This window comes from Acanthochromis polyacanthus, chromosome 19 (genome assembly GCF_021347895.1).
Source record: "Acanthochromis polyacanthus isolate Apoly-LR-REF ecotype Palm Island chromosome 19, KAUST_Apoly_ChrSc, whole genome shotgun sequence".
Classification (NCBI taxonomy): Eukaryota; Metazoa; Chordata; class Actinopteri; family Pomacentridae; genus Acanthochromis; species Acanthochromis polyacanthus.
Genome location: NC_067131.1, coordinates 21,902,576 through 22,043,144, shown reverse-complemented (window position 1 = coordinate 22,043,144; position 140,569 = coordinate 21,902,576). Strand labels below are relative to the sequence as shown.

The 140,569-nt window shown below is 40.3% G+C and overlaps 7 protein-coding genes and 1 long non-coding RNA gene across 20 annotated transcripts in view; 6 read left to right on the top strand and 2 right to left on the bottom strand.

Moving 5' to 3' along the window:
- The window catches only part of LOC110964578 (zinc transporter ZIP11), a 298,477-nt gene extending 285,136 nt beyond the window's left edge, over positions 1-13,341 (top strand). For 2 of the 4 annotated variants that reach the window (XM_051939240.1, XM_051939237.1), the window contains exons 9-10: positions 11,404-11,562; positions 11,664-13,341. In XM_051939240.1, the coding sequence (XP_051795200.1) occupies positions 11,404-11,562; positions 11,664-11,742 (238 nt within the window). In that variant the 3' untranslated portion in view covers positions 11,743-13,341. Of the gene's footprint in view, positions 1-2,414; positions 2,485-8,785; positions 8,885-11,403; positions 11,563-11,663 lie in introns of all 4 variants that reach the window. The other 2 variants (XM_051939239.1, XM_051939238.1) reach the window with 2 other exon arrangements.
- Positions 13,342-21,735: 8,394 nt separating this feature from the next.
- Positions 21,736-26,859, bottom strand: LOC110964580 (ankyrin repeat and SOCS box protein 12-like). Of its 3 annotated transcripts, none has more exons than XM_022213357.2 (3): positions 26,750-26,859; positions 24,425-25,195; positions 21,736-22,059 (listed from the first exon to the last, which is right to left on the bottom strand). In XM_022213357.2, exons 2-3 carry the CDS (start codon positions 25,185-25,187, stop codon positions 21,908-21,910), a joined length of 915 nt encoding a protein of 304 aa, XP_022069049.1. In that variant the 5' UTR covers positions 25,188-25,195; positions 26,750-26,859; the 3' UTR covers positions 21,736-21,907. The 3 variants fall into 3 exon arrangements, with proteins under 3 accessions (XP_022069049.1, XP_022069050.1, XP_022069051.1); XM_022213358.2 differs by having other exon boundaries at positions 24,425-25,192; positions 26,750-26,825; XM_022213359.2 differs by lacking the exon at positions 26,750-26,859 and adding an exon at positions 26,552-26,743.
- A 6,809-nt stretch (positions 26,860-33,668) lies between these two features.
- On the top strand, positions 33,669-49,935 carry LOC110972113 (uncharacterized). Its single transcript, XM_051939223.1, has 9 exons — positions 33,669-33,990; positions 34,146-34,521; positions 42,325-43,181; positions 45,256-45,436; positions 45,514-45,707; positions 46,421-46,539; positions 47,309-47,456; positions 47,532-47,797; positions 47,890-49,935. The coding sequence occupies exons 3-9, from the start codon at positions 43,106-43,108 to the stop codon at positions 48,802-48,804; spliced, it is 1,899 nt and encodes a 632-aa protein (XP_051795183.1). The 5' UTR covers positions 33,669-33,990; positions 34,146-34,521; positions 42,325-43,105; the 3' UTR covers positions 48,805-49,935.
- Positions 35,570-41,654, top strand: LOC127531041 (uncharacterized). The gene is made up of 2 exons (XM_051939220.1): positions 35,570-41,297; positions 41,453-41,654. Exon 1 carries the CDS (start codon positions 35,597-35,599, stop codon positions 40,052-40,054), a length of 4,458 nt encoding a protein of 1,485 aa, XP_051795180.1. The 5' UTR covers positions 35,570-35,596; the 3' UTR covers positions 40,055-41,297; positions 41,453-41,654.
- Positions 49,936-51,047: 1,112 nt separating the features above from the next.
- Positions 51,048-98,289, top strand: pkd1b (polycystic kidney disease 1b). Of its 3 annotated transcripts, XM_051939212.1 has the most exons (32): positions 51,048-55,884; positions 56,022-56,171; positions 56,363-56,503; positions 56,982-57,264; positions 57,442-57,547; positions 57,698-57,826; positions 57,978-58,128; positions 58,280-58,417; positions 61,808-61,952; positions 62,032-62,757; positions 70,102-70,255; positions 70,353-70,608; positions 70,724-70,919; positions 71,055-71,222; positions 71,609-71,749; positions 73,483-73,693; positions 73,819-73,942; positions 85,416-85,559; positions 85,642-86,029; positions 86,141-86,252; positions 86,859-87,067; positions 89,667-89,869; positions 89,959-90,156; positions 90,251-90,405; positions 92,800-93,003; positions 93,474-93,648; positions 93,731-93,913; positions 94,050-94,154; positions 94,251-94,385; positions 94,461-94,663; positions 96,571-96,682; positions 96,791-98,289. In XM_051939212.1, exons 1-32 carry the CDS (start codon positions 52,279-52,281, stop codon positions 97,691-97,693), a joined length of 10,254 nt encoding a protein of 3,417 aa, XP_051795172.1. In that variant the 5' UTR covers positions 51,048-52,278; the 3' UTR covers positions 97,694-98,289. The 3 variants fall into 3 exon arrangements, with proteins under 3 accessions (XP_051795172.1, XP_051795173.1, XP_051795174.1); XM_051939213.1 differs by lacking the exons at positions 51,048-55,884; positions 56,022-56,171; positions 56,363-56,503; ... (8 more) ...; positions 70,353-70,608; positions 70,724-70,919 and having other exon boundaries at positions 71,167-71,285; XM_051939214.1 differs by lacking the exons at positions 51,048-55,884; positions 56,022-56,171; positions 56,363-56,503; ... (12 more) ...; positions 73,483-73,693; positions 73,819-73,942 and adding an exon at positions 84,197-84,361.
- A 575-nt stretch (positions 98,290-98,864) lies between these two features.
- Positions 98,865-102,595, bottom strand: LOC110971274 (uncharacterized). The gene is made up of 3 exons (XR_007937907.1): positions 102,533-102,595; positions 102,353-102,408; positions 98,865-100,804 (listed from the first exon to the last, which is right to left on the bottom strand). It is a non-coding gene; the product is annotated as an uncharacterized LOC110971274 (long non-coding RNA).
- Positions 102,596-126,693: 24,098 nt separating this feature from the next.
- On the top strand, positions 126,694-134,747 carry LOC110957958 (PI-PLC X domain-containing protein 1-like). The gene is made up of 7 exons (XM_022204213.2): positions 126,694-126,819; positions 126,938-127,048; positions 130,898-131,022; positions 131,117-131,248; positions 131,443-131,610; positions 133,206-133,389; positions 133,595-134,747. The coding sequence occupies exons 2-7, from the start codon at positions 126,946-126,948 to the stop codon at positions 133,831-133,833; spliced, it is 951 nt and encodes a 316-aa protein (XP_022059905.1). The 5' UTR covers positions 126,694-126,819; positions 126,938-126,945; the 3' UTR covers positions 133,834-134,747.
- A 1,450-nt stretch (positions 134,748-136,197) lies between these two features.
- spata20 (spermatogenesis associated 20) overlaps positions 136,198-140,569 on the top strand; it is a 101,094-nt gene continuing 96,722 nt past the window's right edge. For 5 of the 6 annotated variants that reach the window (XR_007937893.1, XR_007937892.1, XR_007937891.1 and 2 more), the window contains exons 1-2: positions 136,198-136,477; positions 137,582-137,710. Coding sequence is in view for 2 of the 6 variants with exons in the window: in XM_051939221.1 (XP_051795181.1) it covers positions 136,281-136,477; positions 137,582-137,710 (326 nt within the window). In the remaining 4 variants the exon portion in view is untranslated. The remainder of the gene's footprint in view (positions 136,478-137,581; positions 137,711-140,569) is intronic. The other variant, XM_051939222.1, reaches the window with a different exon arrangement.

The window sequence follows — 140,569 nt, the reverse complement described above, 5'->3', positions numbered from 1 at the left end:
TTCTCTCTGTTTCTATGCTTTACCTGCCAGTCCAGCTGCGCAAGCATGTTGATGCATGTGAGACACTCCCGTTGAAACTGTTCACCCTCCTTGGGCTTATAAATAGGCTAAGAGTGGATGGACCAGGGAATAAACAGAGCAAACTTGGTCAATCCAAAGATCTTTTCTGGTCCAATGAGTTGTGAAAACCAACACACACGGAGTTGAACGGGCATGAGTTGATATTAAGTGAAGGAAAGGTGGTGTTGAAACTCATTACAGCTATTCAGTTTATTTTAGAATGTGAACTAATGGTTGTGACTGGATAGTTTTTTGTTGGATCTCATGTACACAACCTTTGTAGTTGTAAGCGAAAATGAATTAGTCACCTTTTTAGGAAAACTTTTCTCAACTCTATACCTGTGTGTTAGTGATAAAATGTAATTATGTGTGTACACATGCTAAAATGCAAACAGTAACAAGTTCATATGCAATATCTGCATACTAAAAGGATGTAACTACGAAACTGAAATAAGCTGTTGGGTAAAGAAAATGTTTGTTAAATGAAGGAAGCATCTTCAGCACTTTGGGATTTGATCGGTTTGGTCACATGGGATTCCAGATGCTGATGACTAAATCACTGTGCAAACAACTTGAGGGCACAACTTACTGCTTGATGCTTGCTCTTATGTTTTTAACGCTAGCCGTGAAAAACAAGGAAATGGAGAATTAGCACGTTTTAGCATTGTAATAACCTACATGTTAATGGCATGACAGGACTTGACTGCTTGTCAGTGTTTGAAGTAGGCATAAGAATTGGTCTCTGATCTTTTGCTATGAATTACAAAACAGCCTGTAGATATGACTTCACATACACACAAACACACAAACTTGTCAAACATACAAATACACTCATAGATACTTTGCACTTTGTGACCTTTTCAGTTTCAGTTCGAACATTGAGTACTTTAAGTGTATGTGACAGGCATAACGAATGAGACAAATGGGACATCAGAGGAGAGAGATGCTGCTCAGGCTGCGCAGAGCAAGCAAAGAAAGAAGAAAGACAGCCTCTAGATACAGTGGTCACAGTGGTAGAAATCCCTCATTAGTGCTGCTTTGCTGTTGTAACTCTGTGGTTGCAGAAACAGAGGTATCTTAAGGTGTACAATAACTGTACAATCTCAGGTGGAAAATTCCCAGCATCTCACAGTAAATGCACAATCTAATTTCTTGTGTTGACACTCAGTGATCAGGAGTTCAGCAAATATGTTTCATTGTACCGTCTGCATTCCACAAGGGCTACCTGTGCACATAAACTGAGCCACATCATTAAAGCCACCCGTTTATTACTGTGTAAATTCCTCTCATACCTCCAAAACAGCTGTGACTCATCGAGGCCTGGACTCTACAGACGTCTGAAGGTGTCCTGTGTCCTATCAAACTAAGATTGATAGGGCAGCAGATCCTTTAACTCCTGGATGCTGTGAGGTTTGGCATCCGTGGATCAGACTTGTTTTTTTGTACCACGGATGCGAGATAGGATTGATATCTGGGGAATTGAAAGGCAGAATCAAAACCTTGAACTCTTCAAAGTGTCATTTCTATCATATCTGTCATGCTATTCAAACTGTTCCTGTGCAGTTATTGAAGTATGACAGACTGAAAGAGACCGCTGCAATTAGGGAATACTGCTGTCTTGAAAGGGTGAAAGTGATCTGAGGTAGAGTGTAGATCGGTAGTACATGTCATAGTGCCAGGACCTAACATCACAGAGCAGAACATTGAAAAACCACAGCGTCTTTCCTTAGACCATTTTAGTATGTAGGAACCACTGCATACTGGGAAAACACCACAAGACCTGCTGTTTTAATCCCCGTGAGACCGGGCTGGTTTTAGAGATGTTCTGACCAAGTCATTTTAGCCATCACTATTTAGCCCTTGTCAAAGTCTCTCCGATCCATACGTTGCTCAGTTTTCCTGCTTATAATGTATCGAGTTCAAGAACTGATTGTTCATTGACTATCTAACATCCCATCTCTTGACAGGTGCCATAGTAACTAGATAATCAATGTTGTTCACTGCACCTGTAGGTGGTTCTCATGTTGTGTCTTCTCAGTGCAGAGCAGGTTTCATTGGTAGCAACCTGATTTTAGACCAAATAAAAGAAATCAGTGTGTGCTTTGGCCCGGAAACCCCCACAGACCTTTGCTGTGAGTAGTTCACAGTTTTCCGTCTGAAAAGACACGCCCAGTGTTTTTCATTCTCGGTATGTGTTTCAACCCACATTGATTTGTGCACTTATTGTGTTATTGTCTACAGTTTACCAACAATGTCTTCTTTCATCCTCTCTCTCTTAAAATGTTCTTTTTTTTCTGATGTAACAGACAGGCAAAAGCACATAAACTCACAACTGTGTATTTTTCTCTCTGCAGAGGGCTTGGCTGTAGGGGTTGGTTTTGGAGCCATAGGAAAGACTTCATCTGCTACCTTTGAGAGTGCCAGGTAAGACTGATATCAAGGCAAAGAAGCGTAAATACCAAACATGTCTTGGTTTATCCAAAACATCTTGCTCTAAACTTACAAGTGAGGAATGAAGACTGACAGGTTTGTCTATCGATTTTGGTATGGACTATGGTGAGATCTTTTATGTAATGCTTTAAGCTGGAGACATAATTATGGATTCAAGTGGTATCTCACAAGTATAAAACTTGAGATTGTTTAGTTTAGATATGAAGTTGACATGGTTAGGTTTGTGTTAACTTTTAAGATGGTTGTGATTGGTTTAGTGGACTTCAGGTTACAGTAAGAATATGGTCAATTTGTCCATCTGTGCGTATACCTTGACTATGTTGCATGCTGCTGACATCTAGTGGTAACATGATGGAACTATAAGTACATATTGAAGTCCCTTACAGACTTTTTCAGCAGCAAATTGTGCATTCTGTATGGAAGCATTTGACACAACAGAATGGGAATTTCAGAAGAAGGCATAGATAAATTAAACTCGCAGTGCTTTTACAATACAAGGTATCTACAGGTTATCATAGTTGAGCACAAAACTAATCCAGTCCACGAGCCACCTTTCTGGTGACAATGACCAGTTCATTTTTCATTATGCTGTCAGCAAGCAAAACGAGTTAAGTGAAGTCAGAATCAGAATCAGAAAGGTTTTATTGCCAATAGGTTTTCACATACAAGGTGTTTGACTTGGTGTTTTAGCACATAACTGGAAACAGTGGTATGTAAATTTAAGTGTTGCCATTCAGAAGGTAATAAATATTGACAAAACAAATAAGCAGCAGTGTTAAGTCAAAGTATCAGCAAATGTTATAAAGAGATTGTTAGTCACAAAAAGTAATACTTGAAGTGTGCAGGAATGTGCAACTTCATCGCCTGAGAATGTGCAAGTGTGTTCACTATCACTATATTCACTGAATGTAAAGAAATGTAATGAATATGTTATCTCAGTGACTCTCCATGAGAAAGTCAAACAATTTGAGAAATCAAGAAGTTAAAATTAGTTTATTGAGATATTGACTCATTTTATGTTTATTGTTCAATATCTGCTCTTATATTGGTGGGCAAGTTAACGGTTTTCCAGGTGGGCCTAAAATTATCATTCTGAGTGGCAGAAGTGTTGAGCAGATACAACTTAAAAGTGGCCTAGAGCAAGATTATCAGGACAACAAACATAGAAGCGAGCTTGTGAGTCTGCTAACATCCATGTGCTAACAGGCTCATCATGATCATACTTGCATGTTTACGCAGCTTAAATGTCTTAAAGCTACATTATGCAAGGAATGTGAAGCAATTAAAATGTACTTTTTTTGGTTTCAATTGTCCTGTCTTGTTCACAAAATTGTAACACGACTTTTAAAAACATGAGACATACCCCTGCATTTTCTAGTGTGCCCATAAAGAACTTGATTTCTTCATGAAAGAATTCGGATGAATTTTCTGGTTATAAAACAAAGGAAAAAAAGAAGGATGAGACGCTCATGCTTCCTTCAATGTCTTGCCACAGCCAGCTCCCAGCACAACACAGATCCCATGTATTCTATGTAAGCCATGTGTGCATATAACAATATCTTGATTGTTAGTTCATTTAAAAGCCACTATTGTAATTAATAACAAGGATTTTTGGAAATGTTTGAACATGTTTAATATCTTATTTTAGTGTGTTAGCATGCTAATATTTGCAAATAGAGTTTATAGAGTTTTCAAAGTGTTGATCTGGTGATGACACTCCGAGGATATGTAAGCAATCGGGATTCATCCTCTGTGCACTGTGGATGCACCAAAATTACCTGGTAATCCATCCAACAGTTGTTGTTTACCGTGGCTGTCCAACAGCCTTCCACACCATCCAATCCAGCTCACCACCAGGTGGTGATCAGTTGGCAGGTCTGCTCTTATATTCACCCGAGTGTCCAATATATGACAGTGGCACCAAAAACAGGTGCAATAAAGAACCAGATTAGGATTTCTTTAGAATAATGATCATTGTCAGCAGCCTGTCACTCTGACTTTCAATGTCAGATAATATGGGAAGCTTTTTCAAGATAAATCATCCCAACTGCTGGACAACTGCTACCAAACCTAATTTGTTCAGTTAAGCAGTCATCATTTCTATGTCCAACAGATGAATGTAGCAGTTTAGGCATCTGTAATCATCTCTGCTCTGGTTCTTGCAGTTTTTATGCCCACACCCACATGCTGTTGGTCCAAATAACAATGTTAAACTGCATCACAGCTGCTGAGAACATGGCAGCTATCTGGTGCTGTGCTGTGTGTAGGAGTTGTTGAGAGGTAGACTTCTGTCTGGAATCACAGATGTGACTCTGATTATGAAAAATGTATTGCAGCTAAAAGCCATGTCTTGGATGAGTGTTGCCAGAATGTCCTTAGCACTTATAACATTTAGTGTTTTCTCATTTGTTAAAAAACATAAAGCATATTCAGGATTAGATGCAGTGTTTTTCTTTTTTTTTTTTTAATTCGGACAACATTTCTGTAAAGAATTCCTTGCTTCATACAGTTGTTGGATTCATTCTACAGACATACATTTTTCCCGAAGCCTGAACTCTGGTGAACTTTGTGGTCCTCTTCTCCAAGTTGTTCAAAAACTTTAATTGGGATCAGAATCATCTGGATTTTGAAATCTCATGTTTTGCTATCCAGCATCAAGTAATCCATCATGCTTTTGTACCAGTTTTTCATTACAGCATTGGACTGAGCCACTCTGTTCCAGATACTAAATTTTTAAGATCACCAATGCTTATTACCAACAACAAATGCTACTACATTTTGCAATGGAAGGAAGTAGCTGTGTGAGGAAAAATATACAAGTGTTTTTATTTGAGGAAACGTTGTTGATTTTTTTTTTCATTTGTTTCGAGACTAGCTTTTGGAAGTTGTGTTTTAGGAGACACGACCACACTACCGTCATTTTTATTTAATTTACAGCAATTAGTGACAGTTAAGATTACACATATTATTTTGGTAACACTTTATAATAACTATACACTATTAAGCATTAGTTAAGCATTGGTTCAGCATAATTTAAGCATTAGTTAATCCTTAAATCCTCATGAACTCATCATGAATTCACCATTAGTAATGCATTACAAAGCATTAGTAAAGACAGTTTTAAATGTTCAACTAACACATTATTAAGCATTAGTTAAACATTAGTAAAGTGCTTAATTCATCGTTAACTCATCATTTGTAACTAATTAGTTATACGTGCTTAATTAATCATGAATTCATGATCTGTATGGCATTTATTATGCATTACTAAGCACTTAATAAATCCGGTTAAAAATGTTTTGTTGCTCATTGATAACCTCAGTTGTTACTACTTTATAAAGGGTTAGCAACTGTGTTAGTATATGATTTACAAACACATATTCATACTCAATGAATAACTTATTAATGTAGTTACTACTCATTAGTTAAGTATATTCCGTGAGCCCATCTAAAGTGAGGACTATCTATGCTTTATAAAGCATTTATAAATGACACAGAAGCAAAGATATACAAAGTGTCAGTTTTATTGGTCCCAAACAATACAAGCTCTTTTAAATACACACTTTAAACAAATACAATCTATAAAATTTCAAGTAAACTTGACAAACATCTTCAAATAACAACAGTCTGTGATCGTGTACAATAGAAAAATAAAATACAAGCTCTTTTAAATACACATTTTGCAATCCTTAACATTTCAAGTAAACTGGTGAACTATCTCTTTAGGGCACACACACACCAGAGGTAAGTGGGTGCCCTTGAAGTGCACAAAGTGCTTTACAGTAAAACAAATATACCGTTTTCAAATATTGCAAGATAACACTAGATAATTTCTGCAACCTGTTTGCCTCTACGATCTCTCCAGCGTGACTTCTGCATTTTGGAGCATGCGCACTAGCGTTTTGGACGGTAAGAGCATGTGCAGTAGCGTCTTACACGTCCCAGAGTCCTACAAGTCCCAGTCTCCTCCGCGGTTCTGGAGAGCGAGACCGCGCGGGTTTTTTTTTTTTTTTTTTCTCAAATGCGGAAGTCGGAGAGAGAACCCGCAGGAGAGATGACAGCTGATTGTAGAGGCAAACAGGTTGCAGAAATTATCTAGTGTTATCTTGCAATATTTGAAAACGGTATATTTGTTTTACTGTAAAGCACTTTGTGCAATTCAAGGGCACACACACACCAGAAGTAGGTGGCTGCCTGATTCTGGGATTCCGCCAATGTAATTCAATGGGAAACGAGCGGATTCCTCCTCCTGCAACTTTTACCTTTGGCAGGAGGAGGAATGTACTCGTTTCCCATTGAAATGCACTGGCGGAATCCCAGAATAAGTTAGCCACTTACCTCTGGTGTGTGTGACCTAAAGAGATAGTTCACCAGTTTACTTGAAATGTTAAGGATTGTAAAGTGTGTATTTAAAAGAGCTTGTATTTTATTTTTCTATTTTATACGATCACAGACCGTTGTTGTTTGAAGATGTTTGTCAAGTTTACTTGAAATTTTATAGATTGTATTTGTTTAAAGTGTGTATTTAAAAGAGCTTGTATTGTTTGGGACCAATAAAACTGACACTTTGTATATCTTTGCTTCTGTGTCATTTATAAATGCTTTATAAAGCATAGATAGTCCTCACTTTAGATGGGCTCACGGAATATACTTAACTAATGAGTAGCAACCGCATTAATAAGTTATTCATTGAGTATGAATATGTGTTTGTAAATCATATACTAACACAGTTGCTAACCCTTTATAAAGTATTAACAACTGAGATTATCAATGAGCAACAAAACATTTTTAACCGGATTTATTAAGTGCTTAGTAATGCATAATAAATGCCATACAGATCATGAATTCATGATTAATTAAGCACGTATAACAAATTAGTTACAAATGATGAGTTAACGATGAATTAAGCACTTTACTAATGTTTAACTAATGCTTAATAATGTGTTAGTTGAACATTTAAAACTGTCTTTACTCATGCTTTGTAATGCATTACTAATGGTGAATTCATGATGAGTTCATGAGGATTTAAGGATTAACTAATGCTTAAATTATGCTGAACCAATGCTTAACTAATGCTTAATAGTGTATAGTTATTATAAAGTGTTACCATTATTTTTGATTGATATTGACAGCTGTTTGAGAGATTATTTCATGGTGACAAATTAGTTGTGTTTTTGTTTTTTAATCTTTTATATCCTAAAAGACTTAATAGGTGACTAAGTAGAATGTCTACTTTATCTAGTTACTCTGCCAAGGAACAGGGCGGAGTTATGTGAAGATCGGCATTGGTTTGTCTGGCTGTCTGTTTGCAACATCACTCAAAAATGTATTAACAGATTTGGATGAAGTTTTCATGGAAGATCAGAAATGACACATGGACCAAGTCATTAGATTTTGGAAGTGATCTGGCTTATAGTCTAGATCCATTGATTTGTCAAAGATTTGTGTCTTGCGAGATAGCGACACAGCGTCACTGTAACTATGACAGCAAATGAACACTACATCAGCTGCCTGCTGACGATCACAATTGCGATCCTACTACAAATCAACCACTGTTGACTTATCAGGACTTTTCCATTGGAAATGACACAAGGAACAGTTAATTAAATTGTTGGTGTGTTTCCGAGTCCTATCAATTCCCGCCGCCTGCTACACATTTAGGGCAAGCGATTCGGTCTCTGTCAGTAACGCACACATGCATAACACACGTCTGTGCTCAACTCAAGGCCATTTTGTTTGTGGGTACATCTATATTAAATGGTCACATTCAATGTTGCCTTGATTTCTGATCATCATAGCTAATAAACAAATTTTGCATTTCTAAAAAGAAAAACTGCTGCATTTCTCACAATGCGATATGGGGGAATGAACAGCCTTGGTGGAGTTCTGTGCTCTCTGAGTGCTTTTCTTGTTTATCACCATAACAGTTACACAAATTAAGTACAAATAAACAAAAAACAAATGTATATTCAGTACAAATGTTGTTATAGGACCAGTTTTAGTTTTTTTGTTAAAATTGTATTTAAAAAAAAAAAAAGAATAACATAGTGAACAATATAACTGCTAAATGTGTTAGCTTTTCCATGGTGAGCATGTTAGTATGAAAAGCACTGCTGTCCTCAGACCGTCTACCATGGCGGAAGACTGTCACTGTTGTTTTCCCTACGTCTGGGGAGATAGGAGAAACTAATTTTTAAAAATAGCCTTTGGTGGTCAGTTGCTACTATTTGTTGCAAAGAGAAATGGTCTCACTATTAATTGTTTTGTGTTGCAGGAATTTGGCCATCGGTATTGGCATCCAGAATTTCCCCGAAGGCTTGGCAGTGAGCCTTCCGCTCCGAGGTTCAGGGGTCTCAACGTGGACTGCCTTTTGGTAGGCAAAGACACAAGTCTGTTTCAAACACTGTGTCTGAGAATGCAATAAATAAACATCTCTTTGCAAAAGCTTGGCCTGAGTACACATACAGTTGAGAACAAAAGTTTGCATACATTTGTAAAGTTCATGTACACTACCATTCAAAAATTTGGGGCCACCCAGACAATTTTGTGTTTTCCATGAAAACTCACACTTTTATTCATGTGCTAATATGATTAGAAAACAAGGGTTTTCTAATAACTAATTAGCCTTTCAAGACCATTAACTAACACAATGTGCTATTAGAACACAGGAATGATGGTTGCTGGAAAGGTTCCTCTGTACCCCTATGTAGATATTCCATTGAAAATCAGCTGTTTCCATCTAGAATAGTCATTTACCACTTTAGCAATGTCTCAACTGTATGTGTGATTATTTTAATGTCGTCTTCAGTGAAAAAACTGCCTTTCTTTCAAAAATAAGGACATTTCTAAATTACCCCAAACTTTTGAACTGTAGTACATATCTTGGCATTCTTGGTTTTCTAATTTCCTCCTCCTACAGCTCTTATTTTTCTAATATGAAATTAATAAAACACGTCTTTGCCACAAAAAAATCAATCATGCATTTTTGTTCTTCTTAAATTTACTGTAGATCTTCTAGAAATATGACAAAATCTGCTGGGTAAAAAAAAAGCATAAAGCAACTTCAATTATCAGTTTCGATGATATAAAGAGTTGCGAGTCTCAGTACAGATCTGAGGAAAGTCAGGAAAGTCTCTGGGAGCCATTTCAAACCAACTACAGATCTCAAATCACCTGTGCCATTAACTGTTTGTATATACAAAATGCATTGTACAGTTGTGTGATTGCCATGATTGCAAAGAAAACACAAGCTGTCACCTGCTGCTGACAGACAATTGGTTGTCAGACAGGATGGTGAAGAGTCAAGCAAGAATGACCTAAAATCAGGTCTGCATTGAATTACAAGCTGCTGAACACAGCTGTCAGTGTCCACAGTTAAGTATGTTTTACATCACTATGAGCTGAGGGGCTGCCACTTAAGAAGCAACTCTTTCTCCAGACACAGCACCTTAAGGCTCAGCTAAAGTTTAGTGCTGATGACATAAACAAAGAAAAGGCCTTCTGGAGTAAAGCTCTGTTAGATGCAACAAAAATTCTGCTATTTGGCTACAGTGACCAGAAATATATTTGGAGGATAGAAGGTAAGGCCTTTACCTGCAAGAATACCAAGTTTCTTGTTAAGCATGGTGGTGGTGGTGGTGGTAATATGCCCTGGCAGCCCGATCTCACGAGGATTCGTGAAACTGTCACGTAAGTTTTAGTTTCGGTTTCGTGCGCACCAACACGATTTCGTCATGTTTTTCGTGCCGCTCACCACGAAATGCGCACCAATGTATTTTAAACGGCGGACTTTTCGTGCCACTCAGAACGTATTTCAAAAGAATGTGTATATTATATTTTTAATGTAAAACCGTGGCGAATCCAACGCTATATTTTGCATGACATCGTTCCTAAACATAACCCTAACCATAACCATAACCATAACCTAACCATAAGCCGGTGGTACACTTACCAATTTGCATAGGAATTTCAAGAATGTCCGGCGGCCGGCGGCCGCAAACGCAATCACACAAGCAGTATACGCCGATGGACAGCTTAGATCGTCATGAATCCGCCGGTATAAACCACTTTCAGATGTGATTACCACAGCGAAAAACATTTCGTGGTGAGCGGCATGAAAAACATGACGAAATCGTGTTGGTGCGCACGAAACCGAAACTAAAACTTACGTGACAGTTTCACGAATCCCCGTGAGACCGGGTTGGCCCTGGGGCTGTTCTTTGCCTCTGGAACTGATGCTTAACACAAAATTTATGGAGTATTGAAAAATGAGGATTACCTCCACATTCTTCAGGAAAAACCTAAAATCATTAGCCAGATGGTTTGGCTTTGGATGTAGTCGAGTGGTCCAAGAAGGCAATGACCCCAAACACATTGAAAGTGGTAAAGAAATCGTAAATCGGGTAAGGATTAAGGTTTAAGACTGATCTTCCCAAAGTCTTGACCTAAACCCTATATAGAACCTGTGGACTTAGATGAAGAAACAATTATGAATTCTCTCAGGAGCAGTGGTCAAAGATACAACCTGAAACTTGCCAGATGCCTGTGGTTGGCTAACACAAGTGCCTAATTCAGGTATAAAAAAGAAATGGCCAAGAGACATTTAACCAAATATTAGCATTTCTGCAAGTAAATTTTTGATAAAGCAGCTTTTGTCATATATCGAAAAGATATATTATGAATTTAAGAACGAACCAAACTGCATGATTGTTTCTTGTGATAAATACATGTGTTTCAACGATTCCATCATAGAATACTATGAGTTATAGGAGTCATTGGAACTCAACACTGTCATAGTGTACATAGTCCTTATAAGTGTGTGTAAACTGTTGTTGAGAACACTACATTTACATTTCTAAATCTGTATCCTGACTCTTAGTTCTGTATTGTCAGGTATGGTCAGCTGAGCGGGATGGTAGAACCCATTGCCGGGTTGCTTGGTGCCATCGCTGTTGTTTTAGCAGAACCTTTGTTGCCATATGCACTGGCATTTGCTGCTGGGGCGATGGTCTACGTGGTGGTGGATGATATCATACCTGAGGCTCAAGTCAGGTGAGAATGAAAAGGAGGGAAGAGGGTGGACAACATTTTGTTACAGGCGATTTTAAGAGTGTGGCACAAATGAGTCTTACGCTACTCTCCTGTTTCTTCAGTGGAAATGGGAAGCTAGCATCCTGGACATCCATCCTGGGCTTCGTAGTGATGATGTCACTAGACGTGGGGCTGGGCTGATGTCACCATAATGACCAGGAAAGACCCTCAGTGGCCATGATGTCATCACAGTGATGCAGACCTCAGTTTTAAACAGGGGACCAAATGAAGTGTTTCTTCAGAAACATTGTTTATCCATTTAGTTTGAATTGTTTCTACTTGAAGTTCACAAGTGATTTCACAACCATAGAACTGTTTTATAAATCAAGCTGTAAGGATGATTGTACTTGAACATTTATCTTTAATGTGTAATTTACATGCTAGCGGTCATCTCCTAAGAGCTGACATGTTTGTCATGGTTTTCAAATGTCCAATATCTGACTTAGGAATGAACTTATAGACATGTCATGAATATTCTTCTGATTCCACAGCTGGTGAATGTTTTTTTTTTTGCAACTTTTTGAGTTCCTCCTCAATAACTTTATTTTAAACACACAAAATTTCTGTTATGAAGTTAATTTAATGTTTTACTTTTCTTTTCCCAGTTTAACCATAATGACAACACTTGGATCACTTGGCATTTTCATTGTTTGACTGACAGCAGCATAATGAATCAAATGAAAAATGGGTTGGAAAACTTTCATTATGTTATGAGAAGAGTAGACGTTTAATTGTCATTTAGCTTCAGAATTATATTTTTAAACAAAAATACAAATTATTCAGTATTTTAATTTTTCATCTGTGTGTTTTGTGCTTGTATTTACTACTGTTCTAATGCTGCCCATTGGAATCTACAGCAACTGAGTCACACAACCACATTAGGCCTTCCTATTATGTAGCGCATTAGTACCATGCAATAATTTGTTGTAAGGGGTAATCAGCTATAAAAACCAAAAGCATTATTTGCACCAGGCTGTAAACATGTTTATTTCTGCTGTAAAGTTGGGCATTTTGACATGGGGGTGTGTTGATTGACTTGCTTTTGGAACCTGCCTCAAGTGGCAGTTTTTGTGACTTCTGCATTGGCTAAATTATTTAGCTACCAGTGCAAAACACAACTGTAAATTTGAATATTTAGGCTTTTTTATGTTTTTGCTGGAAAAGTCAAACCCTCAAGCAACCACCAAGACAGTACCAATAAAAACTGAAACAAGAGACAACAACAGAAGAAAATGATGATGAAACTTTCCAACCCATTTTCTAATTTATTTGTTTTAAAGTGTGGTTTGGTGTGAATTGAAATTTGGTAATTGATAGGACCACCAATGAGTTATCAGATTTTGTTCAGTCTATTCTTACTTCTGCTGTGTTATATGTCTGCGCAAAATATCGAAGTACAATATGATTATTTTAGGCTGCTTGATATTCATCATAATGTTTATTGTGTCTGTTTGTTTCATTTCCACATCATAAACCTCTATGAGCATCACTACCAGTAATTTGTTGACTTCTGCAGTTATGGTACTTTATTCTCTTCTATAGCAACCTGAAAAGAACAGATTTTGTCTGCTCCCAAATGAGTGCCTTCTTCTTTATAGGGCACAGACAGTCTTCTGCCATATGCAGATCAGTCTGAGGAATCATGTTGTTGTCCATGTGTTGATATTTAAATCAGTTTAACCAGTTACCACTGAATTACATGTGGAATATTTATATCACTAAACGACCAAATGATTCTCAGTTTGCTTCAAGCTGTGATTTTTCTAAGTATGTTTCTTTTCATCTGCCTTCTCTAGAGTCATTGTTTCTAACATGAACCTTCACCCTGCAGGTTGCCTTGAGAACAGATCCTTTAAAACTTAATCTGGAAGATGTTAGGTAACAGTAGCGACTTTATCTCACGGCGATTCCCTGTTTCTACCTTCAGCACAACCACATTTGTAGTTTTGAGGTATGTCTTGATAGACTGCCATTATATTTCATGTAGATCTTCATGTTCAACCATTGGGTTGTACTATGAAGCAAGTTCAACTTAGGATATTTTTTCATTATCTGGCTTCAATAAGTCTAACTACAGTCACACCAAACTGGTTATGAAAAAGTTAAAGATTTCCAAGCATGCTCACCTAAAATGGACAGTGTTGGCACCTAATGACCAACTGCAAACATATCACCACAAGATTAAACTATATTTCTCAATATAGACTGTGTACACTGCCCATTCAAAATAAGAAGTTGCACACTAGGACTGCCTTTAGCTCTGAGGACGGCACACATTTGCCATGGCATCATTGCAATACGCTTCTGAAATGTCGCATTTATTTCTGTCCAGAGTTGCAATCATTTTCTGCCAAGATCTTATATTGATGATGGGAGAGTCGGACCACTGTGCAAAGTCTTCTCCAGAACATCCCAAAGATTATCAATGGGCTGAGGTCTGGACTCTGTGGAGGTCAAGCCACATGCGAAAATGATGTCTTATGCTCCCTGATCCACTAATTCTCAATATGAAATCTGGCATCGTCATCTTGGAACATGCTCATGCCATCAGGGAAGAGAAACTCCACTGATGCAAAGACCTGTTCATTCCGTATATTCAGGTAGTCAGCTGACCTCATTCTTTGGGAACATAACATTGCTGAACCTGACTAACCCCAGATCATAACCCTAACTCCTACAGGCTTGTAGGCACTAGACATGAGTGCATCACTTCATCAACCTCTCTTCTTACCCTGATGCGCCCATCACTTTGGAACAAGGTAAATCTGGACTCATCAGATCACACAACCTTTCATTGCTCCACTGTCCAATCTTTATGCTACCTAGCAAATTGAGGCCTTTTTTTTCCTCATTAGCCTCACTGATCAGTGGTTTTCTCAGAGATACACAGCTGTTTAGTCCCAATCCCTCGAGTTCACTTCGAATTGTGCGTGCGGAATAATTTCACTATCAAACATCGCTGTGAGTTCTGCTGTTGATTTCCTACGATCATCTACGAGTCCGTTCCAACCATGTTTGTTCCTCAAAGAAGATGGTTTATCACTATCCTTCCAGGTTTTAATAATGTGTTGGACAGTTCTTAACCTGATTTGAGTAGTTTCAGACATCTCCTTTGTTGTTTTCTTTGCTAAAAGCAGATCCTTCTGAAACAGGTTACAGTTTTTCTCCATTGGTTTGGCTCATTTCTTGAAACCGAGATGACATTCTCAAAACTAAAAGATCATTTGGCCAAACAGACCTACAGTTTCGCACAACATTTCAGATAAATAGCAAAAGCACATACCTTTCCCAAAACTGTTCATACATGTTTCAAAACTAGTCCTTTTCTCATGTGAAATGTCAGTGCCACCAAAATTGCAAAGATCCTTCTCAATTGCTTTGTCTCATTTGCAGTCACTTTGAACTTTTGCCAGAATAAACCTGGAATGCTCAGCATAACACCATGGATAAGCTGCACAAACACATATCTCTGTCAAAACAGTTTAGCCATATGTCAAAACTAAATTTCCTTGTCATTTAATGAGTCAATGCCCCCAAAATGTGTTGTCCCTTTGGCCTTGTGTGAGCACTGCAAGTCAAAATGTTTAGCTGTTTTGTCACTGTAGCAGAGGTCTAGCTATTACAGAAGATATATGTGTAAAACTGCAAAAAAAAAAAAAAAAAAAGGTATTTCTCAGTAAGAGCAGGTTCCAAAGTTTTGACAAGCTCAATTTTTATTCAAACAAAAGGTTCTTCTATATTTTTCAGTATATAACTAAATCAATTATTCTACATGTACAGCAAACAAACAAAAGAAATCATTGCCCAGAGTAAATAAAGTTTCCCAATTACTATAATTATTTTACTGGTCACGGTCATCCTCCCTCTCCTGGTCACCCTCCTCCTCTTCATCATCAATGTGCTGCTCTCTGTTTGGCCACAGATTTTCATTCACGTCGCAGCGAATAGTTTCCCTTGCAATGCAGCATGGGAAGAAACGGCGAGAATGTCTCAACCATCCTCTACACTGATCTCCTGTGATGTCCTCACACGCAGCATCCATTGCCTGGAGCAGGGTCCTCTGGTCTTGAGCTCGGTGTTCATACACTCTCCATCTCCAAGCAGAAAAAAATCCTCAATCGGATTGAGGAAAGGAGAGTATGGTGGTAGAAACACCATGAGCATCCTTGGATGGGTAGTAAACCAGGCCCTAATGAGAGGGCTATGATGAAAATTCAAATTGTCCCACACAATCACATACCGTGGTAGGTGAGGTCCTTCGTCGTTCCTCTCGTTTTCTGGGATTAGAGAAGTATAAAGTTGATCCAAAAAAGTCAAGAAGCTTTTGAGTATTGTATGGGCCTAGGCTCGGGATGTGAGTGGCCACACCATTTTCGGATATGGCAGTGCACATTGTGATATTGCCACCTCGCTGGCCTGGGACACCCACTGTGGCCCGCTGCCCAATGACATTGCGACCACACCTGCGACCCTTGGCCAAGTTGAAGCCAGCTTCATCCACAAAAACCAGAATGTGAGGCATTTCATTCCCTTCGAGTGCCATAATCAGGCCCGGACTGGCAATCGGGAGAGGCGGGACTTTGGCCTGCCTCCTTATTGGCCTTCCTGGACAGGCCAGCCACGGACTGGCAGGCCAATGAAAAAAAGTTGATCGGCTTTTTGGCAGACAGGCCAGAGACAGCGAGACAGCAGCGCTAGAAGCCTTACAGAGTACACGCCCACCCTCCTGTCACTCACACAAAGCAAGTACTCTGAGCTCTAAATCAGAAGGATAGGGATTGGTCAAAGTGACATTTTTTAGAAGAAACGTGCCATGATTGGTTAGTTGCTTTATGGCCCGCCCCTTCATAGAGAACGGTCTGTAGAGCGGTGATATAAGAGTGAGGCCAGAGAGTGGAAGGAGCGGAGATTATGGAGCACTCTTACTTCAAGTAAGTTTACAAACGGTCGGTTCTTCTCATAAATGCATCATCAGACTTCAAAGGCCAAAATATAATAAAAAATGTCTGGCCCAAATAAGCTCCACAGGTGTCAGGTGGGTTGCAGGAAGTCTGAAAATGTTTGAGACCCCCTCTTCAGGTAGGATAGACAGTTGACTTACAATTTTCAGTTATAAAATGAACATTGGTGTTTGCATATAGTATTAGCTATAACCAGCTGACATCTAAATGATTTGCTGACAAAATAATATATATTTTTTTTAATTCCACATGTTATATAAATAATAGGAAAAGGAAAACATTGGAAAAATTGGTGAGGGCAGTGAAGAGATTACAGAAAAGTACTGGACTGTATGGAGCTGTCATTATGGTTGTGTTTAATAGACTTACTGTCTGTTTAGTAGTGTTGTAATTGCTATAACATAACTGTAAAAGGCATATTTTTGGAAGGAAAAAAAACAATTTTGGTGCGTTATCCCACGTGACACAACCCTTGCGGTGGCGGAAGTGGCCTGACTGATTGGAAATCTCCCGGCCTGAATTTCTTTCCCAGTCAACATTGGCCTAATACTGACTGTCAAGTAAGATGCAGATGTTGAGGTCTCAGAGAGGACTCAGGCTCGTTACAGCCCTAAGGTAACAAAGGTTTTGAAGCAGACAAATAAAGATCTTAAGAAGAAACATTATAAGTTAACCATATGATTGTGCTTGCTAAAATACATATATATTTTTTGAAGTGTTGATTTGATTGAAGTAATGACTCAGATGATTTATTATGTTCAGATTGAGAAGAATGATTTAAGAAATGATTCTGTGTGAAGTAATCCTTGGTTAGGCTCTGTGTGTGCGTACAGGCCTCATAGGTTTGTGTGTCCAGGCCTTAAGAAAGCAGAAGTGAGAATGGCAGAAGTCCCCTTAGAAATGAGGAACTTGGAGTTTCCACAGGATGACAGGATGGGCTGAGGCCTATTTGCAGAACATTGTCATAGCAACTGAGTGTGTGTTAAATGTATTTGCTGTAAAACACATGATTCTATGCAACTGTTGTGTGTGTAACAGGAAAAAGGTTAAGTCTTAAGACCTATGAGTCAAGGATATGGGCGTACCAAGAGGTAGAACTGTGTGTAAAACGGTGTATGTGTTTGTAAGAGAGAGAGAAAGTATAAAAAGGGAAACGCAGAGACATTTGTTGGGAGTTGTTCGCCGGAGCTGCTGAGAAGAACAGCAAAGGGAACTTGGCCGGAGTTCTGAAGAATCTTCACCTTCCTCTCTTGCCCGAGAGACGGGAAGACGACGCGGGACTTAGGCTCCAGAGATCGCTGAGGACATCGTTGGAAGTAAAGTCTTTTTCTGACTTTGTTCAACAAGCGAAGACCACACTCTGCCAAACGGAGAGTCCTAAGAGGTTCTGAAGTTATCCAGAAGAAACCGATAGAGGGAAGATCCGACTACACCCGAAGAGGCAAAGGAGGCAACAGCACCGGGCTGTTCCCCTCCCCGGGGCTGGGAGACCAGTGACCCACTACAGCCTGACCAGACGAGGGTTTTCCACCACCACCATACCACAGAGAAGACAGCTGGGGCGTAAGCACTAACGTTCCAGCCAATTCCAGAAGATAACTGCCAGACCACGATTGGCTTACAGGACTCCTCCGCTCCCCCCTGCCGAGGGATAAGATCCTTTTGTCCACAAAGAAGACATCGTACTGAGTCCTCCGGACAACTGAGCGCTTTTCCCAGACGCAAGACAAGACCGAGTGATACGGTAGTGGCCATGCTGTTTGCTCTCTCTCCTAAATTTAATAATTAGAGAAGATTGTCAGGTACGCTCAATTTATTTACTTTAGTCCCATTTTTAATCAGAAATAATTAATTGGTTTAATCATGAATTGATGTTGTGCTCTTGCTAAAACTTGCTTAATAAAAAGCTGTATTGCATTTAAAGAGAAGCCTAATGAAATTATTATAAATCACTGAAAATCTGCATAGTGGTAAAAAGTTAAGTTGATTGTGTGCATTCAAACCAATGGTTCTTAAAGGTTGTTTAGTCCAAAGTGAGAGTGTTTAAACATTACCCCTGAGGTTAGTTCTTTCCAAACCTCTAAAACGAACCCAGGAATAGCACCAAGTGCAGGCAAGTCCTTAGAGAGCAGCTGACCGATAACGAATGTGTATGATAGATCAATTCTACTACTTAGAAAGGCTGCTTGGTGGGATAGCATTTATCAGATAAGAGGGGTGAGACATTCGGATGCAAGGCAGTTAGAACCTGGGCGAGTGTCTCTCGATTCCAGCTTAATTTATTCTGCTGAAACCTGTTAGGTGAAATACTAATAGGCAGATAGAATCTAACCCTTTAAACGGAGAGCTGGACCAATTTTAACCTGAGGCAAGGGTTGAAAAAGGCTAGACTGGCGAACATGACATGGAAAGGACAATTTTACATCTGCTATGTACAACCGTCACGATTCTGTCCGAGGAAAGCCTCGTCCGTCTTCTTGGAGGATGAAAATAAATAAAAATGTAAAGAATCTGCAAAAAATGGGTTGGGGGGAGGGATAAGGCAGCAGAATACAGTCTTATGAGAAGATTATCTCCCTTCTAAAGATAAGTCAGTCTGCAGGTTGGTTACATTTTGTTAGAGTGACAGTGACTACATAGAGGATACAGATAATAAACACTAACAAGTCAAAATACTGCTTAGCCGGGATTTTTTTTTTTTTTTTTTGAAGGTCTTCTTCATGACTAAACTGAATGAGGCCTACCATCTACAGCAAACGTACTAACATACAATATAATACATTCCTATTTTCCTGCTCTTCCTATACTGGCCATAATTGTCTGAAACAGATAAAATAAAAATACAGATCAGTAATATTATTTTCTATAGGATTGTTCTATATTCTACACAAGTTCTAGATCGACAATAACTGACTTGCATGTACATATTGGTGGCGCAATTCCTTTACTCTCTGAGTTTCTTTCAAATGGCACTCGGTAGACTTGCTTCATTGTCATTTGATTTTTTTTTTTAGAACTCTGTCTATTGTGGATAGGCTTATTGTATTGATATTGTGAAAAATTGTGTTGTTTTCAATTACTGCATCTCGAATTTGTCTGAGGGTGATAGCATTATTTGTAATGATGAAATTGCAAATATGTTGTTCCTACTGTTGACTCAGCAGCTGTCCTCTGCCACCCCTGAAAGGTTGTTGTCCAATCCTAGACAAAGACACCAAGGATAATTTCTACATACACGAATATACACGTGTGCATGTTATATACATATACAATATAGTTAGCATCAAATTGTGTTGGTCTAAATTCACATCATATTGAGGTTGGATTTTACTGTACTGTAGGCCTACACACTACATTCAATTGTGCGTTTTCATACATACTGGTTTTCCCTCCGAAATGTTTGAATGATGGAGGAGACTGTGGATTGTGGACTCGATGACCAGCTTCTGCCATTGTAAGGTTGTGGTTGACCACATGGTCTATGAGTGTGGCCCGTATTTCGTCTGGGACAGCATGGTACCTTCTTGCCCCTCGGCCTCTTCCTCCAATACCACCACCCCGCATTCTCACACCTCCTCCTCTTGTTCTTCTTCCTCTTGCCTGAGCGGGAATTTGTCCTTGAACATTTGCTTGGCCTGGACCCTCCATGTTCACACAGAAAATGATATAGGTCCTGGCCAAGATCTATATATATATATATATCTATATGTATAGTAATCACAATCATAGACATCACCTGTCAGAGAACTAATCAAACTGTTTGATTGGTCAAATGAGATATGGGATACTCCTCCTTCGTTAGTCAAGTTCTGTTTTCACCTGACTGTCATTTACTGCCAAGTATTTAAAAATATATACATGTATGAATTTTATGGTATTATATTCAAAACCAATTTTGGCAATTAAACTATTCTGCATATGATAGCTCACACAATGAAACAATGCTGACACATTTTGGAGATGACGACCATTTGACTGAGAATCAGCTAATTCAGCTAGATCAGGAATATCTATTCATTTGGAAAATGTGCTAAATGTGAGTTAATTGTGCTAACTTTAGGCTACTTGTACATAACCAAAACAGATATGCAGTAAAACAATTTAGACATGTACTAAAGCATCTGTAATTTGATGAAAGCAATGAGAAATGCCATTCTGTTGTCAGCAGCGACAGGTTACTTTTGGTATTTGTCCATGTTGTTTTGAGAATGTCATCTCGGTTTCAAGAAATGAGCCAAACCAATGGAGAAAAACTGTAATATCCTTTCCATGACCACAGGATATGTCTTCCGACATGGTTGTTTAACAAATGAGAAGCTCCTCACTGCAGTAATTATTCAATGGAAGGCTCTTACCTATTTGCTTAGTTAAATCCAAGTGGCAACATTTTTTTTGGACAGGCAGTGTATGATCCTGAATCAATGAAGAATTTGAAAAGCAAAAAATAAATAAATAAAAGCAACTAAGCTGCTGTAGCTAAAGCAGTAGAAAAAGCTGCAAAAAACAAAACAAAAAAAACAAAACATAGATGTAGCCGCAGTATTGCTAAGACAATTTCAGCAGTATTCTTTCCGCTGCATTCCTGCCAGTTAAAGTGCTCTTGCACGCAAGTACAAAGCCATATTTCAAGATGAAAAACAAACCAGTAAGTAGGCTGAAGTCTCATGAGGTCAACAGGTACAAGGCTTTAGTGCTTTATCAGTGTTTGTTTTAGTAATATAAAGCTATACAAAGATGTATAAAACAATAAAATGGCTTTAAAACTGCTTGTAGTAAACCATGAACAAAAACTAAATCATGGAAGGTTGCAGTTCCCTTCACTGATATCTCTCATATCTATAATTATCAGTGCATAAAAAGGTGGAGACAGACTTAAAAACTCATGCCAACCTGCTTGGACTATTTCCTAGTCCAGGACTCGAGATGGTTACTGAAAATTGGGTAATTACTAGAATTCTTACACTAGAGTCCAAACCTTTTCGTCCAAATGGCTTTTTACACACTGACATAAGGGTACCATAAAAAAAAAACTTTAAAATTTCATCGGAGCTCCTCTGATTTATGTACCCAACTTGTGATGAACATGTGGCAAGGTACAGAATGTCCAAGAAACTGCTTTCTTTCAAGGCAATCCAACACTTACAGGGTAACACTAATAACACAAAAGACAAGCTACTTGTTCACACATTTAATCTTCTGACTGAAGAATCAGCCTGAACAGAAGAGCACATGATCACACGGAAGCCATTAAAAAGAAAAGACAAAGGTGACAACCCTAGAATTTGCAAATGAACCAAAAGTTCAAGCTGAAATAAAAATGTCATAAAATAATTCACATTTCATATCTACAGAACAGTGACTGGGAGTGGTTTGTATTGCAAGAAGTTAATGAGACTTGTTGGCATTTCCAGCTGCTCGATACAGTGGATCTTGTTGATCTTTCTGAGGTATCTTCGCACAGCAAGTCGGCACTGTGAAGTCAAGGCTTTTGGAGTTCCTGGAGAAAGCAAAAAAAAAAAAAAAAACTAGGTTATTTCATGTCAGCACACTCTTTTAATATAGTCTGTGGCCCTGAGGATATATTTGTGGCTCTTCATGTTCTGAGGCAATCACAGATCCATGCTGAAGAATGTCTGTGTTTTTACTGGATTTTTTTCAGGTCAATCACAATGAGGACTTAGGAGGTCCAAATGTTCCAAGATTGCACCAATGAAAACTACTAAACTTGACTATTATTCCCTTTGATATAGCTGCGTGGTGTAGCGATGCACCGCTCCCAGTGCTCTTGCTACATATGGAATGCTTTGAACTTGTTTTATGGTACTTATCCAGGTTGTTTTCTCCTGATTAGATCCTTGCTTGTGTTGGATCTACTCTCAGATGTACGTCGCTCTGGATAAAAGTGTCTGCTAAATGATATTGTAGAATTGTAGGAATACTCTGGGAGGCCTGTTCTGTGAGCTCGTTCAACACCATCAGACACTCTTGATCAATGTCTTGAATGGAATATTCGGATCTCAAAATAAATATTCGGATACCCCATAATGACCAGTTATTCGGATATCCGGATATTTGGGTCCAGTCCTATTTAGCAGTAGGAGTAGCCTATCACTGCAGATGAATACACTTTCAAAATGCGTAGCAGCCAGATTTAAATCAGGAATTGTTTTTCCTTTTGGAGCACAATCACTGAATTTCATACAGTAAAGCTATGTTCTGTTAGTGATTGGGATAACAATAAGGGAAAAAACTTCAAAACTAACATTAAGATGTTTGTTAGAGTCTGGAAAGTATTTATGCTGGCAAAGAATGTTGTACTTGTGTGAAATGCAAATCATGTACTGTAGTACTAATATCAATGCAAGATAAGGAGGAAAAACATTACTGCTGTGTCTTGCAGCTCTGATTTCATGTTCTGGTACAAGCTGTGAAGAAACATGTTTCACACCAATCCAGCTGGACCATCACAACAACGGAAAATGATGAAGACTGCCTGAAAAGCCACTTTGGCAAATGCTCAATTTCTAGAAGTTTAATTTGAGTATTTTTAAAAAGGATTTTATTCCAGTCATCAATAGACTCCCACTGTGTCCTAGTTTGCAGGAGTAAATCAGAAAAATAAATAAATAACTTGATTTTAAAATGTCTAAAAAGGCAAAATGTAGAAAATATTTCCAAATCAAGTTTTCCAGAGATAACAAAGCATAATTTCGGACTTCTTTCAGACCTGCTGTGACTGACTAAATCATTTGAGTTAGACTCACAACTAATGATTAGACAGAATGACAGAGATTTTTGTGAAATATAACACATGAACATTGTTATATTTTTTGTTATTCCAATCACCCTGTCAGGCATCCATTCTTTACAGCAGATGTGTCAAACATAGAGTCCATGGGCCAAAAGTGGCCTGCCAGAGGGTCCAATCCGTGGGATGACTTTGCCAAGTGTAAAAATTACATAGACGACTTTAACTGCAAGTTGTAAATTTGTAAAACTTTAAATTTAAAATAATTTCTAGACCTACTATATATACTCACACGCAAAAGAAACGCAAGTTTCTTTTACCCGATGAAAAATTAAATTTGGTTTCCAAAAACAAAAATGCATTTGGTACTTTGTGGTGCATGGTGTGTTCTTAACATTTTCTGTTGCGTTTTGTAAGGTTGGTGTGAAAACCGAAACCGAATCGTCGCAATACACCAATGCATTGATGATGTGGACATGATTCACACTTTGCACGTGCAATTGAATATGCACGATTTATCGACACCTTCAGTGGATATAAATTTCATTCAAGATCATAGGCATTTCACTTGCTGTTTAACTATGCCACGCTTAAACCAAATTGAGAGGAACCAAGCCATCAGACGTCTGCAAGCTGGAGAGTCTGTCCGAGACATTGCCCGTCACTTTAATGTCAACATCACCACCATTTACCGTCTCCAGCGTCAATACAACACCACACAGAGCACCGATGACCTTCCCCGAAGCGGACAGACTCTTCAGCTTGCAGACGTCCGATGGCTTGGTTCCTCTCAGTTGTGGATACTTTGTGAGCTGCAAGTTGTATGCACTTATTTTTCTTAAGAAATTTCAGATTGTTCAAAATGTATTGTCAAAAGATAGTTCATTAAACAAGAACATTTTCAGAATTGTACTTTTTTGCACTAAAACAAAAAAAAAATTGGAGCTGTGGTTATTTATAGACTATTATGCTATGATTTTACTGGTCTGGTACACTTAAGATCAAATTGGGCTGAATGTGGCCCCCGAACTAAAATGAGTTTGACACCCCTGCTTCCCAGAATCCAACAGGGTTTTAAAAACTGAAAAATGATAATGATCAGTACTTTCAATACCTCTTTCCCGCAGAAGCAGCTCCACAGCCTCATTCTGCTTCGTGGACTTCTCTATGATCAGTGTAGGGAGGTAGACGTTTGCACCGAAGTCAATCAGAAGCTGGATGTACTCCACGCCACAGCCATGCATCAGGCACATCTCCAGCACAGTTTTGGGCTGCTTGATAGACGTGAGCAGCTTTGAATCTATGCAGTTGTAATCCGGGTCTGCTCCAAAGAGGAGCAGCAGTTTGAAACACTCCATGTGTCCATACACAGCTGCCAGGTACAGCGGCCCGCTGGAAACTCTGGCACTGGAGGTCCAGAGCAAGACTTTGGAGCGGGAGTTGACCTCAGCACCATGTTTTAGCAGTTGCTTCAGTATCTCCACATCTCCCTCCCGTGCTGCGGTGAGGACAGGGGAGCCATTGTTGGATGAGCTGCCGTTGGGGTTGGCACCGGCTCTGAGGAGAGTTAAGACACAGTCCAGGTATTTCCCACGCACAGCTGCAAACAGAGGTGTCTGGGCCTTGACGTCCACACACTCCACCAGGGCTCCGTGGGCTAGCAGCACCTGCAGACAGCTGAGGTGGCCTTTAGACACGGCGGCATGCAGCGGTGTGCCTGCGATGCCCCAGCCGCCTCTGCAGTTGATGACTTTCTTGTAGATTTCTTGGCAGAGCATCTCATCAAGGAGTCTGTCATTGTTTTGTAACACTGCCTGTCTGAGCTGGGAAATTTCACAACTGCTTTCTTCTTCCTCAGAAGTCCTTAGCCGGAGCATAGAATCTGCTGGAAAATGCAGATAAGACACAGTTAAGCACAAAATTATTTCTATCCATGCCAAACTTTGATTTATATTAAAAGCTTCTTTTCTTCCTCTGACTGAAAATGAATTATATATTTGATAAATTATTTTTTTGTTAATCAGTTGCAAAATCTACATTCGTCCTTGTACTTATCAAATGTTTCTTTACTTCCCTCTCAAGATTCTCAATGGTTTCAGGTCTGGACTCTAAAGAAAGTTGATACTGCTTTTTTGTTAACCATTTCTTGACCGTTTTATCCGCATATCGGCTGAAAAACACCCCCAAAGCATTCAGTTCCCACCACAGTGCTTGCCACTGGGAATGTTGATCTTGGGGTTGTATACCTCTCTTCGTCTTTACCCTGATGCAAGCCCGGTCTGTGTCACAACAACTCTATTTTCATCTCATCTGACCACAGAACTGATGACCAAAAGCTTTCTTGTTTGTTTTGGCAAGTTTTTAACAAGGCTGGATGAGCTGTTGTGCCTGTCTTGGAGAAGTGAAGTCTTCCTAGGTCAAGAAAATGGTCAAAAATGGTTAACAAAAAAATCACCATTACTGTTCAGGTTCTTTGCTGCTGGAGTCGAGGCCTGAATCCAATCGAGAATCCACGGAGGGAGAAAAAAAAAAACAACAACACAGAAATGGTTAAAAGTCATTCATGTCTCCAGCACAATGTCGCTATCGTCTTGCCACTTGTTTTTTGTTTTCCAACCCAAGGAAACCTATTCAATACAACATAACATTACACTTTACATTTAAGTGTGGATAGATTTACAATTTCTTTTGTGTGGTGCTGACATGGACAATGTACTGGGTTTTGTTAGCTGTAATCATCTCAGCTGCTCAAACTAGCCTTAATCTGCTCCCAACTCAATTCTAATCTTGGGGACAAAATCCACACTCATTGTTCTGAGTAAAACCGTCTGAAGCCACAATGAGGCTGAGTTGGACTAAACATATTGACAAGACAAGATTGCAAACATGTCCTGCAACTCCTAATCAGGTCAAATATAGGCTACAGATGACAGTGCGCAAAGCCCTTTGGACCAAACTTCATTCAAAACATGAACATTTTTATTCTAATAGCTTAATTTCTTAAATACACAAAAGAGGAACAGCAACCTTTACTTTCCCGTAAATAAGGAAAGTCTTCTGGAAAATTCGGCATGCAAATAATCCATAAATGGCTATATAATTGAATCAAATGTTCCTTTTAAGAGTTCCCTTCTTCCGTGTTCTGCACGACGATTGATGGCACAAAAACACAAATGTAACTGTTTTGTTGCACTGCATGCATCATTACAGTATCTACCTACAGCATTTACACATAACTCACAATGTAACGTCGAGGTTAATACGCGAAACTAAACACGAACAATTTAGCTCATTTTTTTCAGCAAAAACAACATCCGGTGTATCAAATGAGATATTAAACTCAAAATGTCACGCTGCGGTAATAAAACGTTTTCCTGCTTTAAAATGAGTTGTTTTGGCAACAACGACAAGCTATCCCGTTATGTTTTCGTCGGTTTACCTCAGGTATATCACCATCAGCTGCTTCCTTCTTCCTCTGCTGCTGCTGTTTCCTGGTTCCTCTTCTTCGTTGTGTTATCTGAAGTTGCTGCTGCCCCCTACTGTTCATTAACTGGTAATGCAGTTAATCCACTGTCACTGAATTAGATGAGAGATGAGATACACTCAACAAAAATATAAACGCAACACTTTTGTTTTGCTCCCATTTTTTATGAGATGAATTCAAGATCTAAAACTTTTTCCACATACACAATATCACCATTTCTCTCAAATATTGTTCACAAATCTATCTAAATCTGTGATAGTGAGCACTTCTCCTTTGCTAAAATAATCCATCCCACCTCACAGGTGTGCCATATCAAGATGCTGATTAGACAACACACCACCATTAGTGCACGGGTGTGCCTTAGACTGCCATAATAAAAGGCCACTCTGAAATGTGCAGTTTTATATTGCTGTTTATATTTTTGTTGAGTGTATTAATGAATAAATAAATGAATTAACAATTAGGAAAATTAACAAATAAATGAATAAAATATTGTCAACTAGCTACTTAAACTTGTATGCAAATTAAGAAAATAACAAAAAAAGGTATGAAAATAAAGACGCCTCAACATTTTTCCTAATTAGTAAATGATTTACAAACATCATAAAATAATGAATGATTTTAATCAGTTTTTAAGCAAACATAGGTTTAATTTTAAACTGAACTAATTAGAATGCAATCTTGTTCCTACCATTATTATTTCAAGTTCAACATAATGTAACAGGAGGATTTATAATAAATAACTTTTGGTGTTAATTTTTATTTTATTATACAAATCAAAATTTTAGATGGTCATTTTTAAAAGTCTGTTATCAATATATATTTAAATATTTTCCAAACCAGTGATTTTTTTTCAAGTTAATGTCCAGTAAAACATTTGAAATGAAAAATTACCGGTGGCATGCACAGATAGACACCAGGTGGTGCTAGACCACCTGCCCCTTGCCCTCAGTATCAAGCAGGTGCCCTCCCGGCTCAGCTTTAAAGAAAAAAATAGAATTAAAGCTGCAAGCAGCGATGGACGGGTCCTCGCATCCACGCTGGTCGGCGAATCCATGCACGTTCACCAGGTGGCACTGTGACTGAGAGTGTGTGTCGGCCTCTGAATCACATCTGGACCAGAGTTTAATCACACGTAAAATTTCAGCCAGATTGGAGCATGTTCAGACTAGTTATACAGCATTTCCTGCCCATCCACCACCAGGTGGCGCTGTAACTCAGAGTGTATTTCAAACAGTGGATGTGATGAGGGCTGGACTCTGATCACTCATGAAAAGTTTCAGGCTGATTTGATCATGTAGAGGCCAGTTATACAGCATTTATTGTCCCTCCAACAGGTGGCGCTGCAACTGAGAGTGTCTGTTGGCCTGTAGATGTGATCAGGATTGGATTGTGATCACACATGGAAAGTTTGAGGCAGATTGGATCATGCAGAGGAGAGTTATACAGCAGTTGTTGTTTCATGGCGAAGCATCAAAACTCTAATGGTCGCCATGGCCACGCCATTTGGCTTCTGGTTAAACTTTTGATAACTTTTCATCACCAAGTCCTGCTGTGTGGACTGACAAAATTTCAGGTCTCCTGGAATTATCCCCAAGGAGGTATTAACTCTCAAAAATGAGAAAAATCATCAAAAATCTCACAATTAATCCAAGATGGCCGACTTCCTGTTGGGTTTAGGACATGGCTCCAAGAGGCTTTTTTGTGCGTCCTGATGTGCTCTATAAGCCTCCCAAATTTCATGGATGTAGGTGAAACGTGCTGGGGGGGCTGTTTGTTAAAAATACTGTAGGGGGCGCTATAGCATGTGCAGTGCCGAGATGCATACAGTGTTGTTCCTTGGGTCAATGGTGATGTGTGTGGTAATTTTTGTGAGCATTGGAGTATTCCTAACCTGTCAGAAAGGGCTTTGTTTTTCATGGCGATATTTGGTTGCTACGGCAACAGCGTTGCATGAAATGTCACACCCTTCACAGTGTGTGATTGTCAAGAGGTGAAGACTCAACTGACCAATTTCCAGCATGATATCACCAAGTTTGGGGCCATTGTACCTGAAAATATAAGGCCTTAAACTTACTATTACCAACAGGTGGCGCTATGACTTTTTCAAAATTTATGAGTGTGGATGTGTTCAGACTGGACCTGGTATCCAGCATGTGAAGTCTGAGGCAGATAGGATGTTGTTCAGCTGAGATATGAATCGTTAAATTTTCATGGCGAAACATCGAAATTGGTTTGGCCGCCACAGACACGCCCTTTGATGACAAGTCACCATTTTCACTGGGATGCATCATCAATGTGTTTAGGCTGTTGTCACTGCATTTGAAGTGAATATGATCAACCGGGTAACAATAGGGCATGAAAGTGTAAAAGATGTCTATTTCCTGAAACCACAAGGTGGCGCTATGACTGTCAATGAATATCCCTATGTGGATGACATCAGGACAGGACTGTCATCATACATGTAAAGTTTCAGGCAGATTGGAGCATGTTGAGAAGAATTAGACACCAATTCCTGTTTCATGGCGAAGGATCAGTTGTTTGAGGCTCCGCCATGGCCACACCTTTTGGCTTCTGGTTGAGTTTTTGATAACTTTTCATCAGAAAGGTCTGGTGCATGTACTGGCCAAATTTCAGTTCTCTCAGACTTATCCACTAGGAGCTATAAATTTTGACAAATGTACAGCAAATTCAAGATGGCCGACTTCCTGTTGGGTTTAGGGTGTGGCTGTGATTGACTTTTTGGTGTGTCCTGATGTGGTGCATATGCCCACCAAATATTGTAGCTGTAAATAAAACATTGTGGAAGTTGGCCTAATGACCACTTTTTCAATTTTGCAGGTGGCGCTATAGAGCCATTTTTCCACACATATGCGCAACTCCCATAAAATATCAAATTTTTCGCCAGTCCTGATGTGCACGCCAAATTTCACGCGTTTTGGTTCATGATAAGGCCGCCAAAAAGGCAAGTCATTTCCCGAGGAGCGATTAAGTTTGAAAAATTTACAGCAAATTGAAGATGGCCGACTTCCTGTTGGGTTTAGGGCGTGGCTGTAATTGACTTTTTGGTGTGTCCAGATGTTCTGCATATGCCCACCAAATATTGTAGCTGTACATGAAACATTGTGGCAGTTGGCCTAATGACTACTTTTTCAAGTTTGCAGGTGGCGCTATAGAGCCATTTTGCCACGCACATGCGCAACTCCCATAAAATATCAAATTTTTCGCCAGTCCTGATGTGCATGCCAAATTTCACGCGTTTTGGAGTATGATAAGACCGCCAAAAAGCCAATTTACTTTACGGGAGAAAAAAAATAAATAATAATAATAATAATTAAAGCTGCAAGCAGCGATGGACGGGTCCTCGCATCCACGCTGGTCGTGAATCCACGCACGTCCACCAGGTGGCGCTGTGACTGAGAGTGTATGTCGGCCTCTGAATCGCATCTGGACCAGAGTCCAATCATACATTTAAAATTTCAGCCAGACTGTAGCATGTTCAGAGCAGTTATAGAGCATTTCCTGTCTATCCACCAGGTGGCGCTGTAACTCAGAGTGTATTTCACACAGTGGATGTGATGAGGGTTGGACTCTGATCACTCATGAAAAGTTTCAGGCTGATTTGATCATGTAGAGGCCAGTTATACAGCATTTACTGTCCCTCCATCAGGTGGCGCTGCGACTGAGAGTGTCTGTTGGCCTGTAGATGTGATCAGGATTGGATTGTGATCACACATGGAAAGTTTGACGCAGATTGGAGCATGCAGAGGAGAGTTATACAGCAGTTGATGTTTCATGGCGAAGCATCAAAACGCTGATGGTCGCCATGGCCACGCCATTTGGCTTCTGGTTAAACTTTTGATAACTTTTCCAAACCAAGTCCTGCTGTGTGGACTGACAAAATTTCAGGTCTCCTGGAATTATCCCCTAGGAGGTATTAACTCTCAAAAATGAGAAAAATCATCAAAAATCTCACAATTAATCCAAGATGGCCGACTTCCTGTTGGGTTTAGGACATGGCTCCAAGAGGCTTTTTTGTGCGTCCTGATGTGCTCTATAAGCCTCCCAAATTTCATGGATGTAGGTGAAACGTGCTGGGGGGGCTGTTTGTTAAAAATACTGTAGGGGGCGCTATAGCATGTGCAGTGCCGAGATGCATACAGTGTTGTTCCTTGGGTCAATGGTGATGTGTGTGGTAATTTTTGTGAGCATTGGAGTATTCCTAACCTGTCAGAAAGGGCTTTGTTTTTCATGGCGATATTTGGTTGCTACGGCAACAGCGTTACATGAAATGTCACACCCTTCACAGTGTGTGATTGTCAAGAGGTGAAGACTCGACTGACCAATTTCCAGCATGATATCACCAAGTTTGGGGCCATTGTACCTGAAAATATAAGGCCTTAAACTTACTATTACCAACAGGTGGCGCTATGACTTTTTCAAAATTTATGAGTGTGGATGTGTTCAGACTGGACCTGGTATCCAGCATGTGAAGTCTGAGGCAGATAGGATGTTGTTCAGCTGAGATATGAATCGTTAAATTTTCATGGCGAAACATCGAAATTGGTTTGGCCGCCACAGACACGCCCTTTGATGACAAGTCACCATTTTCACTGGGATGCATCATCAATGTGTTTAGGCTGTTGTCACTGCATTTGAAGTGAATATGATCAACTGGGTAACAATAGGGCATGAAAGTGTAAAAGATGTCTATTTCCTGAAACCACAAGGTGGCGCTATGACTGTCAATGAATATCCCTATGTGGATGACATCAGGACAGGACTGTCATCATACATGTAAAGTTTCAGGCAGATTGGAGCATGTTGAGAAGAATTAGACACCACTTCCTGTTTCATGGCGAAGGATCAGTTGTTTGAGGCTCCGCCATGGCCACACCTTTTGGCTTCTGGTTGAGTTTTTGATAACTTTTCATCAGAAAGGTCTGGTGCATGTACTGGCCAAATTTCAGTTCTCTCAGACTTATCCACTAGGAGCTATAAATTTTGACAAATGTACAGCAAATTCAAGATGGCCGACTTCCTGTTGGGTTTAGGGTGTGGCTGTGATTGACTTTTTGGTGTGTCCTGATGTGGTGCATATGCCCACCAAATATTGTAGCTGTAAATAAAACATTGTGGAAGTTGGCCTAATGACCACTGTTTCAATTTTGCAGGTGGCGCTATAGAGCCATTTTTCCACACATATGCGCAACTCCCATAAAATATCAAATTTTTCGCCAGTCCTGATGTGCACGCCAAATTTCACGCGTTTTGGTTCATGATAAGGCCGCCAAAAAGGCAAGTCATTTCCCGAGGAGCGATTAAGTTTGAAAAATTTACAGCAAATTGAAGGTGGCCGACTTCCTGTTGGGTTTAGGGCGTGGCTGTAATTGACTTTTTGGTGTGTCCAGATGTTCTGCATATGCCCACCAAATATTGTAGCTGTACATGAAACATTGTGGCAGTTGGCCTAATGACTACTTTTTCAAGTTTGCAGGTGGCGCTATAGAGCCATTTTGCCACGCACATGCGCAACTCCCATAAAATATCAAATTTTTCGCCAGTCCTGATGTGCATGCCAAATTTCACGCGTTTTGGAGTATGATAAGGCCGCCAAAAAGCCAATTTACTTTACGGGAGAAAAAAAAAAATAATAAAAAAAAAAAAAAATAATAATAATAATAAACCCTAGGGTTTCAATAGGGTCCTTGGCACCGCTGGTGCCTTGGACAGTCGGTGCCCTGGCACCGCCTGTCCTTCGCACCCTCGGTGCTCGGACCCTAATAATAATAATAATAATAATAATAATAATAATAATAATAATAATAATAAACCCTAGGGTTTCAATAGGGTCCTTGGCACCGCTGGTGCCTTGGACAGTCGGTGCCCTGGCACCGCCTGTCCTTCGCACCCTCGGTGCTCGGACCCTAATAAAAGTATCTGGTTGTTATTTGAAGACTCTTAGGTAAAAGCAAGACCCCCTCAAATGGAGTTCCTCGACTTTGCATATCCCAAAGGGCCACATCCATCTACCAGCAAGACAATGCACTCCTTAAGTCAATATGGCATTAAGTTTCTCAGACTGAAAGGCACATTCCAATGATATTACATAACACATGTATTCAGGTTCCATTTATGATGAACAACATGTCAGAACTCATATCAGATCAGGTACTTCAACATTAAACACACACAGATGCACACACACAGGACCGGTGCTGAGACTTGCCCCGCCCCATCTCATAACGTGAGCATGTGAAGTGGACACGCCTGTGGCAGCAGTTGCACAGTCCACAGGCATCTCCACCCTGACTGTAGCCAACAACCAGGTAACACATAAATGAATCAAGTGTAGCTATTGTTCATTAGCTTTGGTTGCCAAGTCACACGGTGCATTTATTTGTCTCTGTTGTGAAGTAGCCTGTCTCATGCAGCGCTAAACAACCGTGCCTAAATGAGCCAACTGCCCGTGTTAGAAAGCCTTCGTATTTCGACTGGAATATTGTCTGGGTTGTGTTATACATGTGCATTTCTTCCTTTGCCGAGTTCATCGAATGTTGATGATTTTTCCGTAATGTCCCTGAACGCAATTCGAGTGCCATATTTTTTCTATAGCTGCACAGTTTATTGGCTAGTTTCTCCCGTGCACATGCTTGGACTGAATACATGTTGCATTTTTCCTTTACTTGCTGTGTGTAAATGACCAAAGGTGTGTTTCCCCAGTGTAGAGCAATCACTGTGCATTGTTACCTGTTGATTGTTATTGATACTTTATGTGATAGACATTAGCTTAGGTTTTAGCCTATCATGTTTGTCGATTGTCAGCGCTTGTCTGGTTGAGTGTGTAGAAATATTTACAATGCATTACATTTGTAACTGTCCAGGGGACAGTAATTTAATTGTGGTCTCATTTATTGTTTTGTTATTGTTTTTATAAATAATACGTAAAATTATAAAAATTGATTTAAAGGTAAAATAAATAAGGTTTATATGTTTAATGTTAAAAATGCAACACTGTTTTTAAATGTTTTTGATAGATATAAATAAGTCACATGACCACGGTTTAGTTCAGGGTTCAATGTGAAGGATTGTGGGAAATGCAACATGGCGGCAGAGTCATACACCATTACAACGTGCTACAGAGAAGAAGACAAACTAACAAGCGAACTATTCCGATGGTCTGAGAGGCGCACACGGTAACTGTGACTTATTTATTTCATGTTATTCATATTTGTTTCATGTTTTTGTAAAAGTCTTTTGTGTAAACAGTTTTTATAGCAGGTGTATGTGATGAGATAATTTTCATGTGAGTTTGTGTAATTTAAAGGTTTCTGTGTCTTTTATTTTGTAGTTTTCACGGTGTCTGCTGACTGGAGAGGGATAATAAAAAGTTAAAAGACATCTGTATGATTCGTGGCCTTCATAAACATCAGACCTGAGTAGTTACAGTGAAAACGTAACGCCCAACGTCGGTAAGGCCGAGAGTCCGGAGTGAGGAGCAGCGAGCGGTCCGCGAAAGAGAGAGAGGGAAGCCGATCGAGGGAGTAGCGGGTGACCGGAGGGACGCCGATCAAGAGGAGAGAGGGAGAGCCGTCACCGGGTGAAGAATACCGTATATCGCGGCAGCGTGGACCACAGCTCTGCAGACATCCTGTTCAGGCATCAGCGTGCAGTGACTGTTCATCCGGGCGCTGTCAACAGAGAAGCGGCTCTACGTACGGCGGCAGGTTTGTCGGTACAACCATATACTTCTCCAAGGACCATAACGTACTTTGAAGAAACTGGTTTAAAAGGAAAACGACCACATACTGGTTTATTAAAGAGACATATATTCATAGACTTATGTTTCTGGTTTACCATTGTAATTGTTGTCAATATTTGAATGATGTTCTTTATTTGAGAGTTTAAATGCACATTCAGAGGAGATATTGAGGTGAACAGAAGTTCCACTTGCATTGCATTGGCATAGCTGGTGGTAGTATGTTGTCATTTAAGCATTTAGAATAAGTTGACGTTACATAGTGCTTTTCTTCAGCCGGTAAAATGTCAGTTCATGAGGAAAATTCACAAGATAGTGAAATACAGATTAAGTTCCTTCAAGACGAACTGAACCGATTAAGTGAACAATTACAATCACAAACAAATGATGCTGAAAAGGAGAAGTTAGAATCGCTTATAGGTGATGTTCTTGCTAAAATAGAAATACTCAAAATGGCAGTGGTCGAGCCTTCTTCCACTGCATCCCACACAGTTGAACTCAGGAAATCTACACGAGAAAGAAAGTTAACCCCCAAAATGCTAGAATACAAGCAACAAGAGGCTCTTCAGAAGGAAGGTAAATTTATCAAGCTCTATGAAAAATGGAAAGAGCAGGTTAAAATTGCACGTAACACACTTAAGGATGAGTGCTCAGATCAAGACTTAGGTGACATGATGGATGCTGTTGAAGAACTGGAGAAATATGTGAAAGATGCGTATGAAAGTATACGATCTCAATCAGCACCTTCTACTGAGGTTAGAAGAAAAATGGACTCCTGCACAGCTGTAACAAGAGATTTGATGGAACTCATGAAGGTTCGCATGAGTGAAGTGGGACAAGAAGAATTTGATGCTCAGGCAGAAAGCGTAAGGCTTCGTTTAGTACTTCACAAAGAGTATGCTCAGTCAATATTTGGGTCTATAATGGCTAAATCTGCTGTTCAGAGCCACCACTCAGGCCGGTCAAGTTTATCAGAGGAAAGCATTGCAGCAAAAAGAGCAAACTGTGCAGCACAATTGGCTGCAAAGAAGGCTGAAATTAACATGGAGGAGGCAATAGCTTCACAAAAGCAAGAACTTAAAAGACTAGAAAATCAGAGAGATCTAAATGTGCTGGCAGCCAAGCTTAAGGTGTACTCTGAAGCTGACTCTGGTGAGGCTTATGACAAAAATGAAGCAGAGTGTAGTAAGATGACTAGTTGTCCTCCTGCACCTATTAAGAAAATTAAAAAGGAACAAACATGCCAGAACAAAATTGACGAGCAAACTAATGTCAATTCCTCTGAAGCCTCATTAGTTCAAGCACTGCATGACACAATGGTTCTTACCAGACTTCCTGCTCCAGAACCTCAAGTCTTCTCAGGAGATCCACTTAAGTTCTTAGAGTGGAGCACAAGTTTCAAGACACTGATAGAACGTCACTGCACAAATCCAGCAGAAAGGTTGTTCTATCTCCAGAGATATATCAGTGGAGAGGCCCAATCTGTAGTTGAAGGAAGCTTCTTCAGGAAAGATGATGAAGCTTACAGCCAAGCATGGGAAGCACTGAATGCCCGGTATGGACACCCTTTCGTAATCCAACGTGCCTTTAGAGAAAAACTGAACAACTGGCCAAGGGTTGGTTCAAGAGAGTCAGGCAAGCTAAGACAATTCAGTGATTTTCTGATAGCCTGTAGCAATGCCATGCCACACATCAAAGGGCTTCAGGTGTTAAATGACTGTGAGGAGAATCAAAAGATGCTTCAAAAACTCCCTGACTGGTTGACCTCTCGCTGGAATCGACATGTTACAAAACAGCTGCGAGAAACAGAAGAATACCCCAATTTTAAGAAGTTTGCTGACTTTGTGGCAAAAGAAGCAGACATTGCATGCAATCCTGTGACATCCTGTCAAGCCTTGAAGTCTACTGAAGAAAAGCCATCAAGAGATGCAAAGCGACCAAAGGCCAATGTGTACGTTACAAATGTGAGAGCATCAGATAAAACATTGTCATCAGCAAAAACACACAGTGCTGTAGAGAATAGCTTTAAAAATCAAAGTGAACCAAAGAAAGTGAGTACTTCATTCTTATCTACAAACCCTGTCCCCTGCATGTTTTGTGAAGAAAGTCACTCTATCCACAAATGCCACAAGTTCTCCAGTAAGCCTGTAGAGGAAAAGAAAAGGTTTATAATGGACAACAACTTGTGTTTTGGCTGTCTTAGAAGAGGACACAATTCAAAGAACTGTAAGAACAAGGCTACTTGTAGCATATGTAAGAAACCTCATCCCACACCACTTCATGTGGACCGACCTGCTGCAGACACATCCTCTCACGTCTTACAAGCAGAAGAAAACACATCCTCCCTGTCCTGCTGTGTGGACAGAGGCGAGGGTGGGAGTACGTCTATGATAGTGCCTGTGTGGGTTTCTTTAGCCACCACCTCTGAAACAGAGACATTAGTGTATGCACTGTTAGATACACAAAGTAGCAACACCTTTGTAGATCAACAGATATGTAAGAAGCTGGGAGCAGGTTTAGAGCCAGTTAAGCTAAAGCTCACTACTATGATGGGAAGAGATTCTGTTGTACAGAGTGAGAGAGTTAGTGGGCTTAGAGTTAGAGGGTTTTCCTCACAATGTTTTGTCAACCTGCCACCTGCTTATACCAGAGACTTCATCCCCCTTGAACGTTCTCATATTCCCACCACCGAAACGGCTAAAGAATGGAAACATCTCAAGCGAATAGCTCCTGAAATACCAGAATTGATGGAATGTGACGTTGGCCTACTCATAGGCTATGACTGCCCAAGAGCCTTGGCTCCACGTCAGTTTATAACAGGAGGTGATGATGAGCCTTATGGCATTAAAACTGACCTCGGTTGGAGCATTGTTGGAAGCTCAGCAGGTGTAGCAAGGTCAACTGAAGTAACAGGTTTGTGTCATCGTGTGTCAGTCAAGGAATGTCCAACCTTGACACCAGCTACTGTCATCAGAGCACTCGAAGCTGATTTCAAAGATGCCAACTGTGGGGAAAAGAGCATCTCACAAGATGACATTCTGTTTATGCAGTTTCTTAATGAAAAGATACACCAGAATGCTGATGGGCACCTGGAAATGCCACTCCCCTTTAAGGCTCGTCCACAGTTGCCAGAAAACAAGCGGCTGGCTCTGGTGAGGCTGAAGCAACTGCAAAGAAAATTTGAGAGAAATCACAAATTCAAGCATGACTACATTAAGTTTATGGAAGGAGTCTTCAGGGATGGAGATGCAGAGAGGGCTGAGAACCAACCCATGCCAGGAAATGTGTGGTATATTCCCCACCAGGGTGTGTATCACCCCAGGAAGCCAGAGAAAATCAGGGTTGTTTTTGACTGCTCCGCCAAGTATGAGGGCACAGCTCTAAATGATCACTTGCTTGCCGGACCTGACCTCACAAACGGACTGACAGGAGTGCTCTGCAGGTTCCGCAATCACCCAATTGCAGTGATATGTGACGTGGAAAAAATGTTTCACAGATTTCATGTAAACCCAGAGGATAGAGACTACTTACGTTTCCTGTGGTGGGAAAATGGCGACGCAACATCTGAGCCAGTCGAGTATCGCATGCGGGTCCATCTCTTTGGAGCAACATCTTCTCCTGGTTGTGCAAATTATGGAATGAAGTATCTCGCAATAAAAAATGAAAAGGACTATCCCGCAGCAGCTGACTTTATCAGAAAGAATTTTTATGTGGATGATGGCCTTGTCAGTGTAGAGTCCGTGGGCACAGCCATCAAACTGGTCAGAGAAGCACAAAATGTGTGTGCAAAGGGGAGATTACACCTGCACAAGTTCATCTCAAACAACAGACAAGTTTTGGAATCTATTCCTGACAGTGAACGTGCTATTGGAGTTCATGATGTGGATCTCAGTCACGCTGAACTTCCAGTTCAGACTGTGTTGGGAGTAAAATGGAGTGTGGATAGTGACACCTTCTCCTTTAAGGTCGACCTGGAGGTGAAGCCTGCAACACGGCGGGGAATTCTCTCCACGGTTGCCTCAGTGTTTGACCCGCTAGGTTTCCTAGCTCCTTTCCTGCTACTGGGAAAGAAAATACTACAAGAAATGTGCCAAAAGGGCATAGGATGGGATGAACAACTACCCACAGAATTAAAACCACGATGGCAGAGCTGGTTAAATGACCTAGAAAATCTGCAGAAACTCCAGATCCCAAGATGCTTCACTCCTGAAAACCTTGGGAAGGTACAGAGGATGGAACTGCATCACTTTTCTGATGCCAGTAGCCATGGATATGGCCAGTGTTCCTACATTAGAGTAGTGACAGAGGATAAAGTGCATTGTTCCTTAGTCATAGGTAAGGCGAGGGTCGCACCTACAAAGGTTGTCACCATACCCAGACTAGAGTTGACAGCTGCAGTGGTCTCTTCAGCAGTCAGTAGTGTATTGAAGGAGGAGCTGGAGCTCAAAATCGACCAAGAGTACTTCTGGACAGATTCTCAGGTAGTTTTGGGCTACATCAACAATGACGCTCGAAGGTTTCACGTCTTTGTTGCAAACAGAGTGCAAAGAATCAAAGAAACGACAGACCCAACACAGTGGAACTATGTCGACAGTGACCAAAACCCAGCGGATCACGCTTCCAGAGGCCTGAAGGTGTCAGAGTTGATGAATTCAACCTGGTTTACAGGACCAAAATTCCTGTGGGAAAGAGAGATTGTGACACAAAAACTTACTCCACAGCTTATGATTGGAGATCCAGAAGTAAAAACAACACACATACTACAAGTAAAAGTAGTTGAAGAGGACAGTTTTTTGCAGAGATTTGAGCGGTTCTCAAAATGGCATACAGCACTGAATGTTGTTGCTCGAATTCAGAAATTAGCAAAGGGGACCAAAATGACAGAGCCTGTAAATGTCGAGGACAGAAGAAAAGCTAGTCTTGTACTTGTGAAGTTAGCACAGAAAGGTGCATTCAAAGAGGAAGTGCAAATGTTAAGTCACGGTAATCTGCCACGCAGCCATCAGCTGTTTCAGCTTGACCCTGTAGTGCAGGATGGGATCCTCAGGGTGGGTGGGAGATTGAAGAAGGCCTCCTTACCTCTGGATGAGAAGCATCCTGTTATCTTACCAAGAGACAGTGTGGTCACTCGTCTGATATTAGGCTACTGTCATGATAAAACTCATCACCAAGGTAGAGGACAGACTCTCAATGAGCTCAGAGCAAATGGTTACTGGATAGTTAGTGGCAGTAAAGTTGTAGCAAACTACATCAAACAATGTGTCACATGCAGGAGAGCTCGAAGACCAACAGAAACGCAAAAAATGGCTGACCTACCTGCTGACCGCGTGGATCCCTCACCACCATTCTCCTTCTGTGGGATGGATTGTTTTGGGCCTTTTATGACCAAGCAAGGTCGTAAAGAGACTAAGAGGTACGGTCTCATATTCACCTGTCTATCATCCAGGGCAATCCATATTGAAATGCTGGAAGACTTAACAACGGATGCCTTCCCTTCATAAACGCATTGCGGTGCTTCATAGCCATTCGTGGAGCTGTGAGACAGCTTAGGTCAGATCAAGGGACAAATTTTGTTGGAGCTAAAAATGAGCTCACAAAATCTTTGAAAGAAGTCGACACAGACAGGTTAAAGGTTTACCTGGCAGAGAAACAATGTGATTTTATTATGAATGTTCCTGATGCCAGTCACATGGGTGGAGTTTGGGAGCGGCAGATCAGAACAGTTAGGAGCGTCCTTAGCTGGGTTCTCTCTAAGAGTGCAGGAAGATTAGATGATGCTTCTCTAAGAACATTTTTCTATGAAGCCATGTCAGTCGTAAACAGCCGCCCACTCACCACTGACAGTATCAGTGATCCCAAAAGTTTAGAGCCACTCACGCCTAACCATTTGCTTACCATGAAAAGTTCTGTCCCACTGCCTCCTCCAGGAGAATTTGTAGCAGAGGATGTATATGTTAGGAAAAGGTGGCGCAGAGTCCAGTATCTGGCGGAACAATTTTGGAGTAGATGGAGGAAAGAGTACCTAGCAAACATCACCCTCAGACAATGCTGGCATTCTTCAAAGAGAAATGTGAAGGTTGGAGATATTGTCATTGTGAAAGAGAAGGAAATTCCCCGTAATGAGTGGAGGCTTGGAAGGGTACTAGATGTTTGTAAAGATGAGGATGGACTAGTACGAAAGGCTACTGTACAAATGGGAAGTCGAAAATGTGGGGACAAGAGTCAACAAAACACTACTTCATCCATACTTGAACGTCCTATTCATAAATTAGTTGTGCTTGTAGAAAACAAGTAAAGTATGTTCCACAGGAACCAAAAATCAAACCACTTCCCAAATACCAGATGTTTAATTGATGAAATTACTGGATTTATTCAATGTTTGTGTAAAGGTTTCATAAATTACAGTAATTTGGTGGGAGTGTAACTGTCCAGGGGACAGTAATTTAATTGTGGTCTCATTTATTGTTTTGTTATTGTTTTTATAAATAATACGTAAAATTATAAAAATTGATTTAAAGGTAAAATAAATAAGGTTTATATGTTTAATGTTAAAAATGCAACACTGTTTTTAAATGTTTTTGATAGATATAAATAAGTCACATGACCACGGTTTAGTTCAGGGTTCAATGTGAAGGATTGTGGGAAATGCAACATGGCGGCAGAGTCATACACCATTACAACGTGCTACAGAGAAGAAGACAAACTAACAAGCGAACTATTCCGATGGTCTGAGAGGCGCACACGGTAACTGTGACTTATTTATTTCATGTTATTCATATTTGTTTCATGTTTTTGTAAAAGTCTTTTGTGTAAACAGTTTTTATAGCAGGTGTATGTGATGAGATAATTTTCATGTGAGTTTGTGTAATTTAAAGGTTTCTGTGTCTTTTATTTTGTAGTTTTCACGGTGTCTGCTGACTGGAGAGGGATAATAAAAAGTTAAAAGACATCTGTATGATTCGTGGCCTTCATAAACATCAGACCTGAGTAGTTACAACATTTAAATTAATAGGTACCACTATTATACATCCCAAATATTTTACTTACATTCATGCATAGTTCAAAATGTTTCACATTTTAAAACAATCTATATGGAAAACAAAATAAAATATTCTGAAATACTAATTCAGGCAAACAGGATTGCAACTTGAAGGAATTAGTTGTAAAATCAGAATAAAAGTAAAATATTAAAATTAGTAATAGCATCCAAAAGCCATTGAAAACATGTACACTACCGTTCAAAAGCTTGGGATAACTTAGAAATGTCCTTATTGTTGAAAGAAAAGCATTTTTTTCCCAATGAAGATAACATTAAATTAATAACAAATACAGTTTCAGTCTTCAGTTTTTTGTTAAAGAAGTCAGTGGAGGAGGAACATTTGATTGAGAGGCTGTTTCAAAGCTTTGAAGCTAATTATACAAAGCCTCGATCTCCCTTTTAGCCACCAGACTTGATTGTTCTGAGGGTCTAAGAGGCCTTTAGGTAGAGGAGTGGTAACACATGCATGGCTTTATAGACAAATAAAAGAACCCTAAATTCAGTTCTGCAATAAACAGGTAGTCAGTGCAGGGATGCAAGAACGTTATTCAAAACTTAATCAAGACAATGGTTATATAGCAAAACAGAGAAGGAAATGGTTCTGTGCTGGTTTGGAATATTTAACGGAAAAATGTTTAAATTTAAATATCTGTCTTTTGTAATAAATATATGAAAAGGTTGAGTGTTGGAATTGCTTTCCTATTTATTGTGGCCTCTCTCTCTCTCTCATAGGTGTCTGCCCTATCTCCCCAAGAGAAAATACAATGGTTTCTATGGCAACAGACTGACAACTCCAAGCTATGGTTGCCTTATCATTGTCTTCAACTTTATCTGTTCCTTCTCCAAGCAACTCAGATGGCATCCTGTCTGTTAACACTAGCTCTGGGTCTCTGCGTCACACAGCCTTTTGTCTGGTTAGTGAGGAGGTCCTGGTGTTAGTGCTGGGTCAACAGGCTGTGGGCACCATGCAGGAGACAGAACTTACGAATAAAACATTTTTTAAAATTCGGCAGCAAAGTATGAGAATATAGGCTTCTGATGCATGTTACTCTAAAAAGCAACAATGTGCATCCAAATAACACGACAGCGACTCTTTAGACTCGCTGCATCTTGCTGCAGTGAATCTGCCAGCGGTTTTCCAACATAGTAATGAGCAGCGCCGGCCTCCTCTGTCCACTCCGCTTCTATGGCTGTTGCTGAGAGACAAAGTAGAAGTCACCCAGGCGCTCAGAAAGAGTGTAGAAGAGGCCTTTAAAACAATGACACCACCATAACTCATGGTGTGTTTGCTGGATGAGGGGAAGAGAGTAAAAGACTCAGAGTTGGGTTTCAGACCAGAAGGATTCAAAGAAAGATTAGATTTTAACTCGCAACAACACAGAGAGAAGGGAGATAGTCTAGTCGTAATACTAGGAAAGAGATGAGCAGAATCGACACATTCAGTGCAACACAGCAGGAGTGATAAGATATATAATGCTCGCTTTCCTCTGGAGAGTACTATTTGCTGTGCAGGATGACAGCCAGGCTTGTATCTCAGAAACAGGTGCTACTCTGCATTCTCTCTGTGGTTGTGATCATCACAGCAGGAGGTGAGACACTTTAATTTGTATTAAATTAAAGAGAAATTAAAGCTGCGATGTGTCGTTAGAAAAAAATGTTGAAGTTCAGCATTATCTACAGAATCCTTGGAGCTGAATACCTCAGCTATGTAGCTGCTTAAAGTTGGTTACCTGTGAATTGCATATATGTCTCCATTTTCTTTAAAATTTAAAAATCTTCTGTTGAAAAATTATTTTAAATTGGTGAACGTAAGAATTTTAGAATGTGTGACGTGCTTGGAGAACTCATCATTCAATACATACGGTATACAATATCACTTAAATGCTAAAATGATTTAAACTGTACCACTTTACAGTTGCTCTATGCATTATTTCTACATGAAACAGTAAGCTGCTTGATCTCATGTCAAATTAAAAAGTAACAGTTTAAATTTACTATGCTTAAAATACATCTGCATAATGAAAACATTTGCTTTTCATACTTTAAGTACATTTTTTTCTAATTATTCTGTTTTTACAGTGTAGAATGTCGGAAGATTTTTGCTTTTTCTTAAATGATAGATGCAAATACGTCTTCCACTACTGATGCTACAGACATATTTTAAATATAAAAACTTAGCTTTTTTAAAATATCATGTCATATAGGACATTTTACATGGAACGTAAAACCAACGTCACCGGTACTGATATTTTAAGCTCAAGTTTCCTGATAAGAGCAGCAGACAGTCAAGCATATCAGGAGAAACGTGAACCTGTGAGTGAATAAACATGAAACATCTGTTCTATGAAATGTGTTTTCGCTGCCTGTTAATCTTGACACTCTGCACACACACTGCCTGTCCAAAAGCAAAGCCTCTACTTGGATTTAACTAAGCAAATACGTAAGAGCCTTCCATTGGATAATTACTGCAGTGATGAATATGTTTCAGGTGACAACAACTTTTTTAACTCTATCTGATGCAGTGAGGAGCTTCTCATTTGTTAAAAAACCATGTTGGAAGACATATCCTATGGTCATGGAAAGTTGTTAATCAGTTTCAGAAGGGTCAAATTATTGGCCTGCATCAAGGAAAGAAAACCGGAGTTTGGTGAAGCTACTAAGATCAGGTTAAAAACCATCCAACGCATTATTAAAACCTGGATGGATAGTGGTGAATCGCAACTCTTAGTTGATCTTACAAAATCAACAGCAGAACTCACGGCTATATTTAATACTGAAAGTAAGAGCATTTCCACACTCAAAATGCAAAGGGAACTCAAAAGATTGGGACTAAACAGCTGTGTAGCTCTGAGAAAACCACTGATCAGTGAGGCTAATGAGAAAAAAAGGCCTCAATTTGCTAGGTAGCATAAAGATTGGACAGTGAAGCAATGAAAGGTTGTGTGATCTGATGAGTCCAGATCTACACTGATGCAAAGTGATGGGCACATCAGGGTAAGAAGAGAGGCTGATGAAGTGATGCAGTCATCATGTCTAGTGCCTACAAACCTGTTGGGATTAGGGTTATGATCTGGGGTTAGTCAGGCTCAGAAACATTATGTTCCCAAAGAATGAGGTCAGCTGACTACCTGAATATACAGAATGAACAGGTCTTTGCATCAGTAGAGTTTTTCTTCGATGATGGGCATGTTCCAAGATGACAATGCCAGGATTTATGGGGCTTACATTATGAATGAGTGGTTCAGGGAGCATGAGATATCATTTTTACATGTTGATTGGCCTATAAAGTCCAGACTTCAGCCCCACTGAGAATCTTTGGGATGTGCTGGCGAAGACTTTGCGCATCATCAATACAAGATCTTGGTAGAAAATGAATGCAGCTCTGGACAGAAATAAATGTGACATTGCAGAAGTTTATCGAAACAATGCCAGATATGTCATTCTCAGAGCTAAAGGCAATCCTATGAGAGACTAGAGCGTGCAACTTTTTATTTGGATGGGCAGTATATTTTGACTGTTCAAATAAATGATAAAGCAAGCAAAGGTTTTGGAATGAACATACTTGTTTATCAAAATTTAATTTCACCTCATTTAAATGCATCTGGAGCTGATGTGATTCTGTTAAGTTGTTATCCTCAGCTCACTCAGAATTTTGTCTTCCAGAGAACATTCACTGTCCAAAAGGAGGTCACATCCACCTGGCCAGCCTGCGATGCTATTGGCTGTCTGAGATGACATCATCATGGTTTGAGGCTCAGGACTCATGCAGAGAGAGTCCAAGAGGAAATCTAGCATCTGCGGACAGCCAAGAGCTGCAAAGTTTCATCTTCTACTCTTTTCCAGTGTGAGTCCTGCAAACGGTGTCTGTCTGATGTCCATCTTTTAAAGCAGATACACTGTCACATCTCTGTTTTTGTTCAGGAAAACCACAGTGTGGGTGTGGATGCAGGGATTAGAAGGAGAAGTACCTGAGCATGATGGGGTTGTGGCGCCACAGAGGTGGAACAGAGACAGTCAGAAGGTTTGCTCTCAGATGGCATTGGGAACCCTGGGGAGATGGAGGAAGGCTCAGTGTGCTGGACGATATCTGTTCCTGTGTGAAAAGAAAGTCACTGGTAAGGCTGATTCACTCACGAACATCGGGGGATTACATGAGTGTGTCACGGAGGAGAACCCAGATGTAGATCATTCAGACAGGAACAGTTTCACAGAAATTTATTGATGAATGTAACAGGAGCATACAAGCATTGGCTGGCAAACAAAGACAAAGGGCAAGAAAAGATCTAAGTCCAAAAAACAGGCAGTCCGAGGAGCTTTGTGCTGTGCTTTAAGTGCAAAAAGGTGGAGGGCACATATATAATGTGTTGTAATTCCTACACCATTCATTTGGATGTAAATACCCTCCACGTAAAGCTGAACGTCTGCACTTAGAGGACATCTTGATTGTTTGATTTCAAATCTATTGTGGTGGTGTACAGAGCAGAATTTCAGAAAATTGTGTCAGTGTCCAAGTACTTACAAATCTGACTGTACAGCAGGCTGATGAAGAGAGAGCTAATATGCAGGCTGGCAGAAGAACTCGTAGCAGGTTAGGTAGTATTAGAGACTGAGCAGGAGACATCTGTTGGGTTGGAGGTCTGGCACATGCAAAATAAACATGGCTCATAACTGAACAAAGTACAGAATATCTGATTTTGTGTTGACAGTTGTTGATAAAGACTGAAATAGTACAACACTTTGGTTTTAATTTATTCTATAGCTAACAGCATTAGAAATGTACCTTTTTTAAATACAATGAGGAGATTCTGGTTTGCTCCTCTTCCTGTAGACTCTTTACCATCCATGAACAGTTACCTGACTGGATTGGTTCTCTTGACCGGCGTCTATGCTGATAACAAGATACAGCCTCTTTCCAGTGTCCCTGACATTGGACAGCGCACAGTGGAGGTTTGTAAAGTGTCAGCTGAAACATTGATTCTAAGCCCAAGGGGTTAAAAGATATATCTCAACATTTGCTACAAGAACCAGTTCAGCGAAACACCAGAATTTTTACTCTTAACTTCATTAAATGACACAATCTCACAACACCTTCTCTAATCAGGGGCTACATCTCAGCATTTCTCACTTAAAACATGCTAAAAGCAAAGAAAAAATGGGTATCAATCAGTTAACACCATGACTTTGAAACTGTAGTACACTGATGTCAACTGATTACTCAAAAACACAGCCTAGGTTTCATTTGTTACAAACTGAAGCAACCAATCCTGTCAACTTGCAGGGTAGAGCTTCTGGTAAAAGAAAATACAGGAATTCAGTAATCTGTTTCTAGTTTGAAGATATGTGACTGAATGAGTCTAATATTACAACTTTTCATTGTATGGTGTAGAATAGTTATATAGTGTTTCAGCAGAGTTGTAGGTGACCTGGTGTGCTCGAGCTGAAGAGATTATTTTCAAGGAAAAAAAAACTTCTAAATATGTAACTATGATACACAGATACATTTTTAGAGGTTTGACTTTAATGACATTCATGTTAAAATCATTTCAAATGGAACATGACAAGTGAAGTAGAAAGTACCTGAGCTCATCTTATCAGTCTGTAGGGTACATTACATCTGAGAATGGCTGAATCAAAAAATGCTGCCCTGCTGAGAGCGTGATCACAGTGAAATCTCTTTATCAGAGTTTGTCTCTATATTATAATATAACCCCCACAGATGCAGCTGTTCCCAGGTCTGTGGTTCAGTCATGCAGGCCAGTTGGTGTCAGTGGAACTAGTGGTCCAACCAAGTCTTGTGTCTTCTGTGGCTCGTGTCCAGATCCTTCGACCCTACTGCAACCCCAACCACTACCTGGTACCCCCAGGTACTGAACTAGACAAACTATTAACGCTGCTGTTTGTCAGATACAGGAGCTAGTAATCCCTTCTTTACTTGTCAGGTTGCAACTCTCTCCTGAACCCATTTAGCTGCTGCTCAGCAGTGCCACTGTGTAACACCACAGGGGGCTGCAGCATGGGCCAATACTGGTGCCATCTGCTGGAAGCCTGCGTGCCCACTAACAGTCCATGCAGCCCCTATGATGCAGCAGTGGTGGACCGCGGCTTTACTTTACCACCTCGATACCCTGCACTGCCTCCCTTCTACCATCTGGTGGCAGATTTTCCTCTGAGAATAAACCCTAGCTCTGAACTGAAAACTCTGAGCGTGAGTTGCAGCAATTAATCCCTTATTCTAGCTGTTATGGGTCATATGATGCATAAAATTCATTTCACATTGTCATGTATTTTCTCCAACAGCTGCTTCTTCCATCCCCCATCGTGGTGTATCCTGATGACATTGTGGCTATGCAGCACACTCTTGACTCTGGAACATTTCTGCATTGTCTACATAGCGAAGCCACTTTTAACTCGCCCTGGCGTCAGAGTTACCTGTCCATTAGGGGAATAGAGTGGGGAGGCTGGTTGGAAGGAGGCCTAACTTCCCTGCCACAAGGGAGCAAGTGGGTGGACAGGGTGGTATGTGACCTGAGGATGCTGTATGTGGACACGATTCACAGAGCAGCAGAGAATGACGATGTATTTGACTACACTCACACAGAGACAACCACAGTCCCTGATATTAGGCCCCAGACTCGAGGTCCAAATCCCTGTCTGAGATCTAAATTCAGATTTAATGTCATCCATCCACTACCAGATGACAAGGACCAGATTCATATTCAAATCAACATCCCAACTCTCATCATTGTCAAGGCCCTGTTTGGAGAGAAAGCCAAGAGCTCATGGTCAGCTCCAGTGCTCCAGACTGGGGTCCCCTTTCTTCCATCTTGTCCTGAAGAAGTGATTCAATCTTCACCTGGCTGTAAGAAGCAGTCCCAGGAAGCCTGGTTTTCCTCTGTGACTCTGTTGTTGCCGTCAGCTGGGGTTCAGATATTGAACATCAGTGTGATGGATGGAGAGAGCTTTCAGAGTGTGAGAGTGAAGGTTTGTGGATATGAGGAAGTGGCTGGCCTTACTGTTGAGCCACATGGATGCCTGAGGATGCTTATAGACACATCACAGGTAGGAATTAAAATGGGGAATCTACAACAAACACATCTAGCTTATCAGACTGTTTATTTTCAGGGATCAAGCTCGTTTGACAAAAATGAAAGTTCAAGTTATGTTCCTTTTCTACCAAGGCAGTTCAAGGAATGGTACAAAGTCGGTGCCTAAGTGTGAACCAGTTTTTTTGTATTTCTACCTTTAGAGAACTTTTTGTCAGTCAGGAAAACTGATTCAAGAACAGCACCAACTGTTAGTACCACTTTAAGACAAAAAAAGAGCTAGACTACCAAATCTAAAGAACCAAAATCAGAGTTTCATAACAGATGTGAGATCCATAGAGCAGCGCGTGGAAAGCCGATGAGGTCACTATTTGTCTCATGATACCTGATATTTGATATTATGAAATTGCCATCTGAGAAATGGTGTTACAAACAGCAGTAGATGAAACAGCATTCACAGACACCTACTACTGTTTGCCACAGTGTTCATAAATGGTGATATTCAAATGGCAACAAAAATCAGTCATATTATGATCTCACTGGCTTTTCAACTGTGGAACAGACCACCTGTCTCTCTGCATTTTGTTACTCAACAGAAGTTCAGAATAAACTAGAAAGTTCTTAAAAAACAAATCCAGCGTTCAAACAGACATGTAAAGTGACATAATGATGTGGCTCCATAGTAACTTTCTAGTGCACGAAGAAGAAAATCCAATTCAGAACTAGTACAGTTCATGTTGACAGACATTTTGTATGGACATTCATGGCCCTAAGAGGATGAATTCTAAAGATTCTAGAGGTCTGCTTACTTTCACTTATAAGGAAATCAAATATGCAATGTCGATATTTTCTGGATGGATTTAAATTAAATTCTGTGCTGATTTCCTTGCTTCCCAGACAATTGTAAGACTTGAAATTTGTGGTTGGCATTTATGGTTACCAGTGAGTTGTCTGGATACATTTCAGTGAGATCTGGCACAAATATTCATGCTACCAAAAGGATGACTTGCAAAAAATGTGATGATCCCCCATCCTTTAACTTAGTGCAAAAGGTAAATTTTTCCATCACTTTATGATCAAACACCTGCAGAGCTAATGCCATTCCTGTCAGTCTTTCTGTACCTTGCATTAAATGTTAAACTGGAACAGGGAACATGATAGTAACAATCATTGCAAGCATGTTTGCATGATTCTGCTGCTACTATAGCATTCCATAAGTTTCGCTGACATGTGGATAAGAAAAATGAAAAGCACATTATTTGGATAAAAAAAATGCTTTTACAGTGGTATATTGGTAATATTTCACATTTTAGTCATTTACAGCCAAAGTAGAGAGTGGCTCCTCAGTAAAATTCTCATGGGTGATTGACAACCAGGAAAAGTTTGCCAATGAAGGGGAATCCTACAGTGTAATGTTCAAGAAGCCTGCAGAGTATCAGCTCCGGGTAAGATTCTTGTTAAATTTCTAGTTTTACGTTGCATTTGTTTTTGGTTGGTTATAAATAGAAACTTTTTTTTTCATGAAAACTGTCTATAAACATTCTACTAGGTGACAGCATCGAACCCTGTGAGCTCTCAGAGCCAGCAAATCTTCCTAACTGCTCATGAAAAGTCACCACTGGCTGAACCTGAGTTCTTTTCTGTCAGGGAGGTTGTAGCAGTAGACACTACTCATGTCTACACCATCAGAGTAAAAGTGGATATCTCTCTACCACTTACCTTTAGGTGAGGGTTTCTCATCTATTATATTGCATATTTTGAAATATAAATGACCATCAGAGATCCTTTAAGAAGACATGGATGCCATTTGCATTCTACAGAAAAGTTTTACTCTTGAAATACACTAAAAAGTTGTGTCTTTACATGCTCTTCAATGCCATCCAGGTGGGATTTCGGGGATGGCACTGGTACTGTCATCCACACCCAGTCTGCTCCATGTCTGACCATGGAAGGGAATGTAAAAAGAGGAGAGAATCAGGTGTATGTCCAGGATTCAGTGAACTATGCCTATCCAATCCCAGGTAAACACATGGACAAACTATTAAAGCTGTTGAAATTGTTCATTTTTAGACTAACAATGGATCAAATATACGTATATCCGCTTTTAGTAAGAAAACTGGAAAATTACAACCTAACTCTGCCATTACCCTCAAATCTACAGATAATTTGTTTTTGTTTTTTTCAGCTCATTGTTGTATGTTTACATCCCACAACTGTTTGGTGCCCACTTAACCCTTAGCAAACACTACAACACAAGCTGGAGCTGCTTTTAGTGAACATGGCAGGGCAAATCCACTGTACACTATCATTCAGCACCAATGGCATGTGTCATATTGGACATATTAGAGCATTTAGGAACTAAAAGAACAAGGGAATATTGTGTTTTTTTGTTTTTTTTTTCCAGACCCACAGTTTCAGCAAAAAGCTAATGTTCAAGGTCATATAGACAGTTGACTGCTAATTAATTCCCCATATCAACTTCATATGGTCGTATTATAGCAGTTGTGTTTACAGTTTGCTTCTGCTGCTCAGAGTGGCCAAAAAGTCCATTAGTATGTGTTTAATGGTGCTTTGAAAGTTACAGCCACTTTAACATCAAATTAACTTTCAGTTAATATTTGTGGATGTCTGATGAAAGCGTCTGTTGTTAATTTGACAGGAATCCATATATCATTTGGAGATATTTTTAACACCGGCTGTGCATTTTCTCTGTTTTTTCCCTTAAAATTTCTTTTGTGTTTTCTAAAGTCTGTTACAGGGGGAAACTGGAGAACCCAGGTGCAGACACAGAAACAGGAAGACAAGAGGAAATTAGGAAAGGGCTTTATTTAACAAAACAAGAGCTAAGACAATACAAAAGGGAACCTGGATTGAGGGAGAAAGCAAACCTAACTAAATACAAAATATGCAAAAACGAAACTAACTATTAAATCCAACACTGAAGTCCAAAGGAAAATCCCAACCACTAACAACAAGGAAATACAGTACTCACAACCAGTCTATGATCCAGCAGAGTGTAAGTGAATGCACAAGGCTTAAATACCTGGAGGTGAGGTAGTGAGCAGGTGAGTTGAGTTAGCTGATTACTGCAGCTGACAACCATTGCAGTAATCAGCAGGGAGAATGCAGGCAGGTGAAGCAGGCAGCGCAAGGGGGCGAGTGAACAGGAAGAGAGAGACAGGAGGGGGAGATGATAGACAGAGGGAGCCAAAGAGAGAGGTCAGAACAGAAACAGATCAGGAACAATAGGAGAAGGAAGGAAAAAGAGGGAAAAGGAGGAAGAAGGGCAGATGCAGAAGCAGAAGCAGGGATCATAACAAAGTCCTGCTCCAGTGATTGATTAAACCCCTAGAAATGCATCACTGTTGATCAAAGTTGCATCTTAAGAAGTTTTTTTTCTATCAACATTATCTCTTAATTTCTTAAAATTACTGTGATGTAACTCTGCACTTTTGCCTCTTTTTGAGTGTGGCTCTATGAAGTCCCAGCATACCTACAACTTTGCTCAAACAATCTAAAATTTCCCTGCTGTATTATTGGAGTAATCTTCAAACTAAAATGCATTTCTCTGTGTTTCCTCATTCCAGGGAACTACACGCTTCATGTGCACATCTCTAATCAGTATGACAACACCGTTGCATCCATGAAGATAAATGTCAGCCCTCTGTTAAAAAGCCTCCTCATTTCTACTTCCACTTTAATGCCCCTCGTCAAACAGACTGTCTATCTGGAAGCTTCCATCCAGCCCTCTGATTTTGCAGTCTTCTACACATGGGACTATAATGATGGTTCCAGAACTGTTCAAAGCAACCATTGTAAAGTCAGCCACAGTTTTGGATCTGCAGGAGTTTACAACATCACAGTATATGCCAGCAATACTCTTACTTCTCTGACAGCCTGGCTTGTGGTGGTTGTAATGGAGAAAATCTCTGGATTAACTGTCACCTACAACGGACCAAATGAAGTAGGTTCTGCTATACATTTCAAAGCTAAGGCTGCCACTGGTACCAGTCTCAAATGGGATTTTGACTTTGGTGATGGGTCTCTGCAGGAAAATCTTACAGATGGTTCTGTCTCCCACATCTATAAGTTTCCAAGGAACTATACAGTAGATGTAACTGTGTCTAATTCTGTCAGCCAGGCTCATCAGTCTGTCACTGTTGAGGTCTATAGTTTGATTGTTAGTGGAATTTTCCCAAAAGAATGCATCATGAGTGGAAAAAACACACAGTTTGTGGCTGTGGTAAATGGAAACATATCCAGCTTGACCTTCCACTGGCTGTTCGGAGAGGATTCTTCTTTGACTGTGGTGACAGGACATTCGACAGCCATGCATACATTTCCAAACTCTGGGATTTTTCATGTTAATCTAACTGTATTTAGCTCCATTACATCTGTGTCATTTAGCACAGTTATCTGTGTTGAGAGTCCAATAACTAATGTTGAGCTACAGTCATCAAAAGATGTAGTGACTGTTGGAGAAGAGGTGTGCTTCAGAGTGTTAGTTTCCCCCAAACAAAAGTCAGGCTACCAATTTAAGTGGTTGAGCAAGTCATCTGGGCTCGCTGCTATGACAGAAAACCCTCAGAAGTGTTTTGTATTTAGAGATGAATGTGTTGAAGAGGTGTCTGTAATGGTGAGTAACAAAGTCAGCACCAGAACTTCCAAAGCTATTATCACCATCCAAAAACCTGTGAGTAACTTCTCTGTTGTGCACAATGGTCAAAGTGACACACTGACAGTCAATACATTAGCTTCCTTTTGGGTTTTGAGTTGCACCGGCAGCAATGTGTCAGTGCTGTGGGACTTTGGAGATGGATCTCCAGTGGAGCAGAAGCACAACGTGTCACATGTTTTTACCTCCACGGGTCAATTCACAGTCACTGCCACAGCATTTAATGCTGTTAGTCAGGATACAGCAACCGTGAAAGGGAACGTTTTACTCGCTGTTTCAGATCTTTCACTTCATACCAACCATTCTTATGCTGCAGTAGGAGAGGAAACTCTAATCACAGCAATTGGCAGTTCTCTTAGCAGCACAACCTATGACTGGACAGTGGAAGGTATAACTTCATTCAAGCAGGGGACTCATCAGTTTAGATTTATTTTCCCCAAACCAGGAGTATATCGAGTGAAGGTTATAGCACAGAACTTAGTGAGAAGAATGGAGGCCGCCATCTTAATTGAAGTCTTTGAAAGAATAGACGGCCTGCAAATTGAATGTCAAAACCTGACAAATGAGAAATATGTATCAACCTTCGAGGACCTGCACTTTATTGCTGCAGTCATCAAAGGCTCCAATGTCACTTATCACTGGCTTGTTACACAAAACAATGCAAATCGACAAATTACAGGCGATGGAAAGCTTTTTCATGCCTTAGCTGAAAGTCCTGGCAGTATTTCAGTTCAGCTCAAAGCTTCTAATATCTTGGGGGAGGTCCACAGCAGTGTTTCTGTAGTGGCAGTAGAACGTGTAACAAATGCACGCATAGCAACATTTTCAAATGCTGTGGCAGTGGGAAAATTAGTAAACATCTCTGTGTTTGTGGATACAGGATCAGACCTGGAGTACTTTTGGTATGTGAACACAGATCTTTCACCCATGCAGAGACATGTACCCTTTCTTCTCCACACTTTCACAAGTCTGGGTCAGTGCTTTGTCACAGTTTCAGTTCAGAACTTTGTTAGCCAGAGTAATGACACCAAGCAGTTTTTGGTTCAGGAAAAGGTACAAGGTCTGGACTTTCAAATCAACAATAGGAAACATCCATTTTACTTCAATGCAAGTGCTGGTCTCTCTTTTCATGGAATCATCCACAAGGGTAGTGATCTGCACTGGGACTGGAAAGTTGGAACTGCCAAGCAGAATCTATTTACCTCAACCAGTCAAACCTTTATCTACAGGTTTCCACATGCAGGAATCCACCAGGTGTATTTGAATGTTTCCAATAGAATAAGTTGGCAGATGGTTTCACACAGTGTCACAGTCCAGGAATCAATCAAAGGTCTTCTGCTTAACATTAGCAAGTCCTCTTTATGCATTGGGGAGCAAGTTACAGTTTTCCCATCAATCTCCAAAGGAAGCAATGTAAGCTTTAAAATAACATTCCAAGACAAAGACTGGATTCATAGTCAGGATATTTCTAAAGGCCACATTACCACATCAAGCCTTCCAGTTGGGAAACACCAAGTTACAGTAAAAGCTTTGAATCAGGTCAGTAGTGCCGAGGCATCATCTAACATTATAGTAAGTAAGAGTATTCAAGGTTTGCAACTTGTAAACTGTTGTTCCACAACTTTAGAGGCTCTAAAAGGAATCCAATTCAAGGCCGAAGTTCAAAGTGGGTTTCCAGTTGACTATACCTGGATCTTTCACTTGGGGAGTTCTGAGCTTACAAAGCTCATGGGACAGGAAGTTACCTTTACTCCACCAGAGAGTGGTTCATTGTCTGTTAGTGTGCTAGCCAGCAATGGAGTCTGCACCAAGACGATAAATGATACTGTAACAGTTGAGTGGCCTGTTAAGAAAATCAGCGTTGCCTGTCATTCAGAGAAAATATTTGTTGGACATGCTGTCAGGTTTTCTGCAACAGTGAAAGAAGGAAGCAATGTCAGATACCGCTGGGGCTTTGGAGATTCTTCAGAAGTGTTGGTGACAGAGTCCAATGCTGTCAATCACACTTATTATTCTACTGGGAAATACAGTGTTGTGGTCAAAGCACTCAACAAGGTCAGCCATGTGTCCACACAGCTGCACATGGCGGTGGAAGAGCTTCAGTGTTCAAACCCTCAGGCCTCCCTGCTCCAGAGAGAGTCTACTATCTTCAAGTCTAGACCAAGTTTCTTTGAAGCAAGTGTGGACATTAACTGCTCTGCTTACAAGACTACATATCTCTGGGAAATTTTTAGAGAGTCAAATGGCACCAAAGGCAACCCAGGCAATAAAGTTGCTCTCAAAAGTCAAGAGGATACAACTTCACCTTTTCTCTTTCTTCCAAAGCATGCTCTTGATGTGGGGCACTATTTCCTAGTGTTTACAGTTTTTTTACATGGAACTCCTCTCCTCATCCAGCAGAAGGACAGCATCACAGTGATCCACTCCCCGTTAGTAGCCATCATCAAGGGAGGCTCCCACCGACTGTGGCCCAGCCTTAGTGATCTCGTCCTGGACGGATCAGAGTGTCATGACCCTGATATGGAGCCAGGAGTAGAGGATACCCTGCAGTATCACTGGACCTGGATGACAGCTGTAAGCACCTCTTGATGTGAAAGCATCCACAGAAATTGTAGTAGTTGCTGTTTCAGAAACTCCAAATTTGAAAGCAGCTAAATTAGGGTGTAGCATTAAGTCTTTGTGGCATACTAAAGTGAAACCTGTATTTTCAGAACTCCACAGAGTTTCCTCTTGTAAAGCAGCCCACTGGGAGTATCAGCAGCAGGATAACAGTACTCAACACTCAGCTGCACTCAGACACAGTTTACATTTTTACTCTGACTGTGCACAAGAAAGGGAGATCTGCCTCTGTCAACCAGACGGTATGTGTCATGTTGAATATCTCTTGCAAATAAATTGTTTTAGAGATTTAGGATTATGAAAGAACTTGGCAAAGAAGCAAAAAATCTACTTAGCTGCACAACACAGACATTGTTCTTCATAAGAGCATTCTTGAAATATTATTTATTTAAATTATACCAGCAGCACACACCAATGTTTTTTTCTGTTATAGGTAACCGTGACTGAAGCTCCAGTGCTTCCTGTGACGGTACAATGTGTATCTTGTTCTGTCCAATCTCCCGCTACACAAATCAGCTACAACACCCCTCTTGTCCTTGTTGGACAATGTCAACAATGTGACGACCAAGCTCAGGTATTCTGACTCTAATTTTCTGTAAAATCCATCTATTCATTATTTGTATACCATTTATTCTTAGTAGGGTCATGGGGGGGTTAGAGTCTATCCATATCTATTGAATTTCCCTTCAGGGATTAATAAAGTTACTATTTTATTGTTATTATCCCACCTGGCTCAGAGTGAAGGCAGGGTGCACCCTGAAAAAGTTACAAGTTCCGAAAAATCCATTTTATCAAACATAAATTGTGATAATAGCTGCATAAGGCATGACACGTGAATACATGATAGTGGTACAGGTGGGAAGAAAATCTATCAGGGCAATTTCCATCCCCTGTTGCAGTCTCTCATGTTGATTTGGACTATTTCATTTGTAATACACCTTAACAATACTTAGTTAAGTTGACAAATTACCAATGTAATGGTTGGCTACTTGCAAGACAATAAATATACAAGTATCCACAGATAATAATAACTGGTGGATGTCTTCACACAGTACAAATGGAACGCTCGGGACCAGAGCGGCCTGACCCTTGATCTTGATGAAGCCACCACCTCTACAGGGAGATATTCTCATTACTTAGTGGTGCGTTCAGGTGTCTTGCATCCAGGGCGGACTTATTCCTTTGCTCTTGATGTATCCCAGCCTGGCAGCGGGCATTTCGGCAGCGCCAGCCAAATGATACAATCCAACAGTCCACCACATGGTGGCCAGTGTGATCTGAGTCCAGAGTCAGATATACATCTGCTGGAGACAGTGGTCACATACAGCTGTTCAGGTATTATTAAAGATGCATTAATATCGCTACCATTTTTATTATTTGTCAAGTGGGAAGACTAACTTTTTTTAGCCTCTTTAATACATTTAATTAAATTATTTCACAACAAACAAATAGTCAGGAAATTTTGTCTTGTTGTGTTTGATAGTGTCTTTCAGAAATCTGTTCTTTTGGCAGGGTGGCGGCAACATGACGAAAGTATGGCCTCTCAGCTCATCTTTACCTTCCAAGTGGCATCATGCCAGCACATTAGCACTGTGTGCCCACTGCTTACTATCTATAGGTGATTATTGGACACAGCTTAGAGCTAATAAAAGACAAATCATGATCCTAAGCTAAATGTTAAAATTTTAAAGTAAGATGTGCTCTTTTTCCTAAAGCTTTTTATCAAATGAGATTATAGGGTTTATTTTGCCTTATTTTTTCTCCTAAGGGGTACTCGCTCAACATTTAGCAGTCTGGTCCCAATGGGAAGTCCTGGGGAGCAAAAGAACATGTCAGTTATTACTCTTGTTCTGCTGATAGAAGACCATCTGGGGGCAAAGGTCCTAGCTCTAAACAGGTAAGAAAAAGAGGTTGTTAGTGTAACCTACACCGTATTATTCTGTTCATTATTAGGTGATTTACCTGCCACTGTTCTTGGTCAAAGTTTAGGACAAATGTCTTAAATGTTTAGTGAACTCTGGCACAGTCTTGATTCCTCCTGTTCCCAGAACACTGACTGTTGAAAATCATAAAAGTGATGAAGTTGCCAGTCAGTGGCTCAGAATCAAGAGTGAGACAGAACTGTGGGCTTTAGTCCAACATGGCAACCCTCAGGAGATCGTCCCTTATTCCATTGCACTTACCAGCAAGCTCAATCAGGTAGTGTATCGTAGTTTCATATTCCAGTGCATGAAATAACACTGCACACTAATTATCATTGTCAAGCTGTTCTTCACCACAAGATAACTGAAGATTGTGAGTATCATGGAAGTGATGTTTGCTTGTTAATGAATTTCTCCCTTATAAACAGATGGAGTCTAAGTGGACTGCAGAGGAACTCATGGACAGGAGGGAGATCCGTGAAAATGTGACCAAGGCTCTCACTTCTCTCCCTGTGTCCTCCTTGCTGGATGTTGATCAGATCAGCTCAGCACTTTCACAATCTACGGTAAGAAAGCACACCACACATTTCCTCCTGCTGATTCTAATCTTTATAATGCATTGATAGTTTAAATTATAGGCAGTTATATTGCAACCGAACACTTTACGGGAAAGAGCTAGATAATTTTAAGCATTAAAACCTGTCCAAAACCTGTTTCACATACACTACCGTTCAAAAGTTTGGGGTCACACAGACAATTTCATGTTTTTCATGTGCTAACATGAAAAACATTTATTCATGTGCTAACATAATTGAGTCATTCCACGAAACCGGTGCCTTTTCAACTTTGAAAATGTAAAATTTAAACTATATTTAATTTTTAGTTTTTAACTAGCCAGGAATCACAGAAGGTCTAAAATGACAGGAAATTATATTGTGCCATTTCAGGCTGTGTTATTTCATATTTTATAACTGTTTTTCTCCTACTGTTTTCATAATCTTGTCAACCCTGTTACCGACATAAAATTATAAATATACAGTATTTCTAATTAGAACTTGGCAATATATGGTATACATATAAGGAGTACTTTAGTCTCTGTTTCCATTAAGATTATTGTCATTTGTGATTTTTTTCACCAACTAGATATTTGTCATTAAGATGATCAAATGCACCATAATTTTGCATGGCAATCACATTTCAACATACAAATGATATTTTTCAGAAGAGAAATGTTTAAAAATGTCTCAATCTAAAAAATTATGTAGATTAAATCATAATGGTAAAGGTTAAAAGTCCATTTGAATTGTCTTTTTTTTTTTTTTTACATTTTTATCAAATTAAGGACAACAACAGGGTTGACATTATGGTAACAGGGCTGACAAGAGTAACAGTAACAGGACACACACTGCACAAAATGATGAAGTTTTACTTCCCAAGTCAGTAAGTACTAGGTAGTTATCGTATTTTGTTATTGATTGGCATTGTTGTATTAGTGAATCACATAAAATTTCTAAGTCTATGTTTTCATCATTGTTGTTCTATGCATTATTGACAAGTTTTCCAAGAAGAATTTTTTGAGACATAACCTGTCACAGACAGAACAGCAGGACCATACAGACTTTCAAAATTCTCATTTTCACCTTGAAAGAGGTAACAAATTTCATCAGAGGCAATGAGGAAAAGACACTTACAAATTGTATTAAACATGTAACAACATTTTCTTTTAAAAAGAACCTGAGAACAGCCATATAAATTTCATGAAAGGCAATTTGCTTAAAATGTACATAACCACATAAAATGTTTGTATCAATTAAGAGAGTGAGGCCAGCCATACAAACTTAAGTGCAAGGCCTCATTTTAACTTTTGAAAAGGAAAAATTTCAGGATTTCACTCATTGAGATTCGACTATATGTCTCTCTGAATCTCCACGTGATGGGCAGTGACCGGCCGGGGGGCAGGGATGAAACGAACTATATCGTCAGTTAGATACCAGAGAATATCTTCTCGGTTAGGCCAAAAAAATCTATTTTCCCCTATGCGGTGCATGCATTTCACTTGGGCATAGGATTCATCTGTTGCCATCACAATACTTGGGTAGAGGTCGCTGTCATATCTGACCACATACCACTTTCCGATAACCTCTGGGTTGGTTCAGTCAGCTTCAGTTGGTTGGATTGGAATTTGGCCACAGGGAAAACTGAAGACCTGGGAATTATGGCATTCACAACACAGTAAACAGACTGTAATAAGACAGTAATAACACAATGACTTCTGAAAAATGACCACCTTACATTAAATAGGCTACCCATAGGAGCATGGGAACAGTGAACACTGAACCTTACTAAATGATGTGAATATAGCGCAATAATGCTCACATGATGACCTAAAAATGTTTTCATTTTATAAGGCTAACATTTAACAGTACAATGAGGGTAAACACTATTCTGTGTCATCCCTGTTACTCATATGTCACATCCTGTTACTGTGGAAAGGTAACAGGGTTGACAGTAACAGGGTTGACCATTTTAAGCTAATTTGCTTGTAGCTAGCTAAAATAAATGCTAGCTAAAGTGCAAGCTATGTACTTTGAAAGATAATTACTTGTAGATATTGATTAAATTTTGAAAAACAGAAAATTGATTATGTTTATATGTTAAAAACTGGTAACAGGATTGATGTTGTATGCTTGTCCCCCCTGGTTAAACCTTGAAAAAAACTTCAAAATACCAAATCAGAGATGAGAGAAACTTACTTGTCAATGAGCTGTTAGCATCCTGGTTCCGAGATGATGCAACCTCCTTTAAATCCTGTCAAATCTGGAATGTACCGTTATTTTTATAGGGTTTTTTAGTTAGAGTAACAGGGTTGACACAAAATCAGGGGATGCCGATAAATTGGTAATTTATAATGATTAATATATATTATTACCAAAAACACTGTTTAGCAATAAGATCATACTTTAAACTACATGTAAATGTAAAAATTTTAACATTTTGCCTACATTTTACAAATGAAAAGTCCTGTACACATACAACAATAACAGTGAGGGACAGGCCAAAAACCTCACCCTCATCAGCATAAAAGTAATTTAAATTAATTAAAATAACATTTCATTGACTTTAATTTGATGTTATATTAAGGAGAGAAGACAGAGTAATGTTATATTTTTAAATGAAATATTAATTTGTTATCATAATTTTATGACTGATTACTTCGTGGGGACGCAAAAGGCACCGATTTCATGGAATGACTCAATTACACAAGGGTTTTCTAATCACCAGTTAGCCTTTCAACACCATTAGTTAACACAGTCGACCATTAGAATACAGGACAGGAGTGATGGTTGCTGGAAATGGGCAGATACAATATGTAGATAGTCCATTAAAAATCAGTCATTTCCAGCTAGAATAGTCATTTACCACATTAGCAATGTCTTTACTGTATTTCTGCTTAATTTAATGTTATCTTCATTGAAAAAAAATAACATTTTTTTAAAAAAATAAGGACATTCCTTAGTGGGCCCACACTTTTAAATGGTCGTGTATAATTGATTTTTCAGAAATGAGGGTGAGATTTGTTTGGAAAGCAGAATCTGAAAGCAGGTGCTTCAGTTAAAAATGTAATAGCTAGCAACCCTGAGTTTCTCTTTGTCTTCAGTCTCCATCCAAAGCTAACTGACTGCTGGCTGTGGCATCATATTTAATGGACTTATAGGAGATTAGTATCTATCTTCATATCTGAATCTCCATAAAACATAATGGGGAAATTGCAAAAGCTTTTGGGGTGAGAATTTTAACCTGCTGCTACCTGTAAAAAGAATATTCTTATATTAGAGCTCACAATAATAGGTACAAAAAGACTAAAGTCCAAAATGTCCAAAGTCCAAAATGTCCACGAATTTGTGCAATTTTGTCTTAACTTGTGTTGAAATAACATATTTTCTTTTCTATTCCAGGCAGTTCCCAGTGAGCTGATATGTGAGAGCTGTCAGGAGAGGATTTTAGAAGCTGTGGAGAAGATGATCCATGTTATAGAGGAGCAGATGAGTCCTGCTGTTTTACCAGCTGCTGACACAGGAAGAAACATCCTTAGTGTTATAGGTGCTGCCCCTCCATCATCTCCAACATGAAGCAGTCATGTACTGATGTGAAACTGACCAGATATTCTCTGTGTTTCCAGGTAGCACCCTGGTTGCGGTGTCTGAGTCAGTCAGTGCTTCCAGTTCTCACCCAGCCTACTCAAGCTCTCTGCAGGCGGCTTCAGTGATCGCCTTGTCAGCGCTGAGCCATGCTGGAGCCCTGATGCGCGCCCTGCTGCATTCTCGTGTACATGAGGAGGTGCCACTTTCGCTCACCACCAACTACATCCACACAGTTGGTTTCCAAGGAGACCCCTCTGACCTTCTTTGCACTCATCAGTTAAACTGGTGCAGCCAACAACCTATCACTTCCTCTCATTCCTCATCACCCAACAGAGATAAAAGGTCTCACCCATGCCAGTTTTACATCCCTGCATCACTTACTGCCCACCTGAAGAGTCAGAGATCTGAGGTGGTGCAGGTGTTGTTTGATGTTGATGGAGCTCTGGAGTCCAACCCTTTGCTGACAGCGGCCAACTCTCTGATCTCCACCACTCTGGTTGCCATGGAGCTGACCACTCCACAAGGTGAACCCATATCCATCCAGGATCTGGATCCTGAACAGGCCATACGAGTCACCCTGCCCAACAAGTACCCTGTGGAACAGGGTGATGGAGGAGATGGGAGAGAAGGTGAAGTTGGGAATGGGACATGTCTTATTGTGACACTCCCGCTTGAAGGAACGTTGAACTTCACAGTAAAAGCTCTGGATGACCTGGATGAAAATGCGGGTTTATATATCTCCTTCAACTTCAGCCTGGCTCCAGGTACAGCAGGTTATTTTTCTAACTTCTTTCTATCTTCTTCCAAACATAACCCCTAATGTTCTGCATTCATTTTACTACATTGAGGGTTTTTTCTTGTTATTCACCTACATTACCATTCAAAAGTTTGGGGTCACTTAAAAAGTGTCCTTATTTTTTTTTTAAAGAAAAGCAGAGTTTTTTCCAATAAAGATAACTAAGCAGAAATACAGTCTACACATTGCTCATGGGGTAAATGACCAATCTACGGGGAAATGGCTGATTTCTAATGGAATATCTACATAAGGGTACAGAGGCTCATTTCCAGCAACCATCACTCCTGTATTCTAATGGTACACTGTGTTAGCTAATGGTGTTGAAAGGTTAACTCATGACTAGAAACTCCTTATGCAATTCTGTTAGCACATGAGTCCAAGTGTGAGTTTTCATGGAAAACATGAAATTGTCTGTGACCCTAAACTTTTAAATGATTGTGTAAATACCAACCACAACAAATGGAAAGCCAATATTTCCTTGTTTAAAGTCTTGTATAAAGTTATTATATCTATATTTATTTGTTTGTTTGTTGCTGTAAGCAGCATATTTATAGTATTATTGACTATACGTAGTGTGAAAGTGTGACTTGTATTAAAAAATACTCACAGAGTAGCATCACCCAACTCTGAAGCTCCCCTCAGTTCTATACATATCTTTAGCGTATTTCAGCTTATTGATTTGCTTTGCTTGTAATGTAATGGGGGCTGCACAGTGACGTAGTGGTTAGCACTTTCACCTTGCAGCAAGAAGATCCCCGGTTCAAATCCTGGCCTGAGCCTGGGATCTTTCTGCATGGAGTTTGCATGTTCTCCCTGTTCATGCGTGGGTTTTCTCTGGGCACTCCGGCTTCCTCCCACAGTCCAAAAATATGCTGAGGTTAACTGGATACTCTAAATTGCCTGTAGGTGTGAATGTGAGTGTGCTTGTTTGTCTGTATATGTAGCCCTGCGACAGACTGGCGACCTGTCCAGGGTGCCCCCTGCCTTCGCCCGAGTCAGCTGGGATAGGCTCCAGCACCCCCCGCGACCCTAGTGAGGATTAAGTGGTGTATAGAGAATGGATGGATGTAATGTAATGGTGGCCTTCCTGGTTTCCTTGTAAACACAAAGACGCTGTATACATTCATTGTTAATAACTGTGTATTTCTTTCCATTTCCTCTACATAAAACAGTTGTTAAGCCAATATATGTTTTTTAAGGCTTTCCAGTCATGTCCCTGCTGGCATTATAGACTGTATATAAATGATGACTGTAGCAGCCACGATGGCTGGGTTGAATAATTTGAATGTTATCAACTTCTTTTTTTGGAGCGAGGAGTGGATGTGACTGAAAACTCAAGGATATATGGCATGCTGATAGATTTGCAAGTTACTTTTTCACATATTTTACTGTGAATGGGATTCTACTTTACAAAATAAGTGTTAGCAGAGATGAATTCCACCGCGATTCTGCCGTGGACACCCAGTGCTAGACCGAAATAATTCAGAACAGTGGGGCATCAGTCTTCTTAACTGGAACCATTTTATTCTCCCTTTTTACACAGGCAGCAGCAAGGGCACTATACAACTGCATAACAACAACAGCACCTTCATTTTCATTACATCACAATAAAGGTCCATTCCCACAAATTGAGAGCACACTTTTCATATATGTTAACACCCCCACTTGCTCTCACATTGTGATTTTAAGCAAACATTGAAAGATCTTAGCTCCTTATCGTATATCATTTCATACACATAGTTAATCTCCAAACATAAACTTTGCAAACTTACTCAACTTAGATTTTGTTGCAGGCTTTGTCATAACATCTGCAACCATCAGGTCTGTTGGACAATACTCCAGACTTATTTTCCCATCATTTACCGTTGACCTTACAAAATGATACTTGATGTCAACATGCTTGCACCTCTATCTATTCACAGGGTTTTTAGCTAAAGCTATTGTGCCCTGATTATCCTCATAGACATTAGGAAGTGCGTATTTACGTTTGTCAATGCCCTCTAGCAGTTGCACTAGATACATACGCTCTTGAATGGTAGCGGCTAACGCCATGTACTCTGCCTCACACGTGGAAAGGGCAACAGTAGGCTGCTTTTTGGTCTTCCAAGAAATCAAAGGACCATTCTCATTTAAGCTTACACAGTAACCACTTGTACTCCGTCTGTCAGTTACATCAGCTGCCCAATCCGCATCACTGTAAGCATGTAGTCCCATCTTTTCACTGTTGCATTTTCTGTAACACAACTCTTTCTCAGTTGTCCCCTTTAGGTACCTCAGTACATGTTTGACAGTAGTCCATTGTTCTTCGGTTGGTTCAGTAAAGTACTGCGAAAGTTTACTTACAACAAAACTCAGGTCAGGCCTTGTACATGTTGCAAGATAAAGTAAGCTTCCAACAGCCTCTCTGTATTTTCTGACATCACACATTTCTGCATCATCGGTGTAGTCCAGTTTTTGTTCGCAAGGTGTCTCTCCAGTTTTACAGTTTTGCATGTCAAACCTTTCAAGATTCCTTTCAACATATTTCTTCTGTGACATTTTTACACATCCGTCACTTTGGTCAAAGTCAATACCAAGGAAATGTGTCAGTTTCCCCAAATCCTTCATCTTGAATCTGGCTGTGAGCATTTCTTTCACAACATTCAGTGCATTTTCATCACTTGCAGCAATTATTAAATCGTCAACCCATATTATCATGATCACTTTCTCATTTTCTGTCTCCCTCGTGTAAACACAATGATCAGCAGGGCTTTGTGAAAAATTGTTTTCACTCAGATACTCATGTAGAGTTTTGTTCCAATTTCTGCCTGATTGTTTCAGTCCATATAGGGACTTTTCTAGCTTGTACACCAACCTTTCATTTGTGCTAAATTTCTCTTCATAACTTTCTGGCTGTTCCAAGTAAATCTCGCAATCTATTGGTGCATGTAGATAGGCAGTTTTGACGTCCATCTGATGTAAAATCAGGTTTTCCTGTGCTGCTTTTTGCATCAGCACTCTTACGCTGGCCATGTTAGCAGTAGGAGAAAACGTTTCTTCATAGTCTACACCTACTTTTTGACTGTATCCTTTGGCTACATATCGAGCCTTGTATTTGTGAGTTCCATCCACATTGTTCTTGATGGCATAAACCCATTTACCCCCCACTACTTTCTTACCTTCAGGTAATTGTGTCAGGGTAAATGTGTTATTGTCTCTCAGCGATTGGATCTCTTCATCCATTGCATTAACCCATTCCCTTGATTTAGGTGAGGTTACAGCTTCTTTGAATGTTACAGGTATGTTACACATCAGTTTGTAGCAGTAATCTATGTTCATCTGTACATGATCCTCACTTTTATCACCGGTTGCATATTCACTTAAGTGACCTGGCTTGTTTCTCACTCTGGAAGGGTATCGCTTTTGCTCATGTTTGGTCTCATTTGTCTGTTCTTGACTGTTCACCTCAGGTATAGTGACTGGAACCTGGTTTCCACTAGGTCCTGGACTCTCCTCATTTCTTTGTCTATCCTTGTTCACCCTGTTCTGTATCTCAATGTCATCATCGGATGTCATGTCTGTCTGCGTCTGATGCTCAACATATGTTTTGGTTGTAAACTTCACCAGTCTGTGTTTCTGCACCTTTCCATTGTCAGGAGTGTAAACCATGTATGCTGGGCTGTTCTTGTCGTAACTGACAAATATCCCCTTCTCACTCCTTGAGTCTAGTTTTCTTTTGTCCTGCTTATAAGCATAACATTCTGATCCAAATTTTTGCATTCTGGAAATGTCAGGCTTTCTTCCAGTTAGCATGAAGTATGGTGTTTGTTTTGTGCGATTGTTGAAGCATCTGTTCCTCACTACAGCTGCTGTCTGCACTGCATAGGTCCATAACACTTTTGGCAGGTCGCTTTCTATTAACATACACCTAGCCATATCGAAAAGAGTTCGCCAATTTCGCTCAGCCGTACCATTCTGGTGTGGTGAATAAGGTGCTGAAGTCTCATGTCTAATCCCGTTTTTGCTCAGTAACGCCTGATAATTTTTACTCATGAACTCTGCACCGTTGTCAGATCTGATGCGTTTGATCTTCCCGTATGGGGCTGTATCAGCTAGAAACTTCTCTGTTGCTTGTACTGTGTCACTCTTGTTCCTCAAAAAGTATACAAATACTGCACTGGAATAGTCATCAGTGAATGATAACGCAAACTTATGTCCATCTCTAGACTCTGGGTCTATTGGTCCTGCTATGTCTGTGTGTACCAGCTCTAAAGCTGTTTTGGCTCTCACATCAGGCTCCCTGTTCCTAGTTTGGGTAAACTTTCCTTGAGTGCACACTTCACAATGTGGAGTTTTATCCACTTCACCTTTGATTGTCATACCTTTAACCATATTCTGTAATTTTTGGATGTCATCATAATTACAGTGTCCTAGGATCTCATGCCATTTCTGTAGGTCATGACAACTGTTACATTTGTCAATACATTCACTACTTACTGTGTGTAGATAATAGAGATTGTTGCACACATGAATATGAAAGTTTGTACCGTCCTTGTGTTGCAGGAGATCTTTTCCCTGCTTGAAGATCACCATTGCTCCATTTGAAGTAGCTGCTTTCACCGAAAAGATGTCCTGTGGGTAGGAAGGGATGTATAATGCATTCCTCAGGATCGTGTTGTGGCATTGCCCTCTGCTGTCGATCAGAGCGACCTCCGCATTTCCCCTGCGTTCAGCCACTCATCTGGTGCATCTGGTGCCATCAGCTAATTCCACGCAGTGCGTCTGGGGCTTGAAGTCATCGTCAAACTCCCTGAACTTTGCTATATCCCTGATGATATGCGAAGTTGCTCCTGAATCCACCATTAGACCTTTCTCGTTGATAATAAGCCCTGGATGGCTCTCTGTGTCTGCATCGCTCATTTGGAATGCATAATCACTGTTACATCTCTCCTCAGAAACTTTCCTGGCATCGTCTCGCCGCTGTTTCTGTCGACAGGTTGCGTCCCGACGTGTGTCGCTTTTGCACTGGCTACACCACTGCTTGCACTGACATACTCTTGCCTTGTGTCCCTTTAGTCCACATCTGTAGCACACAATGTCCGTGCTTTCGGCATTCCGGTCATTTGCACTTGATGAAGCGGGTCTCTCCCTCGGCTGCATTCGGGCCTTCATCACGTTGTCATCCGGAGCTCCAGCGCGCATCTTCTCCGTGTCCTCATAGCTCCGTAGTTTAGCTTTGAAATCAGTAAACGATACTTCTACCTCACTTTGCGTGATATGAATAGCGAATGGTTTGAATGATTCTGGCAGGCCCTTCAAAACCATAGCTATCAACAATCCGTCTCTTAAAATCTCTCCAGCATTTCTAAGCGCTGTGATGATTGTCTCTGCCCGTATGACGTATTCTGTCACTGTCTCATGGTTAGACACTTGAAGTGAAGTCAGTTCAGTATACAGGCTTATTATACGAGGTTTACCACTGCCTGCATAATAGCCTCTCAAAATCTGTAAGGCTTTCCGCCCATCATCTGCAGCTTCTCGCATCACCAGTGACAAACTTTTATCATCTAGAAACTGTATCAGCTTGGCGTATGCCTCCGAGTTTTTCTCCTCGTCTTCTGATGCCTCATCTCTGTCGGGGGGTTCACTTAAAATAATGTCCTTTAGCCCTTGTAAGCGAAGATGGCCCAAAAATTTCGTCTCCCACAGTTCATAGTTCTTTTCATCACCGTCAAAAATTAGCCGAGACCAACGGCTACTTGACTCTGCAGCTCTTCTACTCATGGTGCTAGCATAGCATGTTAACGCTCACCAGACACGCGGTACATTGACGCGATACATACGTTTCTTTTGGTGGCTTATCCTCTCAGCGATTCTCTGGGTGACCCTGGGTGACTCTGGGTCCATAACCTGTTAGCAGAGATGAATTCCACAGCGATTCTGGCGTGGACACCCAGTGCTAGACCAAAATAATTCAGAACAGTGGGGCATCAGTCTTCTTAACTAGAACCATTTTATTCTCCCTTTTTACACAGGCAGCAGCAAGGGCACTATACAACTGCATAACAACAACAGCGCCTCCTCTTGGTTCATTTTCATTACATCACAATAAAGGTCCATTCCCACAAATTGAGAGCACACTTTTCATATATGTTAACAATAAGCACCATGATATATTGAAGTAGATTTGAAAATAAGATTAAGACTATAAACTCATTAGGAAAATGCAATGTACCTTGTAATGGCCAGCAGGGGGTGATTCCTCTAGTTGCAAAAGTTGCATAGAAGTCTATGAGGCAATGGTCTTACTTTTCACAAGATTTTTTACCTCAGTAAATATCTTCCTAATGAGATCATGGTCTCAATGGCTAGTTTTAAGAGGTTTTGGATTGAGTATGATGTTCACTTAATAAAATGAAGTCCCACTTGAAGCCTCAAAACCATAGTCCATATACTAATGAGTTACACTTCCATCATAATGTTATGGAGCGACATTATTATTAATGTAAGTATTACATTCTTCACTTGGTTAATGTTAATTCAATATTTCATTTTTTCCCTCTGTTTTGGGTTTATACCCTCTCTTGAGAGATATATGTTCTTATTTTTGTTAAATATCCAATATATTCACCAACTAGTGCCTAACTTTGTCTGTCTGCTGTTTGGCATAACAGACTACAGTGGGTTTTCAAGCCTTTTCAGTAAAAAAAAATAAATAAATAAAATAAAATTCCAACTGTGGCCCAAAATCAGAGCAGCAAGAGTAAAATTGTGACTCAGATAAATAAACTATGAGCTTAAAATTGCTGTAAAGTGTTGTTAAGCCAAGTACAGCTTTTTGTGAGCAGCAGATAATTTAATTCCATATTTACTGTAAAAAAAATTTGATTGTAGTTGCTTGTAGAAAAATAAGCTAATCACTGTGGAAACATACTATTGCAGGGGGCAGAAATGTTTACAGTGACATATTGTGGCTGCATATTGTTTCATTAAGAACAGCAACAAACTATAGCTTTCCAACTTTTTAATTAAATATGATCAGAACACAGTTTTAAATTGTATTACTATTCTGCCCTACCTTAATTCAGTATTTAATGCCTGGCTTTACATTGAAGTTTTAATGGATTTTCATGAATTAATAACAGTCCAGAAGTTGTACTTTGCATATGACATCTGAGGATGTCTCAAGTCTTTTGCTGACTAATAAGAGCTATCTCTGTTAAAGATCAAACATGCATCCCCTATGTAATTATTAATTAACTATACTGTATGTGAGTTTCTGCCTAAATTATTCATTAAAAAGCTGTTTTCAAACTGCATTATGCATCTCTAGGCGCTACTTCAGTGAGCCTGGGACATGTCAAGACAGAAGTGAGCTCTGCAGTGCCGAGGACTAATGCCTCCCAGGGTTCCCTGGTGAGAGAGTGGGATCTTACTCTTTCTGATCTGGCCAGCTCCTCAGAGGAAACTATTTTTCTGTCTCCACTGTGAGTCTCAGCTGTTTTCTGTTATTCAGAGGTCTGGTTGTTGTTTTTTATGAATCAAGATATGCTTCTCATGAATTGATTTTCCCTTTCAAAACAGTCTGAATGGAACAGACCAGCCTCTGTCCGTCAACCTGACCTCCTCTGTGGTCGACGGCGGTCCTGTTCATGTGTCAGTGTGTGTCTTCAGCTCTCTGTGCCAGTACTACAGTGTGAAGGAGAGGAGGTGGAACAGTGATGGTCTGCAGCCACTGGAGGGAAGCACACTCCACACAGCCCACTGCCTCACCCAGCATCTCACCATGTTTGGAGCCAGTTTATTTGTTCGTCCTGGGGCCGTCGTTCTGTTGCCACCGGTATGCAAAAACACCCTGCACACATAAAACATGCATCTTATCCATTCCCCAAAATACAAAGTCAGAATGAGAAACATCAATTGGCACTTTCCTTTTTCCAACCATGTGTGTGCAGTCAGGAGGACCCAGGCGGAACATGGTGGTAGGGATTGTGTGTGCTGTTCTGGTTTTAATTCACCTGCTGGTGGGGCTCATTGCCCACAAACTGGACCACTTGGACAGCCTCAGACGAAGCCAGGTCCCTCTGTGCGGCCGGCCAGGTCTGTACCACTACAGAGTTCTGGTCAAGACTGGCAGGAAGCCAGGAGCAGGTCAGCCAAGAGCAAGTTATCAGAACATTAGATGTAGAAATGTTCAAAAATATAGCTGAATTTTAATATTTAAGTTTATGAACCTTCTTAAGAATGTATGATTGTAATGATTAACAGTGTTGTTTGACCCATCAGGCACCACAGCCCATGTTGGCATCAGTCTGTATGGTGTGAACAAGAGCGGCTCTCGCCATCTGCAAAGGGATGGAGCTTTTCAGCGTGGCAGCCTGGACCAGTTTCACATGGAGACAGATGACAACCTGGGAGAGGTTTGGAAAATTCGGATCTGGCACGATAACACAGGTACATGGACACGGCAAAATTATCAAGAGGAATTATCTTGATATGATCTCCAGTGGGATCAAGGTAAAATTGAATAACTGCTTGAAAATATGTTGTTGTGCTGAAACCAATAGAATTGTTTTAGATATTTTTGCTTCAGACCAAGTTACTGGTTAAAAATCTGCAGTTTTGGGGTTTGGTGGTACTGCAGCAGATTCCAGTAAAACAAAAGAAAGAATGCATGTGTGTTCATATGCATGAAGTTTGTGAGTTTTTGTGCAGGTGTGAAAAATCCACAGTCATGATGAGCTCCTGATTAAACTCACCTTCTAATTTGAAACTGTCACCAGTCTAAATGTGAACATAGCAGACTGTCATGACAGTCTGCTATGTGCATATACATACAGGTTTGGACCCATCGTGGTATGTTCAGCATGTGGTGGTGTGGGACGCTCAGACAGACCACATGTTCTTCTTTGTGCTGGAGGACTGGCTCTCTGTGGAGAACCAGAAGAACGGCACACTGGAGAAGGAAATTCTAGCCTCATGTAAGTGTATACACACTACTTTAACCTTACATGCTCCAAAAACTCTCATTGTTAGCACTGTTATTGTCACGAACCAGGTGGTGTGAACCCATGAAGCAGGCAACAGACAGGCAGGATGAATTAAGAATTTATTAAACAAAATACTAAACGAGAAAGCACTCCATAAGGGAGGCACAGGGGATTTAACAGGAAGGGAGCAAAACGAAACTAACTAAACTGAGGGCGACGGTGTGAGGCCGTGGTGGGGCTGAACTGAAACTAAACAGGGAGAGGTGACTCACGGAGTGTCCAGGGAATCGGGAAGGAAAGGGAAAACAGAGCCGGCAGGGGAATCCAAAGAGCAGAGTCCAGACAGCGGTGTGCCGGTTGTTTCTGTCAGAATCGTCGCGCCTCTGTCGTCACTTAGTTACGCCCGCCTTCTGACTCTACACTTCATGGTGATTCGTCCGGCCAGTTTTAGGAGAATCCAGCCTCGAGCCTTATGGAGGGTAACAAGACCCATCCTGGCAGAGAATTAAATTTGTTGCCGTGGGTTGTCTAGCGCGGCTAGGCTACCTCAGTTTATCATTTGTGCACAACTTACAGATCAGCGTGTCTACAAAGGTACAGAACAATTAGGCACAAGTATCTGCAACTGAATGCTATTGTATTTTACTACGTGATCAAAATGACAAAAGTCAGACAAAAAAAGGCAAAAAAACACACAACAAAAACAAGACATGAAAATGAGACACAAACGAGACAAAAAATGACCAAAAAGGAACAAAGAGTCATAAAAGAGACAAAAAATACAAGCAAGACAAAAAGTAAGCACAAAAAGACAAAATCATGGCAAAAGTCAGCCAGAAAAGACAAAAAACAACGCAAGAAGTTTTACCAAACTTGGACCGCCCGGCGAGGTCATCTGTATGTCATGGACATTAGCCAGTGACATCGGACACCACATTTACAAAGATGACCCCTGTGACCTTGAAAATTAGGTCAAGGTCACCAAATGCGAACTTGACCTGTATCTTATTATGGTACACCTGTGTACCAAATATGGTGAGGCTACATCGATATTTTATGGAGTTATCGCACGGAAACCAAATTGTTACAGACAAACAAGCAAGCAAGACCATGCAGCTCAAAACAATACCTTCCGGAAAACGACGTTTTTCCGGGCAGTAATAAACAAGACAAAATACTACAAAAATGAGATGCAAAATGACAAAAGAACAATGAGCAGTATGGTATTGTACTTTATGGTCAAAACAACTCTGGAAATTATTTTAAATTAACAGTTTTACAAATTTACAATTTGCAGTTAATGTCTTCTCTGTAATCTGTACCCCCTGGCAGGCTGCATGTTTGACACCCCTGCTTTAGATGACTTACAGTATATGTCCATTTTTATTACACATATTGAATTCTATGCTTTCATTGTTCTTGTGTTTTTATGCTGCCAATGGAAAGCACTTTGTGTGCCAAACTGGAAAAGTGCATTTTGTATGCCAAACTGGAAAAGTGCATTAGAAATCAAATTATTATTTGAATTATATATTATGCTGTTTGTGTGGAATTATTGATTAATCATGAAAAACTGGCATAAATATATGTGTACTGTGACATTTTGTAGGTAAAAGAATGTCAAAGACTGTCTTAGATGAGATGATTTTTCATATACATTTGACACAGCCCCATATAAAAAAAACACAGACCTGTCTTTCAACTTTTTCTTTTCCCTTCTCCAGGTCCAGAGGAGCTCACTCATTTTGGACGGGTACTCACCTCCCAGCTCATGTTTGGGATGGTGGAGCACCACCTGTGGCTGTCGCTGTGGGAACGTCCAGCTCATGGCTCCTTCACCAGAGGTCAGAGGGTCACCTGCAGCGCCCTCCTGCTGCACCTCTACCTGGCACTGGGTGCTCTGTGGTACGGAGCTATCAGCACCGAAGGGCACAGGTGGGGAGATCCACAGACCTCAATAAATACTTTGACTTTATTTGCCAGTGCATGACAGATAATTTAAACAAAATCTATCTGCATATTCTAAAGGAAAAAACTAATTTCTGTCCCTTTTCCACAAGTGGGCCGGTGTCATCCCATCTGCTGGTTAACATAGAGACGGTTGCTGTGGGGATGACTGTTGCCATGCTGGTGTTTCCTCTTCAGTGTTTCCTCTGTTTCCTATTTAGGAAAGCTCACAGTCAGGTAACTGCACACAGCTTCGACCTACTTTATTTTAATGATATATTTTACTACTTTTATACAGCGGTGTACTGCTGCCAGTACATCCATCCATCCGTCTATCCATCCATCCATCCGTCTGTCCATCCATCCATCCATCCATATCTGTACACCGCTTAATTCTCATTAGGGTCATGGGGCGGCTGAAGCGTATGGGTGAAGCGCTGGGTGAAGGCAGGTGGCACCTGCACAGGGCAACATATAGCTACAAACAAGCACACTTACATTCACAAGTATGGACAATTTAGAGTTACCAATTAACCTGAGCATGTTTTTGGACTGTGGGAAGAAGCTGGAGTATTTAGTACCTATGCATGCACAGGGAGAATATGCAAACTCCATGCAGAAAGATCCTGAACCAGGCACTTCCTAGCTGCAAGGCAACACTCCTAACCACTGACCACTGTGCAGTCTACTGCCAGACCACAAAAAGCAAAACAGATCAGTTTCACATTATAACTTGAGGGGTTTTTTGCTGTGATATTTTTACCACGTAAACATCACATTATAGCAAGAAACTTTTATAGCAGTAAACCACTTATCTTGTTAGAATGTGAAACTTGTCAGGAAAATTTTTCACTTAAATAATCAAATTAGGTTTTACTTCATGCCCAGACTGAGACATGGCAGTACTCTGCCTTTATTGAACATCCATCCATCCATTCTCTATACACCGCTTTATCCTCACTAGGGTCGCAGGGGTTGCTGGAGCCTATCCCAGCTGACTCGGGCGAAGGCAGGGGACACCCTGGACAGGTCGCCAGTCTGTCGCAGGGCTACATATACAGACAAACAGTCACTCTCACATTCACACCTACGGGCAATTTAGAGTAATCAATTAACCTCAGCATATTTTTGGACTGTGGGAGGAAGCCGGAGTGCCCGGAGAAAACCCACGCATGCACAGAGAGAACATGCAAACTCCATGCAGAAAGATCCCAGGCTGGGATTTGAACCGGGGATCTTCTTGCTGCAAGGCGAAAGTGCTAACCACTATGCCACTGTGCAGCCCGTCTTTATTGAACATGATGGATGATATTCATGGAGGCCTCCTGTAGGATAACTACTTAAGCGATTTTATTGCACTCATTATATAAAAGGGGCACCACCCTGGATCTCCAGGGAAATGATTAATTTATCAAGGAGATTCCTGTCGAAATACAGTTGATCAGTCTAATATCTGAAAGTCTAGAATTCTCGGTTGAAATTGACCTCAGTCCTCACACACAGAAACACACAAGACGGGGGATTGGTCTAAATGAAAACATTTGTTAACTATTCTACCAAAACAGTACAGTGAGCTATGTACAGAGAGAATTGTGTCGTGTTTTTACGTGCATGAATGTGTGTGTGTGTGTGTGTGTGTGTGTGTGTGTGTGTGTGTGTGTGTGTGTGTGTGTGTGTGTGTGTGTGTGTGTGCTCAGGTGCTGGCTATACTTGTGGGGACCAAATGTCCCCACAACTGCAGGAAAACCGAAAACAATGTCACTTGTGGGGACCTCATTTCAGTCCCCACAAGTTTAAACAGTGTTTTTTTGGCCATGTTGTTGTTACTGATAAAAGTAAAAGTGCAAAAACATTTCTGTAACACTTTATAATAACTATACACTATTAAGCATTAGTTAAGCATTGGTTCAGCATAATTTAAGCATTAGTTAATCCTTAAATCCTCATGAACTCATCATGAATTCACCATTAGTAATGCATTACAAAGCATTAGTAAAGACAGTTTTAAATGTTCAACTAACACATTATTAAGCATTAGTTAAACATTAGTAAAGTGCTTAATTCATCGTTAACTCATCATTTGTAACTAATTAGTTATACGTGCTTAATTAATCATGAATTCATGATCTGTATGGCATTTATTATGCATTACTAAGCACTTAATAAATCCGGTTAAAAATGTTTTGTTGCTCATTGATAACCTCAGTTGTTAATACTTTCTAAAGGGTTAGCAACTGTGTTAGTATATGATTTACAAACACATATTCATACTCAATGAATAACTTATTAATGCGGTTGCTACTCATTAGTTAAGTATATTCCGTGAGCCCATCTAAAGTGAGGACTATCTATGCTTTATAAAGCATTTATAAATGACACAGAAGCAAAGATATACAAAGTGTCAGTTTTATTGGTCCCAAACAATACAAGCTCTTTTAAATACACACTTTAAACAAATACAATCTATAAAATTTCAAGTAAACTTGACAAACATCTTCAAATAACAACAGTCTGTGATCGTATAAAATAGAAAAATAAAATACAAGCTCTTTTAAATACACACTTTGCAATCCTTAACATTTCAAGTAAACTGATGAACTATCTCCTTAGGGCACACACACACCAGAGGTAAGTGGCTGCCTGATTCTGGGATTCCGCCAGTGCATTTCAATGGTGTGCCCTTGAAGTGCACAAAGTGCTTTACAGTAAAACAAATATACCGTTTTCAAATATTGCAAGACAACACTAGATAATTTCTGCAACCTGTTTGCCTCTACGGTCAGCTGCCATCTCCCCAGCGTGATATGGTTGGTTCTCTCTCCGACTTCCGCATTTCAGAAAAATAAAAAACCCGCGCGGTCTCGCTCTCCAGAACCGCGGAGGAGGCTGGGACTTGTAGGACTCTGGGACGTGTAGGACGCCTCTGCGCATGCTCTTACCGTCAAAAACGCTAGTGCGCATGCTCCAAAATGCAGAAGTCACGCTGGAGAGATGGCAGCTGATCGTAGAGGCAAATAGGTTGCAGAAATTATCTAGTGTTATCTTGCAATATTTGAAAACGGTATATTTGCAGCGTGACTTCTGCATTTTGGAGCATGCGCACTCGCGCTTTTGATGGTAAGAGCATGCGCAGTAGCGTCCTACACGTCCCAGAGTCCGACAAGTCCTACAAGTCCCAGCCTCCTCCGCGGTTCTGGAGAGCGAGACCGCGCGGGTTTTTTTATTTTTCTGAAATGCGAAAGTCGGAGAGAGAACCAACCATATCACACTGGGGAGATGGCAGCTGACCGTAGAGGCAAACAGGTTGCAGAAATTATCTAGTGTTGTCTTGCAATATTTGAAAACGGTATATTTGTTTTACTGTAAAGCACTTTGTGCACTTCAAGGGCACACCATTGAAATGCACTGGCGGAATCCCAGAATCAGGCAGCCACTTACCTCTGGTGTGTGTGTGCCCTAAAGAGATAGTTCACCAGTTTACTTGAAATGTTAAGGATTGCAAAGTGTGTATTTAAAAGAGCTTGTATTTTATTTTTCTATTTTATACGATCACAGACTGTTGTTATTTGAAGATGTTTGTCAAGTTTACTTGAAATTTTATAGATTGTATTTGTTTAAAGTGTGTATTTAAAAGAGCTTGTATTGTTTGGGACCAATAAAACTGACACTTTGTATATCTTTGCTTCTGTGTCATTTATAAATGCTTTATAAAGCATTCGTTTTTCAGTCCGTTTTCACATTATTTTCACTCCAAAAACTCATAAAGAACTAAAAAAAAAAAGCACTTCAGAGCAGCTCCAGTGTAGCCTAGCCGCGCTAGACAACCCACGGCAACGAACTTAATTCTCTGCCAGGGTGGGTCTAGTTACCCTCCATAAGGCTCGAGGCTGGATTCTCCTAAAACTGGCCGGACGAATCACCATGAAGTGTAGAGTCAGAAGGCGGGCGTAACGAAGTGACGACAGAGGCGCGACGATTCTGACAGAAACAACCGGCGCACAATAAACTGTTATCTTTCGACTCGGCTTTGGCCACAGCCCTTAAAGATTTGAAGCTAAAATTCAACTTGAAAGATAAACAAAGGATGGCACTGAAGTGTTTCATTGAGAAGAAAGACGTATTGGGACTTATGCCGACGGGATATGGCAAATCCTTAATACACCAGTTGGCTCCGCGGCTCCGCTGGTTGGGAAGCTAACGGGACTTAGCCACAATCCGCCAGTGCTCTAGGAACTACGTCAGCCTATTCGTTGCGTTGATTGGTTGTATACCTACCCAATTGTTGCAGAGGGATTTGATAGACAACCTTTTAGCCCGCCTCCCTCCCTGTCGAGCTTCCTTAGACCCTTGTGCCGTCAGAAACATAGGTGTAGCGTGGTTAGGCTAGCTCCAGTGTGGATCAGACCATAGACTGTATATATAGTGGACGTAGCATCTGGCTCCAGAATTGAAGCCAACCCGGAAGTGTCAAAAACTTGCAATATCACGCCGTCCGCTAGGGTTGGCTCCAAGAAGCTTTTTCTCCATAGACCCCAATTCATTTTTGGAGAAAATAAAATTTGATAGACTGATTTTCTACAGCTCAGGATTTTTTCCCATTAGTTTTCATGGTCAAAATGAGAGATCAGGTGGCCGATCTTAAAATAAATCAATACTGAATTTTAAATATATCGTTAAAGTTGGCGGAGCCAGGGGGCGTGGCTATACTTGATGGACAGCAACAGAAACCTCTGCGGTAAAATGTGGGCGGGATAAGAGAGTCCTCAGCCAATCCTGCCCCTAGTTGCTCTCCGGTCCAGTCTGTTTGATGACGCTTTTTACGTCACTGGCTCCAAAAAATCCAAAACGGCGACCAGGAAGTAGCAAAATCCGGGCTTCATTTTCTCGGCGTTGAAACCAACGGGTGACATCACGGTTAGTTTACGCCTGGATCAGACACAGAAACTGGGAGGGACACAGAGAGGCTGCAGCTGCAGCCCAGAGCGCAGGTGTGAAAAGTCACACAACCCTGCTGGTAGAGGCTCTATTTATATCCTGCTATTCAGCAGGCTCATTGGCTACAAGTCCTGTCAGTCAAACGTTTCCTCCGACGTGATTTGCTCAGAATTTACTGACGAAATGAGTTAGGTCCAGATCTGTGAGTCTTGGCTACAGTTGGCTGTTTAGGCCTGGGAAGCAGGCCAGAGTCACTTGATTGGTTGAAATGCGGTGTAAACCAAAAGGATTGAGTTCAGCCGCCATTTTGACTGCAAAACAACGTGGATATCTGTATGCTGTATAAAAATATGGACAGAAATACAGTGAATATGAAATGCGCAGTGCCACCATGCGCCGCGTGCGCGCGCACGGAGCCGAGCTATTTGTGGATTATTTACTTATTTCAAGACATGTTTTGGACAAAATATTATACTTGCTAGTTTTGTCTGAATGCCTAAGCTTAGATTCTGGCCGGTTTTTGTGGATTATTTTCATCTTTGACCAGTAAAAGAGCGTCCAAAGGTGAGTTGTGCCCTTTAAATGTTTTGTTGTTTGTTGGAGAAATGTGTTTATATTACCCGCTGTGGTAATCACATCTGAAAGTGGTTTATACCGGCGGATTGATGAGAATCTAAGCTTTCCATGGGTGTAAAGTGTTTGTATAATCGCATTTGCAGCTTGAGACATTTAGTAAAATGCTGATGCAGATCTCAAAGCGTCCAGGGGCGGGCCGCTGATTAGGGTTAGGGTAAGGGTTAGGGGTTAGATATGAATGGGAGTCAATGGTATGTCCCCACAATGATAGAAAAACACAGTATGTTTGTGTGTGTGTGTGTGTGTGTGTGTGTGTGTGTGTGTGTGTTGATCAGATTCAGATCAGCATATTAAAAGATGAGGATTATGGTGACAGAAGCCAGATAGCGGATGACCTGACTTAATGAAATGGTAATTTGGACTATGATCGATACGCAAAAAGAACATGGAGTGGTTGGATTTAAATAATCAAGTGGTTAGTGACAGGTTTGGCACAAGTGGATCTGGGCCAGCAGATCTATGGTGTTGTCAGCTGAGGGAGCCGGTGTACCAGTCTTCTTCTTGGGTTGATGAAAAAGTCACTTGATTAAAAAATGATGGCTCTCCATTTTATTTTAGCAGGCGTTAGCCGAGTTTAAAGAATGGATGTTGACTGGAGCCACCGCAAAAATTAGGAAAAATGGAAACTGGTTCTTAATCAGTTCTTGTCAAAAATCACGGGTAAACAAAGAATGAATTCGACTTGCGTTGAAAGCGAGCAAAAACATCTATTCTCAATTACAAAAATGAAAGGATAACTCGTTACCAGAGATCAAACTGTGGAACAAAGGAACTTCAGAAGATAAAGAAAAGTTCGCGTCTTCGGGAAGGAAATTTTTAGATGCTCCACAGCGGAGCACCTTAGAGAGTGACAAAAAGAAGAGAGAGGCTCAGAGGCGTTGTCCGGCCTTTATCTGGCCAGGAGGCCCATGGGCGGAGAAAAGAACTTTCGCGCGATTTTTCCTAGTAACTTGATCGCTTCTTTGTCTTCAGGGGAGAGGGGAAAAGAGATGATCAAGAATGGATTAAAATATGTGATATTAAACGCGCAAACACGATCCGTTTATTCCTCACCATACTCCCATCAACCAAAAGAGAACACACATTCCTGATTATACAGGCTAACAAATATGTGAGTTATGTAATTCAATAAAACTTTATGTGAATGTGCTCTGGATACTAAAAATACATGTCTCAGTGAAGATATGATTACATGTCATACATATGGTAATGAATAACATAGTTTCACCTTTTATATTCTTAATGGAAAATAAATTCAGAGGTTAATAATGGAATTCATTCCGAAATCATCATATCCTCCAACGTCAGTACGGGGCACTGTGGGACTGTGGAAGAAATGGGATTAAACAGGACATTTTCATAAGTTTGGTTCTGCTCTATATAAAAGCACTTCTTCTTCTTCTTCTTTTCCTTTCGGCTTTTCCCTTCAGGGGTCGCCACAGCAAATCGATTGCCCATACATTTGATTCGCATGTTTGATTTTGGCCAAAGTTTTATGTCGGATGCCCTTCCTGCCACAACCCTCTGTATTTATCCGGGCTTGGGATAAATTTCGTTTGGTTTTGTTTTGTTTGCGGCCACAGTTCCAGGACAGAGACGGAGATTTGCACAGAAAGACAGTGCTCTATATAAAAGCACAATTTTTGAATATGTTATAGATGAAGTCCTTTCTGTAATTTTGGTAAACCTGAAAACACAAAATACATCTCAGAAATATGAGTTTTGAAGATGTTCTGTTTCAGTTAAAGAAAGTTTGTACTAGTCTCCCAGAGTTCTTAAGGAGGGTCATAAATTTTTACGACCCTTATCAGATCCTGCAAGGGAGGGAGATGGTATTCCTGAGGGGGGAAGGAAGGTTAGGTCTGGATGAGTGTTGATTAAAGAAAACATTCACAGCATAAAGTGAGAGTCATTGTCTTTTAAATTGTTTTCCAAGGTGTCAAAGTTCTGCAGGGACCTCCATCTCTCTGCAGGAGGTCTGGGTGTCCTTTGGTGCAAATGAAAGCACAAAAAGAAACACACGTGTCCCAATTTTCCTCCAGAAACTGGGGGTGTTTTTCTGTGGAAGGAGGAGAGAGTTCTGGGCCTGTCCAAAATGACAGTTTGATGTGGGTTCTAGACCCCCATCCTAAGAAAGGGAGTTCTTATCTGAGTTTGTCATCTCCTCTGGAATTTCAAAGACCGTGATGCATCGGCAGATCTAGGGGGTGGCTACTTGGGCTCAAGCCCCGGATGTTTTCTCAAGAGCCCCTGATCGCTGATCCGAGCTGGTCTGAGCATAATGTGCAGTACTGGAATTCACCAGAGAGTGGCAGCATGCGCTGGAGAGCAGCCGGCAGCCTGCCGCCTGTCCAGAAGAAGAAGCGTTTACGTCTACGCGCTCGTCACTGCTCCTTGATTCTACTGCCAACCAGCGTTGACTCAAGTAATGGATATCAGAAGCTTTTTCAAAAAGCGGACGTCGCCACCAGCAGCAGCAGCAGGGTCCGTGTACATCGCCGTCATTCTATTTTCGATTTGGGGTCAAAACACCAAAAACGGATAACGGCCGTTTCCCGTTTTTCGTTTTCAAAACAAAAATCGGAAAACGGAAAACCAATCCGTTTTCCGATTTTCTTTTTTCAATAAAAACGGATATCAAAAAACAAATTAGAAGTTAAATTTCATTGTTTGATATCCGTTTTTTAACTACACTTTTGCAAGACAAACATCAGAAATGACGACGTACACGGACCCACTCTCCTAGAACCAAATCAAAACATAAATGTTGTTAACCCTTTAAGCTGCAGTCAATTCCAGCCATTATCAGTACAAAAAATCGCTAATATTCTATTTTTAAATAAAAAATATGACGAGACATACAGGGAATATTGGACGGGCATCGCCAGGTGCATTTCCTTGAAAACGACCTATTCTTGGTAAATATACCGACTTCAAGACATGTTTTGGACAAAATATTTTACTGACTTGTTTTGTCTGGATGTCCAAGGTTGGATTATGGCCGTTTTTTGTGGAATATTTTCGTCTGTGTGTAATAATGAACCCGGAAATGTGAGTCGCGCTGTGTACGTTGAAGCCGTGTATAGAGAACGGATGGATGGATATTCGTTGTTTGTCGGACAAATGTGTTTATATTACCCGCTGTGGTAATCACATCTGAAAGTGGTTTATACCGGCGGATTCATGAGAATCTAAGCTTTCCATCGGCGTATAGTGTTTGTATAATCGCGTTTGCAGCCGTCGGACATTCTTGAAATTCCTATGCAAATTAGTAAGTGTACCGCCGGCGGTACACTGAAGTTTTTAAACTGCACAAACACATAGTGCTTCTCTTACATGTTAACGTGCTTGGTGGTAGGGTCCATGCAGGGATCTTACCCTTAACCCTGCCCTCACAAGCCTTGACATTTCTTGATGACAGGTAGCCGGTCATCATTTTGCGGCCAAATGATGATCCAGTCTGGAAGAACATTTAATGTTGAAAATTATGTATTCTGAGCTAGAGCACCCAGAAGGTGGCGATGTTCACATTATTACTATGACATTCAGATATAGTGGATGAGATTGTTCACAAAGTATATAAAAACTAGGCATGCAATTATGATAGACCGCTTCGGCAGTGCTGTTCTGACTATTACATTTATTTCTTAAGTCACCCTGCTAGTCCTGTGAATAAATAAAACAGCAGTGAAATCCATTGTACCCGATTTGCTTGCCCTTTGGGGCAACTCTTGTAATATTGGGCTATAAAAATAATAAATAAATAAAAAACGGATATCAAACAATGAAATTTAACTTCTAATTTGTTTTTTGATATCCGTTTTTATTGAAAAAAGAAAATCGGAAAACGGATTGGTTTTCCATTTTTTGAAAACGAAAAATGGGAAACGGCCATTATCCGTTTTTGGTGTTTTGACCCCAAATCGAAAATAGAATGACGGCGACGTACACGGACCCAGCAGCAGCAGCAGAAGCAGCAGCAGAAGCTGCTAGACAGATTGATGTTCCCGGTTTGTGAAACTTTGACTGATTTTGCTAGCTGGCTATCAGTATTATCCGTTAATACCAACAACAACACAACCGCACTGAAAATGAAAGACAGCAAGATCAATGTTGCATTCCAGGATAAGACTAAAAATTCTTTATGAAATATGAATGAAACGTATTACTAGCAAAATGATTGAAGTATTCATTGTGCAGAAAAATGCTCCGTCAGTGCTTTGCCATTATATAGGATGGATTATTATACTGTATATTACTACTGCAGATGTTTAAGCTTGTGCTAATTTTAGCTAGTATGTACAATTTTGGGTGGTTCAATCAACAGTTAATAATGATGTATTTTTCAGCTAATCCAAGGGAGTTTAAAACAGTTCATTTGAAGAAGAGGGAGAATTTTCTAATCTCATCAAGAAACATTTCAAACATTTAAACTCAGCATGTGGGTATTTTCACATGAATTTTATGAATTGTTATCTAAAAAGTAACTAAAGCTGTCAAATAAATGTAGTTGAGTGGAAGGACAATATTTCCCTCTGATATTTACCTTAAAATGGAAATACCCAAGTAAAGTAAAAGTGACTAAAAATTGTAAATGTACTGTCCATCACTGATGTTAACGTTATAGAAATCATGCAGAAGCCACTTTACACATTTAACTTACAGCCTGTGTGTATGTATATTTTGAAATATAGGTCAGCTGCCATCCTGCAGTGCAGACAGTGTGTCATCTGCAGTGGCATCAGCCAGTGAACCACCATGTGCTGTTTCAGTGAACATGAGGCATAAAACAATGACTTCAAGGCTGCTGGTGGTAAGACATTTGCATCATTAAAGGGTCTGATTTTTAAGTGTTCTCCGTGCCTTTCTCAGCTTTGAATTAGTGGTAAGTTGATGTAAAAAAAATAAAATAAAATAAAGTAAAGATAGTTTTGTGTGCGTGGCACAAAAAAAGCCGGAAAAAATAAATCACCATCTGCACCCTCAGGGCTAAGCCCCTGATCTCCTAGAATCCTAGATCCGCCCCTGCCGTGATGTCCCTACACTCCAGTGGATCATTTATACATGACGCTACTTCCAAGAGGGGTCAGTTTCATTTTCCTTCTGAAGAACCTCATGCATTTTAAAATCCATCATTGTGTGTGTGTGTACTAATCATAATCTTACCCTACATGCTCAGTAACAGCACAATCTCAACCGTTTCCCAACTCAAACGCTATGTAGAATGTAATGAAACTGTGTATATGAGCCATAATCTTCAGTTTATCCGTTCTCCTGACAAGTCATTTAGACATGATTTTCACATTATAACAGTATCATTTATTAAGTCAAAATTTGAAAAATGTCACAGTTTACCTGGATAAATAGTATATATATTTGACAAAATTGTCTTGTTATAACATGTTCATTACTCTGCCAAGGAATGCAGCCAAGTTATGTGATGCTCGGCGTACGTTTGTCTGTCTGTTTGTCTGTCTGTCTGTTAGCAACATTCTGTCAGAATCGTCACGCCTCTGTCGTCACTTAGTTACACCCGCCTTCTGACTTTACACTTCATGGTGATTCGTCCGGCCAGTTTTAGGAACATCCAACCTCGAGCCTTATGGAGGGTAACTAGACCCACCCTGGCAGAGAATTAAATTCGTTGCCGTGGGTTGTCTAGCGCTAACCTGGAACCTCAGTCTCCACTGAAACTGTAGGCTCCACACCAAAGTAGCAGCCACCAACAGAAGCGTCTGTGATACTGTGATCACGTCTCCTGCACTCAAAGATCCACACAAAGACAAAGACAAAGGCCACCCACTCCCAGAACAGATCCAAATTGCAAACACACTATTGCAAAATACGGCCAGCATCTTGTAACAATAAACTTTTCATGCTATAACTGATAAAATTTAAATGACCTGAACCTGTTTAGAAAGACTCAGATTGAGAGATGGGTGTGTTAATTTTAAAAAGTGAATGGAGCTTTGGTGGATTGTGCCCTTAGTTCTTAGTCGTTCCTTCAGTGAGATGCTACCTCGTTACTGGGTTGTGTTGGTCGTCCATCTAAAGTTTATTTGTTAAATACTCTTTTTTCATAATAAAAACAACACAAATGCGTTACTGTTGTCCGTTTATCTGTGTGTTTATAACCCAGGTAACCGTGGACATGTCAGTTCCTCCCTCTCCGGTGTGTCAGTCTGTGGAGATGGACGTCTACCTCGGCCAGTCGAAGCTCTCTGGTCCTTCCTTTCTGTCTCTACCAGATTCATCTGGTCCAGTCCGAGACAGTCCTTCATCTGTGAGATCACACAGCCACACACAGACACACACTGTCTCATTTCCTGGAATCACATTCCAAATGTTATTTTCACTTTGTGCAGTTGCTGGAGAGCAAAGCGTTAAACTCTAGCATCCTGGACTTCTGGGCTACCTCTGGCTTGGCACCCCAAACAGATGGAAACAGCCTCCTCAATCTACCGGCAGGTTCACTATCCACAAAGACAACCCTTTCCCCCAGCCTCTGCAAGTCTTCACCTATGCAGGGCCCTGGACGCCAGCTAAGACGGAAAAAGGCATTAATGCAGCTCCACCTGACCTCACCCGTCTCCCCTGTCTCTCTTTTCTCTTCCTCTTGCACACTTTCCCACACTGAAGACATTTCTAGTTCTCACATCTTTTCTGCTGAATCAGGCCGGAAGTCTCTTAATCTGAACCCCAACCCAGTTCAAGTTTACAACCACAATCTGACCACACTTCTGACTCTATCTGGTGAGGAACTGGTAAAATTCACTGGAGGGAAGCCAGGGTTTGTTATTCATGTACACAGCATTCACTTTCTAAAAAATGCTGTCTGCTTGTGTGTTTTGTGCTCTTTGTCAGAGGAAGATCTGCTAATGTCTATAGCAGCAGCAGAAGACACAGCAGATGCAGTCAACAGCAACTCAGACAGTGGCCGGGACTCCCCTAGAACCACGTCGTCATTCTCAACTACGTAGGGAGTGACTCTGTGAATCATCTATCATGCAGTTCTGTGATGCAGAGAACAGTCTGTATATACCAATCAGGCATGACATTAGGATCACCTGCCTAATATTGTGTCAATCTCCTTCATGCTGCTAAAACTCCTCTGACCAATTGGGGCATAAACACAGGACTTCTGGGGATGTCCTGTGGCACCGGGATGGTAGCAGTGAATTCTGTGGGTTCTGTGGGTTGCAGGGTGGGACCTACAGAGATCAGGTACATCCCATTGATTCTCAATACGATTTGGATCTGGGGAGTGTGGAACCTGAATGAACACCTTAGCTCTGTTGTGTTCCCCCCGGAGCACTCCTCAGCAGTTTTTGCAGCATATCGTGGTGCACTGTCCTGTAACTGTGGCAACTGGCATCAAGGACTGCTGTTAGTTATTGGGGTTGGGGGGTTGCTTGAACTACAGTGGTTAGGTGGGTGGTACATGTCAAACATCCACATGAATGTCAGGACTTAAGGTTTCCCAACAGAACACTGCATTAGAATAAGATGATCAATGTTTTCCTGTCAGTGGTCAAAATGTTGTGGCTGATCAGTGTACATGCTGTGGTTTTGTCTCTTTTAGCACCTCCTGCAGCAGCTGGTCAGAGCAGAGTGAGGGTAAATCGCTGTGTGGAGCAGAGATCCGTAAACCGGAGCTTCAGTCCTACCCCTGGCTGTGCAGGGTAGGGCTCTATAAGCGTCCGTCTGTGATTTCTGTGGATTCAGTGGCCAGCACCTTCCTGCCAAGTCCTTCTCCTGACTCCACTCGTGCCTCCTCTACAACACGCATAGGTACCAGGACAGTGGTTCCCACACCCTTCTTTATTTAATATATACCCCAACAGCTTTAGCAGATAAACTCAAGTGTCCGTTCATTACTGTCTTATTCTCGTTGTGTTTGGTATCAGTCTGTTACGCCCCGAGAACTAGGGGATGAGGGGAGTAACAAATAGACTGAACTAACAGATACAGAGGCAGGAAAACTGGTTGTGACCTAAACAAAGAGGAATTTATTTACCCAAAAAGAAAAGAGATTCCAACACAAAACAAGATTCATAAGTACAAAGCTGAGCACCCTATCACGCAGCCCTTCAATAAGCAGACCCTTGGCCTTTAACAGAACGCGAGAGAACAACACCAACACCACACTCTGGCAGCTGATCTGGCCCACTCGCAAAGACGATCAGGTTTGGCTCATCATTTAACCTTCCGTGTTGATTGTAAGGAGCCACAGGTGCACCTAGCCACTCCCACCAGGTGTAACCTGGTAACAGAGTAAAGAGAGACGAAAAACGCAATCTATCTTGCCTACTCAAACACACTACAGAACATAACAGTCTATTAGACTGTTACCAAAAATAGATAAGAACTGAATATATCATAACATGTGGGCCAAACTGTCAATCAGAACTGCACCAGTGTCCAAATGCACAACAGTTCAGTATTCATTTGTCCATACTTCAGATCTATATCCTAGACAACTACAGGCCACCACAGATATGTAACAACTGCTGTTCTCATGTGCAAAATATCTATTGAATTCATATGTATGTATCAGGTTTCATCCAAACTTAGGAGGCAACACTAACTGGCATAGTTTTATTAATTTTCCCACAGTTGGTCAAGATCTGGCAAGTTACAGTGAGGATTTTAGACAGATATGACCCAAAGATTCTTTCTTTTCGACTGTTTGTCTTCTAGACCCACACATCTATTTTATTGGAAAGTATTAGCTATTTCACTCATTTATCCGCAGCTTTAAGCAAACTAAAGTTTGAACTATTTATCCATTACTTTTAGGTTTTCATTTCAGGATAGCTAAAAAAAATCACTTTGAAACTTAGAAGCACATTTCAAGACAGCTGTCACTTTAAGCTAATTATAATAATAATAAGCAGAAGAAGAAGAAAAATAACAGTACAGTAATAATTATTATAATCTTTTCTAAGGAACAAAGTGCTTTACAAGACAGCAAATTAAAAAAACAGATAAAAACACATTACAGTTTAGAAAAACCAATACATTATTGAAAAAGGTACACTACTACAAAACCATTTTTTTCAGTTGAGATAACATTAAATGAATCAGAAATGCAGTTTAGACATTGTTAATATGATAAACGACTATTCTACCTGGAAAGGGCTGATTTTTATTGGAATATCTACATAGGGGTACAGAAGCCTATTTCCAGCAACCATCACTCCTGTGATGCTACATTTTGTTAGCTAATGGTTATGGCTAATTGATGATTAGAAAACTCTTGTGCAATTATGTTAGTGCATGAATAGAATTGTGAGTTTTCATGGAAAACATGAAGTTGCATGGGTGATCCCAAACTTTTAAATGCCACTGTATAAAATGAATAAATGAATTCAGAAACATTACAGAAAGTTCAAAGGCTCTCTACTAAAATTATGTTTTAAGAACAAACTTAGCAGAGGTCACTGAAATGGTCGACCTCATTTCCTCAAGCAGATTCTTCCAAAGCCTGTGGGCCCTGACTGTAAATGCTTCTCAATCAGGTTCCTTGAACAGAAAAAATGGATGTATACCAGTGTTGTAAGGAATGGAAATACAAGTAATCAGTAAAATCTTGAAATTTATTCCAAAACATACTCAAATACGGGTTATATGATCACAGCTTTTGGTTCTGGAGTCGATCAATAGATTTTTTTGTTAAAGCAAGCAAAAGGCTGCTGCAGTAACCCAAGCATGGTGAGAGTACAGCTTGTAAATTGGTTTCTATGTCTTTAAAAGTTAAGACAGACCACATTTTCAAAATATTTCTAAGATGATAAAAGCCTGATAGCAAACCTTTGTGGCACGCTGCTTATTATCAAACCACATACTCTGCAGCAGTCTTGACATGTCTTAGAGAAGAATAGATTTTATTACACAATTAACTGCAACTTTTCTAAGAGAATAGCAATCTTAATTTGCAGATTGCATTAATTATATAACTTATAGAAGTGATGAGTTACCATTTGGCTATGAGGGACCCAGTTGGTATTCTTTTTGTATCGAATTTTTATCGGCAGGACTGTGGCTAGGGGTTTATTCTTTACTTTTAGTTATCTGTCTCAAACATTTATTCCTCTTCTTTAAGCAAAATGTTCCAGCTTGTCTGCTCACTTGATTCATCTGCAGTATGCAGATACACTTAAAATTCAGATCAGAATTTCTGTTTTCTTGAATTACCATGGTTGAACTACTCAACAATCTTCAGATGTCCGCCCTTGGGTACAATTATCCCCGGTTTGGAACGTCTTTATCACACTAGGGGCTAAAAACGTCCACAGAGTACCTGTTCGCTTTCTTTTTATTCACATTGGGAGATGTGGTGTGAATAGCGGTTGAGATGTCTGTAGCTAAATTATTTCTCCCACTGTAGGTGTTGCTCGCTGTCAGCCCACCAAGCAGCTCCCTCCCTGGGCCCTGTGTGCGATTTACCCTCTGGTGGCTGTGCTGCTGGGAGCCTGTCTGGCAGTGGTGGGGCTCTATGGAAGTTTCTTTTCCAGAACGGTAGTACTCATGTGGCTGATATCTGCTCTCTCTGCCTTTCTCACCTCTGCTTTGCTGCTGGAACCTCTCAAGGTGAGTTTAAACATGTGGTCTAATTAACTCACTCCTTAGATCTTTGGTGCATAATTCCTCTGATTTGCATCTTCATCTTCCTCGCTAAGGTGTGTGCGCAGGCCTTGATCAACACAGTGGTGTGGAGGCCGGTGGATCCAGAGGTGGAGGAGCAGCTGGCTCAGGAGGCCACTGTGGTAAGGGCATTCGGAGAGCATAGTGGAAAGGTTCAACCTCCATGTGGATACGGGCTACTGCAGGCAAAAGAGGAAGCCCGCAAAGTCCGAGCTCTGCAGGCACTCATGAGGGTAAGAATGTAACTGAACAAAAACCATATAGTGGCAATTTGTCTCCAGTAGCATCTCCAGTGTTTTTGTGATTTCCACTGCCTCTGTTCTGTAGCACTGTGTGTGCCAGCTGTTGTTTCTGTTGCTGTTGCTGATGGTGAACTACCAGGACAGGATGGAGCAGAGGCAGGGTCGGCTGCTGCACTCTGCTGCCAGAAGACGTCTTCACACAGCACCCTTGGGCTTCCCTAGCCTCACCTCACTCAGAGAGTAAGGCCAACTCTTAGCTTCCTGCTGTCAAAACACTGAGCCATGCGACATACAAACTGCAGCCACCCAGTGCAAAATGTGGGGAGAGAATCCTGAGCTGGAGACTCTGCTTGTCTAGACCAGGACAGAACAGAAACAGATATTCTGTATTGTAGTGACATGTTTTTACTAGGGTGATCATATTTGGGTCAGCATATGACTTTTCTTGTCTAGCTTTAGTCTACAGTGTGTTTCATTGTGAAGTCATGAGCTAATGTACACAAAAATCTTTATTCATTTTAAAATGGACAGACTGGCGACCTGTCCGGGGTGTCCCCTGCCTTCGCCCGAGTTAGCTGAGATAGGCTCCAGCACCCCCCGCAACCCTAGTGAGGATAAAGCGGTGTATAGAGAATGGATGGATGGATGGATTTTAAAATGATACCAGTAGCTCAATATGATTGTCATTAACCCAGTGCTGAACACAACACTCTACATAATCAAGCGCTGTGGAAAACTATTTAATATTGCTAATGTGCTTTACTATTTATAGCTTTTTTGTTTTGTTGTGAAGCCTTTTATTGATTCTAAAAAATCTAGTTAACATCAAAGAACATTATTCTTACAACCTTACAAATTCAGACTAATACACTTCCTCATTACCACCTGTTTAATGTGTGCAAAAAACAGCCAATTTAGACATTTTTTGTTGTAATGTTTTTTTTCCTGAACTTATTTAAAGAACAGTTTGCATTTAAAATATAAAGTTCTATAAATATAAATATAAATATTAAAGGCTTTAGTTGCTAATATGTATGTTTTTCTTACTGTCAGCAAATGAAAAACAAAACACAACAGAGCATTTCCACCTTGAAACTGCAGTGTTATGATGACAATGTAAAATACACAGCTTTAGATTTATGGGGTGTGATTTGCAAAAAGCCTAAGGAAACAAACATGTCAACTCATAGAGCTGGAATTTCCATATCGTTATTCAGATTTGGTTACGTCTGTCCATCCATCCATCCATCCATCCATCCATCCATCCATCCATCCATCCATCCATCCATCCATCCATCCATCCATCATCTATACATGACTTAGAGTGAAGACAGAGGACACCCTGGACAGTTTACCAGTCTATCACAAGGCTACATATACAGACAAACAGTCACATTCACATTCACACTTATGGAGAATTTAGAGTTATCAATTAACCTCAGCATGTTTTTGGACTGGGCTGCGCAGTGATGTAGTGGTTAGCACTTTCGCCTTGCAGCAAGAAGATCTCCGGTTCAAATCCCGGCTTGGGCCTGGGATCTTTCTGCATGGAGTTTGCATGTTCTCCCTGTGCATGCGTGGGTTTTCTCCAGGCACTCCGGCTTCCTCCCACAGTTCAAAAATATGCTGAGATTAATTGATAATTCTAAATTCCCTGTAGGTTTGAATGTGAGAGTGACTGTTTGTCTGTATATGTAGCCCTGCGACAGACTGGCGACCTGTCCAGGGTGTCCTCTGCCTTCACCCGAGTCAGCTGGGATAGACTCCAGCACCCCCTGCGACCCCAGTGAGGATAAAGCGGTGTATAGAGAATAGATGGATGGATGTTTTTGGACTGTGCAAGGAAGCTGAAGTACCCAGAGAAAACCCACGCATGCGCAGGGAGAACATGCAAACTCCATGCAGACATACCTCCTGCTATGTCTGCATGGGGGGGGGGGGGACATGCGTATGGCTGAATTACTTCAGTATAACAACCTGCCATTGTGTACCAAATTACAAAGTGCTGAGGCAAAGTGTTATGACACCTCAAAGCCATTTTAAGATAGGAAGGGATCATTTGAATGGATAAAACTTTATATGCAATGTAAATATGATGCACAAAGATAAACTTTTACAGGCCTTTGAAAGCTATTGTCACTGATGTTATATGTTTTTTTTTACTGTCAACAAATAAAAATTGATTTATTAAGTGTGCCAATGCATAAGCTTTGAAATATACTTATTACTATGCCTCTCACTTATTCTTGTAGATTTTCAGCATCAAAGTCATCCCACAGCTTTTAGAAAACCAGTAAAAAATTATTTATCAAAATGTATGAGTCAATTGGGAATAGTGTGCTATGGTTTTTACAGAATTCACAACAAATGGCATAAAAAATCAAATCTTTTCTCTAAACAGTTTACTACTATACTTTTTAGCAAGATTACCTAATAAAGGCACAATTTTTTTTTTTTTACTGGGGCCTATTTTCAGCCACAGATTAATACACATTTGATGGAGACAAGTATTTGCTGTACCACAGCAGCAGGATGTGTGGAAATTAGTCAAATAAAAGTAGAAATGTGTTTATGTCCTTGATATTTCCCCAATATATACTTTCACACACTCATGCCTGTTCTTTCATTATCCAGCTGGTCAGATGCACAGCAGTGGATCAGTCACACCTTGGTGCCACACCTCCATCAAAACCCCACCTTGCTCCTTGTAGGGTTACCACAGCTGCAGTACACAGATACACAAGGTCCCCAGGCAGTGGACCTTCTGGGAAACAACAGTGTAACAACACTACAACTCCTAGCCGCCACATGGCGCATGGCAGGGAATAGCAAGGAGCAGTAAGTGGATTTGTTACAGCAACATCAGTGCATCTTCCAGACATGTTGAAAGTGTGTTCATTAATACTTTCATTCTTCAGTTGTTGAATTACTCTTTTGTAAATAATGAGGCATGTCAGCCCATTAAAGCCTGCCAAAAAACAGAACACTGCAGCTTTATTTTCTTCTGAGAACAATGTAGAAATAAGAGGTGATAATTTTGTCATGTAGATTACCATAAACTAGTTTGCACATTTTGTCTGGGATGCTAAATCATTTTTGGATTTTTGCATAATTTTAACCCTTCATTGTAATGATGGAACATAAACTTGGAAAGACATACAGATGATACTTCTTATTCAATTTTATGCTTTACCATGTTCAGTTGACATTCATTGAACTGCATTACTCAATTTAAATGTGCTTTCCAAATATTGATTTTGGCTTGGTGCTTTTCTAATTGTTTTGCTTCCATCCCATTTTGCACACAGGTTGAAATCTCTCTCCATAGACTTCACCCACTACCACAGAGAGTCTAGTTTATTTATAATTGTGTCTGTACAACTAGCGTGGGCTCGGACACAAGGGGTCACTCCCTTCCTCTTCATCCATCCTCTCCTCATCCCTTCATCCATCTCAGGATTGGACCTTCAGGTGGTGCTCACGGTAACAAACCCTTTATAATAAAGAATTCCTTAGCAATGAATTAAGAGCAATGCATTAAGCCCTAAATTCACTCAATTCACAGATTCTTCTTCTCCTCTCTGCGCTTATCATCTTCTTTGGGGAACTGTGGTCTATGGCAACTGAGTGTGCTCAGTATCTGTGTCAGTTCCATCACTGGTTCCAACTCCTCCTGGCCTTCTTATCACTGACAACAGCTATGCTGCAGCTCTGCTTCCTGTCTATTTCCTCTTCATGCCTTTCCAAGGTAAAGAATGAAATAAGAAAAGTTTTTTGCCACTACCTCCAACAACACAGTAAACTGCTTCATTTCTGTCACAGCAATACAGTACATCACACTGATTAACTTACAACCTAATTAACAACCTTTATGTTCTATTCAGCTGCGTTCCCATCCAGACAGCTTCATCCACTTCCACAGTGCAGCACTTCTGGCACTAACATCTTCTCAGTGTGCTGCTGTCCTGCTCACTCTGCTGGTTTTAAAGGTAAATGAGAGCTCTAGTCCATCATTAATACAACATTGGCACACAGATTTAGCCCTTTAGTGAGTGTCTGCTCCTCTCCATTGCTGTGTGTTCCAGCTGCTGGGAACCTTGAGGTTTGTGCGGAGGTGGGTGGTGATAGGCAGAGTGCTGCAGAGAGCCTGGAGGGAGCTGTGGGCTCTGACTGTCCTAGTACTGCTGCTGTTGCTGCTCTGCACTCACCTCGGATACACAGTAAGAGAAGGAAAATTCAGCTGAAACACATTCATAAAGAGTACAGGCATTTTATATGCTCTATATTTGTTTCAGCTTTTTTCCAGGTCAGTGGAAGGTTTTGTGTCTATACATCAGGCCGGTGTCTCATTGCTGTCAATCCTTCGTGGCCACATGTTGCTCCAGAAACTGTGCAGGGTCCACCCAGTCCTAGGTCCTCTCTATGGGCTACTGCTGATTGGTGGAGGTCTGTGGCTCATGGCCCGATTCTGTGGAGCAGTCCTTATTTCTACATACAGGTACACAACATAACCTGTATTTTAGTGGAATGGCCACGTTTAGGGGAATCAAACTAGTCACACATGACATAATCTCTATTATTTTTGTTTTTTGCTAAATGTGTGAAGGTAGCATAACTTTTGGGACAGTTTAGACTGCCACTCAATGAACTTATTTTCACTTATAGCCACACCACTGAGTGGAAAAATTTGTTAAATATAAACATTTAACACATTTTTCCACTCAGGGGTATGGCTATAAGGGGGCGTTAAAACACATTAGCATTTGCTAATTAGCAATAAACCATTGTGACTTATTTTGCTGGTATTTGGCCATAAATCTTTATCTTGCTGATGGAAATGTTTAGACTTTATCAAAATTAATATATATTCTACTGAAACGTAGAAAAAAGGTGAGAAATCGCAGGAGAAACCAACATAGGGTCCTAGTAAGGTGTTTCTGCTACCACATACTGCCAAAACAGCTTCAGTACACCTTTGCTTTTACTCTCCATGTTTGTGGAATTCGAGAAACATCATTCTTCCAAGAGATATTCCCTCATTTGGAGTTTTAGAGAGTCCAATACTGTGGTCCAAGGTCTCCCATAAATGTTCAAATTGGTTGAGATCTGGTGACTGTTCAGACCATAGTATTTGATTCTCATCATTTCTATTTTCATTAAACCATTCAGTGAACCCTTGTGCCCTATGGATGAAAGCATTATCACCCCTTTAGAGATTTCCATTGAGCCTTTCTTGTAAGGGGGCAACTGGATACAAACTATGCCAGTAAAACTTTTCACACAGTGTAACTGAGTCACTGGATGTCCTTAGTGGAGATGGTCATGGGTTGAGGTTTTATTTTTAATTTGTAATCTGTCTGTACATTCATAGTCTAATTTCAGGGTATGATCTAGTCAGTAGGTTGAGCAACATTTCATTGAAATTCCTGAATCTCAATTTCATATTGGCATTAGAGGAGAAATCAGGGAATAACTAAAGTCAAACTAGAAGATCTGGGGATTGCTAAGGTCAAATCCTTTTCAGAATGTCTATACTCAATTTTACTTCAACTTTTATGTTGAAATACTTAATTGGATGTAGAAGGCTTTGGGTTATTGGCACAATTTGAAATAATCACACAAAAACAATAATACCAACCTTATGGTGGCACATAAATGAAAGGAATTACAAAACATGTTATTCTCTGGTGACCAAAAACGTTTGTAGAAAATTGAATGGCGACCCATCCAACAGTTGTTGAGTGATTTCAGTCTGCATTTTGCTACCCAACTATTATAAACATTCCACTATCTGATCTTAGATTCAAAGTGTAAATCAAGCCAAGACTGGTACTCTTAGTCAATGCTAGCTTCACTTAGCATCAGCTGCCTGCCTACGACCCACAAGGATACATGGGTATAGTTGAGGGATAGATTGTTTTATAACAGTAAATTACATCTTGGAGCTGCACAGTGGAATAGTGGTTAGCACTTTCGCTTTGCAGCAAGAAGATCCTGGTTCAAATCGTGGGGTGGGCCTGGGATCTTTCTGCATGGAGTTTGCATGTTCTCCCTGTGCATGCGTGGGTTTTCTCTGGGTACTCTGGCTTCCTCCCACAGTCCAAAAATATGCTGAGGTTAATTGACTATTCTAAATTGCCCGTAAGTGTGAATGTGAGTGTGATTGTTCGTCTGTATATGTAGCCCTGCGACAGACTGGCGACCTGTCCAGGGTGTCCTCTGCCTTCGCCTGAGTCAGCTGGGATAGGCTCCAGCACCCCCCGTGACCCTAGTGAAAATAAAGCGGTGTATAGAGGATGGATGGATGGATGGAAATTACATCTTGTATTGAATGAGTGTCACAGAAGAATATTTTTAATATTGTATCAAATGTGATTCAGTCATTAACCATGTTGTGTCCTAAAGGGCAGAGCAGGCTGAGTTATTTCATCCAGCCATTGACCCTCAGGACTATGAAATGGTGGAGTTCTTTATCAAAAGACTGAAGCTGTGGATGGGACTCACCAAAGCTAAACAGGTAAAGAGTGCATCTAGTTGGGAAACATTTGAATGAAATGGCTGAGCAGATGCAAATCTTCATGATTAGTTCATTTTCCTCATGCCACACCTTTCTTTCCCCTTCTAGTTCAGACACAGGGTGAAGTTTGAAGACATGGAAATCCCTCCTTCTCAGTCTTCACAGGAGTCTCGTCTCTCCACCTTGTCTTCTACCCTACCTTCTTCCTGCTCCCCTTCTCTGTTCTCCCCATTTTCATCTCCTCGTCCTCTGTCCTCAGCTCTTTCCATTAGATCTGAGTACTTGTCCGTGTCCAGTGCTGGCTTTGAAGTCCAGCCTTACCTGGACAACCTATTGTCCTGCATTAATGGTCTGCTGTCTCAATTTGATCGGGTCAATCAGATAACTGAAGACATTCACAACCTGGAAATTAAACTACAGCAGGTGCAGGCCAGGAGAAGGAAAGCATGGATAAAAAACAAAGAGGAAAATGAAGGAATATTTGGAGAGTTGGGGAAACCAAAGGCACCAGATGAAAGGAGGATAATGACAGAAGTTAGACCCAGGAAAATAGGTCTTCTTTTCCCCAGGCCACGAGTCTCCCTTCCATCCTCATTTTCATTCACTCCCTCCACATTTCAGTCCTCTGCTGCACCAATTTGCATTTTTCCACGTACACGCAACTCCTACTCTGAGTCTGAGTCAGTATCATTTCAGTCTCAGCCATTCAGCGAAGCACATTCATCCGAAGCTGCCAAGCTTGCACTTGGAAACTTTGGGTTGTGTGCAGGTTCTCCTGGGTTCGGCAGGTTCCCCAGAAGAAGAGCGTGGTATTCTGGGAGCTCTCATTCAGCTGATGCTGCACAGAGGGTCTTCCAGCTACCAGGAGCGGTTTTATGTAGAAATGGTGGAGAAAATGTAGCATTCACAAACGCCAGACCCAGAAGTGAAGAGGGGGAAAGAAGGCAAATAAGTGATGGACTTCCGGTGAAGAGGAAGGCTTGGATTTCTGAAGGACCACAGACTGAGTAAGACACATGCAGTGTGAACACTGCTTAATCTGAATGAATCTGGTTGGCAACAGAGGCACTGACTTGCAGCTACAAAGTGTGAAACAGCTGGACTGTTTTTGTTACTTGTTTAACACTGCATAATGTAACACTGTTCCAATGAGTGGACAGACTGCACTGTGTTAACAGGTGCTCTTCAGGCAAAATGAAGTGGGCGCTATTGTATTTTACACATGGAGATAAGTTTAGTCATTACAAAGGGTACAACTCCTTCTTGGGTTCTGTTTTTTTGACAAGACTGAAATAAAAAAGAACAAAAAAACACTGATGACATAGAAAGGGAGATTGAAACACTCTTTCCTACCACATTCTGAACTCATTCATAAGAAACCATTTCAAGTTCTTAGGGTAGTCTTTACTACCATTTATTTTTTTAAAACCTTACAATATTATCTAATACACTTACCATACAATTATATTTCTTATGACAAGAGACACTGTAAATGTTTTGCTCCCCAGAGAAAGAAGATATGCATCCATTTGGCCCAGAAGTTGGTGTATGTTTAATGTTTTCATATTTTTCCTCCAAACACACACAATAAACATTTTTCTATAGCAGCACTTTGTGAATGAGTATGTATGTTTAGTTCAGTTATCTGTATATACAACTCTATGAACATGTTATCAATATATTATTTTATGAGTATACTTGATATTAGTTTTTCCAAGGAAATTACCTAATATAAGATTCAACATATGATAATACAAGATGAGACCTGTGTCGTGTGTTAAGGTGACTGAATAGTGTTTGTTTTAAATTAAACAACAAATTGTGTGAGGGGCTGCACAGTGGATTGGTGGTTAGCACTTTCGTCCTGCAGCTAGAAGATCCTGTTTTGCATCCCCACCTTCACAGGATCTTTCTGCATGGAGTTTGTATATTCTCCCTATGAATGTGTGGGATTTCCAAAAACATACTCAGGTTAATCGGTAACTCTAAATTGCCCGCAGGTGTGCATGCAAGTGTGATTGTTTGTCTCTATATGTAGCCCTGCAATACAATGATGAAGGCAGTGTGAATGGATGCATGTATGCAATGGATGAATAGATGGTGTTACCACTCTGACTCAACAAGTGGCAACAAAGACGGGGAGACCACACAAAAGTCCAAGGTTTAACAAAAGATTTATTTAAACAATAAAATGTGTAAGTGTAAGGTGGAGTGCATGTGGTGTGTGGATGTGTAGATAAATCAAACTAAACAAAAAGGAGACAGCATGGTGGCCAGGGAGCAGGAGCAGACTCCGAACAGGTGTGCCAGATCTGCCTAAATAGCCCAGATTAGGAAGAGGGGCCATAGCCACACACAACCGGCACAGCCCACCTGCACAGAGGGAGATGGGAGAGGAGCAGCTGCAAAGGCCCTGGGGCCGTCACACCCCCTCCCACAAAAAAAGGGCCCCTTGTAGGGGACCGTCTCCAAATTAGAGCATACACTTTCAATAACACTGGATTTCCTCCAGCGGCGAGCCAGAGAAAGCATACTCAAAGGACAGGGACCAGGGGGACCAGGCAGGGCAACCATAGGAACCAGGAACCCAGGACACAACACGACAGACCCTGGGACAGCAGCAGACATCCGGAATCACCAGCAGCGGATGGACAAATGGACACCTGGACATAGGAGGCGCAGCAAGAAGCCCAGACACAACTCCAAGATAACCACAGGACTGATAAAAGGTACCTTGACACCGATGGGCAAACCTATCGATGTGCAAAAGAAACAGGCATCGGGGCTGTACAGAGGCGCAGCACCCCACGCACCAGTCCTGAAGACCCCACAGGTGTCCAGAAACGCTGCTTCAGATGATGTCCGACCCAGAATTCAAAACACCAACTTCCAGCTCAACCACTCCAACTCAGCAGCCTTGGCGCCGAGGCGTGAATTAAGAGGAGGAGAGGAGAAACTAGAGATGGGATGAACAACAGATTACAGAGGGGCATGGGACAGAGCGTCCGCTAACACATTCTCTTTGCCTTTAATATGTCTGATGTCTAAATGATATGGTTGCAGAAATGGTGCCCAGCGCATTAACCTCTGATTTGGATTTTGTAGAGAATTTAGAAAGGTTAAAGGATTGTGATCCGAATACACAATGACTGAAGAACTAGACTCAATGTAAACTTGAAAATGTTGTAAAGCCAGGATCAAAGCAAGAGCTTCTTTTTCTATAACTGAATAATTCAGCTGATATGAACTGAACTTCTTAGAGAAGAAGCTAACAGGGCAGTCCACTCCATTGTCATCCGACTGTAGCAACATTGCTCCTGCTCCTACATGGCTAGCATCAACATGTAGCTTGAATGGCTGATCGAACCTGGGAGCAAGGACAACAGGAGATGAACAAAGGAGGGCCTTAACTTCATCAAAAGCTTGCTGACAAGACTGAGACCAAACAAATTTTACTTTGGATTTAAGCAAATCTGTTAAAGGAGCTACAACACTGGAAAAGTTTCGACAGAAACAACGATAGTAACCCACAAGGCCTAAGAATCTCATGAGTTCTTTCTTTGTAGTAGGAAACTGAGAAACTGCTGTGACTTTTGCCATTACAGGCCGTACTTGACCCTGTCCCACAACTTTTTCCAAATATGTAACAGTAGCTTTAGCAAAATCACACTTGGCTAAATTTAAAGTAAGGTTCCTATTAGACAAATGATCAAACAGTGCCTGAATTTGGTATAAATGTTCATCCCAAGTATTGCTGTAGCCAACGACATCATGTAAATATACCGTGCAGCCCTTCAAACCACTGACAAGACGATTCATTAACCGTTGAAATGTTGCTGGAGCATTTCTTAAACCAAAACCCATGACTGTATAGGAAAACAAGCCAGATGGAGCGATAAAACTTGCAATTTCCTGTGCTCTTTGGGTTAAAGGCACTTGCCAATGCCCTTTCAGAAGATCTAGCTTACTTACAAACTGAGCACTTCTGACTTGGTCAACACAGTCCTCAACTCTTGGCAATGGAAATGAGTCAGGTTTGTTACCGCATTAACTTTATGGAAGTCTGTGCACATGCGTGGTGACTTGTCTGACTTCTGCACGATAAGGCAGGGAGACGCCCAGCTGAAAGCAGATGGAACAGCCAGATTATTATCAAACATATATTTCACTTCTTTGTCAATAACCTCCTGCTTTTCCTCTGAGACATGGAAAAATCTTTGTCTGATTGGCTTAGCATGACCAACATCTATGTCGTGTTCTATTAGATTTGTCCTAGTGAGTGTGTCCCCAAACAAGGATGGATAATCTTGAATTATCTTTGATAATTGTACTGCTCTTTTGTTTGGCAAGGGGACAAGAGAGAGTTTAAATTTTCTGTTTCAGAATTTTTTTAAACAACCACAAAGAATAGCCTCATCTGGCATTGCCACTTCCTCCCCCCCATGAAGAGTTGACTGATGTACCTCACAGGCAGTCATTACAGTTCCCATAACTAAAGACTCACGCTCAAAATAGGGTTTTAGGAGGTTAATATGGCACAACTGTTGCTGCTTTTCCTATCAGGAGTTTCAATTAGATAGTTAAGGTCTGAAAGCTGTTTCACTACTGTGTAAGGACCATGAAACTTTGCCTGAAATGGTGACCCCACAATAGGCAACAGTGCTAGAACTTGATCGCCTTCACAAAACTGACGCTTTTCAGAATGTTTATCATACCAAGTTTTCATTTTATTTTGAGATTTAGCCAATTTTTGTTTATCCATTTGACCTGCTGTATAGAGATGATGGCGAAACCCATTGACATAGTCCAACAAATTAGCTGGAGGTTCATCTTTGGACCAATTATCATGCAGAACTGCCAACGGACCCCGGACTTTATGGCTGAAGACAAGGTCATTAGGACTGAACCCAGTACTCTCTTGACAAACTTCCCTAGCTGCAAGTAATAACCATGGTAATCCCTCTTCCCAGTCTTTGTTCAACTCTGTGCAATAGGAGCGCAATAGTGATTTCAAGGTTTGGTGAAACCTCTCTAATGCTCCTTGGCTTTGTACATGATAAGCTGAAGCCTGATTGTGTTTTATGCCAAGTTGTTGCAGAACTTGAGCAAAAAGTTAAGAGAAATTTGAACCCTGATCACTCTGAATGATTTTTGGAATCCCAAAGATAGCTAAGAACTGAGTCAACGCTTTAACAACAGACTTTGCAGTTATGTTATGTAAAGCATAAGCTGCTGGATAGCGGGTTACCAAACACATTTCTGTTAGTAAATATTGAGAACCAGATTTTGATAACGGGCCAACGCAATCAATTACCAAATTTTCAAATGGATTTTCAATCGCAGGTATTGGATGAAGTGGTGCTGGTTTAATAGACTGATTTGGTTTACCTGTGAGTTGACATGTATGACAAGACTTAAATGATGCAACATCACATTTTAAACGAAGCCAAAAAAAATAATGGAGAATATGCTGATATGTTTTGTTAACTCCTAGGTGACCTGTTTGATTGTGGGAACAAGATAACACTTTCTCTCTGAATTTGGAAGGAACTACAATTTGAAAAACTGGATTTCCCAGGAGATCCGTTCCTTGAGGAATCCAATAAGTGGCGGGGATCAGTCTTCAAGCAATAGTTTCACTATTTACTAATTTATCACATGACCTCTCACCTGTAGTTTTTTCTGCTCTCGTTGCCTTTTTCTTTGCTGCTATCTCTTCTTCAGATCTTGGTGATTTAATGACAACACACATTCACAATGAAAACATTCATGCAGGTCAGATGACAGTAAATACATTAAAACGTGATTTAAAAGAATCTGGTTTAAAAGTGTGATACTGAGGGCACTTACGGCATGGGGAAGTTCTGCAGGAGAACAAGACACCACCATCTTCGAATTTGCAGCATGTTTTCCTGTGAAGAAGGAAATGCAGAAGATTAAAATATGTTTCGAAAAATAATATCTTCATCGCTACAGTCAAGCGTAACGTGTCACAATTTGCACATACCCCACTGAAATCGCAACTGGCCCCCATTACAATATACAGAGCGTACTGTAATTCAAGAGATACTGGTTAATATAATAGCATGCATATTCTGTCAGGATAAATTTTTTCAATACAAAGAGTGTGTTTTAAATGCAGAAAAACATTTTATAGATAGCATCGATATAACATACTGAGTAGTTCTTACCATCAAAACAAACACGCCACAGTTGTTGGAGCATCTTTGCAGTGTTAGGCCCTTGGGTGTGAAAATAGTTTTTTAATAAAAGAATGGCAAGAATATAGCAAATGTTAGCAAATGCAATGTAGTAATGTCTCACCTGAACATCATTCACACCAAGCTGCCTCCAAGGGCCAGGAGATAGGCTGTGAGCAATGTGCCTGGTCAAAGAGTAAGTGGAAGTAAATAAAAGTACAATAAACCATTTTAAAGCAACACTTGGAACAAAGCTGAAAGTGAATAAGGAAGAGGCTGGAACTTCAAATCAAACGTTTTTGTAATGGGCTTAAACAGACCTGCCCCACTCAAACAAAATATATGGTTCTGTTTCCATCTGCATAGAATAATGTAACAATAAATAAGAATAATGTAACAATTACTTCTATCCCTCGCAAACACTCACTTTTGTTGTTTGATTTTGTTTGTTGGAACATCTTAATGCAGGCGATATTTACATTCAAATAAAAACATAACCTTTTATTAAACAAAAAAAAGAACAAGTGGTTTAAAATAGAACTACCACTGTCCAGGCAGGATCTAGGAAGGTGCCCTAAAAACCTGAATAGATGGACTCTACTCTCATCTCTCCAGCCGCTGCCACAGAGGGGATCTAGAAAGAAAATTGGTGGACTTGTTGGTTGGTTGTCTTCTTCCGACATTATATAAAAAAGTAGTCTACATTTGTAACTATTTTGTCGAGTTTATTGCTCTCATTCATCACAGCAACTGGAACATCATCTCATCAGCAGCCATGGTAGAAAAAAGTACATCTCCCGCTCATGGAACCTCTTCACGTAAAGCAAAACATTACCGTAAAGTAAGGTCGTAAAAACAAAAACAAAACTTCCCCTCACAGGTAATTTCATCAGATAATACAGATCCAAATCAGCACCAGAATGCATGGGAAAACAAACAACAAATCATATACATCAATAGAACATATATGTGACAAGATGAGGACATCAAACTCAACACCCTCCCTTGTTCTCATCCTCTTAAACCATGGAGTTTATACTCTTCATTTTCAAAGAACCATTTCTTGAACTTAACTATTCTGTCTTTAGTAACAGGTTGTGTCAGAATGTCTGCATTCATATTTTCTGATGGGCAGTAGGTAATATCTATTTTACATTCACTCAGTGCTTCACTGATAAAATGATACTTGACATCGATGTGTTTTGACCTTTGCCTATTCACCGGGTTTTTGCTTAGAGCAATGGCTCCCTGGTTATCACCATAGATTTTAGCACAGGTGTACACTTTGTTGTCCATGCCATTTAACATTTGTGTCAGGTACATGCTTTCCTGTGTTGTGGCTGTGAGTCCAATGTATTCAGCTTCACAGGTTGATAAAGCCACTGTGTGCTGTTTCTTTGATTTCCATGAAATGGCTGGTCCTTGTTTTGTTAGACTAAAGCAATAGCCTGTGGTGCTACGTCTGTCATCCACAGATGATGCCCAGTCAGAATCACTGAATGCCACCAGGTTCAAATCCTCCTCACTCTTCCTGAAACACATCTCATAGTCATTTGTACCCTTGAGGTACCTTAACACGTTTTGCTGCCACTAAGGGTGCTTTCACACCTGTTAGTCCGTTACAGTGGTTCGTTTGGACAGAAAAGTTGTTACAATGTTGCTAATTTCAACTGGTTCGGTTCGCATTCACACCAGTGTTTTCGCAGTTGAACCAACTACGATGAATGTTATATCTCCCCCTAGTCGTTTGGCGGCGCTGTTCACAAAAATAATGACGTAGGTGAACGCTGATTGGCGCAGCATGTGAAGAGGGAAAAATCCCAGAAGAAAACAACAGGCTGTGTTTATTCCATGGATCGAGGTTTATTCGTAAACAATGAACTATGTTCTCCTGTTCCTTCTTGTTGCCATATATTCGTATCATTGCTTTATGCAGCAAGCACAAATACTGCTGTTGTTCCAGCATGAAGCTCGCATTCGGTACGAGAACATTACACAGTTGTTTTTGGCACGGAGAAGATGCATTGCAAGACGTTATCGTTATCCCAAAATTCCTCGTGCAGGTTGCTACGGAAGCTCCCGTAGACCAAAACGTCTGCTGCGCCATCAAACCGGTCCGAATGGAGACAGGTTTGTGTTCTCACCAGGAGCGAACCGAACTGGAGTTCACATAGAAGCGGACCGAGACCACCTCTCGAAGGTGGTCTCGGTCCGGTTCTTTAGTCCGCACCAAAAACATCTGGTCTGCTTTCACACCAGCCCAAACGAACCGTACTTGCTGGTGTTGCGGACTCCGGTCCGCTTTAAGCGGACCAAAATGCGTATGTGTGAAAGCACCCTAAGTTTTCTGTTTTTGGTTTTGCCAGTGTCTGTGATAGTTTACTGGCCACCCAACAAATATCGGGTCTGGTGCAGGTCATGGCATAGATCAGGCTACCCACAATCTCGCGGTACTCTTTGGGGTTTGCAATTTCATTTTTGGCATCTTCATCATCAGTGAAACCTTCTACTCTTAATTCACTTGGTGTGGATCTTGATTTACAATCTGACATCCCAAATCTTTTTAGCATCTTCTTGATGTACTTCTTCTGACTCATTTTGATTTCACTTCCTTTTTGTTCAAACTGTATGCCTAGGAAGTGTGAGATTTTTCCCAAATCTTTCATGTTGAACTGAGATTTCATAGCATCTTTAAACTGGTTCAACACACTATCATTACTTCCTGCAATGATTATGTCATCTACCCAAATGATGACAATGATTGTGTCATTTTCTCTCTTCTTTTTGTAGACACAATAATCACATGAGTTTTTCTCAAAACTATTTTGTTCTAGATAGTCACTGAGCAGTTTATACCAGTTTCTCCCAGATTGTTTTAAGCCATAAAGAGATTTCTTCAACTTGTAAACAATTTTTTCTTCAGTGTCTGATGAGATCTCTTCCTGTATTGGGGCATGTAAATATGCTGTTTTACATCCATCTGATGTATGATGAGATCATTCTGGACTGCCACCTGCATCAGTGCTCGAACTGAGGTAATGTTTGCAGTGGGTGCAAAAGTTTCATGATAGTCTATTCCTTCTGTTTGACTGTAGCCTTTGGCTACATACCGTGCTTTAAACATTTAAACATTTTGCCTGTATCGGCATGCTCCTTGAGGGCATAAACCCATTTTCCTCTTACTGTGTTTCTACCTTCAGGCAGAGACATTGGTTCGAAAGTGTCATTTTCTTTGAGTGAATTGATCTCTTCTTGCATGGCCTGCTTCCATCGTAGTACTTCTGGAGATTCCAGGGCCTCCCTATAGGTCTGTGGGACTTCACATACAGCCCTGTAACAATAATCAATACTCACATGAATTAGATCATCATCTTTGCAGTTTGAAGTGTAATCTTCAAAATATTTAGGGGGTCTTCTTTCCCTCCTAGGATGAACTTGGTCTGGACTGTGTTTTTCACCCTCATCTGTATTTTCTTGGTAGTTTGATTCTCCTGTATCATTTGCTTGAGTATTTTCTTCCTTTTCATGCCCATTTTGATCTTGTTGCACTCCAACACTGCTTTTAGTGTTAGGATGCTCATGCTCATCTGTCTCACTTTCTGAGTCATATTCACTTGTTTGTGTTTGTTGTTCAACACTGTTCTTTTTGATAAATTTGACCAACCTGTGTTTTGACACCTTTCCTGTTTGTGGGTTGTATATCAGGTAGGCAGGGCTGTTTTTGCTGAAGCCTTCAAATATTCCTTTCTCACATTTTGCATCCAGCTTCTTCTGATTATGCTTGTAAGCATAGCAGTCTGACCCAAACACCCATATTTTTGAGAGATTTGATTTTCTCTTTGTCATTGTACAGTATGGGGTATTTTTTGTCCTCTCATTGTAACATCTGTTACAAATGTGGGCTGCATGCTGAACAGCATAGGGCCAGAGTGTCTTTGGTAACCCTTTTTCCAAAAACATGCACCTCCCCATTTCAAAGAGGGTTCTCCACTGTCTTTCAGCTGTGCCATTTTGGTGTGGGGAATATGGTGATGATGTCTCATGTCTTATGCCTCTCTCTCTTAATAGTGACTGAAAATCACAGCTCATGTACTCTGTACTGTTATCTTACCTGATACATTTGACATTTCCATATGGTGCAATATCTGCTAGAAACTTTTGTGTCGCTAATGTAGTGTCACTCTTGTTTTTGAGAAAATATACTGACACTGCTCCTGAAAAATCATCTGTGAATAAAATGGCATACTTGTGACCTTCTTGACTGGTTGGCTCAGTTGGGCCTGCTAAGTCAGTATGTACAAGTTCTAAAGGTGCACTAGCTTTTGAATCAGGTCTCCTGTTTCTGATGTTAGTAAATTTTCCTTCAGTGCAAACAATGCAATCTAGCTTGGTATTTCCTGTGACTTTCATACCATCTACTACTTTTGGCAATTTGAGTACATCATCTACATTTCAATCTCCCAAAATCTCATACCATGTTTTGACGTCACAGGTTAAATTTACACAGTCATTTAACATCAGTATGTCGACTACATCATTACCTTGTCTGTAGTTCTTTGCCGTTTTCAGGTAGTACAGTCTCTCATGTTCTTGAATGTGGAAGACATGTCCATCTCTTGTTTCAAGTCTGTTTTGTTCCTTTTTGAAGACCACTGTTGCTCCATTAGTTGTGGCTGCTTTCACAGAGAAAATATCCTGTGAATATCATGGGATATACAAAGCCTCCTCCAGGATGACTGTAATGCTGCTTCCTTCAGAGTCCTCCAGGTATAACTCCGCATCACCCCGTCCTAATGCCACATTGTTTGTCCTGGATCCATTAGCTAGTTCCATGATGTGCTTCTTCGGGTCAAAGTCCTCATAAAATCTTTTGAACTTGTCTTTGTCTGTTATAATGTGTGACGTTGCTCCACAGTCCACCATTATTCCTTTTTCTTTGATGTTATCCAGTAGGAAAGCATCGTTGACTTTGAACACAAACGATTTCTCCTCCTGGCACTTCTCTTGTCTTTCAGCTGTCTGTTTTGCATCATCTTTGAATTTGGTCTTTTGCCTACATGTCTTATCGCTATGTGTTGAACTCCTGTGGTAGCTGCACCATTTGGGCACACCTCTTTGACGACAGTCTCTTGCAAGATGTCCTCGTTGTCCACATCCATAACAAGTTACAGATGATATGTCCACTTTCATGACATTATCAGACTTTGATTTGTCATCGAATTTTTCGATTTCTTCATAACTCCGTAGATTGCTTTTGAACTGTGTAAACGTCAAGTTTTCCCTGCTTTGTGTTGTATGAATTGCAAAGGGCTTGTATGCTTCTGGAAGACCTTTCAGAATCATAGCTATTATTAGTCCGTCACTAATTGTTTCCTTTGCATTTCTCAGAGTCGTCACTGCTTTCTCAGCACGAATAATGTAGTCAGTCACTGTTTCTTCTTGACCTTTTTTCAAAGCGGTCAGTTCTGTGTACAAGGATATTATTCTGGGCTTACCCTTGCTGGCGTAATGATCCCGCAGTATCTTTAGGGCTTTTCTGCCGTCGTCTGCGGCATCCCTCATTACTAGCGACAAACTCTTGTTATCCAGGTACTGAATGAGCTCTGCATAGCACTCTGCATTCTTTTCTTGATCAGGTTCATCAGTGGATAGAATAATGTCTTTTAGTCCTGTTATTCTCAGATGGCCGAGGAATTTCACCTCCCATAGTTCGTAGTTGTTTTCATCACCGTTAAACACCAACCGTTGCCATCGTCCTCCTGTGTCGCGTCTGGGCCCATAACTTGTTGGACTTGTTGGTTGGTTGTCTTCTTCCGACATTATATAAAAAAGTAGTCTACATTTGTAACTATTTTGTCGAGTTTATTGCTCTCATTCATCACAGCAACTGGAACATCATCTCATCAGCAGCCACGGTAGAAAAAAGTACATCTCCCGCTCACGAAACCTCTTCACGTAAAGCAAAACATTACCGTAAAGTAAGGTCGTAAAAACAAAAACAAAACTTCCCCTCACAGGTAATTTCATCAGATAATACCGATCCAAATCAGCACCAGAATGCATGGGAAAACAAACAACAAATCATATACATCAATAGAACATATATGTGACAAGATGAGGACATCAAACTCAACAAAAATACTCACAAAGCTGCCATGCATTTAATATACCAAAAAATTTAAATCAGCAATGAGCAACTTTGTTGTGTGAGGTAATAATAGAGGAAGATATAAATGTATTTACACAGAGAATCCGGTGTCCAGGTACAAATACTGGAAGCAGAACCCACTGTAGACTGGCTGCATTGTCCTGTAAAAAGATATCAATAACTGAATATGAAATGCTCAAACTTCACTACAAAGGCAAGACTTTTTAACAAATTGCAACTGGAGATAAAATAATATCACTTCCTTCCTTGTCTGTCACAAAATAGCAAAACAGCAACGTTAAAACACGTTAAAACAGCACATTTAAACAAAATATAAATGTGTTTACCTCCATTTTGCAAACTTCTTCTTCTTCTCTAATACAATCTTCTTCTTCTTCGGCGGTTCAACTGCACTATGCAGTTCACACCACAACAGACCTTGTAACTGTAAGTAGATGTAACACTTCTGGAGTAGTTACAGTATACTAGGACCAATGCTAGGTTCGACTACTGGAGCAGCGATAGAGGTCAGGTGCATTAATAACCACAGACCAGAAGATAAGTTTAAATTGCCGGCTTATTATTTTAGTGACAGACAGAAAACAGACAGTTGACATAAAAATTCAATATCACTTTACAAAAGAAAAGAAATATTTTCCCTTTTTATTCAAATGATTTAGTTTTCTTTTCCTTTTTTAGATTTAAACCTATTATTTGGCTTAAAAAGGAGATTATTTTTTCAACCTAGGTTACTGTTTGTATCGATTTCAAATTTCCTTCTTTAATCTGTTAACTCAGTGTTTTTCTCAATAAAGTCTAGTTCTTTAGTTCAAGAGATATCGTTGAAAGTTTGATTAAACTCCCTTTATAGTGTCAACCATTACTTGTTTTGTTGTTTGTTCCAAACAAAAACATTTACAGCTCCAGTAATACCATCTCAGCGTTAAAACATATGGTTGATCCACACACACAAAATAGAAAATGCACAAACTCAAAATAATCCAGCAAAAGGCTGAATAACCTGTATTTCACAAGTAAATGTCTTTATCCTTATAACTGTACATCCTTTGATTGTCCCGAATGGTTAAGCCAATGTCTGTGAGAATCCACTGCAGTTTGGCAGAGAGATATGGATCGATCCTACCAGTTCTTGATGAAACCGCACAACGTCCAGCAGAAGGCGCTTGCTTCTGGGTGATGCACAGTTCAAGGAGTCCCTGGGCGGCTCGCCATCTTGTATCACACACGTGGAATCCAACTCCAGTATACGCTCAGAATTTTCGGTCCAAACCTTAATGGCTTGGTACTTCATAAGCTGGCGCACTCGCCATCATCGGCGGTTAAAAAAAACTGGGTCACGAGAAAGTAAACTACAGGCCTGCGGCTCCGTTTAAACATCAATTTTACCGTGTGTATTCGGCATTTCAACATAAAACAACATAAATCAGCTACCTTAGCTTTCCATTTCAATGAAATGAGTAATGCATTATGACAAAACATTCCTCGCACGAAATAAAATACAATTTTTTCACTCACCAAGTCCCGTTCAGCAATGTATAAAATGTCACCCAGTCTCAGACCGGTAAAAAAAAACAAAAATAACTCCCTCAGAGTACAAAAAACAACTTTGAATAGACTTTTTACTCGTTTCTTTCTCTATTTTCTTCTGTTTAAGCAGCAGCTCTGCATAGACTATCTGCACATCTCCCTCCTTCAGAAGCAGGAAAAAACAAAACAACCCGTTTGGCTGTGGCAAGTCACATGAGTCGCGCTGCAACGCAACTCTTCAAAATAAGAGTCTAAACACATTTTTAACTGTTTTGTAAAAATAAAAATTAAAAGTAACATGAATTTACACGTTTTAAATCCTAAATCGTCATGAAATATAGCATTGCTGACAATCATAATGATTTTTTAACCAAGTTAATTTATTTATTGTCTATCACTTGTCACTTATTTATTTATTTATCACACTTACAATGTATTTCTTATTGGCTGTTTTTATTAACAGGCTTTTATTTAGTGATGCTTTGCAACCCGGGGTTACACCCTCCCCGCTTAAATCTATGCAAGTCCCTTTGCGTAATGCATAGTTTAGACTACTTGAATCTCATGGACTTCAATAGAGTTAGTTACAGCTTCACTTAAACTCTGGAACAAAGACTGAACTATGCTGACAAGAGGATTCCCCAATTGAGGGTAGGTTAAGAGTTTGGGCTTTGTTCTCTCTCGAGAAGATCGTCTGACAGCTTGTTCTGTCTCAAAGTCATGTTCTTTGTTGTCATTGTTTACAGGTTGATCTCCGTTCATTTCAATGTGAGGTTGACTCGTTTCCTCGCTTGAATCTGGTGCATTGTCCATCTTATCTTGTTGTGCTGTTTGCTGTCCCTCCTTTACAGATTCAGGTGCATTCTCTGTTTCAACTGAGTTTGCCGTTTCCATCACGTTCATGCCCTCTGGAGCATTATCAGGCAATGTAGCATCATCAGGCTCACCACGGTCTTCCTCAAACCCAGGAGCTCCGTCCCGAACAGGTGCACCAACGTGACCAGCAGATCCTTCCAAACCAGTCTCTCCAGGAGCACCAGACAGTCCTGGGGGTCCAGCAGGTCCTGGCGCTTGAGCATTGTCTGATTTGGGTTGCTCAACAGCAGGGCTTGAATGAGGTTTGGGAGGAAGGACTACTTCATAAGTCTCAAAGGACCTCGAGATCTCTCTGGGAGGACTTGAAGGGTAATACAAAGGGTAGCTATCCTCTTCCTCAGAGTTGTACTCGGACTCAGGTTCGTCAGGATCAGCAATGGGGTGTTGACGTGTGCTTGGCCGTCATGGTTTTTCTTGGATTGCAGGAGGATTTTCAGGGACAGTTGGCAAGAACCTGCATGGTAACAAAAGGTCTCTGTGAAGAGTTCTGGTGGGACCATTTTGGTGCTCAGGTTTGACTGTATATACAGGTAGGTTGTCCTTTTGACTTATAACCACATAAACAATGGACTCCCACTTATCAGCCAACTTGTGTTTACCCCTAATCCGAACATTCCTCACAAGCACATGATCGCCAAAATCCAGGACAGATTCAGTTACATGTTTGTCATATCTGATTTTATTCCGTTCAGCAACTTTAGCAGCATTTTTCGTAGCCAGTTGGTAACTCTCTTGGAGGTGAGATTTGAGGGCTTTGACGTACTGCGAGTGAGATTGTTGCTGACGATGGTTCACAGGGACATTGAAAGCAAGGTCTATTGGTAGTCTAGGCTGCCTACCAAACATTAACTCGTAAGGCGTAAACCCTGTACTTTCATGTTTGGTGCAGTTATACGCGTGTACGAGTGGTTTAACAAAGTCACGCCAATGACTCTTGTCTTTGTCGTTGAGTGTACCCAGCATGTTTAACAAGGTTCTATTAAACCTCTCTACGGGGTTTCCTCTGGGGTGGTAGGGTGAGGTTCTGACTTTTTGTATTCCAGCAAGATCACACAGCTCTTTGATGGTTTTCGATTCAAAGTCAGCCCCTTGGTCACTGTGCAACTTCTCCGGAAAACCGTAGTGGATGATGAAGTTTTCCCACAGGGCTTTGGCTACAGTTCGAGCCTTTTGGTTTGGAGTAGGAGTTGCTACAGCGTACTTTGTGAAGAAGTCTGTGATGACAAGGACATCTTTTGTGTTACTGCGGTCTGGTTCGATGGTCAAAAAGTCAATACAGACTAACTCGAGAGGTCTGGTGACTTGAATGTTTACTTGGGGCGCTGCCTTCTCTGGCGGAGTCTTTCTGCAAATGCACCTGCTACAGCTTTTGATCTTTTGCTCAATATCTGAGGCCATTTTTGGCCAGAAAAATCTGGTTCAGGTTAAGTCAAGAGTCCTATCAAAACCGAGATGACCCATGTCATCGTGAAGGCTTTTCAACACCATAGGTCTCAGGCTTTCAGGAAGAATGAGTTGATACTGGGTTCCTTCACCTACTTGCCTTTTTCTGTACAAAATCCCATTTTGGAACTCAAGTTTGTTTAATTCACGCAGAAGGATGGAAAGTTGCGGAATTTCTTGACGTACAGTAGGGGGAGAGGTTTCACCTGTTTCAAGCTGGTGTATGATTTCATTGATAGCAGGATCATTTCTTTGACTTTGTCTCAACTCTTCTTCTGACATGCTTGGAATGACAGGAAAAGCGTCACACTGCTCGAAACTGTCGGGAATAGCATTAGCAGACATGGACAGGGATGTTACAAGTGGGCACATAAAAGCATCGTGGTCTATATCAGACTGGAGGACTAGGTGTTTTTCACAGATTGCACTGACAGCGTGAGGAGGAACGTGAGTGAAAGGATCTGTGCCAGGTAAGTGGTGTTGTACAAACTGGCGGATTCGCTCTTGTTCCTTGAGGGAGACAAGATCATTTACTGGCTCTGGATGTGGACGGCGGGATAAACTGTCTGCATCCATGTTTTGTTTGCCTGCTCTGTACCGAAGCTGGAACTCAAAAGAGGACAGGGCGGACAACCAGCGATAACTTGTCGCATCTAACTTAGCGGTGGTCAAAATGTAAGTTAGAGGGTTGCTGTCGGTTATTACTGTGAAAGGACTGCCGTATAAGTAGTCACAAAACTTTTCTGTTACAGCCCACTTGAGGGCAAGGAACTCAAGCTTGTGGGCAGGGTAACGGCTTTCACTCTTTGATAGTCCTCTGCTCGCGTATGCGATTACACGCATCTCTCCCTCCTGCTCTTGATAAAGGGCGGCCCCTAACCCGGTTGTACTCGCATCAGTATGTAGTACATAAGGCAACTTGTGATTGGCAAAGCCTAACACGGGGGCAGTAGTTAGCTTGTCTATTATCGTCTCGAATGCTTGTTGACAACTTTCTGTCCATCTCTCCCCGAAAGGAGCTTTTGGCTCGAAATACTGGACATCGTTTGGCTTAGGGATACTGTTCTTTCTCAGTGGTGGGTATCCAGCAGTCAGACTGGTAAGGGGTTTGACGATTTTAGAAAAGTCTTTGATAAACCTTCTATAATACCCCGCAAACCCTAAGAAGGAACGAAGCTCCTTCAGATTCTTGGGACTTGGCCATGTTTTTAAGGCTGCAACTTTTTCGGGGTCCGTTTCAACACCGCGCTGGGAGACAATATGCCCTAAGTACCTCACGGATGTCTGGAAAAAGTTGCATTTTTCAAGTGATAGCTTCAGACCATATTCTTTGAGATGACTAAGCACATGGAGAAGGCGGGTTTCGTGTTGTTCGAGGGTGTCGGAGAAAACTATAAGGTCATCCAGGAAGACCAGGACTTCCTTAAGGTTGATGTCACACATACATTTCTCCATCAGCCTTTGAAATGTACTTGGAGCGTTTGTTATGCCCTGGGGCATTCTGTTGAACTCAAAGAAACCCATCGGACATATGAAGGCTGTCTTGTGCTTGTCCGTCTCATCGACCTCAATCTGATAGTACCCGCTTTTCAGGTCAAGGACCGAAAACCATTTCGATCCAGAGAGGGCTGAGAACGCCTCTTCCAGATTAGGAAGCGCATAGGCGTCTTTGATTGTGTTCAGGTTCAACTTTCGGTAATCAACGCAGAGTCTTATGTCTCCGTTTTTCTTTCTTACCACCACTATTGGTGAGGAAAATGGTGACTCGGACTCGCGGATAATTCCTGCCTCACTCAGTTCCTGCAAATGCCTCCGTACCGCATCAACATCTTGTGGTCGTATGGGACGGGGTCTGTGCTTAAAGGGAGTTTCATCACTCAGTTTGATTTGGTGTTTCACTTTGTTAGTGCAACCGAAATCTGTATCATGCAGTGCAAAAACCTCTGGCATAGCACTCAGCTTCTGTACAATTCGCTCTTTCCATTCTGCAGGGACTGGAGAATCAGCAAAGTTGAGATTGAGCTTAGTGGCATTTGAGCTGGAAGAAGGCTCAGATTGATGTGGGATCTGACTGTTTGGCAATATCTCTTGCATGGCATGCATTTCAGCAATGACACTCTTTGCAGGGATAACTATGTCATGTTTACTTTCATTTCGCAGGACCACTGGAAGCTTTTGGGAGGGTCTCTCAGGAAGGGTAAGTAAACAGTTGGTGACTAAGATACCACCTGGCAAGGAGGATGTGGATGGAGACTCAACTACTACCCACTTGTCTGGAGTTTTGGTGTTTACATGAACTGACCCTTCCAAGACTCGACTTTGGCCTGCAGGAATGATTTCGGGTTCTTTCCCTGACAGTCTGACAAGACCTAGGCTGCCATTCTCTTTTTGCGTGTGTCTCTGTTGTAATACACTCAGCACTACTCTGTAGCCATAGGGCAGGGCAGTGAGATCTGTATTGGTCAGGGAGAGACTGTCAAAGAGAAGGTCAAGAGTGTTAGTGCCGATCAAGAGAGAGGATTGGGCACTAGAGCGTGTGTCTGGAACAATTAAAGCAAGGGATGACACGGTAAGTTCAGTTCCAAAACAGTTCTTAGGGAAAGTAATATCGACTCCTATATAGCCTGAATATGGGACATTTTGACCATTTGCGGCCTCGACTTCCAGCAGATCTTGTATTGGATGAATTTCCAGGTGTGAGAGATTGTTTTCATAGAATGACTGGGACACTGTGGTCACTTGTGACCCGGTATCGAGAAGGCAGTTACAAGATTGTTCATTAATTTGTACTTGAGCAGTGTACTTAGCTCCGACTAAGCCTTTGGGTATTTTTACAGTGGCTGATTTGTGGTGCCGGAAGAGTTTTTTTTGTTTACGGTAAGGTTCGGTGGGACGAGCTTCATTGGTAGCACCCATTTGTCCCACAATGAGGGCTTGCTCTAGTTTAAAGACTGTGTTTGATTGTTTTGCTTGTCCCAAAGTGACTGTTTCTCTTTCAACTGTTTTCTTTTATCAGCGACCAAGGATGGATTTGGGTCGTTGGAGCATGCAGAGGCTATATGGCCGTCTTCGCCGCATTGAAAACAGTACCAAGGCTTTGGCCTACTCTTTGCAGCTTGGTTTGTTGAGTGAGTTTGTTCAGGTACCTTAGGTTTGGTCTTAGCATTATCCTTTGGTGGTTTAGGATTTTTCTTGGGGCTTGATGGCTTTATTCTGGCAAGATGGCTCTGGAGCTCAGTGATTTGTGCTTTTAATTCTGTGACCATATCACTTCGAGAAGCTGCAGGTGGGTCTCCTTTTAGGGGTTTCAATCTCGTCAGTTGACCTTGCAACTCCGTTATCTGTGTTCGCATTTCAATGAGATCGTTTTGCATTGTGGGTTCGGAGATGCCAGTACTTGCGGCAATAGCATGTGAGCCCACTTTTGGTCTGGTAGCAGCAAGGTGTTTCCTCATTCGGCTTTCTTTTGCAGTGTGTTTGTCCTCTTCTACTCTTAACTGTAGCAGTAGTTCAGTGAAGGAAGGTGGATTGGTTTTTTTTCTTTCAAGCTGAAGATCCGCTAAAAGAGCATTATCCCAACACCCCCGACAGAACTGACGCAGAAGGTGTCGGTCTGCTTCACTAGCTACAACACCGCCTCTCTTCAAAGCTTTGGAGAGGGTGGTTTGCAAGCGGTGGAGATACTGTGAAGGCTTCTCACCTGCATCTTGGAGCGTGTTAAGAAATTTAGCGAAAAGCTCGTCGCCATCTTCTACCGTACCAAAAGCTGAATTAAGCAACTCAAGATATGCTGAAGGCAAGGCATTAGGGCCTAAAGGTTTCACCACATTTGCAGCAGGTGGCACAAGGCTGTCCAAAATCTTTCGTGAGTGTTGTAAGCCAGACATATCTGGGTCTTGAAGCATGAGCTCAACACTGTGGCGCCATGTATCAAAATCAGCCTCATGACTAGGACAAGGTAGTTTGCCTGAAAACTGTCTTAGACGGAAAGAGGCACTGACTTGTGACATAGGAGCTTCACTTCGAACTATATGCTCTACAACTACCTTTTGCACCTCAGGGTGAGTTATAAAGCTCTTTGGTATGTTAGATGGGAGGTCAGGTTGTGGTTGGATGACTGATTCAGAAGCACTGATGCTTACATTAGTCATAATCGGTTCCACAATTTCTTTTTGGAAGGGTTGGTGATTCTCCGGTGTTGGCTTATCGACTGGGGTTGTTGGTTCACTTTGTGTCTCTATGGGAGAGACCACAATTTCAGAAGGTTCAGGACTGCTTGCGACTGATTGTGTGCATTCAGACAGATGCTCATGCAAAACAGCTTCAAAAGATTTGCCACTTAATTTGGCAATTTTCCGCAGTTCACGGAAAAAATTGTGGGTGGCACTGTTGGTAACAACTGATATGTACTCAGTTGACAGGGCTCTTATTTCGTAAGTGACTTCATTCGGACTCACAAGTGTGTAGGGCAGCGAAGGTTCAAGGGCTGCCAAGGCAGCTCCACTCTCGTACTCCACAATTGCATTTTTGTGGTAGGGAGACTGGGGATCATCTATTTTAAGGGTTCTTGTAGTCCGCCCATACTTGCTCAGGAAGTCAATTAAATCTTCATCAACAGCTGTGTCAGTAATCCCACTAACGATAACTGAGTTTGGAACTTTAACGTTTTCTCTGTCAACTATATCCATTTTGCCGGGCTTGGCCTATTTTTAAAGGTCTGGGTCAGGAACAAAGTTCAAGTACTGCTCCTGGCTGGCTCGCCACTTCTGTAACACTTCTGGAGTAGTTACAGTATACTAGGACCAATGCTAGGTTCGACTACTGGAGCAGCGATAGAGGTCAGGTGCATTAATAACCACAGACCAGAAGATAAGTTTAAATTGCCGGCTTATTATTTTAGTGACAGACAGAAAACAGACAGTTGACATAAAAATTCAATATCACTTTACAAAAGAAAAGAAATATTTTCCCTTTTTATTCAAATGATTTAGTTTTCTTTTCCTTTTTTAGATTTAAACCTATTATTTGGCTTAAAAAGGAGATTATTTTTTCAACCTAGGTTACTGTTTGTATCGATTTCAAATTTCCTTCTTTAATCTGTTAACTCAGTGTTTTTCTCAATAAAGTCTAGTTCTTTAGTTCAAGAGATATCGTTGAAAGTTTGATTAAACTCCCTTTATAGTGTCAACCATTACTTGTTTTGTTGTTTGTTCCAAACAAAAACATTTACAGCTCCAGTAATACCATCTCAGCGTTAAAACATATGGTTGATCCACACACACAAAATAGAAAATGCACAAACTCAAAATAATCCAGCAAAAGGCTGAATAACCTGTATTTCACAAGTAAATGTCTTTATCCTTATAACTGTACATCCTTTGATTGTCCCGAATGGTTAAGCCAATGTCTGTGAGAATCCACTGCAGTTTGGCAGAGAGATATGGATCGATCCTACCAGTTCTTGATGAAACCGCACAACGTCCAGCAGAAGGCGCTTGCTTCTGGGTGATGCACAGTTCAAGGAGTCCCTGGGCGGCTCGCCATCTTGTATCACACACGTGGAATCCAACTCCAGTATACGCTCAGAATTTTCGGTCCAAACCTTAATGGCTTGGTACTTCATAAGCTGGCGCACTCGCCATCATCGGCGGTTAAAAAAAACTGGGTCACGAGAAAGTAAACTACAGGCCTGCGGCTCCGTTTAAACATCAATTTTACCGTGTGTATTCGGCATTTCAACATAAAACAACATAAATCAGCTACCTTAGCTTTCCATTTCAATGAAATGAGTAATGCATTATGACAAAACATTCCTCGCACGAAATAAAATACAATTTTTTCACTCACCAAGTCCCGTTCAGCAATGTATAAAATGTCACCCAGTCTCAGACCGGTAAAAAAAAACAAAAATAACTCCCTCAGAGTACAAAAAACAACTTTGAATAGACTTTTTACTCGTTTCTTTCTCTATTTTCTTCTGTTTAAGCAGCAGCTCTGCATAGACTATCTGCACATCTCCCTCCTTCAGAAGCAGGAAAAAACAAAACAACCCGTTTGGCTGTGGCAAGTCACATGAGTCGCGCTGCAACGCAACTCTTCAAAATAAGAGTCTAAACACATTTTTAACTGTTTTGTAAAAATAAAAATTAAAAGTAACATGAATTTACACGTTTTAAATCCTAAATCGTCATGAAATATAGCATTGCTGACAATCATAATGATTTTTTAACCAAGTTAATTTATTTATTGTCTATCACTTGTCACTTATTTATTTATTTATCACACTTACAATGTATTTCTTATTGGCTGTTTTTATTAACAGGCTTTTATTTAGTGATGCTTTGCAACCCGGGGTTACATAGACAACACTCCAAAGATTTATCCAAATGGTAGTTTAAATGTACTGAAACATATCACTGATCTAGGATGAAGAGGATGAAACTGTGTCTGCTGCCTTTACAGAGGGGGATCCAGAAAGGCATACAGAGGTATGTTACAGATAGTTCTCTTCCCATTCACATTTTGGGTGGAATATAGAGTGTGACATTTAGCCTACACTAAAGTATTGCACATTCTCATCTTTTTTTTAACAGAGCATGGCTGGACAGCAGCAGGGTCCCTCAACTTCCACCGCACAGACTGACACAGTGAGATGGATGTTCAGGAAACACCAGAGGTTCATTCCATGAAATTCATGTGCAACTGTATAATTTAATGTCCTCTATGTATTCCCAGTTATCAGTAAAACGGATTTACAAACCGCATTTGCTGAGAAAAATCCAAAAAACAGATTAGGAGGGCAGATCTGGAAATTGAAATACTGGAACACAAGTTAGAGGTGGGTGATGGTCACAGGTGAATTATGTTAACTATTGCAACATGAACTGAACTATCTCTTTTATTTGTAGGAAATAAAGAAGACCAAATGAAATGTGTATCATGTCTTTATTTGCTGTGGTGGTGATGATGGTGACTTAAACTCTGAAGTGATTATTGCATATGGTGTCTCTGACTGCTCTGCCATCCTGGATAGCTGCAGGTGGATGGGGTCATCATCTGGGTCTTCAGTTTGTACGGCAGGATGTTGCTCTCCTCTAATAGTGGTAATATTATGAAGAACAACACATGCCACAGTAATATTACAGGCCCTCTCAGGGGTCACCCTGAGGAGATGTAGGCACTGGAAACGGGCTTTCAGCAGGCCTATGCTCATCTCCACCCGGGCTCTGGTCCTGCAGTGAGCCCGGTTGAAGTTCTGTTGGGGGCCTGGTTCAGGGTATGAGGTTGTAGGAATACTGCAAAGGCCCTGGAATTCCTGAGCTGATCAAAACTCAGATAAGCTCTCCCTCTCCAGCACTGACCAACACCCATCTCTATAGGAGGATTGAGACATTTGTATTTCTGTAGGTTTTCATTCACAAAAGGATGGAGCTCCTGTGAACATTTAAACCCCTGGAATAACTTTTTCTCTTTAAAAGACAATGACTTTCAATTATATGCTATGGATGTCTTGTTTAATGAACTTTCATGCTAAAATCCTTTTTCAGCTTTAGGAGACCCTCACCCGGAGACGTCTCTGCATTCCACAGATCAGATAACAAGTCGTAAAACTTTGTGGCTGAAGGCTGGAACAGAGAGAGACACACTCTCTTTAACTGAAGAAACTAAACATCTTCAAAGTTCATATTTCTGAGATTTATTTTTGTTCTTTCCTGATTACCAAAGTTATAGTGAGATTATGTTGTACATCATATCCAAAAATGGCAATTATATCTTTGACAGAAGCCTAGATATCAAAATGCCTGGTTAATTGATCTCTCCCACAGGATTTTGGACTGAATTCCCTTATTAATCTCTGAATTTCCTCTCTATTTAGGTTGAATGATGACCATTGTACTTACTTATCATCAAATGTCTGACTTGTTAACCTATTTTCAATGTGATATATATTTTATTGTCATAAACATATAGTTATGAATGAAATGATTCACATCATATGAACATATGTATCAATTTGCACGTTTCACTTTCACACAACTGAATATGGTGAAGGAATAGACAGATGGCGTTTTAATCGTTTAATATCCCAATGTTTTAATTCCTTCTGGAGTAGTTTTCCATCTCTCTCCATCTCTCCTCTTTGAGACAAAGGAAGGGGTCATGTTACCACCCAGAGATTCACGCCGAAGCTTCCCTCCGCCTTGGGGTCCTCCTATGGCCCCTTTGGCCTGATATAAGCCAAAGTAGCCCCCACCTTCTCTCTCTTACCTCTCTTCCCTTTCTTCACTACCTGGGGAATCCATGACAGAGATTCCCATTATTTTCTTACCGAAAGCGCGCTTTTTCCTATCTTTGAAATTCCCTCACCATCTAAGTTTGTTAACTATTTATCTCTTAATATTTTTGTAACTTAGGAGACATTTTGCTCAACGTTAAGCCGAATTTTATTCGTTTAATCTGGAGAACCGATTCAGAACCAGCATTTATTTTTCTTAATCTGAGCAGTTTTTCATCAAACATCCGTTTTTCTTGGCTAAGACTGAGAGCCATCATTTTTTAAAATCAAGCGGCATTAAACCTGGCGCCATTCAGCTGTGACCTCCGTAGACCTGGTGGACCAGTTCCATTTGCACAGAATCGATCAACCCGCGGCAGGACATCCAAGCGTGGCCATAACGACGACACACCGCTCCGAACCTGCAAGTCCAGACCGTTGTGCTGCTTCTCTGAAGGCCCGCAAGTCCCAGCCCCATGACTTCAAAATCCAGCTGAGCTTGCTCTGATTCCATTCTATGGGTGATGTACTAACCGCTTGGTCAATTAATTCATTTAATCAATTTATTCTTTTACAAATCAGTAGAATTCTTAATCCAAATTACCGGTTACCTCGTCAGGTTAGCTCTGGCTAATCCTCACCATATTTCCGTCTCTCTCACACATACTTCCACATCTCTCACACACGCACACACCACACACACACTCCCACATTCCACACATGCACGCGCACACACACATGTAGTCCTGCACGCACGCACACACACACACACACACACACACACACACACACACACACACACACACACACACACACACACACACACACACCATATCTACATTGTATATAGTTCACTTGTCATTACTTCCATAGAATAGTTAATAAATACTTCATTTTAGACCGAATTACAGCTTGAGTGTTTCTTTGTGTAGAATGTGGTCAATTTAAACGAGGATTCAAACCTTTTTGATATGAGATAGATCAAAATGTTTATGAATATTAATTTTTTATTAAAATTTATTATTTCCCTAGGAATCTAGGGCGGTGCCCCAATTATTGATAACGAGAGCTATAAATCATAACGTAGTACCCCTACAAGGTCATCAGCCTGGGTTGTTATGGTAACCCCTGTCACCCAGCAGAAGGCCATCAAACTCTCCTGTAATGTATAGTGGATACATCAGAGCATATTAAAGGAGGGAGACAATGAATTATAATGTGAAAATCTTTAGGCTGCTGACCACATTGCAGTCTGTTGCTCAGGTTAGACTCTCCATAAATCCTGGAGTCATGAACAGACCCAGGTCACTTGGCCTCCACATTCGAAATGATGTATGCAGCATCATATATGATCTGGACAGTGCAGAGAATGACAGATGTTGAGCTATGATGCAGTCTTTAAGATTTAGAAACAGTAGTCAGTCTACCTGTAACCTACCTGCACATTTATGCTGTGAATGGACTTCCTGTTTATGATGTGAGGGAGCTGTGATGGGGATGTGGGTGCATCCATGCATCCAATCACAGTGGGAAATCCTAAAAGAAATTAAAATGACCAATCCCAGTCTGAGGTTGCAGCACACTGTCATTAACAGAATATGATTTAAAATGAATTTAACAGACCTCTACATCATTCACCTGAAATCCTGTGGAACTCCTCCTCGATGCTCTGACAGGTTTATGTCCAGGGAAAACCACAATGATGAGTAAAAGTCAGAGCCAGGAAAACTTTTCTGACTGTCCTGCATACAGTTGTCTTACTGTAGTACTCTGCATCTCCGACATCATATAAAAACTTTCATTTGCAAAGAACGGCAGCGCAACACACAATATCTGCTGGATGTGAGAGCATGACTGGTTGGTAATGTAAATGTAAGGACGGATTAGGTTGTTTATGTAGATTATGGACTTCAAACGATTACGAAACGGTACCGCTCAAACAGATAATTGTCCGGAAATGCGAGAACATTTATGCTCGGTCTGATAACAATCTACCGACGAATATTTAATTATCCGTGCAGTAATGCTGCTCCTTTGTCCACTGGATCGTTAATAAAAGCTGTTCTACACCAAAACTCGCTCGTTTAATGACTGAATGAATGAGGAAATGTGTGTGGCTGAAAGAGGGCGGAGACAGAGAGAAACTCGAGGTTTTCTGAGATAAACCTGCTGGCGAGCAGGTTTGAGTCATAGAGTCTGTTACTGCGGTAACTGACCGAGAGTTTAAGTTACCCCTCTTTGTGAAACAGGCTAGAGTTACCCCGCATTCCCTGGTTAGAGTTACCTCGCTTCGTGAAACGGAAAACTCTGAGTTTTCCTCATTTCAGGGTTAACAAACTCAGAGTTTTCAGTAAACCTGCTTCGTGAAATAGGCCCCTGGTATTTTGCTAGAGCAGCATTGTGTGTAATAGATTTTTGCACATACTGTATGTCAGTGGTATAGTGGTCCCTAGAGAAGTGGGTATACTCTTAATTTTCGCCTTTTTTTTTAAATTAGTCCAGAAAAACGCCCTGTTTTAGAAACAGTGACATAGAAGACTACTCTATTCAATTTATTCAGTCATTTCTACTTGCCCACGATTATAAAATTATCATGACTTGATTAGGAGCAGTTTGTAGTTATTACTGGTCACACAAGCAAACTGGATTAATGTAACATGTATTTATCATGAGGCAAACATGGTGTTTCAGTTACTTTTGAACATTTATTTAAATAAAATACTTCAAATATGAAGTTGACAGTGCATCCTTGTTCATATTTCATCATGAATAAAACCTCAATATTGTTTTAAGTCGAATCTTAAACTACCTGTCCCCATTCTTGTGTTTTTACTTACTTTAAAATCAACTACCAGCCTTGAGGTTTTCCCACATTATCCCAATGTAGCTAGCTTCAGACTTACGTTATAGATCTGACGTTAGCCTTTCAAAACGTTAGTCAGACTCGGCCCGACACTCAGTTTAACCCGTTGCGCTTCAGCTGCGCTTCAGTGTCCCGCCCGCGGTACACTTTGAGATCTGCATAAGCAATTTGCTGAATGTCTGAAACTGCAAACGCGATTATACAAACACTATACGCCAATGGAAAGCTTAGATTCTCATGAATCCGCCGGTATAAACCACTTTCAGATGTGATTACCACAGCGGGTAATATAAACACATTTGTCTGACAAACAACGAATATCCATCCATCCGTTCTCTATACACGGCTTCAACGTACACAGCGCGACTCACATTTCCGGGTTCATTATTACACACAGATGAAAATATTCCACAAAAAACGGCCATAATCCAACCTTGGACATCCAGACAAAACAAGCCAGTAAAATATTTTGTCCAAAGCATGTCTCGAAGACGGTATATGATCCACAAATAGGTCGTTTTCGAGGAAATGCACCTCGCGATGCGCGTCCAATATTCCCTGTATTTCTCGTCATATTTTTATTTACAAATAGAATATTAGCAATTTTTTTGTACTGAAAATGGCTGGAATTGACTGCAGCTTTAACCACTGGCGACAAAATATCCTCTTCTTGAAATGTGCAGTCATGTAGCCAGTAGTTTAAAACAATGATTCATTTGGAAACCACCTTAAAACTTACCTGAGAATTATATCGTCCATGAATGTAGGTTCGCTCGATACGTGTCACTCACTTGAAAGGTGTTTATTCTGACTTTCTCGCATTTCCGCACATCTTTCAAGCAGACCTGTCAATCAACTGGAGTGCCACAGAGGTGTTAGCAAAATTTTCCTCTGTATGACCCGCCCTACTCTGCCTCTGATTGGCTCATCCCTAAAGTTAGCCAATCGAATCAGTGAAGGTAGCATGTACCAGCCAATTACAGGCAGAGGAGGGTTGTTCATGGCTTCATCATCCTTAAGGAAAAGAGGGCTACCTGGCACACAGATATTACTGAATGATGCGCACCAGGGAGCATTAGAAGTGGGTATACGCAATACTAACTGAAAAATAAGTGGGTATACGCCGTATACCGCCGTATACCCTGGACTACACCAGTGCTGTATGTCCACCTGATTGCCCTATAAACTGTGGTGAATGCTCCAGAGCATTGCTCCACCACCTGGCAAACTACACTATAAATCTAAACTGTGTAACATAATGATGATTATAATGTCACAAAAGTGAATTTATGAAGGCCTTGTGGCAATTATGGAGTAATTGTAAATGTTATAAGTTTACCATTGTGTAAAAAAGCACATTTAGAGCAGAGTTGAGTCACCATAAGCTACATGTCACATCATACTGAGTACTGCTGTAGCAGAAAATTCTCTATGGTTACTGACTTAAATAAAAATGTGATTTATTGCTTATGGGTTTGTCATTTGCAAAGGAATAACAATTATTTCCTCTTTCAACACCTGCATTAACTGTATAACCAATTGGGAATATATTAGCAACTGCAAGCGAAGTAACCAAAGCTGACCTAAATGTGGAAGTGTCCCCTGATAGCAGGTGGTGGTGGATGGCAGCGCCACTATAACCATGTTCTTTTTTAAAGAGGAACTTCACACTTCACACATTTTCTGCAGTGTACATATAATCACAATACCTGTGTTTACATAGACCCTAATATTGCTGTAATAATTGGGATAAAGTCCCGATTAGAAAACAAATTTGTCATGTAATCACAATAATTGAAACAAACTAGCCTAATAGGAAGAAAATTCAGAGTAGTGGTGCAAACCTTTTGACAATCAATTCAATTCCAGCAACAAGTCTCTTAGGGATTGTAAGTAAATCCTATAGATAACCGCTAGTGAATGGAAGGGGTAAAGGGCGAGTTGCAGACTGGAACTTGGCTCTTGAAGGCAAGGAGACAGCTGGGTGAGAGGACTCTGAAGCACAGGGAAGTTTTAGATTAGCAAAAACACCAGGGAGCATAAACCAAGAGCAGAGCTTGGCTCAGACAATTCTACTACAGAAGTAAGCAGAGCAGTCTTGCAAAGAGAGAAGTGAATACTGCAGCTGTTGATTGGTGGATGAGTGACAAGTATGTCAGGTGATTGCCTGTGGGGATCAGGTAGCCACGCCCATGTCCACGCACAAGTACAGAAACACAGGGAAGACGAACAAGAGACAAACAAGAGGCCGAGGAAGAAAACAGCAGAAACAAGGAATGAGGAAGGCAGAACTATAAATTCTCAGTTCCAGTGCAAGGTAGTCACATTTTAAGGTAAACATACTGTATAGTAAAGCACGTCATATATTTTCCATGTATAAACAAAGTGTCAGTGCTAAATCCTACACTAATTTAGTGACTTTTTGGACCATATACTAATCTGAGAATGTGTTTCTTAATTATATTTTTCGTTCCCAGCTGAACAGTGGTGGTATGAGGAAGTTTCAGCAGAGCTCCATATCACATTCATCAAACATACCAGTAAGTGCTGAATCCATTTTCACATTTCCTCATACACTGGGCTTTCAGATAAGAAAACCTGAATGACAACAACAGATGGTTGTTTTTTCTCTCTCATACCACAGGGCTACAAGATCAACACGTGTAACAAGTACAGCAGGCTCCTAAAAGGCAGTTAAACTGTATGACTGTGTAAGCTCTTTAGACATTTCGGTGCTGTCATATCTGGGATAACACGGGGAGGCTGGGAGACTGCCTCGGCAGGGTAAGTTTTCTAGCGTCTGTGCTTTTCATATCAAATCATTAATTTTTTTAATTAATTTATTTATTTTACCGAGGAGTGACATATTTATAAATGACTGAGTTTAAAACATTTTGTGTAGAATTTAAGATGCCTGCACAAAAAAGTAAAGGAAAAGATGGGATGAGCAACTGGATGTCACAGCTACCACCTGAACTTCACACTGTTCCTCTCTTTGAGCTGGCCCTACCAGGTATGAAACTGACACAATGTAATGTAAAGACAGTGCATCAAACTTTCACTGGCATGTGAAAGAACTGCATTCCCAAAACATCTATTAATAATCTTTAAAACAAAACCATCTGAAGCTTAGTGACTTAGTAACACTTTTTTTGGCAAAAAGACTATTAATTGATTTACTTGGACAATTTTCATGTTGTAATACAGCAATGCTAGTAGCTTTGTGAGGTGCATTGCTGAATCAAATCACAATGTTTGCATGCTAAGATGCAAATTTTAAGTATGCATAACATTTGCTATTATTACTAAATGTACGTATACTGCCATTCAAAAGTTTGGGGTCACCAAGGCAATTTTATGTTTTCCATGAGTACTCACGCCTTTTTTCATGCGTTAACATAATTGCACACAGGTTTTCTAACCATTAATTAGCCTTTCAACACCATTAGCTAACACAATGTACCATTAGAACACATGCGTGATGGCTGCTAGAAATGGGCCTCTGTACCCCTATGTAGATATTCCATTAAAAATCAGCTGCTTCCAGCTATGACTATCATTTACCATATGGAAAATGTCTAGACTGTATTTCTGATTAATTTCATGTTATCTTGATTGAAAAAAAATGCTTTTCTTCCCAAAATAAGGCAATTCTAAGTGACCCCAAACTTTTGAACGGTAGTATACGTGTAGTAAATGAGATTTCTTTTGCATCAATATAATTGGCAGATGAGATGGCATTTTGGCTTCAGCTACTCTCACTTCCCTTCACTTCACTTCACTTCACTTCACTTCAGTTCAGTTCAGTTATATTCAATCCAATTTATTTCAGTTCAATTTATTTGAATTTATTCATCTATTACATCGATTTTGGGCATTAGTCAAAAACAGGATTGTATATGTACATACCACAGCCAGCAATTTACAAGCATAAGAGCTGCTTGAGGCTGCACTGAGCTCATAGTCCGAATGCAACAAAACATCATAATACTATAAGTATGTAAATGCTGAGGTAGTCAAAATAACTTCCTACTGAATAGTGCAATATACTGTGCAAATTTTATATTTATACTGTACAATGCCTTTAAATATCTCAAAATGGGACAAAAAAAGTCGTATCTAATCTTGCAGCTGAATTTGCCGCTTGCTATTGTGTTTCCATTGTACAGGGAGTGGTGACTGGGTGAAAAAGGGACTGGTTTTGGACAAAGCATGTAAAATGTAGCACATTTGCACACATTTCAAAATCACCATGTCTGGAGATATGTGATTTTTTTGGGGCCTGGTCTTATTCCTTACGTGTCACACAGCTGACTGCAGCTTTGCCAGAACCCCTTGGTGTAACACTGAATACACTGGGTATCCTCACTTTCCTATTTATATTTCAATATGCAGGCTAGTGTGATAGACTTATAAATGTTACAAAACAAAATCATTTCCAAAATAAGCACCATACTGCAATGAGGAAGACTTCAAACTTTAAATTAAGATCATAAGGAAAGTACTTACTGAGGTAACAGATCTAATGAGAAGAAAGGTGATTTTCTCATAGATGTCTATATAATCGGACTTCTTTTTGCAACCAGAGAAAGTCGCCCCCGCTGGTCATGAGAAAGAAGGCAGGTTTAAATCACTTGGCTTCACCCGAAGGCTATGTCTGTCTTTTATCCAAAGCCTGGAATATTGTTTGTTTGTTTGTTTGAGATATTTATTTCGAATATGTAAACACAAATATCAGGTGAGCAAAGAATGGATATTAAATATCCACATATATACTGTATATGCATACACATACATACAAACATATCTATACATACATACAGACATACATACCCAAGACTCATATACATACATATCCATATACATGCATGCAAAAAAATTTCATAAAGCAGAAGAATTTTGCCACACTTCTGGACTAGATCTACATATTCGAAAAGGAGTGAGAAGAAGTGAGCAAACACATATGAATCCCACCCCTTTTCCATAAACTATTGATTGATAATTTACAGCTTCCTAAAATTTAATTATATAACATTCAATTTATATTTATACATGTAAGATACGATAAAGTAATATGATATTATCTATTTATAATTTCCTCTATAAATATATACACACATATACATGTAAAAATACACATACACACATGTTTATATATATATTCATACATACACACAGAAACATACATACACACACATCAACACATACAAACACCTATGTACATATACGCATTCATATACACATATATATGTACATACACATACCTACGTATATATATATATACATACATACATGCACATACACATACCCTCATACTAAAGAGAACAGAACTAGAAACCAATCAGTAATTCATCTTTAGTTACCAACTATGTAATTAACAACATAAACCATAACACCTGGCATAAGTCAAGCCCCCTCTTCCTCCTTGTATCGTGCAAAGATTATGTTTTTATACTGTATTTTAAAGTGGTTTATACTTGTACATTGCTTCAACTCCACATTCATACTGTTCCACAGTCTGACTCCACCCACAGTCTGATTCCACAGACTGAAACACAAAAGCTTTTCCTGGTGGTTTGGGCACAACACGTTTTGAAGTTGCATTTTCCTCTTAAATCATATCTCCCTTCTCGACCACTAATTTTTTTTTAAATATTTCCTGGTAGTATTTTATTTTGTGCCTTGTACATTATTTGTGCTGTGTGATATCCCACCAAATCTGTGATTTCGAATAATTTTGACTGTAAGAATAAGGAGTTGGTGTGCTCCAGATACCCGACCTTGTGGATTATCCTTATTGCCCTTTTTTGGAGAATGAATAATGAATTTAACGAACTTTTGTAATTATTGTCCCAAACCTCTACACAGTAGTTTAAGTACGGTAAGACGAGTGAACAGTAAAGAATGTGGAGTGACTTCTGATCCAGCACCTGTTTTGCTTTGTACAACACTGAGATACTTTTCGACATTTTATTGTGTACATGTTTAATATGTGATTTCCAGTTAATCTTTTCATCTATTGTTACCCCGAGGAATTTATGCTGAGAAACTCTTTCTATTTGCACTCCATCTATCTCGATTTGTACATGTGAATTTATTCTGCAGTTACTAAATATCATTACTTTTGTCTTATTTAAATTTAGTGATCATTTGTTTCTATCAAACCATATTTTCTATATTCTCATTTCTGCAGTAATATCTTCTAATAATTTATCTAAATTTTCACCAGAGCAGAAAATAGTTGTATCATCTGCAAAAAGGATTAACTTAAACCACTTGGAAACTTTACAGATATCATTTATGTAGAGTATGAAAAGTTTTGGTCCTAACACTGACCCCTGGGGGACGCCACAAGCAATGTCCAAACATGCTGAACTAACATTACCCAACTTCACAAACTGTTGTCTCTGTCTCAAGTAGCTTGTAATCCATTTTAATGCAACACCCCTGATGCCGTACCTTTCCAGTGTATTGATTAATATATCATGATTTTTTGTGTCAAAAGTTTTTTTTCAGATCAATGAATAACTCCACTGCATATATTTTTTTGTCTACAGCATTTGTGATCTCCTCGATTAATTCTAAGATTGCTAATGATGTTGATCTGTTAGATCTGAATCCATACTGGCTATCACTGAGTAGATTGTGCTTCTCTAAAAATGAATCCAATCTGTTGTTAAATAGTTTTTCTAATATTTTGGAGAATTCTGGAAGTAGTGAGAGAGGCCTATAGTTTGTGAAGTGGCGTTTGTTCCCAGTTCCCAGATACTGACAGGTGTGTGTGTGTGTGTGTGTGTGTGTGTCTGTGTGTGTGTGTCTGTGTATGTGTGTGTGTCTGTGTATGTGTGTGTGCCATTCCTAGGAAGCCATGACTCAATGAGTTATGACTTGGATATCAACTCCTCTATAATAGAACCTGATGGACTAAAAAGGCTCAGCAAGATTTACTGTGTGCGTAAAATAGTGCGCAAATGGGCCATCACTCAGGTAAGGAGAGTTTATAACCTGTCAGTACTCAATTTGTGCATGTAAGAAATAGTGGAAATAGTGAGGGGAGTGTTTAACTGGTGTTTTATCACAGGAAGCGACCATCACAAAGCAACTGGATGCAGGGGTTCGCTACTTGGACCTGAGGATTGCACGCAAGCCAAATGACACCAACCCCACAAGGCTTTACTTTTACCACGGGCTGTACACGCGGGCTGATGTCGAGGTAAAGATGGACATGTCATACTTACATAATTGAACAGTTAGATGAATTAATTCCAAATGCTCCACCAACTTATTCCTTTAGATAAGTTCTTTAAAGAAGTAAAACCTAATCAAAATGCACATGAAAGAAAATGTCCAATTTATTTATACATGTGATGCCAAGTGTACTAACACTTACTTTTGCACTGTGGTCAGACTGTTCTCAAAGACATAAATGACTGGGCAGGGACACATCCAAAAGAAATCGTCATCCTATCATTATCCAACTTCAAAGGGTTTGACAAAAAGATTGAAAAGCAACTTCACACACATCTACTCGACTTCATCAAGACTTTGTTTGGAGCCAAACTTGCCCCTGCATGGGTAAAGTTTTTTTTTTTTTTCTGCATTAAAATCAGTATGTCAAACAGAGCTCATTATTAAAGTACCTAATATAATTTGCAGTGACTGTTAGATTAAAAGGAATTTGAGCTTACAGTGCCTTTACAAAGTATTCACCACCACTGGAAGCTTTCCCCTTTAATTGCTTTTCAACACTCATATTTAACTGGGGTTTTTTCACATGAATTTAAAAGAGAAGATTATTTCACATCAACGTGAAAACAGAATTATACAAACTAATATCAGTTAATTAAAAACATGAATAAATAAGTGATTGCATAAGTATTCATTCCTTTTGAGTCAGTATTTAGTAGATAACCATTTGGCTGCAAGTACAGCATTGACTCTATGTAGATAGGTCTCATCTGATCTTTACCCCACTCTTTACAAAGCTGCTTAACCTCTGTCAGGGTTCAAAGATGTTGTGAATAAACAGAGTCATAAATTCTTAATCGGACTGAGGTCTGGGTTCTGACTCTGCCACTCCAAAACATCCACCTTGTTGTCTTTGAACTATTTTTAATGTAATTTACTTTACCCACTCCCTTTACAAGCCTTCCAGAGCCTGATGCCAAGAAGCATCTCCACATCATGATGCTGCCACCACCATGTTTCAGGGTGAAGATGGTGTGATGATGTCTGGTATTTGGTGTCCACCAAACATGACGTCTAGTCTGATGGCCCAAACACTAAAGTTTGGTCTTATCAGACCAAAGAACCTTTATCCTCTTGATTTCAGAGTCTCCCACCACATGCCTTCGAACAAACTGTAGCTGATATTTAACATGAGTTTATTTTAAAAGTGGCTTTATCTTTGCCACCCTCCCAGAAAGCTTTGACTAATAAAGAACCTGGACAATATTTGTTGCACTGTATTCACGGTCTCTCCCATGTTAGCTGCTGAAGCTTAAAACTCCTTCATAGAAGTCATAGGTGTCTTTAGTGGCCTCCATCAGTAGTCTATTTCTTACAATCACTCAGGTTTTGAGGATGGTCTCAAGAAAGATTCATGTCAGATTCCTTCCATAGTGATGGATTCCAGTGTACTCCCAGACATATTTAGTGACTTACTAATTTTTTTATATCCATCCCCTGACTTATGGTTTTCACAAAGTTGCTTGGAGTGTTCTTTTGGTTTCATGTCGTAGTTATAGCCAGGAGTACTGATTCACCAGTGACTGGACCTTCCAGATACAGTTGTCTTTATACTACAATCACTTGGGACACATTTGCTCCTCTCAGATTTTCTTAATTTCACTAATTACATGATTTTTAGCACCAGTTGCCAGCATATTTGTTGAATCAGGCAAGTCATTTTACAGGGGGTGATAATCCATGCAATCACTTATTTGATATTCTATATCCTTAATTAATTGGATAACTTTGTAAACATCGATTTTCACTGTGACATGAAAGTGTCTTTTATTTTTTCTAAATTCTTGTCAAAAAAGCCAAATTAAATTGACCATGATTCAGTGTTGAAAAGCAATAAAGGCAAAACTTTGACAGGAATGTGAAAACTTTATATTTTAAATACTGTAAATGTATAAAAAGATATTTCCATGCATCACAAACAGGAAAAACCTACCCTGAAGAGTTGCTGGGACAACGGCAGAAACATCATAGTTTCATATGACTATCGAGCACATAAGCATGTTGATATATGGAAAAAAATCAACTATTTCTATGGAAATAGCATGGAGCCTGCAAAAATTGAAGAAAGACTCTGTCTCGCTCTGGAAAAGGAAAGGCCTGACCAGCGTGAGTTTTTTTTTTTTTTTTTGTTCCTCAGCTCCTACTTGGTTTGAGTATGTTGTAAATAATAATGTTTAAATTCTTCTCTCGCAAATGTTTCTATGACTGTAATGTCTCTGCTCAGTCAGTGACCTTTTCACACATTGCATAGTTATTACATTATGAGCACTGAAATGATTGAAGATTGTAATTTACCCTTCATGACTTGTAGATTTCTTTGTATGTGGCTTGAACCTGACACTGCCACATGATGCCAGGATCCTCAAGTACATCCTTCGCATGTGTGACAACTTCATCAACGTCATACAGAGGAGTCTGCCAAAGCTGCTGCAATGGGTGAAACAGCAATCTTTCAAAATGCCGATTAACATTGTTGCCTCAGATTTGGTGACTCGAAACAACTTTGTCTCAACAATTGTTGAGCTCAATTTTAAAAAGGTGAATGCATAATTAAAACCCTGTAGTACATAGTGCTGTGTGCTGTAAACTGATTGGATTCATTTATTGGCTAGTTGTGGTGCCAGTTTCAAACATCTATGTTTCATTCAGACTGCATAATTCAAGTTCAAGAAATCATTAATTCCTTTCAATTCATGGTATCTGCACTGTTTTAAATAGCTACAATGACGCTGTAGATATCATGAACTGGAATTCTGCTTAGTCAAAATATAATTACAGACATCTTTAAAATTTTGACTAGGGAATGATGCTGCCCACATCTGGAAGGTAGACCTTTTTAAACAGACTATAGTACTGCAGCCATAAACACATATGACAAACTGTTTCACTGCCATGTTACACCGGCCTGACACTGAAGTTCTAGTAAATTTTGACTACAAGTCTATAATTAAGGAAGGTGTGATTTGGCACAACCTCTTTGCTGACAAGCTCTCTATTTTAAGTCATTTTTAGCCATCTTCTCCACCACAGCAGCCACCACTACTTCTGCTAACAGTTTTCAAAGGCTTTGCTGGGCCAATATCCAACAGGAAGCCTCATATAAGCAGCATCATTCACAACAATTCAGATTATTCACAATGACAATTGAGGTATCTACAACTACTCTTTTCATTAGTCCACACTGATTACACATTTTCTAACTGTGATTTTGGCTAATCAGAGAACTCTGTTAAGCGTTAAAATGGCTTGCCATATTCAATGATCCCTTTCCTCATTTTTTATAACATTTTGAACAGTCACAAACTGATACAAGTTCTGAAGTTGTGACATCAGCTAGGTCTGTAAGAGTTTATAGCTTAGGCCTTAGCGTGGCTATTTGGATTGGGCCTCAGAGTGCTTGTTACCACTGACAGTGAATGTATCTGAAATATGCATCGCCTTAATAAAGTGTTGAATGGATGCAGTTTAAGCCTTTTGGTATTTCTCTTATGCACCAACACCTCTGTTCATATGAAATTAGTAGACATCTAAATTCATCTTTCTTTTGTGTGCAAAAAATCTTCTTTTCATTTTTTGAAATAATTTTTCCCACATCAAAAAGGGACAAATATAACATTAAAAATGTATGTATAAATGACTAATACAGTTGAATACATACAAGAAAACCTTGATCCCTAACTGCTTTCCCTTTAAAAGAGAAAGCTATTGTTTGCATACATTTGTAGATGTAGACTTTATTTAAATATCTGGGCTCACATATGTGTGAGGTCTGAAAAACAACACTTAATTCTGCAATCTGGTGTTTTTTCTTTTCACAATTTTGTATTAGTCTGTCTTCTCACTATGGAGTCACAGGAGTGCCAAATCAAAATATGAATAAATAAATAAATAAATAAATAAATAAATGTGGAAATATAAAGAGAAATAAATAAATGTGGAAATATAAAGAAAAGTAAATAAATAAATAAATAAATATAAAGAGAAATAAATAAATAAATAAAAGGAAAAAACTGAAAAGGTAAAAGCAAAGACAAAATTTTCCTTTTTATTTATTTATTTCTCTTTATATTTCCCCATTTATTTATTTATTTCTCTTTATAATTCAACATTTATTTATTCATTTATTTCTCTTTATATTTCCACATTTATTTATTTATTTCTCTTTATATTTCTACATTTATTTATATTTTGATATGGCACTCCTGTATGGAGTTACAGCTCAACGGTAACATGGCTTCACTTCAGCCGTGCTTGGAGCTGGTGTCAGGCAGGAATTCTGTGTTCAGAATCTCCGCCCAGAGCAAACTAATTTGCATTTTTCCTTTTCTTGGTGGACTGAGGAAATATAAAGAGAAATAAATAAATAAATGTGGAAATATAAAGAGAAATAAATAAGTAAATAAATAAATGTGGAAATATAAAGAGAAATAAATAAATAAATAAATAGATGAAAGGAAAAAACAGAAAACGTAAAAGGAAAGACAAAATTTTCCTATTTATTTATTTTTCTTTATATTTCCACATTTATTTATTTATTTATTTATTTATTTATTTATTCATATTTTGTGTGGCACTCCTGTGGCTCCATACTCCTGTGACTCCATATCTCACATCTTTTGTTTGTATTGTTACATCCCTGAGTAATATTATAGTATTTTTTATACACTCTGCTTATTGAGGGTAAGTATTTCCTGCATTTCCTCAAAAATCAAGTCCTATGTTATTTTTTTTTAAATAACAAAGCTTCTTAACCTTATCAAATTTGCTCCTGTAAACATGTAGCAAAAATGACAACTAAAACCAGTTTATTTTTTCCATAAACATGTATTTTAAAGGAACCTACCTGGGACCAAACTTTTTCCAGTTCCTGTCCTGTTACTGCGCCATCATGTGTCAAGTGACGGTATTACAACAACGTGTTCGGCTCACGGCTGAAAGTTTGTGTATATAAAGTAGCTAACGTTAGCTTGCTAAAGTGACTCACTCAGTGGATTAGGATGTTCAGACTGGCATGGCGTCGGTCGACGTCCAAAAATAGCTGTGCGGAGCCTGCGCGCCTTTTGGCTGCAGCTTTTTTAGGAGCGAACAGTCCACAGCAGAGCTCAGTGAGTAGCATTAGGTGTTTAAGACATATTCCCCACCCACCCAGCGACAGGTCACTGCTCCTCCATCCCAGGCCGGCCTGCGTCCTCAGGTAAAGCCACCACGGCTAATAGTTAGCTAACGCTAGCTAATATGTAAACGCTACTTTGACACGTTACAGCAAGCAAACCCGATATTCCAGCAAAATTAATGGCGTGTTTAATTGTCTAAGTACTGTGTATCTTGCAACACAATAGCAGTGAAGAATTTAAGCCTGCTTTTCTACGAGCTATGCCAGACTCTAATACAAAAACACACATTTTAGAGTCCTTAACGGTAAGTGCTGTTATAAAAAATGCCACAGTGAGTACAAACATTGAAGTAATGTCGAAATGTCATGTATTAAAATTCGGTTTAACTCCCCAAGTTACCAAGAGGTGCTTACTTCCAATATTTAAGATTTATTTCACTGATGACCGAGTGCACGGCCACTCTGCTAACGGTAACATTTAGCGTTGTCCTTGTCAAAAAATGAACAGATTTGTAGCCTATGTGCCAATATTGTTTTGGCAGAAGTTAAAGAGAATGCGCAGTATGTCAGAAAGTATTCCGTTATATTTTCCCAGATATGCATCTTTGCCTGTAAGTAAAGTCACAGTAAATTGGACAGTATTTAAATGGGCTTCGGCATGACTATCAGCTAGCTAACAGCCACAGTGCTTGACAGCTACTGTAGCTGTAACAGGGAGTTGCTGATCAAGTTACTGCAGTGTCAGTAGGCTGACAGCGTGAAAACATGTCGATTTTGTTTGTATGAATGCTGCCTAAAACAGTATAAGGCAGATTAATGTGTTGCAACCAGTTAAGTTAACCGTTAGGGTTGATTTTCTTGCATAAACATAGCGTATAATATGCACGAAGTGCTGTTATTATGCCATATAGTTTTAATATTTCAATAAACGACAGGCGTGTGTAACCAGAGCTCAGTAATGTTTTCATATTAGGTATTATATTCCCTCATAACAGTAATTATTAATCATAGGTGAAACACAAGAGTAGCATCATTATTGTTCTTTGTCAGTAAAGAAAGTCCATGTGTGAAAATTATTAAGATAATGAAATACAAAAATAAAAGGAAACATTTGTACCAAAGTCAGGATTACATTTCCACCAGTAGACAGACTGACTTTGTGAATATGTTGTGTTGTGTATCCAGTCCATCTGTCTTTATGAGCATGGCATCAGGAGGTGAAGGGCCATCAACAACTTCCCACAAACACACCAATAGGTTAGCGAAGGAGAGGTCGCCCTACCTGCTACAACATGCACACAACCCCGTTGACTGGTGAGTGCCTTTAAACTACAGTTTGCTGCATACAGATGAGTGACAAATTTGAGGAAAAAACAACGTACAAGTGTCATACTCTAGGCTTGCGCTAGCCGATCGCCACAGCGCCATTGGCGCATCGTTTTGCTGGATGGCACAGTCATTCTGAACCGTGTGAGCAACAGTGGCGCACCATTTTTCTTGTAAAAAGAAGAGATGGGCAGATCGATCCAAAATATTGATAATATCAATCCCAGCGTGGGTATTGATATCCAATGATACCAGTGCTGCGATATCATACTTTAGTTTCAGTTTCTGTTGAGTGTGTTTGAACTTATGCGGCTTCAATGAACAGGCGATCTGCCTGTCAGAGGTCCTCCATCTGAGGAGCAGCTGCTAATCCTCCTCTTGTGATTGGATGTTGACCGTCACGTGACTCTGCGGCAAGCAAGCAGACTCAGCTACATCATAAATCATAGTGGTGGAAAGTATAACTTTAATTTCTTCCGTGGCTCTGTCAGTCTGTTCCTGTCTAATGTGTAGAATGAGCTGTTTAGCTGTTGTACGTTCCTCAACCAACACTGAGGAAAGAGGAGGCAGAGAAGGAGACAGACTGAGACACAGCTGATGATCATGTTACCGTACGGTGGAACTGAACCCAGAGTGAGAGCTACGCAGAGCAGGCGGCATGCAGGTCGAAATTAAACAGGTTTTATTCACAGAATGAATACCAAGTTACTATAATTCCAACACTGGCCAGAAACTCACAACCAGAGAGGGAGGGGGGAGACAGGCTCCCGGAGGGGCGACAGTAGAGGGGGGAACGCGGCAGCGCTTACGGCGATCCGCGGAGCGCGGCCACGTCCTGCAACTCATCTCATTCATACATCACCTGCAGTGGCCGTGACGGATCAGACTGCAGGCAGGAAGATACTAAACTGGAGACAATAGACCCTGAGCACGTCAAAAATGCTAACTTCCGGGTTCTGACCGGAGGGGCTTACAGGTCCTTCCGGAGGCTATTTCGCAGCATGGATAACATGGAATCAAAAAAGAAAAACACTGTTTTCTCAGTAAAACAAAAAATCAGATTTCAGCGTGTTCAAGGTCGATATGGGAGGTACTGTAGTGTACCATTATGTTCGGCTTCTGATGTTTATAACAGTTCTATAAGCCTTCACCGTTTTCCAAAAGACCGGCATTTGCGGGCTCATTGCCAAAATTAGACGAAAAAAAATGTTTCACACTGAGCTGAGGATCGGGAATATTAGTGCATAGTCACTGATCAAACAGCAAATATCTGATAAACTATAACAACAATCCGTGCACTCTTCAATCATTTGTTATTCCGTTTTGACGGAATCAAATATAGAGGAAATCCAAGCATTTGTCATTTTGTTCAAACAAAACTACAAATATAAAATGTCTTGCTGAACTCGACTAACCCTTTAAGCTGCAGTGAATTCCAGACATTTTCAGTACAAAAAAATCGCTAACATTCTATTTGTAAATAAAAATGTGACATAACAATACAGGGAATATTGGACGCGCACGGCGAGGTGCATTTCCTTGAAAACGACCTATTCGTGGAGTATATACCGACTTCAAGACATGTTTTGGACAAAATATGTTACTAGCTTGTTTCGTCTGGATGTCCAAGGTTGGATTATGGCCGTTTTTTGTGGAATATTTTCATCCGTGTGTAATAATGAACCCGGAAATGTGAGTCGCACTGTGTACGTTGAAGCCGTGTATGGAGAACGGATGCATGGATATTCGTTGTTTGTCGGACAAATGTGTTTATATTACCCGCTGTGGTAATCACATCTGAAAGTTGTTTATACCGGCGGATTCATGAGAATCTAAGCTTTCCATCGGCGTATAGTGTTTGTATAATCGCGTTTGCAGTTTCAGGCATTTAGCAAATTGCTTATGCAGATCTCAAAGTGTACCGCAGATGGGACACTGAAGCGCCAATGGGCTAAGTACCAAAGACTAAAGTGTAAAGTGGATTCTAGTAGCTAACTAAGCAAAAAATAGTAATGTATAAATACTAGAAAATAAAATGATAAGGTACATGTTTGGCAAGCCCTACAGTTAAGCTAGTGCTAGTTATGTAGGATGCGATGCCACTTACCTTCAAAGTTATATATGTACTGGGATATATAAAATTTGAATCCCTTTTCCCGTTTGCTTTGAGGAGCTGACGAAAAATCATCATCGAGACGATAAACATCGTCAACAGAAATTTTAGGCAAGTTGCCTAGGCATCTGGAAAAGTAAAGTGTACTGCTGGCTTCTTCCATTTTGACAGCGCTGTAAGCAGGTCCGGAAGTAACTGTAGCACCCGGAGTTTTTCAACCGGAACTAGCATATGCTATCGTGCACAGGGTCTATTACAAAGACTAATGCTGTAAAAAAAAAAAAAAAATTCATCACAATCATGATTTTTAGCTTCTAACCACTATAAGAGAACAACTGACCGCGGCCTTTAAAATGTAAAAATGCACTCCCCTTTTAAAAGACGTAGCGCACTTACGTATGCTGTTTTATCCGCTCACAGAAAACAACATATGGACAAAATCAATCGCTTTCATATTGGACTAATCTGAAATGAGGACACTTAATCTGACTCTTTTAAATAAGTAAATTTAAGTAAATTTTGCTCTTACGGTGGTCTGATCACTCAGCCACTGAGCAGCATGTACCATAGTCTGCACTGTGAGGCGTTCAGGGAACATCGGTAAATATCTCTCGTTAAGCAACCAGGTGGGACCAGATGGGTGCCATGAACTTACAATGTGCATCATACTTTATTATCAAAGACAAAAACAGGGGGGTATCTTAAAAATCTACTACTGCGAAAGTTAGTCTTGA

Bases quoted from the DNA above. Each gene is read 5' to 3' on its own strand.
- LOC110957958 (XM_022204213.2), top strand. From the start codon at position 126,946: ATGCCTGCACAAAAAAGTAAAGGAAAAGATGGGATGAGCAACTGGATG. The intron at 127,049-130,897 runs GTATGAAACTGA...TGCCATTCCTAG, and splicing joins CTTTGAGCTGGCCCTACCAG to GAAGCCATGACTCAATGAGT. The intron at 131,611-133,205 runs GTAAAGTTTTTT...CATCACAAACAG, and splicing joins CCAAACTTGCCCCTGCATGG to GAAAAACCTACCCTGAAGAG.
- LOC110972113 (XM_051939223.1), top strand. From the start codon at position 43,106: ATGACAGCCAGGCTTGTATCTCAGAAACAGGTGCTACTCTGCATTCTC. The intron at 46,540-47,308 runs GTTTGTAAAGTG...TAACCCCCACAG, and splicing joins TTGGACAGCGCACAGTGGAG to ATGCAGCTGTTCCCAGGTCT. The intron at 47,798-47,889 runs GTGAGTTGCAGC...TTTCTCCAACAG, and splicing joins CTGAACTGAAAACTCTGAGC to CTGCTTCTTCCATCCCCCAT.
- pkd1b (XM_051939212.1), top strand. From the start codon at position 52,279: ATGAAGATAAATGTCAGCCCTCTGTTAAAAAGCCTCCTCATTTCTACT. The intron at 62,758-70,101 runs GTACAGCAGGTT...ATGCATCTCTAG, and splicing joins CAACTTCAGCCTGGCTCCAG to GCGCTACTTCAGTGAGCCTG. The intron at 71,223-71,608 runs GTACATGGACAC...ATATACATACAG, and splicing joins GATCTGGCACGATAACACAG to GTTTGGACCCATCGTGGTAT.
- LOC110964580 (XM_022213357.2), bottom strand. From the start codon at position 25,187: ATGCTCCGGCTAAGGACTTCTGAGGAAGAAGAAAGCAGTTGTGAAATT. The intron at 22,060-24,424 runs GTATTGAAAGTA...TGCTTTCTCCAG, and splicing joins GCTGCTTCTGCGGGAAAGAG to GAACTCCAAAAGCCTTGACT.
- LOC127531041 (XM_051939220.1), top strand. From the start codon at position 35,597: ATGGAGGAGGCAATAGCTTCACAAAAGCAAGAACTTAAAAGACTAGAA.